Below are 144,179 nucleotides of genomic sequence, written 5' to 3' on the forward strand. Positions count from 1 at the left end.
AGGAAGGGGTGAGGGGTGCAGGCTCTGGGAGGGAGTTTGGGGGTGGGAAGGGCTGTGTGGGAAGGAGGAGGGAGTGCACCCTCTGGGAGGGAGTTGGGATAGGAGGGAGTGCAGAGGTGAGGGCTGTGGGGCTGAGGATGAGGGATTCATGATGCAGGAGGGGGCTCAGGGCTGGGGCTGAGGATTAGGGTGCAGGGGGATGAGGGATCTGGCTGGTGCTGAGGGGTTCATGATGCAGGAGGGGGCTCAGGGCTAGGGTAGAGGGTTGGGGTCTAGGGTGAGGGCTGTGGGGCTGAGGATGAGGGGTTCATGCTGCGGGAGGGGGGCTCAGGGATGGGGCAGAGGATCAGAGTGCAAAGGGATGAGGGTTGGGGCTGAGGATGAGGGGTTCATGCTGCAGGGGGGCTCAGGACTGGGGCAGAGGATTAGGGTGAAGGGGTGAGGGTTGTGGGGCTGAGGATGAGGGGTTCATGCTGTGGGGGTGGCTCAGGGCTGGGGCTGAGGATTAGGGTGCAGGGAATGAGGGGTCCATGATGCGAGGGCGCTCAGGGCTGGGGCTGAGGATTAGGGTGGGAGGGGATGAGGGCTCTGGCTTGGGCTGAAGATTAGGGTGCAGAGGGATGAGGGCTCTGGCTGAGGATGAGGATCAGGGTGCAGGGGGATGAGGGCTCTGGCTGGGGATGAGGGTTTGGGGTGTTGGTAAGGCAGGGTAAGGGCAGCCTGCCTTACCATTAGTGGAGGGCAGGCACTAGGACCCTGGGGCAGCAGACAGCAGTTCTGCCGGGAATCGCTCTGCTCTGACTGCAGGAGCAGGCAGGGGAGAGGCCCATGCTGCTTTTTGTCAGGCAGGGACACAGCACGGGGAGGGGGGGCACACGCAGGGGGAGAGGTGGCAGGTGGGGGCTGGGACCTGCTCCAGGCAGGGATGCGGCGGGGGAGGCCCACAGGGGCTGGGGCCCAATCTAGGCAGGGCAGGGGGAGAGACCCAGCTCCAAATATTGCTGGAGCAGGGCACCCGACCCTGAATATTCCTGGAGCCTGAACACCGCAAATGTATATAACCTGCGGCCTATGTGTGTGGTTACTTGAGTCCCTCATTTCTCAGTACTGCTGCTAAAGCACATTTTAAAATGGTGGCCAGGATAGGGTAGCATACCATCATTTTTTTCCCACTAGTTCAAGCATACACTGCCATGCAATATACACCCCTGAAATATGGTTACAATACAACAATGAATATTTGCAATTATAAATTAATGTATTGGGTATGGAAGTGTGCTGGGATTGAAAGCAATAGGATGTTCTTTACTGCTTTTATTATCCTTAAATCTGGGCAATTCGTCTGAAGATGCAGAAGGAAATCCTATCACATTTCGTGACCTCTTAGGTCAGGTACGGGATGGAATGGTTCTTTATAGGTATGACATTCTGGGCAGCAATCCAGATCAATGAAGGGCTGTGTCATTCTTTCCCTGCAACCTGGAGTGCTTCACAATACTTTGTTGCTGTTACTCCCCAGCCTGGGCCTCACAAACAGCCAAACAGCATGCAGGTCACGCCCTGAGTGTCTGTGTATAGCTTCAGGGTGCCAGTACACTCCAGTCACACTCTGGTTTCTACCAGGCTTGGTTACCACTTGCAGGCTGACCCCAACACCCTGAAGAGTCCTGAATTTTCCCTTAAAATGTGTGTTCTGCTGTCCAGCCCTCTCCTGGGAACTTCAAATATTTTAGGTCAGTTGCCCCTCTAAGGGGATCAATATCCAAGAGTTTGCTACTTTAAATGGAGTTACCCCCACATTTCAGTTTAAACACAGTTCTGGATTAATTTTGATTAAAGGATAAAACACATTGATTTAACTACAAAGAGATTTTCGAGTACAAATAAAAGGCATTAAAGTCAGAAATGGTAATGAGAAATAAGGATAAAATGCTTCCTAGTACTAAAACTTAACAAACTAGATTTGGTTCAAGGTGAAATTCCTTACCACATGTCCCCAGTAACATTGCTGACCGAATTCTCAGGCCAGGATCTGCTTCCAAAGTCCAAAGGCTTTCATTGTCATTGTCCTGGTATAATTCCCCACTCTGAACCTTAGCGTTCAAAAGATGGGGTACCAGCATGAATTCCTGTAAGCTCAGTTACCAGCTTAGTACTTGTAGCGCTGCCACCAACCAGGAATTCCAGTGCCTGGAACACTCTGGTCCCCCCAAAACCTTGCTCGGGGACCCCCAAGACCCAGTCCATCTGGATCTTAACACAAGGAAAGTAAATTCTTTCCCTCACTGTTGCCTCTCCCAGGCTTCCCCTCCCTGGGTTACCCTGGAAGATCACTGTGATTCAAACTCCTTGAATCTTAAACAGAGAGGAATATTCACCTTCCCCCCTCCTTCTCTCTTCCCTCCCAGACTCTCCCTGAGAGAGAAAGTAATCCTAACACAGAGAGAAATTAACCTCTCTCTCCCCCTTCCCTCCTTTCTCCCCACCAATTCCCTGGTGAATCCAGACTCAGTCCCTTGGGGTCTCACCAGAATAAAAAAACAATCAGGTTCTTAAACAAGAAAAGCTTTTAATTAAGAAGGAAAAACAGTAAAAATTTTCTTTGTAAATTTAAGATGGAATATGTTACAGGGTCTTTCAGCTGTAGACACTGGGAATACCCTCCCAGCCTAAGTATACAAGTACAAATTAAAATCCCTTCAGCAAAATGCAAATTTGAACTCCTTCCAGCCAAATACCCATTTGCAAATAAAGAAAACAAACATAAGCCTAACTCGCTTTATCTACCTAGTACTTACTATTCTGGACAGATAAGAGACTGTATCAGAGAGATTGGAGAGAAACCTGGTTGCATGTCTGGGCACTCTCAGAACGCAGAGAGAACAACCACCAAACACTAACAGCGCACACAAAGACTTCCTTTCCTCAAGATATGAAAGTATCCTGTCCCCTGATTGGTCCTCTGGTCAGGTGACAGCCAGGCTCACTGAACTTGTTAACCCTTTACAGGCAAAAGAGACATGAAGTACTCCTTATTCTATTAACTCCTACTATCTGTTTATGACAGTCATCTTAGGTGAAAGAAAGAGAGACAGATAGCTAGTCATACCCTGATATTTTTGCTCCCCACTTTATAGGCCAGTTCTCCTTTGAAATGCATTTCCTGAGGGTTACCCCTAGGTAAAATTAATTCCAGCAGTGAGGACCGAGACAAGAAGTCTTGGGGTGAAAGCTGTGTCCTGTTGTTGTTTACTAAGGGCTTGGCTACACTTGCAAGTTAGAGCACATTAAAGCAGCCTCGGGTACCCTAACTCCCGACCCATCCACACTGGCAAGGCACGTAGAGGGCCTGGATTCTGCAGCTGGAGTGCTCCTGGTAATCCAGCTCCACGAGAAGCATAAAGCTTGCTGCACCCTGGCTGAAATGCCTGGGTGTCAGTGTGAACGAGGTGTTGCATTATTGCACTGTGGTTGGCCTCCGGAAATGTCCCATAATCCCCTGAAGTCAAGTGGCCACTCTTCTCACTGTTTTGAAATCGGCTACAGGAATGCAGATATGCCTTTTGAAAGCTCTATTTCTGACAGCCAACATACTTATCTGCTCTGGGACAAAGCAACCATTAGTGTGGAATGCTGCTGTTGTGAGCGTGTGGTGGGGGGGAAGGGGAGGAGAGGGTCTGCTGCTGTCTGAACTTACAAGACAGCATGCTGACATGCTCTCAGCCCCCACCCCCCACTCGCTCGCCCAACATACAGGGAAACACACTCCCTGTCACACTCCAACCCTACCACCCATTTGAAAAGCATGTTGCAGCCACTTGCACACTGGGATAGCTACCACAATGCAGTGCTCTTTGTGGCGTTGCAAGAGCTGCTAATGTGGCCACGCCAGTGTGCTTGCAGCTAACAGTGTAAACACACACAGTAGTGTTTTCCCTGCTGCGGTCTCCGAGGGCTGGTTTAACTCCCAGCGCTCCACATCTGCAAGTGTAGCCATGCCCTCAGATGCAGATCAGTTTCTTCCTGCCCCTTGTCCTTGCCAAAGTTTGCCCATCAACTTTGATGACTCCTGGCTAGAGACTTTAGCTTGTCCTTTTGTCTTTGAGAAATTGTTTTACCAAGATTTGTCTGGTAAACGCATTTCAGACTTAACTTCAGCTAATGTTTACAACTTTACATATAAGGTTGCTACACATATTTCATTATGACGTTATTGAGCAATGAGTTATTAGTTTTCAAATGATAGCTCACAAGGAATATTTGGAACAAAGATTATTATGATGGCATGTAGGGTATGAATACTGGGGTGCATTTGGTCACAATGTGTCTCATAAATAAGGTTACGTTTTAGTCAAGGGTATTTTTAGTAAAAGTCATGGACAGGACACGGGCAGTAAACAAAAGTTCACGGCCTGTGACCTATTCATGACTTGTACTATATAGCTCTGGGCCAGCCATACTGGCCACTGCAGAAGTCATGGAGGTCACAGAATCCATGACTTCTGAGACCTCCATGACAGACTCGCAGTCTTACTCATAAAGAGTGAGTTTTTTGGTAGCATTAAACAATATAAAGAGGATCCAAGTAGGTGAAGGAGAAATTCAGCAAGTTTTCCTCCTCATTTTTGCTTGTTGCAATTTGCTATTCTGCTTATCTTTCTGCTGCTCTGCTCAGTGCTCCATTAATCTCTCATCTGCTCTGCTTCTCCAGTGCCTGAAATATCAAATACAACAAAAGGAAGAAACCGAGAAATCAGCAGATGCGCTTTCTGGCAACAGAATGGAGGAGCAGACTGTGGAGATCCTGAGTGAAAGACAGCATGGAAACCATTAGCAAATCCATGAAACCTGGCAGGTCTATCCACAAATGGAAATGCTTAAAAACACCTCAGACATAATCCTGTGGCTTGAGAAATATCAGAATGTCACTATGGCACAGATTCTGCCAATCGCCTTATTCCACAGGTAATCTCACTGAAGAAAATGGCTGTAGTTGCACAGTAAAGTACTACACAGCATGTGTAAAGATAGTAGAATCTGGCCCTGTGTAATTTTGGGGCACCCACATGTGTTCCTAGATTGAAATGTTATGAGGAGACCAATGTTTGACTTCATATCCCCATTCAAAGACTCTCTAAATGTAAAATTTGCCCTTATGAAGACAATCTGCTGTATTCTTTAGATTCTTTGGCAGCTATTTTTATTTCTCTTTCTAAAGTAGGAAGCATGACAGACCCACTGTCTGAAATCTTTGTTGAGAAAGGTTATCACCTTGACTGAGACTCCTGCAGTGTGTCCAACACATGCCAGCACGATTAATTTCAAGGAGTTTTCTCACTTATTCAACTGTGACCATCTTGCCAAAAGAACGTGAGCAGAGACTGCTGCTATCTTGCTTCTGTTGGCTTTTTCACTGCATGCCAAATGAAGACTAAAAAAGCAAAGAGGTAACAATAGGTGCTGTTTTTAATCTGGCACAAGAAAACTGGTACATGTGACCGTATTAGAAAGACTGTCTGAAGCAAACATTGCATGTTGTCCCTTAGGCAAACTTTGTTTGACCCTGCTCCTCTTTCAACACACAGCACTGACTGATACTCTGAGGAACAATAGCCTTTATATTACAATGTTGCACCTAGTTTGAAGGAATGATGATAAGCTGATTATTAGCTGCAGGCAGGCAAAGAAACATTTGGCAAAAAATTTCAAATCAGGATAGTTTTTTAAATGACCTGTAGTTCAAAGGCACTTTGTTTCTTGAAAGTCTATAAAATTAGTCATTCTCTTTTGCCACTTCTTTGAGTAAATCTGTCAATTTTTTAAAGCCAAACCAATTTCAAAGCCAAAGTTGAAAGGGAGTACCAAAATCGGACTTTGTAATAGAAAGTAGTTGCAGCCTGTGCTCTGGGGATACACTGCCTTTCCACTGCAACCGCACCAGGAATATTACATGACATTCTAGTCAACTCACTATTAATAAAGTTCTGGCAAAGTGGATGGGAGTTCAGAGGAGGAAGAAAAATTCAAATAGTTAAATATGTATAACTACATGGTATGCAGTTGTAGATGTGGCCAGAAGATTCCTGGTGAGGGGGAAGGAGACAAGAGAAGCATTAGTTTTTTCCTGTCACAGAAAATGGAAGCATGCTCTAAGAATAAAAAAAAAGTTTACTGTTTTATTTTTAAGTATGTCAGTTATAAAACTGCTTTAAGTACAGGCATAAATGATTCAGACTTTTTTTTTAAAAAGTTTCTTCCTTTAAACATATCTAGCCTAAAAAAATGTTAAGGTTCATCATGGCTTATTAGTCCTCAAGTTTATATACAAGTTCACATTATTTAACAACTGTTTATTTGACTATTCATTGATGCATCAGTATCCTAGCGATAGGTGCCTTAGAAAAACCGAAGAAAGTTAAACTAGATATTCTTCCTTATTAGGGAAACTTTACTTTGGTCTTCGGAGCACCTATTAAAATGCACAGGACAGAGCTCTTAATTTTCTCATTTGCAGACTTTGCTTGACAGGTGCAGGGGAAATCTGTTATTTCTGAAGTGAGAGAAAATGTACAGCCTGTAATTTCCACATATTTATTAATTGCTGAGAGCACATGAAATGAGTTTGACTGCTGCACCCACACATACATTTTTACTGTTTCCTCTACAACTTGTTTAAGAATACTCCCTCCCATTCTCGTGTGTGTGTGTGCACGCATGCATATTTGGCAACAGCAGAGGGAGCATGTGGAAGGAAGGTGAAGGAAGGAGAACTTGTGTCTGAAAAGTGCCATCCTATCTTAATGGTTGGGGAGAATGTTGTTGGTCAGGCCAAACAGAGATTGCATTGCTCCCAGTGTGGAAGGGGAGGAAGAGGACCCTCACCCAGAAAGGTCTGAACTAGGCCCCTCCCCTTTCTCAGGTTCGCTGCATCCCATTGGCTGGCCAGGAGGGGGAAAACTGAAAGCTGATTTGCACCCTCCCTCTCCCTTCCCACTAATTTAAACTTTTTCCATGCTTATGGTGACCATATTTCCCAAAGGAAAAACGGGACGTGTGGGGCTAGCACACCCCCACAGTGCCCCTGCATGGGGCTGGTCTGAGCCACGCACCCAAGCCCTGCCCCCTCCTGGCATAGGGCTTGCGTCTCTGCTTGCCTAAGCCCTGCCTGCCCCTTCCCCGTATGAGACTGGGGCTGGTGTCTCTGCTCTTCAGAGCGCTGCCTGCCCCCCACCTGAGCCCTGCCTCTACAACTGTGCAGGGCTGGCATGGCCACTCAACCCCCTGCTTGTTCCTACATACCCCACTTTAATTTTGACAAAAGCATGCATTTGTCCTGTTTGCTCTTGCCAACTGATCAAGTCAGAAAGAGCAAATGGGACAAATGCCAACTTTTGCTTTAAAAAAAAAAAAAGAGTCAGGACAGACAGGATAGGGCTTAAAAAAGGGCCTATCCTGGCCAAAACATGATGTATGGTCACCCTACCAATGCTTCTGGAGTGTCTCGCCTCTTCAGCTGTCTCTCCCTATTTTTCTCTCTCTCCCTGTAGTTTTAGACAGTGAGCTGTTTCCAAGATGCTCTGGGTTTGACCAATCACCTGTTTTTTGGGATCAGGGATGAATTTTTCCTGTTGGGAAACCATTTTTTTTGATAGGCAAATAAAATATAATTAATTTTAGAAATAATCTTAGCAAAGGCTAGGTGAACGGAGTTTGTGACTAGCTTGGTAAATCTTCATGAAAATATTGCAAGGCTGAGCAGGCCAGTTACTTTCCACATTATAGCCACTGTCAGAGGCAATAATGTACTTGACATGGAGCTAAACCATTCCCCTGAGGGAAAAAAGTGTTATGTTTTCGGTGGGTGGGAGAGTGAGAAACCTTAGGAATCTCCAGTGGAAAACCAGAAGAGCCTGGAAAGCTACATCAGATCATAGTGTGGAAGACCGTTGTAGATTCAGGTTTAGAAGTGAGATAAAGTTAATGATGGTAGAAATGACAACAATATTTTTTCAGAGGATCAAGCTGGTGCGAGCAGGAGTTTCTCAGTGCTTAAAAACATGAAGGCATTGCCTTTTGCATACTTTTGCTATGTAAAAGAAACACACAGTATAGAAAAGTGAGCAATGCAAGTAATAGGCAACTCATTTTGTAATTTTCTCTTTCTGACAATGACAATACCTTGAACTGGCTGTGCACCTTTAATGAGACAGCCAGCTCCATGTATGCTACACATGTCACGGAATACATTGGAAAGATTGTAACGTTTGAGCCATATACAAGAATATCTACAAATTGAACTTCTTTTGTAAGAGGTTTCCAGAACTTTTCTATTGCAATTTCTTGATGCTGGTGTGTCAAAAGTGGGCTTCTCTGTAGTAATTTGTTAATGCTCTATGTGACATGTTTGTTGTGATAGGTACTGTGTGACTATATGGGGTTTAAGGTTGGATGTTTATTGTATGACTACACTGGTTTAATCAACAGGGCTGCTGGGAAACAAACAGGAATGCAAAACAATGACTTGAGATAAGACACATCCCAGTAGATACTTCAGAGTGGTTAAGAGATGACACCTGAATTATTAATTGTGAAAATCCTACCTTCCAGGCTTCAGCCAGGTCACAGTTTGGTTTGCCAATGGTGGGAACTGACAGTCCAGATGGACTAAAAACAGTTAAAAAGACCCTCTTTGCAGAGGTCAGTGAGTTGCTGCTGAGAAGCTGTTCAGACCTCACATACACAAACATTCCCGCTGGGTAGATGTCTGAATAAGTTAAGCCTTCCTTGGCTCTCCATCAGGGAGGCAAGCTTTTAGATGGGATAGATATACATACATCATGTTTTGTTTTAAAACCAGATTTCTCTTATATTATGCTTTCGTTCCTACTACTAAGATTAAACAATAATTTGGTTTTTAAAAGGCTGTGTGATCACTCTATTGACCACTGGTCACAGACTCCTAATGGAAGAACTGCAGATGTTGAACCAGTTAGATCTCCTGGGTAAGCAGTTGATACACAGAGGACTGTAGCCCTCTCTAAGAGCCTGTAGCCTGGTCTAGGAGTGGGAGAATCATGGGATTCCACTGCAGGACAGATAAAGGCATGAGGCCTTAGACCTGCAGCAATGTACTCAGATACCACATAAAGGGATGAGATGCAATTAACTCTGTAACTGCGACAGCTGACTTCCAGCATATGGTTTGCAAGGGATACTAGCACTTCTGCAACACAAGTACCTGTGTCTATTAAAGATGTTTGATTACTTATTACATTCATATCTGAATCTACTTTAAACCTCTGATTTTTGTACTTGGTGAATAGTAGTTTGACTCCAATTCATGTCACATCAAATTTGTTTATTATGCTAAGTACTGGTGAATAAGCTTTTATATTTTAAACACTTTGTTAAACTTTTGTTAAAGTTTAAAAACTCTTTGTTGATGGGAAAATCACAGGGACTGACTGTGCTCCTGTGATCCACACAAAAAGTGGAGTCAGACACCTCTGTGGAAATATTCTCCTAATCCATTTCCACTGATCAGGGCCACCATATAGGTGGGGTGAGGCTGGGTGGGATATGGCTATGCCTAGTTTCTAGCAGACAAGTAAATGCAATCACAGGCAGAATGTACCTTCTCTCCCCTGAAATGGGACCATGTGCATTAAAGAGGGAGTCTCAAGGGCAGCTTCTAGGTAGGGAAGCCCTGAAGGCACAAATCCAGAAGAAATGAACTCCCCAGAAACACCACGGACACAAACCCAATGTGGAACCCTGGAATCACTGGTGTCCTATGGATCCCACAGGTTCAATGAGGTTTAGGGCTGGACCTGAAGCCTGTTTTGTGTGAGGAGCAAACTGTTTCCCCTAAGGGAGAACAATTTGTGTGGAACAAAGTGGAGAGGAATTCCACAAAAATGTCCTACCATTTAATCTCCATCTGGGAGTTTTCCACTCTGTGAGTGAGGAAAGGCCAAGATGAGTCTGTAGGTGACCTGCAATGAAAATAGGAGGAAGAGGAAGATGGTCTTGGGGCTACAGACAACTGGTGTGACAATCAGGAGACTTGAATTCAAATCCCAGTGCTCAGTCAGGGACCTTGGCTTGGTTACTCAATGTCTCTGATTCTCAGTTCATCTGTAAAATGGAGGTAGTACTACTCTACCTCAAAGAGGTGGTGTGAGGGCAACTCCAGCAATTGTGTGAGATGCTCAGTAAGAAGCACCACCGGTAAGCCTATGAATAAATATAAACTAGAGGACTGTGAGAAATAAAGCAGGCAATGACAAAATAGATAACTAGGAAAGAGCCCGGAAGGAAGAAGGAAAAATCCAAACTGCTTTGCAAATGACCCATGAGTACATTGCACTCAAGATCCATGCACATTTTTGTTTTCCACATAAAAGAAACAGCAGGTGTTTTCAAAGCTTTCATATTTGTACTAGAAATACATTTATTAAGCCAAACCTTAGGTAGTTTTAAATAAGGAGGCTTTTTACTGAACACTAAAAGTGCTAGACTCTATTTCATTTTGAAGCAAATGACAGTGTGTATATATATGACTTCCTTTTATCTTGAGCCGTGTGGATTACTTAACACACACCTGAAAGTCCAATTATGCAGCACACAAACATGCTTTTATTCATTTATTCTACTCACTCATTGTGTCACTCAGGTCAAAGTAGTCATGCTGATCCACCAAAACAAAGTAATTCATCTAACTCCTCTTCTCCCAATTCGTCCAGCTCTGTACAACTATTTGTTTCTACTGTAGCAGTAGAAAATAAAGTGCCTTTCACCAGCAAGGTTTTCCTCCCACTCACAGTGAATACTTACTCTTTATCTTAAAATTCCTTCAGTTTGTATGTGACCATAGGAAACTACTACTTTACTGCTTCTCTCACCAGTGTCATTTCTCAGCCTCACCTTTGTGGGTGATTTTTATTTTATCTTCTGAACACAGCACTTTTCACTTCATCCATTGGTGCACTTTGCATAATGTGGTGACCAGCTTTATATTCATGTGGGGCTTTTCCCCTTCTGGTTATTTTAGGGATTATCATAGTCTACAAAAGGTTAGCTTCTAACAACAAACGGCCTGGAGTCAGGGGCAACACATAGCTGGACCACTCCAAGAGAAGACTGAGTTGCAGTTTCCCTCCCTCCCTGGCTTAAGGTAGTAGCAAATCCTTTCCCCTCCTTTGCTGCCCGGTGAAGGTTCTACCTGTTCCCAACTGTCCACTCCTGACATACCTGTGTAGGATGGAAAGTCAGAGCTGCCTTTGGAGACACTTCTCCCATGCTACTATCCTGTGATGCAGGTAAACCTACGAGGTGCCCAGTGCCTCTTTGTTCCCTCTTTGGTTTTTTTAGGGGCAGGTTTCAAGCTTGTGCAGTAGCAGTAGATAGATTAGACCATACGTGGCATTTTTTAGTGATCACTCTTAGCAGGAGGGAGAAAAGAGAGCCCATAGGGACTGGAAATATTTCTGACACAGAACTTGGTGAACATCAAGCTTTTTCAGTGCACAGTGTCAATGCTTGAAGGTTTAATATTGCAGCTATTTTAATAGATTTGACTATTAGTGCACAGTGTCAATACTTGAAGGTTTAGTACTGCAATTATTTTAACAACAGCAAAAAAGTTTAGATGATACATACTAATAACTGTCAAATTTCATCCTCAGATCAAAGCTACCTTCATATTATACAAGCAAAAAAGTGCTTTGGGCACCCTCAAACAGGTTAGGGAGTCTGTATTATAGTCATTTAAAGAGTTTCCAATATTAGCGAGGTTTTTTTTTTGTTTAAAATAATTTTGAAAAATAATTGCATCTGAATTGGAAAGTCAATTTTGACTAAGAACAAATTTCTGCAGCAGTTATAAACTTGCAATAGAATTTATAATGGAAACTGTAACTCACCCTTAATTATGGTTGCACAAATAAGCAACTATAATAGTGAAATATGCATAATAACAATAAGAGTGTATAAAATGAGATTTAATGCAACTAAGACACTATCTTTAACCTTGCGTTACCCACAGTTTTAAAATGATCTAGGTTAATGATGCTTATAAAAGTGTCTGGACAATAGCTACGGGAAAGCAATGTAATGCCATTCTTAGCATAGCTGCAGTATTTGCTAATGTGTAGTTTTTGCCAAAGGCTTTAAATCCAGATAACTGAAATCAGCTAGACTGGATTCTAGGGAATCCCTTGACACCTCATGAAAAGGATATTTAAAGATTGTGGGAAGCAGACAGCAAGGTTAAAAAAGCAGGGATTGAAATAGCAGACAGTTTCAGACTAGACATGAAGTAACTGTGAAATTGCATATGTTTCTGGGTTTTTTTCTTGAACAACCAACTCCAAATAGCTCACTACTGTGTTTTCTGAGGATTCCTTTCCTTGGCCATGGTCTTTACAACATAATACAGTTGATGGCTCCTAAGTAAGAAAAATAACAACATCCAAATAAACAATACGTGCTCCTGCCTGTTCAGGAGTAGTGGTAATGTTTGGAAACGTTGAACCCTGGTGCCAGCTTAGAGCCATAATGAGGATAATACCAAATAAACCAAAAGCTGCTTCAACATGTCTCATCCATTACCTAAAGTAGTGTTATAAAACTAGTAACATATTGACCTTGTTGTGACATGTTAATAATTGCTGCCATCAATGCAGCATAACATTTTCAAATGATTGCTCTTCTGTGTAAACAAAAGTATTTCGTCTTGTCTGCTACTGTTTTTTTTTTAAATCCAGTGTTGATCCCAGTGCTGATTTAAATGGGACTCTGGCACAGTAAAGCAGTAGCCATCTTGAGAAAGGGTGTTAGGATTATAGTGTTATCCACTCTGATGATTTTATTATGAGTCTTGTAGTTTTGGGTCTTTTTCTTAAAGTTCTGGAGACATATGAATACACCAGAATCTTAGTTCTCATTTTTTTAAAGTAAGTTTCTAGCCCTTTTCGTTGCAGAAAAAAGCTTGAAAATGTTAACCCTAATGGCTTAAAACAATGAAAGCAACTTACTCTTAAAAAATAAAAATAAAAAATATGGTCATGAGGTTTAATCCATTCTCATGATTTTTACCAGCCTGACCACATGGCTCTATTGAAATGGGGTCCATTATATTGTTAGCTATGTTAGGTTTTGAGTATGGGGAAGGACACATCCCGAGCTTATTTTGAATTTGGAGAAGTATAGTGTGTTTGGAAACTACTTCTGAGACAGCTTCTGCCACAAATTGAGCAATATTACTGTTTTCTGTTTATATGGATGATCCAAAGCTCACTGACATCTGTGCAAGTGTTTCCTTTGACTTCAGTGAGTTCTGGATCAAGTCCTCTACCCCCAAATCCCTCTCATTTCACTTCTTACTTTAGGGCATTCTTATCAAGTTAGGGGAATGCTCTCTCTGGCTTTCCTGACTGATTAGTGTAAAATTGCCTCACTTGGAATCCACCCCCTTGGACCTGGGGCAGAGTGAATGCTATCATTTGGGACTGGCTTTTAAAACAATGTCCTGTGCTCATCTTTAAGGCACAATGTGTCCTGAACATCTCATTCTGAAGCGGGATGAGGCCATTGCTGCACCCCTTAATACAGGGTTTCTCAAACAGGGGTTGGTGCTTATGTAGGGAAAGCCCCTCGTGGGCTGGGCCTGTGTGTTTACCTGCCCCGTCCACTGCTCCGGGCGAGTGAGAGCTGCTGGAACTGGCATCCAGTAAGTCCCTCGGCCAGCGCAGAGGTGAGCTGCAGCAGTGGGGAGCGCGGGGAGGGCAGCAGGAAGTAACCCTGGGGTGGGAGGGCGAGGAACCACTGCCCCCCAGCTCACCTCCGCTACACTGCCGCCTGCTCCCCCGAATGCGCTGCCACTCCGCTTCTCCCCACTCCCTCCCAGGCTTGCCGTGCTAATCAGCTGTTTTGCGGCAAGCCTGGGAGGGAGGGAGGAGAAGTGGAGCAATAGTGGCACGCTTAGGGGAGCAGGGGGAGCGGAGATGAGTTGCGGTGATGGAGGTTGCGGTGAGGGCCACAGACAGTAACTCTGGGGGTGGGGGCAGAGGAACCGCTCCCTCAGCTCACCTCTGCCTCCTCTCCCAAGCACATCACCACTCCGCTTCTCCCCCCTCCCTCTCAGGCTTGCCTAGGAAGGAGGGTAGGAGTGGAAATGCAGCGTGCCCGAGGGAGAAGAGTGGGGCCGGGGATTTGGGGAAGGGGTTGGAATGGGGTGGGGAAGGGGCAGAGTTGGGGTGGGGCCAGGGGGTGCGGGAAAATTTTTTTGCTTGGAGCGGCAAAAAACTTGGAGCTGGCCCTGCTCCTGGAGCATTGGGTGGCAGTGCTACCCTTGCACAGTCCTTGGGTGGGACCTGGTCCCATTGATATCAGTGGAGACAGGCTTTTGCTCCTTGTGTTCAGTTGAGTGTGAGGCTTGTGAGCACAACCACTCTTACTCAGGTGGGATAATGAGGCTCAAAACACCCCTATATAGAGGGTTTTTTTACGTCAAAGGAACATTATTTAGGGTTGCAAAACTAAGCACTCAAAATTAGGGTATGCCAGAATTAAGGTTGCCTGTGAATTATGCTACAGTCTTTAATTATGTGTTCACTGACTATTTTTTCTACTGGACTCATTCAGTACACATAGTTGATAGTGCCCTCTTAACGAGCACCTTTTAAACATTTGTTTTATCCTCATTGTTCAGTTTGTGGCCTGATGGTGTAATTACAGTGCACTATTCAGTCCCTGCCCTGAAGACAGAATTATTAATTTCCTCATGTGTTTTTCTGTGTTGCTCATTACTATAACATCTGAGTGCTTCACAAACACAGATAATCTTGACAAAACCTCTGTTAGAGGAGAGGGTGATATTATCCTCATTTTACAGATGTGGAATTGAGGCACAGATAAATTAAGGTAAAAAATATTCACTAATTTTGGGTGCCCAATTTAAGATGCCTGGGATCTGTTTAAAAAAAAAGAAAGAAAGAAAAAAAAAAGAATACTCGCATTATATGGCACTACTTATGTTCAAAGCACAGGCCAAAGTTACTTCAGTTGCAGCTGTGAGGGTTTAGGTGACTTGCTTAGCATCATATAGGAACTCTGTGGCAGAGGTAAGGATAAAAATCTAATTTTCCAATCCCTTCTTTTCCTGAAATCTCCTGTCTGATTTACTACACACTTTCCAATTTATGCAACGAAGGAGGGAGGGGTCCTATAGACAATAACATTCCTTTCTACAAAAACCTGATTTATCCCCAGAGCATGGTGAATTCTATGAACTGCATGAGGGAGGAGTCCTGTGGAAAATACAGTATGTGCTTGTATAATTAAAAATTGGATCATAATGCATATATGCAAGGAGGGGTGAGTTAAGTGTGCACAAACAGCCTTAATTCTAGCATTCTTTAACTTTTGAGTCTTTGTCTTTGCAACTGTAATGTTGTTAAAAGAATATTTTTGTTTGTGTGAAATTTTCCAAAACAATTCAGCATAAGGAGACATCCAGAATGGAAATTTTCAGCCCAAATAGTTTTTCACAAAAAGCAACAGAAAACAGAGACTTACAATGGAAAGTGTTGGGCAACTTTAATAATAAGTGATGCTACCAGCCCCTCCTATAATATGCAAATATCAACAGCAAGAGAGAGGGATTTAATGCCTGATTCTGTTTTCACTTGGAGTCAATGGCGTTACAGTATTTTAATATTGTTGTAAGTAATATCAGAATCTGTCCCTCTGAAGAATTTCCATAAAGAATCTAAAAGCAAGACTTGATAATATGATAACTTAAAATTGATTCCTAGCTATTTAGGTGATGTGCAGGAAACACTAGCAACCCTTTACAAGCAGTGGCCTGTAGCCTAATTCAATGTTTTAATGGAATAACCAGTAAAAAAGTATGTTGATAGAAGAGGTCAGAACTTACTTTCCACATGAAGAAAGAGAAATTCTGGTGGAAGCTATAATGAAGAAAAATACAGCGGCCAGAGCTGAAAAGTGCAGTGTTCTTTAGCCTTTACTGAATGTCCCTCAGTGATCACTCCTAGATTGTCTGGTTTCTCTGCAGTTTCTCAGGATTACTGATTTTGCCACTGAAGAGTAATCTAATTTTCAACCAACTCCATTTTACTTGTGGAGAGTTTGTGCTATTCTAATCATGGGTGAATAACAAACTTGAGACCATAATGAACAGTGACTGTTCAGCCATAAAACCAAAAAAAGATTAAGAGGCACTTCCTGAAACAGCCACATTCAAAAATTAAAACACATCATCAACTGAATGGCTGCTGTGCCAGAAGTGCATCTAGTAAGACTGATAAAATGTAGTCTGATATCATAAAGCAGCTGCAAGAAACTAAAGAGATTTGATTAGCTGGTGACATTTATATAGGAAACGATTCTCAGATCAGCGCTTGGAGTGTGAGAATTAACATTCATCGCAATTATGCATTAGTATAGAGTAAGAATAGGGGGTCTTGACATAGAGCAGTTTTTACATGACTTCTGAGAGCTTGCTACAAGGCTATTCTCAAGTGGGAGTGGACACAGATGTATTTGACTTTTCATTCCAAAGCACCTCACAAATTATATATACAGACAGCACCACGAATATGCATCCCCCTCTGGAGTTTTCAGAAAGGTTAAGCATGGCGGGGGGAGAAAGATGAAGAGTGGGTTGGGCCTTGTATGAGTTTATAAGAGTATACCTAATAACAGAGTTTTAAACTTTTTTTAATTGTAATGACTAGGTGTAATATCATTTTTTTGCTGATATCCATCATCCTGTTGCTAAATGTTCCACCAGTGTGCAGTATTTGTCATTAAAGATACTTGGATTTTACATTTCTATACAAAAGTTTGACACAGCCAATGTGGTCTTTGGGGAAAAGTCTGTTCTTGCATCTTCTTGTTATGTTTTGATTCTTCAGGTTCATTCTCAGCAGCTAACAAACAGCTGGGCCTGATCACTAGCCATGGTTTCTACTGCAGTTTTTGAAAAAATCCTCTTTGTTTTTTATTTTGTTTATTTGAGAATCCCCCCCCCAATCTTGTTCCTTACTGTCAAAAACTTGAGCTTCAGTAGTTATGATACCAGGAGTGAAATGTCAGGAATAATTAGACTAAAGATACCTCTGGAGCAAAAGTACAGTGGTTTGGGCAGTTCTGAACATGAAATGATTCAAACTTATCTGAATGGAAGTGCTATTGTCCCCATTTTACAGATGGGGAACTGAGGCACAGTGAGAATAAGGCCCAGACCCTTAAAATATGTAAGTACCTGCATACCTTTGAAGATCTGATCCTAGATGCCTTGCTCATGGTCATACAGAAAGCCTATGGCAGGACAAGGAATTGAATCTAGACTTCATAAGTCTGAAGCAAATGCCTTGACCATCATTCTTTTCATTTTTTACTTGAGTTTGACATCCAGGGGTCTGATTCCCAGCTACTGTTAGAAGATCACATAGCAGCAATGACTTTCTACCATCTGAGTCTGACTAAGAATTACAACAATTTTTTTGAGATGTGAGAGGTCACTATTGTTATCCAAACCTTTGTCATTTTAAAATTAGACTGTGTCTCTGAGCTCTAGATGAGGCTACCCCTTAAATCAATCAAGAAACAGAAGTAGATGCAGATTTATTGGCCCACGTATTAAATGATGTATTTTGCCAGGAGCACCTCATGCTAGTGATTAACTCTCTGCACTGCTTGCTTATTGGTTTCCAAGCAGAGCCTGTAGAATTTGCTTTGACCTAAAAAGCCCTAAATGTCTTAGTAACCACTTACCTGAGAAACTTTCTCTATTCTTGTGAGAATCCAGATCCAGCTCCAGTTGTGATGAGTAGAGATGTTCAAGGTGGAGCTCCTATGACTCGATAAGGGGTGAACGAATAGAACAGGGGTCGGCAACCTTCGAGAATTGGTGTGCCAAGTCTTCTTAAATTACAGTAAATAAATGATTTCGCGTGCCAGTAATGCGTTTTACATTTACAGGGGCCGGCAGATGGAACCCCAGACCAACAGCCAGGGTGGCAGACAGAACCTCAGACCGGAAGCAGGCGGGGTCCTGGCCGCTGGCCCGACTCAACCCGCTGCCGGCCTGGGGTTCCTTCCATTGAGTCCGGTAGCAGGCTGAGCAGGATCGGCGGCCAGGACCCCGGCCGGCAGCAGAGTGCTACTAAAAATCAGCTAGTGTGCTGCCTTTGGCATGCGTGCTGCAGGTTGCTGACCCTGGAATAGAACAATGTTGCCTGACAGGGTGCCTCAGTTCTGCTCCAAAATAAGCCTCACCCTGTAGAAAAGTTCATCAAGAGGGTTTTGGGACAGCATAATTGTGAGGCTGATTTGTAGTGTGGTGGGTGATTTGCGGTGCTTGTTTTTTCTATGTTGTTACTTTTGAACATTGAGCTTAGGATCTGTAATTCATAATACCTGTATTTTTAAGCTCATGTGAAGGGCAACTCAGACCTGAGATGGGTGCAGCTCTTATGCTTCTTTTTGTACAAATCAAAAGAAATAATAATTAATATCTATTAACACAGAGGGAGAATGGTCCAGAACCAGTCCGTGGTTTGAGAGAGTGGAGTTCAGTTCTTGGCTTGCCCTTTTGTCAACTTGGGTGAGTCGCTGTGTTCAGTTCCCACTCTGTAGAAAGGGGATAATAGTGATGCCCTATCTCATGGGGATCTTCTGAGGATAAATACAGTCAAGGCTGAGATGGTGAGATGTTACAGTAATGTCAGCCATATAACTACTAACAAGAACCCAGTTTTTTCATAGGATCCCTGAAGTGCATTGTTTGGTGTCAGTCAGTCAGAGTTCTCCACCCTTCCATGTGGTGGTTTGCTTTATTATACTTTTATTTTTGCAACCCATTAGACTGGTCTTCCCTTTTGAATCCTTCAGCCCTGAGGAAATGGAGGAATGACAAACAACAAGAAGAAAATGAGGCTGGAAGGAGGGAAGAAACAAGGAAATGTAAGCTGGTAGAATCTGGAGTTTTCTACTCATCTCAATAGAGACTGCAATGCTGCAGTTGAGCCACCATGGGATGCCATGTGGGGCTATAAATTAGCTTAACCTCCAGACTTGATCACTTGATTCAAAACAGGATTATTACATAGGCATTGCTGGTTTCTCCTATCCCGATGAGATTCAGAAAAGTGATGATGATTCTGTCTTTAGGGCATTCATCTCTATGGTAAGAAAATAATGAGAATATCTACAGTGAGAAACTGAAAAACCTGAGAGTTCCCTCTCAGCTGCCTTGAAACATGACATCAAATATATTTAATTTATTTTTTTTTAAATCAGGAAAATAACATTGCTCCACTTTAGGTGATTTGCAACAACATGGGGATCTACATAGATTCTCTGTTCCACTTCTGTTCTATTAAATGTCACTTCCTTGGTTGTGGCATCTGCATCTGTGGCACCCAAGACATGGCAGAAAATTTGAAACTTTGGTGGTAGGTCTGAGAAATGTCCCCTAATCCTGAATTTTAGGCCCCAAACCTACGCTGAAATCCTGGCCTCACTGAACTCAATGGGAATTTCAATTTGACAGATATGGCACCAAGACTTCTATTATCACCTTATAGAGCATAGGTGACGGAGAAGGTTCTTTCCCTGCATCTTTCCCTTGGTTTTCTTTCCACATAAGACTTGACTAGAGTCAGGGGATTTGAGAGCAACAAGAATCCCTTCTAGTTTGACCCTTTCAGTGACTGACATCCAGGTGAATTGCTGCATGTATGTTGTGCTTTTTGGAAGCTACCAGCTTGGTTGTAGCAGGTACATGTTCTGCTTTGCTCACTGATAAAAATGTAGTGCACGATCCTGCAAGGTGTTCTCAGCAGACAAACCTTGTCACCTAACTGGGGCCTACATTATTATTTTAAAAGCGTTGTTGGCTTACTGCAGAGTTCAGTCCCCTGTGAGGCCGGTTCCCTAATTATATCCTTATTAGGTACTAGCCTGTCATGGATCCCACTCAGTATATCCTCATCTCTGTAAAAAGCAGCCTTAGTCTACTGTCCAGTAATGATTATATGCCAGACCCAGCAGACAGGGTATTGACATTGACAAGCTAGAACCAGGGAGGTAGAAGACATAAATCAAAAAGGTAAGGCTGTGATTATGAAGCTGTTTATGAGGTCGATAGTCTGTTTATATTAGTTTGGATCAGGACTCCATCTACAAAAGGCAGAGCAAGTTGTCAGTCTGCTTTTGGAAGTGTCTGGCCTTTCCCATAAACTCTGTCTTCAGAGTTGGCCAAAATCACAAGCCATTACTAAAATTAAAGTTCAGAAAATTGCCTCTCAAGTTGCATAACTATGAACAATTTTTTTCTTGTCAATACCATTAATGAAATGATACAGAGCCAAGTGGTTACTCAGTTGAACCTTTAGAACTGAAACAATCGGTTTGCAGAGGACATACGTAATTGTCTCTTTGCACTTGACTTGGCTGAGATATTTCTGCTCCAGCATCTACCAAATGTAACATGTTAAAATCATTCCAGCTAACTGACTGTTTAAGGACAATCTCAGCCCTATCGGTTTCTTACATATTTCTCCAGTGAGGAGATGTCAAGCTGGATGCATGTGCATGTGGCTGAACTAGTGTAGCTGGTTTTAGTTCAGTGCAGTGTATATTTTCATGTGGCCGTTGGGTCTCCAGTAAAACTGAAACAGTGATGCAGATTTCCTTAAATTCATAAAAAAGTTGTTTGAATCCAGGATGCAATCCTGACCCCTCAGAAATTACCACAGACTTCAATCTTTCACTGCAGTGGGGCCAGTTTTGTGAGGCTTCTTGTTGGATTTTATCTTTGGATAAAAAGAATCATGGGAAAGTCCATTGTGTTCCTTTGCAAAGAAACACCCTACATTTTAGTTTTACATCTTTTCCATACTGGGTCCTCTCTGAAATCCCTTGCTATCTAGCTAGGACCTCTATCCTGTGTGTGTGTGTTTTTAAAAAGGATGGGGGAGAGGCAGGGTGATTACTACTCCTGGTGCCTGGTCTCAAAACTAAAGCAGTTATTTATTTTCAGCAAAAATGGGGAGAGTTAGTGATTCATTAATAACTGTCTCTTCCCTTATTTTTAAAAAATATACCAAACTATGAAAATTATAAAATTCTACCAATATATGCAACTTTGTCCATAATACTGTAACCTTGTCTTCCCCTTCCCCTTCCTTCCCTTGTGTTCTACAACTGTTTGTTGCACTACAAAGTTAGGTTGATGTAAGGCAGCTTACATCAACCTAGTTGTGCGTGTGTCTGCATTTAAATTTGCATTCCACTGGTGTAAGCGCCCCATTACACTGACATAGTAACACCACTTCTCTGAGTAGCATAGAGCCACAGCCGATGTACTTAGGTCAACGCTGTGCAAGTGGGGACACTGTGTTAGTTATATCAACCCTAGCTGTCCAGCAATGCCACCCACTGACCATTCCGGTTACCATTGTGAGCTCAACTGCCCTGGGACCCTGGCCACTAGGAACTACCCTTCTCCTCTAAAGCCCCACAATTTTTTTTGAAATCTTTCCTGATTGCCCGATATGGTGGGCACACCTAGCAGCTCTTCCTCATTGAGTGCAACTTCCCAGCTGACAGCGCAGGCTATGCACTCCCCCCTGGAGCTGTCAGAAGATATTAGATCTCCTGTGCCTCTGTGGCAAGGAGGCTGTGCAGGCACAGCTCTGAACCAGCCATAGAAATGTCGACATCTATGAGCAGTTTGTTCAAGGGATGCAGGAGAAGGGGTACTGCAGGGATCAACAGCAGTGCCGCGTGAAAGTCAAGCAGCTGCAGCAGGAACACAAAAAGGCCAGGGAGGCCAACAATCAATTCCGTGCTGAGCCAAAGACCTGATGGTTTTTCAAAGAGCTGCATGCCATACTTGGCGGAGACTCCCCACTGCACCATATATACCTCCAAGTCATAGGTCCCTGCTGTGCACAGTGAGGAGGAAGAGGCAGTGGATGAGGAAAAGGAGGAATATAGGGGAGAGGTGACTAGAGGATCTAGCTGCATGGCGAGCCAGGAACTGTTTTTGACTCCACTGCAGTCCACCCAGACCCACTGGTCAAGCCCAGGTGAGCCCAATGTAGGGGAAGTGACCTTGTGTAAGTGTGTAGATAAATTTTCCATTGTAGGGATGGCATGCCTAAAGTAGCAGGACATACCTTTTGACTTTTCATTAACTCACTGGTGCTAGAAGAGGTAGTAGCATAATGGAGAGAGAATGAGTTACTCTCTGCTTGCCATTCCTCTCTAGAATTAGGCAGTGTGTTTATGTGCAGAGGCATGTCCCTTGAATCCTCCTGAGAGATCTCGATGAACCTTTCGTGGAGGTACTCTGCAATCCTCTGCTGAAGGTTTCTAGGGAGGTCGGCCTTAGTTCTTGGTGGTATTTCTTCCCATGTCACACGGTGATAACTTCATTAAGCACCATTGCAGTACACAGGCTAGGTGGCTTTGGGATGCCAGCAGCAGCTGTGCTCTCTTGCTCTCTGTTACCCTCTGGAGTGAGACAGGTAAAATCAGCAACGCCTGTGGGAAATAATGTCAGTATTCAGTGCCACTTCCCTAATCCAATAGAATCATGCACCTGAGCAATTCCCTTCTCATTTCACCAACTGCAGAAGGCCATACTCGCTATTGCTGGTGTTGTGACTAGCGCCATGCACAAACAATAGTGAGAAGGGAAAACTTTAAGGGAGTAAAGGATGTCAGTTCAGCATCCTAATTATCGCTTTATGTAGCTGACAATGCTACCTCTGTGTGTTTTACCTGCAGCTGCTGTCATTGAGGCCTTCAGAGTCTCCACCACCACTCTGACAGAATGCTTGAGTCAGATAAGGAGGAGAAAGAAGAGGACTCAGGGTGACATATTCAATGAGGTCCTGCAAGCCAGTGCTGCAGTGGACCATGAGCACAGGGCCGGGAAGATGAATATTGTGGACAACCCGGAAAAGGAAAAAATGGAGAGGAGAGAGGCCCAGGAATCCCAGCAGGAAAAGTAGATGAAGATGCACCAGGACATAATGGGGCTTCTCAGGCAACAAAAGCAGATGCTGCAGACTCTGATGGACCTCCGGGTTCAACAGTACTGGGCTCATTTCCCTCTGCAGCCTATTGAAAACTCAATATCGGGACCTCCCTATGCTCTTCCCCTCAGCACTCTACATGGTATCATGGGGTCAACTACCCCTACCACTCCACCCCAGGGGACATTAAAGACAATCACAGCTTCACATAAAATGACCCGTGAAAGCCACAGTTGTTGTATGTGTAGCTGAAATAGACATGAATATTCTTTCCCTTTCATAAGTTCTGTTCTCTGAATGTATTAAGTTTTTAATGTATTTGTTTTAAAATAGCACTTTTTAAAAATTTTGCACTGATTTTATTACAGAATAAAATTCTATTATTTGGAACATAATTCATCTTTATTAGTTAACAATACATACTGCTGAAGGCTTAGCTGTTCTGAAAGCAACTACTTATCTGTTACTGCACAGTGCCACATAGCTCATAGGATCATTCACAAACAAAATTAATAGGTGTACCGACAATGTTTTGTACCCACATGTACAGCAATCATCACACCATTTCTACCAGTCCACAAAAGAGCACATTACAACACCACCACTCTACTTTGGTTCACTCTGCATCAGTACAAGCACTCCTGATGAGTACGCATACCAGTGATACAAGGAGCCAAGTACACATGAACACAAGTTATATACTAACAGCGGTAGCTGTATGCCAATGTCACTTCAAACACCATAACTTTGTAGTGTAAACATGGCCTAAGATTCAAAGGGATAGGTGAGTATACCTTTCTTAGGCCTGGTCTACACTGAAAAGTTTATATTAGCATAACTACAGCAGTCAGGGTTGCCAAAAATCTACACCCCGACAATTGGTATGGGAACTAGGGGTGGTGTGGGTGCTGCTGCATGGTTTCCAAATACATGGTTTCCACCCGCACTATAAAAATTGTTCCTGCACCATTGACCCTGACCAGCGTTGCTATGCCAATAAAGCCCCAAGTGTAGACATAGCTATGATAATAGCAGAGGACTTCTATGGACTTAGTTAGCTTTGTTTGGAGAAGGGGTATTCCTACACCTGCAGAAAACAGGTAGGCTATGTCTACACTACAGATCTACGTTGGCATAGCTATGCTAACATAGTTATACCAGTATAGTCCCCATAACGTGTACACACTCTTAGGCTTCTTTGAAAATCCCAGCCTAAGGGGATTAGGTACCAAAATTCTCTAAATATAAACAGCCTGACTTTCAGACTTTTAATGTCCTGATTTCAGTTTTCGATCACATTTCAGTGTGATTTGGGTACTTGGAATTTCTCAGTTCTACATAAGGACACTCGCTTTGGGAACTCAGGTCTGAAAACTTTGCCTCTATGTTTAGGCTTGAAGGACTAGATATTAAGAAGCGCAGAGGAATGCTTTGTTTTACTTTCCATGAAGAGCTTAACACTTATGGTTATTAAAGAGCCCACTGGAAACCTGGCAAGAAACTCTTGCTATTCTGGTTGAAGCTTCTGTGAAATGTTGCATTGTTTGTTTTACCCTAAAGACAGTTGTTACAGCGATAGATGAAATGATGCTGCTGTAAAATCTCAAATCAGATGGAGGTATCAATCTCAAATCAGCAACTGGCATCTTTCAGGGTTAAAGGTGTTATATCAATGCAGAAAAGCTGATACATGTGGTTCTTCAATCAGACCTTCAAAAATTGAGTTTCTCATGTTGTTCATTATAAGGCTTTCTGAAGACATTCAATTACACAAAACTGTGTCTCTCTTTGGGAACATAATTATGAGCAACATATGCTTTTGTTGACATTTAGTAAGTCATATATTTCGGTATGTAACTACAATAAAGTGGGTACACTGCTTTTTTGGCATGGTTTTATTACAGACAGCATTCTTTCAATCTAAAATGAAGCAGATGGGGGGGAAAGTCTTGGAAAGTGTTCACAGGACTCACAAAGCCTTCAAAATCTTACAGTAAGAATAGAGCTGGGGAAAATATTCCTGTACTCACTCGAGCTCAATTTATCTTGTGCATGAGGGAGATGAATTTGTATGAGGGGGTGGGATTTGGTAACATTACTGGAATATCCCTATGCCTTTAACCTGCTCCCCTCATGCAAAAAAAGGTGCCTGGCCTCACTCTTTTCTCCCATCAGCAGTTACTATCACCAAAAGAAAGCCAACAGACCCCTCCTGTGACAATTTCCAGTTGGGTTTTATATGTTCTTCCATGCATCCTTGCTGGGGGTTCAGTGGGTAACTACTGACCTGTTTTGTACCTGTGATTTAGTAGTGATGAGGTATACCTGGCAGGGTCCCATCTTGTGCCCTCCAAAGTAAAGGGGATTGTAGAGTCCTTTCCTGTGGAGTCAGTGAATATTAGAGTTTGTCAAAATAGTTTGGAACAAAAAGTTTTATTTTATACTAAAATGGCCTTTCTAGTGCAATTTTTTATAAGAAACTGGGAACTTAGTGTTTGATTATCTTTTTTAATTGGTAACAGAAAACATTTCAAGACAAAATGAAAAATGTTTCCTTTTCAAACCCCATGAAATGGAAAGATCTTCACCATTTCAAACTTGGATTTTTCACTTTTTGACCATCTCTCATAATGAAGATCTGTGTTCTTGTCAGGTTGGGCAGGGGCAGTGGCCCCTCTTGACAGTGCCCTGAAGACTGAAGATAGGAAGTAGGAAGAGTGAAGGTAGCCCATCACTTCCTGCTTCTTAGAGGAGACTCAGAATGTTTGAGAGAGCTGGGACTGCAGGGTTAGGTGGGAGGAATGGTGTGGGGCACAGCATATCAAGTATGATGGGGGCTGAGAGGGAAAGGGGGCAGCACATCAGGCTGGGGCACATATGGGGGATGGAAGAATACATAGGAGACTGGGGGGCATAGGATGTCTCAGGGTGATCAGGAATACAACTCTCAATCTGGGTCTCTCTGGCCAGCTTGGAGTTGTCCAGTGGAGAGGGAACAGTGGGCAATGCAACATCTTCACTCCCTCATGGCCTAATAGAGGAGCAAGTTAAAGAATAGGTAGAGAGAGGTGGGTTGCTGTAGAGCTAACAGGGAGCAGCTTCTCCTCAGCTGGCTCTGAATTCCAAGGGAAGTGGGATGTTTAAGTGCTCAAACATCTGGGAGCTGTGCCTACTCACGTGTTGAGGGGCCAGACTGTTCTTCAGTTTTGAGTGGCTGCCTTTAGGCAGAATAGGAATAGGCAGGCAGAATAGGAAAAGGCAGTCAATTGGAACAAAATTTCCCACAGACTAGGGGTTTATCTCACAGACCAATAGAAGAGTCACAAAATCTATAGGCTATATGGGGAAGCTGGCAGGGCTGAACACACAATGTAAAACAATATGCTAAAAATATTCTTAAGGATTGCCATTGTTTATACCCTTATATAATTTCCTTACAGTAGAGTAACACTGCATTAAATCTCTTCTCATTTTAAGGTTTTAAGATTCAGTATGTACTTAGCAATATTTATTTCATTTTACTGTATATACGGCATGTGTTTCAATATTATATGAAAGTGTAGTGTGCACTCTCTCTCTCTGTATATATGTATATATATTTTGCAAATGTAGAATTAAAATTTTATTCTAGTGCTATTTCTTGAAATGACTTCCTGGTAATTTAGAACCAAAACTAAGCATGGCATGGTGAACAGCGTGGGAAGAAAAAAATATTTTACAGTAAATTACTAGATGGTGAAATACTTTGGCTGTATAGTTGTCAATTGAGAAAGTATTGTCTCAATACTGGGTGTGCCACGAGTTATATGAGTCCTGGTATATGAGTTCCCAGTGGCATGCATTCTGCTTCAGGAGCCAGTTCATTGCTGCCTCCACCTACTGAAGATCCTGATCCTTCTATACCCTAAGGAACAGGTTCCTCTTGTGCATGCCAACAAGCAAGGCCTCCAGGGTTCTTCTCCATCTGCCTCTGTTGTCTCGGAGGTCCTCCCAGTAGAACCTCTCACCAAAGGTTCTACCAATTCAAAAAAAAAAAGAGTAACATTTATTTTTTCTTCCTTTGAAAGAAGCTAAGAAGTCTTCCACTACATAGCATAATTTTGCTGCAGAAGGCCACAATATTGATTTTGTTGTTGTTTTGTTTTGTTTAGCATTTCAGGAATGTGACTGTTATACAAACCTGGCAGCCCCCGAGGAAGGAACAGAGGCAATGGTAAGATAAAAGTATTTTTTGTAAGTATAACTTTTATGGTATATCAAGAGAGCTTTAGGGGGTACAGGCAGGGATAGGGGAGGTGGGAGGTGCCGTTCCATCCAGGGGCTGTGTTATTCACTGTCAATGCCTTCTTTAAAGGCTGTCATTTGGAGAACATAGTTTTCCAGGTACTATAATGGAAAAGAGAGATGACTTTTCAGTCCTGTGGAGGAGATCTGGAAATCCATGACAAAGATATTTCAGTTAACGGTCACTCCTCTGCATATTGCTGAATGGAAGGGTTTGTTGGTCAGCTATGAGGGTAGATCAAGCACATTTGTTCTGCTGTTGAACCTGGAATTTCTGCTACACCAGAAATTTGCTGAAATATGCTTACAGGACTGGGAGGCAATTTGAATGGAAATGTACTATATTCTAAGCTAGCAGAAGGCGTTCCCATGGATGGGAAGAAACAAATCACTAAGAAAGCCCACCCGCCTTAAATTGAGAAAATTATGAAAACAATGATTTTGTTGTGAAATATATTTTTTCCCACCAGCTCTACTGTTCATCATTGTGACTCAGAAGACCTAACACATTTGGGAAGAGTGCTTTTATCCTCTGGCAGTGATTGGTTTATGTAAGATACTTAGGAGTTGATTGTGAGGAATGAACTGGACCTCTGTAATCTAAAAGTGCAAGCCCCTACCTCTTGAGCTGCAAGGCAGTAGCAGACTGATAACCTTTTTTCATAAGTCTGCTGTGAGTTGGTGACAAACACACTATTGTTGCTTTACACACAGACAAAGGGCAGTGGTTCTATTGAGTTCAGGGCTTCATTGTTATGTGTATGAAACTCTAATAGTATTCTAAAGATTAACACTATAATAAAGCAAAAAAAATCTTTTTGATGATTTTAGTAGGAGGTTATCTTTATTGTTGGTGATTCCACCCCCCCCCAAAAAAAAAAACAAACCAAAAGGAGAACCTATTCTAGCTATTTTGAATCCCAGGATCTGACTCCATTGCATCATTCTTCTGTGCAATTCAGAGTCCAGTCAAAGAAAATGTTCATAACAATGTTTTTTTTATATCTTCTGTCAATTCTGCTTCAAGAGAATTTGCAGCTGCAGCAGGAAAAGGTATATTTAAGGGCTAATGATTGTGGTAAGATGTACACAAGACTAAATTGCTTTTAGGTGATTAAATACTAAAATGAATATAAGGTTTGATTGTAGAAGCCATTTGAGCATAGAAGCCATTTGTTACCATATTCCACTATGAAAGTTATTCTAAAACAGGATTAAGTCTAAACATTCAACCAAGTACAACCTTTAATGAAATATGTAAGTGCCTATTTCTCTATGGGGGCTTACAATTTGTGCTGTTTCACCATATTCTCCATTGGTGTCCATTTCAGAAGCAGACTTGGGTGAAAAATGAGTAGAGAATAATACCACAAATTGAACAACTATTTGGAAACTACGTGGTGTGAAACTAGAACAATTTGAGTGGTTTGGAATAATGTAAGATATTTTGGGCATTGCAAGAGAACAGCATTTGACTTTTCTGTGTAGATTGGTTGAAAGTCTCTTATTGAGTAATGTTCTATACATAGAATTAATTCTTCATAACCTATTGAGAAGAATGCCTGTAGTCATGTGTTTGATCTCTTAATAGTTATATCCAACAATTATGCATGTAGATTGCTTGGGAGGAATAAGAGTAGTGGCCCATTTCTATAACATAGGACATACTGTATCCAGTCATTGTTTTCATAAATATCAAAGAAAAGAGAGCTGTAGAAGTTTGATAGTAAATTGATAATTAACAGAGCTGTAATAGATGCACTTGTGAACAACAGCTTGATCAAAGTGGCAAATGGAGATCTATCAGAATAATTCAGAGGGCTCAAAGTTATTTGACTTTGAAATACGAGAAGACATAGGCTTACATTCTGGAAACTATCCATGAGGGGCCTTTTGAAAGAGACTAGGTTCAATCATGGACAGTGTGGGGAAAATAGAGTAAAAGGGCAGAGAGAGATGACTAACACACAGAGACAAAGCAACATAAAAGTGCACAGGTGTGAGATTATGCTAGACAGCTCTTGTCTAGGAAGAGCTGGAGACTTGTCATCCATATTTTATATTACATGTCTTATGGAATTCTACATACACACACAACAAAAGGAACTGATGTCACTGAGGGACATGTGTAACCAGAGCAGTTATCTGTTAGATACAGGGGCTGAAGCAAAGACAGCTAGTTCCTCTATATCAGAAGCAAGAAAAATAGCAGGAATTGGGCCTTCTATAGTGTGGGTTCTAGGCTAGATAATTCGCTTGGTGGTAGGAAGAATGTGCCACAGCCTCTCAGTTGGCTGTTGTTCATTGAGTCTTTCAATATTGATTTATGTAAATCTGGATCAAAAAGTAATATATTAGCTTACAGATAAAACTGATGCTAAGGAATGGGACAATGCTGTCACTGAGTAAGCAAATGCAGTGGAAATGTCATGGGTGCTATTCCAAATATTTGGGCACCTCTGAGCATAAGAATATAAGAACATAAGAATGGCCATACTGGGTCAGACCAAAGGTCCATCCAGCCCAGTGTCATGTCTATCGACAGTGGCCAATGCCAGGTGCACCAGAGAGAGTGAACCTAACAGGTAATGATCAAGTGATCTCTCTCCTGCTGTCCATCATCACCCTCTGACAAACAGAGGCTAGGGACACCATTCCTTACCCATCCTGGCTAATAGCCATTAACATACTTTACCTGTATGAATTTATCCAGTTCTCTTTTAAACCCTCTTATAGTCCTAGCCTTCACAACCTCCTCAGGCAAGGAGTTCTACAGGTTGACTGTGCGCTGTGTGAAGAAGTACTTCCTTTTATTTGTTTTAAACCTGCTGCCCATTAATTTCATTTGGTGGCTCCTAGTTCTTATATTATGGGAACAAGTAAATAACTTTTCCTTATTCACTTTCTCCATATCACTCATGATTTTATATATCTCTATCATATGCCCCCTTAGTCTCCTTTTTTTCAAGCTGAAAAGTCCTAGCCTCTTTAATCTCTCCTCGTATGGGACCCATTCAAACCTCTAATCTTTTTAGTTGCCCTCTCTGAAACTTTTCTAATGCCAGTATATCTTTTTTGAGATGAGGACACCACATTTGTACGCAGTATTCATATCATGGGCGTACCATGGATTTATATAAGGGTTATAAGATATTCTCCATCTTATTCTCTATCCCTTTTTTAATGATTCCTAACATCCTGTTTGCTTTTTTGACTGCCGCTGCACACTGCGTGGACGTATTCAGAAAACTATCCATGATGACTCCAAGATCTCTTTCCTGATTAGTTGTAGCTAAATTAGCCCCCATCATATTGTATATATAGTTGGGGTTATTTTTTCCAATGCATTACTTTACATTTTCCAGTGCATTACTTTACATTTATCCACATTAAATTTCATTTGCCATTTTGTTGCCCAATCACTTAGTTTTGTGAGATCTTTTTCAGGTTCTTCACAGTCTGCTTTGTTCTTAACTATCTTGAGCAGTTTAATATCATCTGCAAACTTTGCCACCTCACTGTTGACCCATTGCTCCAGATCATTTATGAATAAGTTGAATAGGATTGGTCCTACGACTGATCCTTGGGGAACACCACTAGTAACCCCTCTCCATTCTGAAAATCTACCATTTATTCCAACCCTTTGTTCCCTGTCTTTTAACCAGTTCTCAATTCATGAAAGGATCTCCCCTCTCATCCCATGACAACTTAATTTGCATAAGAGCCTTTGGTGAGGGACCTTGTCAAAGGCTTTCTGGAAATCTAAGTACATATGTCCACTGGATCCCCCTTGTCCACATATTTGTTGACCCCTTCCAAGAACTCTAATAGATTATTAAGACATGATTTTCCTTTACAGAAACCATGTTGACTTTTGACCAACAAGTTACGTTCTTCTGTGTGTCTGACAATTTTATTCCTTACTATTGTTTCAACTAATTTGCCTGGTACTGATATTAGACTGTAATTGCCAGGATCACTTTTAGAGCCCTTTTTAAATATTGGCGTTACATTAGCTATCTTCCAGTCATTGGGTACAGAAGCTGATTTAAAGGACAGGTTACAGACCATAGTTAATAGTTCTGCAATTTCACATTTGAGTTCTTTAAGAACTCGTGGATGAATGCCATCTGGTCCCGGTGACTTGTAACTGTTAAGTTTATCAATTAACTCCAAAACCTACTCTAGTGACACTTCAATCTATGACAATTCCTCAGATTAGTCACCTACAAAGGACGGCTCAGGTTTGGGAATCTCCCTAACATCCTCAGCTGTGAAGACTGAAGCAAAGAATTAATTTAATTTCTCCTCAATGACTTTGTCTTTAAACGCTCCTTTTGTATCTTGATCAGCCAGGGGCCCCACTGGTTGTTTAGCAGGCTTTCTGCTTCTAATGTACTTAAAAAAAACATTTTATTACCTTTTGAGTTTTTGGCTAGCTGTTCATCAAACTCCTTTTGGTTTTTCTTATTACATTTTTACACTTAATTTGCCAGTTTTTATGCTCCTTTCTATTTACCTCACTAGGATTTGACTTCCACTTTTTAAAAGATGCCTTTTTATCTCTCACTGCTTCTTTTAAGCCATGGTGGCTCTTTTTTAGTTCTTTAACTGTGTTTTTTAATTTGGGATATACATTTAATTTGGGGCTCTATTATGGTGTCTTTGAAGTGTCCATGCAGCTTGCAGGGATTTCACTCTAGCTACTGTACCCTGTAATTTCTGTTTAACTAGCATCCTCATTTTTGCATAGTTGCCCTTTCTGAAATTAAATGCAACAATATTGGGCTGTTGAGATGTTCTTCCCACCACAGGAATGTTAAATGTTATTATATTATGGTCACTATTTCCAAGTGGCCCTGTTATAGTTACCCCTTGGATCAGATCCTGTACTTCACTCAGGACTAAATTGAGAATTGCCTCTCGTCTTGTGGGTTCCTGTACCACCTGCTCCAAGAAGCAGTCATTTAAAGTATCAAGAAATTTTGTGTTTGCATTTTGTCCTGAGGTGACAGGTACTCAGTCAATATGGGGATAATTGAAATCCCCCACTATTATTGAGTTCTTAATTTTGATAACCTCTCTAATTTCCCTTGGCATTTCATTGTCACTATCACTGTCCTGGTCAGGTGGTCGATAATAGATCCCTAATGTTATATTCTTGTTAGAGCATGAAATTAATATCCGTAGAGATTTTATCAAACATGTGGATTCATCTAAGATTTTTACTTCATTTGATTCTACATTTTCTTTCAGATATAGTGCCACTTCCGCACTCCCTCCATGACCTGTTCTATCCTTCTGATATATTTTGTACCCTGGAATGACTGTGTCCCATTGATTGTCCTCACTCCACCAGGTTTCTGTGATGCCTGTTATATCAATATCCTCCTTTAACATGAGGCACTCTAGTTCACCCATCTTATTAGCATTTGTGTACAAGCACTTTAAAAACTTGTCACTGTTTATTTGTCTGCCCTTTTCTGATGTGTCAGATTCTTTTTTATGTGAAGGTTTCTCATCTGGTCTGGCCCATACTTTATCCTCTTCCATCCTCTCCTCCTGACTAAAACCTAGAGAACTCTGTCAATAAACTCTCCTCTAAGAGAAGTCTGTCCGATCCACATGTTCCTCTGCTGCAATCGGCTTTCCCCCATCTCTTAGTTTAAAAACTGCTCTGCAACCTTTTTAATGTAAAGGCCAGCAGTCTGGATCCACTTTGGTTTAGGTGGAGCCCATCCTCCCTGAATAGACTCCCCTTTCCCAAAAGTTTACCAAGTTCCTAATAAATCTAAACCCCTCCTCTCTACGCCATCATCTCATCCACACACTGAGACTCTGAAGCTCTGCCTGCCTACCTGACCCTACCTGTGGAGCTCAAAGCATGTCTGAGAAAGCCACCATAGAGGTCCTGGATTTCAGTCTCTTTCCTAGCAGCCTAAATTTGGCCTTCAGGATGTCTCTCCTACCTTTCCCTATGTCACTGATATCTACATGTACCACAACCATCGGCTTCTCCCCAGCACTACACATAAGTCTATCTAGATGCCTCGAGAGATCCGCAACCTTTGCATCAGGCAGGCAAGTCACCATACGGTTCTCCCGGTCATCACAAACCCAGCTATCTATGTTTCTAATGATTGAATCTCCCATTACTAACACCTGCCTTTTCCTAATGACTGGAGTTCCCTCCCCCAGAGAGGTAACCTCAGTGTGAGAGGATACCCCAACATCATCTGGAGGGAGGGTCCCAACTATGGGAAGGTTTCCCTCTGCTCCCATTGACTGCTCTCCTTCCCTGAGCCTTTCATCCCCCTTAACAGCACAGGGCCTGTCTGACCGGAGGTGGGACAAATCTACAGTGTCCTGGAAAGCCTCATCAACATACCTCTCTGCCTCCCTTAGCTCCTCCAGTTCCGCCACCTTGGCCTCCAAAGCCCATACTCGGTCTCTGAGGGCCACGGGCTCCTTGCATTGAATGCACGCATGCTACACTGAGCGCAATCAACTGGATAGTCCCCACTCTGCTGCTGGGCTTCTGCCTGCATTGTCTCCCACAGCTGCCTAGGTTAATGAAAGGGTTTTTGTTTAAAACAAGAAATTTTGATCATAGTTTAGTTTAAAGGGTTTGAAGAATAGCAAGTGTACCTCGCCCCTTTCCTGCTCCCCTTCCAAATTCCCTCTCAAAACTCCCTGTTAGTGGCCCCTGGTCGCTTGCTCACAGCTTTATAAAGTCCTGGCCTTCCTGATAGCCCCCTGACTAAGGCTCAGCCAATGAACAGAGGCTTCTAGATTTCAAACCTTGTTTAGAAGCTCAGAGCTTCCAGCTGTCGGCCATAGCACATGGTCCTTCAAACAAACAAACAAACACAAGCTCAGCACACAGCAAGTAACCCCCAAACACAAACACACACTACAGACAGCCACTTACCCCAAGGGTCCCATATTTGTTCCTCCTTCACCTGGAGAACTCCCAGTCTCTGGACCCTCTTCATTCTGTTATATCTGTTTTGAGATGAGGAACCAGAACCAAATTCATTACTCTAAATGAGGGCATTTCAACAATTCATATAATGCCATAAAATGTTGGTATTACTTTTGATTGATTTTTGTGTTCCTGTGATATTTCCTGCCTGTCTTCCTTCAGGAAGTAATTTCATATGAGAACCTGGTCTTGTGAGATCTTCAGCCTCGTTTTGCAGAAACAAAGGGTCAGATTCAGACTTGCTTCGTAGTCCAATTGTGTTGACATAAGCAAAAGTTGCTCCCATTTACACTAGGTATGAATTTGAACTAACAGGTTCACATAGTTTGGATAAATGTTCAGACTTTTAAGTGTATATTTAGACCTAATTTCTTAACATTTTGGTTGAATAGCAGTTACAACTATACAGTCAAACTGTTTTTGATTTTTTTTTTTTACCTGGTCCTGTACTCCTCCTAACTGCATACCAATATGCTAGAAATGAAATCTTGAGTAATATAATTAAGGAACAGGGTTCCCTGAAGTTACAATTAACTGCGACCTTTCTTTGTTGAAAGTCATATAGTGTAGATGTTGCAAAATGAAAGGAGAAGTGACTATAGATGAATTCAACAGCCCAACATGTTTAATATTTCAACACAGGCTTTTTCAACTCATTAGATTCTTGGGAGATGTTTTAATTACTTTGTTTACCATCCATAATGTCTTTTTTATTAAATAATTTTTTAAAAGCATCATTTTGGAATAGAGTCAGCCTGAACTTGATCCATATGGACAGCATAAAGCATTCTTTACTGATACATTAATGCTTAGCCTGGTTTGCCGTACTTTAATGGAGCTGTGTTGATAGCTTGGATGAAATCCAAATCAGAGCAAATTTGAAAAAGAACTGTTGAATTATGTTGGTAAAGTGGGAAAATGGTGCTTGGTCACAGATCATGTTTATACTGGGCAATTAGCAGAATTAACAAATGGAGAAAATCAACTTGGCTGGATGTAATGGTACAAAACTGGGAGTTGTGTGGATCTGCTAAAAGAGCAGGTTTCCTGAGTTAGGCGTGCCATACCTCTTTCACCTCTGCAAGCCAATTACAAGACCTTTAATTTGCTAATTAATCTCCCATTCCAGCAAAGCACTTAAACACTTGAATAGTCCTGACATATAGGCATCTTTTAACTCAAAGCCAGTGGAACTATTTGCATGTTTAAAGTTGCTTGCCTGTTCAAGTGCTTTCTGTTTAACGGCCTATTTATACCTTTTTAATCTCTCCATGTGGAAAATTGTTAGCATCATACCACCTTACCACTATAGTAGATTCCTTGTTTTTTTCCCTCTGTATTTACTTGTTTTCTCAATGCAGAATTATTTTAAAATAATTTTAGAAACTGTGGGCCATTGCCTCATATTAGAAAAACAGGATACAAAACCATTGCATCTGTTTTTTTAGGATGTTGTATGAACCACTGCATTATATGGAGTCTGTTCTTACTTGGATGTCCAGGATAATGTGTAATGATCAAATGAAAATATTCTGCTGTGAAATATTGTTGAAACACTTACATTTTCCATAATATTAAGAATCATGAATCTATCTCTCTTATATCTTGTTTAGTTTTATATTGTGTTATTAACATAGTTTCTGCTCCTATTCTTATTTCTAACAGGGAGCTGTCGGGTTACCAAAAGTTGCTTATAATTCTTCTAATTCAGCCTCAATCACTGCTAACTCCAAAAGCTTGATAATTTTTGCAATTTGTTTTTCTCTTCTGTGGCTGATTGCTAGATAAAAGTGCTTTTTCTAGCTAGTACCAGCACGATTCCATAAAACAGGTAATTATATTGACGCTTTTAAAGCACAATGACTTAAAAGTACATAGCTGGGTGCATTCTATTTTTACTTTTGATTTAAAGTAAGCAATTTTCCACATTTCTCTTTTAATGGATTTTTTTCCTCTCCTTGCAAACATTTATCCCTGTAAATCTCATTCATACAGCTTTTAAGATATTTTTTCCTTTCAAACAAAAAACCAAACTAAAATGGATTCTTTGTAATTTCTTTGAGTGCATATTGTCTGTGAAAAAGTGAAGTTAGAATTATTTAGGAAAAAATGGAAAGTAGATAAATCACAGGACAGCACTGAAAAATATCAGAAAGTAGGTACTCAGTTTTGTTTGCACCGAACTAATGAGGAGTTGGTTTTGATTTTTCTCCCTCAATCCCTCCCTCTCCTGTGTCCAAGTGCCTCTTAATGCAAGGGCATGGGGACCATGGGAATCTGCTTCGTGTTCCCTGTGCTGACCCAGCTCTGATCAGAGCTACAGCAAACTAGAGGTTGCTTTAACTTAAACTACTGACATATGGTCCTTTATGCCATTGGAGAATCAACATAGCTGAGTGGAGATCTGCCATGCCTGATCTATCTTCTCCCCAAGTATTCCTTCAATGCTGGGGTATGTGGAGGCAGCTAATAATGGGAGTTGTCCTTCCAGCTTTATGTCAGCTGGGAGTTCCCCTTCTTCAGATGAATTTTCCACTGCTGAGGTCTGGTCAGAATCTGACCCCTTGGCACTGTCTGAATGGGGGCCAGAATGTAATACAGGCTCTAATCCAGTGTCTTCCCTGGTAACAGTCCCTTAATGGGATAAGCAAAGGGAAACAGAGCCATTTTTTTTCAAGTCATTGGTTTGAATGTGACCCAGATTTGTTGGCAGTGACCTGTGTGGAATTACATGATGATCTCAGCCATGTGGTGAGTGAATAGGTGCCCACACCTTTAATAAAGATCTCAGTACCAGTGGCCAAAGATGGAATGGGTGCAGAGAACTGAACTACCTTTTCATTCTGAGAGGAAGGCTCTTCTAGGGTAGAGTTGTAGCACACTGATGGAGCACACTGATCTGCGCTGGTTAGGCCTCAACTGGAGTATTGTGTCCAGTTCTGGGCACCGCATTTCAAGAAAGATGTGGAGAAATTGGAGAGGGTCCAGAGAAGAGCAACAAGAATGATTAAAGGTCTTGAGAACATGACCTATGAAGGAAGGCTGAAGGAATTGGGTTTGTTTAGTTTGGAAAAGAGAAGACTGAGAGGGGACCTGATAGCAGTTTTCAGGTATCTAAAAGGGTGTCATCAGGAGGAGGGAGAAAACTTGTTCACCTTAGCCTCCAATGATAGAACAAGAAGCAATGGGCTTAAACTGCAGCAAGGGAGATTTAGGTTGGACATTAGGAAAAAGTTCCTAACTGTCAGGGTAGTTAAACACTGGAATAGATTGCCTAGGGAAGTTGTGGAATCTCCATCGCTGGAGATATTTAAGAGTAGGTTAGATAAATGTCTATCAGGGATGGTCTAGACAGTATTTGGTCCTGCCATGAGGGCAGGGGACTGGACTCGATGACCTCTCGAGGTCCCTTCCAGTCCTAGAGTCTATGAGTCTATGAGTCAATGTAGTGAAGCTTTTGCTGGCAGTTATTATTTTTACTCTATTAAAGTTGAACCTGGAGGCCAGGGCTCCTTTCTGTTAGGCACTGTACAGACATATAACAGAGACAACTCCTGCCCTGGAGACCTTATATTGTCCAATTTACTGCTTTTAATTTTTCTGTACTTCTTTTTTTTTTAAAAAAAAGCCTGTCTTTATTAGCCAGGATGTTTTGACATGAGGCTCCCTTGCAGAATCTGAGAGGCAGTGTTGACAGTTTTTGCAGCTGTGTCAAGCTGTTTGCAGATACGCCAAAATTGCCTATTTATCTGTGGATACCAGAGCCACTAAACTGGTAACTAATCATTTGTTTAATGATCTGAAAATCTGGTGCTCGTCACAATTGGATAGCCAGCCAGGCATTGAATGATAAAGTATTCTTTTTAGTCTATTGTCACTGTATTTTCCTGTGTTCCACTCGCCACTGTAATATCTAATTTTGTTTTGTTTGCAGGCAGCCTAGACAACGTGTCTGTCTTATCGCTGGCATTTATAAATACTTTTTTTATTAAGTTCTAATCTTCCCTACTGAAAAGAATTAGTTGGCAGTTTACATAATGTCACATGCATAAATACACTCTGTGTGAATAGCTTTTTCACAGCAAGAAAGCTAAGTGAATCTGAGAAGAAACAAAAAAACACAGTTTAACCATTAAAAAACTTGTAAAGTAAATGCCTAAAAGAGGATTTTTTTTAATTGTAGAATTTCTACCTTCGTGTTTATTTAGGTATTTCTTTTCGATCAGTCTCATAATAGTGTAAATTTCTTCATCCATTTCAAGAAGTAAATTTTTCCCTGATAAATTATCTACTGCGATAGAAAATCAGTAGTATGTTTGGAGTCTAAAGGCTTATCAGGAGCAAATCTGATTTTTTTTTTACATAACCAAAGATGGAATAAAATCACCTCAGAAATTCTGAGTCTTGCCAAGCATATGGAAGTGGATTTAGGATAATAGAGGATGCTAACCTGATGTGGGGGGGTAGAGGTCCCACCCCTAAATAAAAAGTAAACATTACAAAGACCCTCGTCCAAGGAAATTAGTGCTTGATTTTTCTCAGTGTACCAGTACATAACAAGAGAAGATGCGCTCCCTGAAGATTTTACATTCTCATTAAGACAATACATAGCTAGAGGGTGTAACAGTTTGCAAAAATCAGAGAGAGATTACTAATCCCTGGAATCTATAGGAAATTAACCCTGTGAGGTTTGGGGGAAAATCCTTTTTTAACCCCAGATTTGGTTGTTATTTTAACCCTGATAATGGATTCTACCTTGTGAAGTGTAAAGTATTCTGGCCTCAATCCAGCAATGCATTTATACATATGATTAACTTCAAGCATGTGCCTAGTCCCTTGAATGGAACTACTCACAATTTTAAAACTATGTATGTGCTTAAGTGCTTTGCTGGATCAAGGCCTATATTTTAAATCTGGGATTATTATTTGTATTGATGCTGTACAAAACATTGGGCAAAAATGCTCAGTACAGACAGTCTATGCCCTAAAGAACTTAAATGCAAGACAGGCACAATAGATAGGACACACTGAAAATCCCAGAAGAGGGAATTGCTAGGATTTTTTTTCTGCTAAAATTATAGAATCATAAAACTGGAAGGCACCTCAAGAGGTCATCTAATCCAGTCATCATGTTAATGACTCACTTCCTGTATACCACACAATTAAACTAAGACTGAATTATTTACACTGTTTTATGCTGCATTCCATATCCAACTACCTTACGCTCTCTGTTTCTCGGTATCCATCCACCCATTCGCCAACTATAGAACTAGGGTGGTATGAGAGAGGGTTAATAGTTTCAGTCCCATTTCCTGATGTTCAAGTCACTGCAGGTGTGTGGGCTAAATGAAATGTTAACTGAGGTATTGGTAAATGGGAATAGAGAATGAGTATTGGAAATATATTCCAGTACACATTTTCTTGAGTAGGAGGGCACTGGCTGTCTTCCTTTATAAATCTAGGGACAATTTATTTTAAACACTTACAAAAAACATATTTCAATACCTTTTCAACTCATTGGACTACAGAGAACAAACATCTGCCAAAATGGGAGTAAAATCAGTTATTTCCTGCTATAGAAATATTGAAATTGAAACTGGAACAGTGTGCCTCAAATTATTTGTTCCTTTGGGATTTAATTTAGACATCAAAAATGTTTGCCTTCTCAGGGTTTACTTAACAATGATGGGATTTCCCTTTTAAAAAGGTGCCACAGAATGGAGTTTTAGAGATGCTGAGGGGGAGTAGAGGTCACCCTGCTCTGGCCCTGAAAGGGTTAAAAGACAGCCCTCGGAGAGGGCTGAGGGTGAGAGCCAATAAGAAGAAGCTGAGAGGTAGCCAATCAGGGCCAGGCTGGGCCCTATAAAAGAGCTGCTGGGCCAGAAGGCAAACAGTCTCTCTCTAGCCTTGGGGAGAGTCTCACCCCGGCCTTGGTGTGGGAAGGACTTAGCTGCCTGGAAGTATAAGGGTACCTGAAACAGAGCAGTGCTAGGGAAGGGCAAGAGGAGCTGGTGAGCTCCAGCCTGGCAACTTCCCAGGCTGAGGCCTTGTTAAAGGCCTAAGAAAGGAGGTACTGGGGCTGCAGAGGGGCAGCCTTGGGATAGGCAGAGGCAGCTGGTCCAACCCCCTTGCCAGTAATGAGTGGCCATTACAGACTGCAGTCTGCCCCAGTGAGCAGGGGCTAGATGATGACTGGCAGTAGCCACTGAGGCAAGGTGAGTATAGAGGGTTGAGGGTTCCTCTGGGAGGGAAGACCCAGAGTGTGGGGGTATTGCTGTGAGCAGAACCCCAAGGAAAAGGGCACTGGGGTCTGGGAGGGACATGGGGAACAGAGGTAGGAGAGAAGCTGGCCAGCACGGGGTGCTCCGAGACTGGAAAGAGCTAATTCCTAGATGACCAGCAGGAGGTGCCGAGGCAGTGAGTGCTCAATTTGCTACAATGGGTTCATGCAAACACCACTTTTCAAAGGACAGAATTGATTTGGCACAATTTGATGGGTGAGATGAATTACTTGAATCATTAAAATAGGCAGAAGTAAAGATGAGTGAGTTGTGAGAGGAGATAGAAATAAAGATCTAAATTATTGTAATTCTTAGTAAATTATTTTGACATCAGATTCACTTCCACTCAAATTTAATTATTTATTTTAAAAAAATACTAAATCAAGCCTTCTTGAAAACAATTTTTAGTGTAAACAGAGTAAAGGCATGTCAAGGTGTCCATTTGTCTGATTAGGATAAAACTAAGCAAGGCACACTTTTAAAAAATATTTTTAATAAAATAGGAAAAGTTGAAACAGGCATTTGGGCAAAAAATCTTTACCCTTCTAGTGCATTTAAATTTCATTAAATTGTGTAAAACCATTTAAAAAGCTAGCAACAAAAGTGCTGAATCATTTTTTGGACCGATTTTGAATATGTGCAATTTTTTATACCAACCAAAAACAAAATGATAAGACTGTTTATGATGCAATAATTTGACTTAATCAAACTGGTATGAAACCTACTGGAGGGCAGATATTTAACTTTTGCTTAAGTATTTGATTCTTTGAAAACTTAAAAGTCTTGATTTCACCTGCAGATACACACCACTAATCTCTGAAACTGAGAATAATCAATAAACGTACAGGTTCACAGGCTCTTCTCTATATTTATCATCATCCTTCCAAAAGCATATCTTGATTTCTTCTTCTCTGCTACCCTTCAAGCCTAGAACTCACCATATTTCCTGGCCACACTCCCAACATTCAAATCCTTATTTTAATCACATTTATTCAATGTTAAAAATCCACCAGGACAAGATTTAGTGGTACAGAAGGGGCATTGTTATACTAAAAAACAAAACAAAACAAATCTCCATTGACTAAACCCATCTTCTGGTTAGCCATTACTTTGTGGGTTTGTTTGGAGATGGGTGGTGGCATCCTGCATCTTTACAAGCTGAACATTTGAGTGTTTCATATAGAATCGTAGGGCTTGGAGAAGTCAGCTAGTTTAGCCCCCTGCACTGAGACAGGACTAAGTAAAACTAGACCATATCTGACAGGTGTTTGTCTAACCTGTTCTTAAAAATCTCCAGTGATGGGGATTCCACAATCTATCTTGGAAGACTGTTCCAGAGCTTAACTATCTTTTCGTTAGAAACTTTTTTCCTAACATGTAACATAAATCTCCTTTACTGCAGATTAAGCCCATTACTTCTTGTTCTACCTCCAGTTGCTTTAAAGAACAATTGATCACAGTCCTCATTAAAACAGCCCCAACATATATGAAGTGTTATCTCTGCCCCTCCCCCATTTTTTTTCTCAAGACTAAACATGCCCATTTTTTTAACCTTTCCCCATAGGTCAGGTTTTCTATATATTCTCTCAGTTTTGTTGCTCTCCTCTGGACCTTCTCCAATTTGTCCACATCTTTCTGAAAGTGTGACACCCAGAACTAGACAGTACTCCATCGGAGGCCTCAACTGTGTTGAGTACAGTAAGACAATTACTTCTCATGTTTTACATACAACACTGCTTCTAATACATCCCACAGTGATATTGGCCTTTCTTGCAACTGCGTCACACTGTTGACTCATATTCAATTTGTGATTCATTATAACCCCCTGATCCTTGTCAGCAGTACCACTGCATAAACCATTATTCCCCATTTTGTGTTTGTTCATTTGGTTTTTCCTAATTAACGTTCTCCTAGATTACTTTCAGCCTTCAGATTCACAACCAATTCCTGTTAGTCAGTATCAAATCTAAAATGGCTGGCTTCATGGTTACTTTCTCCACCTTCTGAAACAATAATTTTACTTATTACTTGCCAAGAATTTACTGGATAGTGTGTGTTTTGCTGTTTTTCCTTTTCGAGCAGATGTCTGATCCCCCTACTACCAGGTCTTGTGTTTTGGATAGTTCTGCTATTTGTTCTAAAAATGCCTCGTTCACCACCTCCTCCTGATTTGGTGGTCTATAGTAGACCCACTGCCAAGACTGCCAGAAAGATGCCTTTGTCCTCCTCAGAAGGGTGTCCTCAGTCATGATCACCACCCTTCATTATCTTCCTCTTGGATTTAGTGGCCAGGAGTCTTCTCAGCCATTGGGGTCTGCCCCTCTCCTTCTGTTGCCTGTATAGTATTCATATTCTTTACCTGATGGATGAGGACTGGGGGTTGGGGGGGGAAGGGTGCTTCCTACAGCCCAAGGTGGCCAGCAGTCAGTCTCTTCCTTGCTGAACAGCTGGTTCGCCTTCCTCCTCTGGTATCCAACTGAGACCAATTGCCAGGTTTCAAACATGCCCAAGTGAAAATCCACTTGGAACAAATTTTGAATTTCCAAGTTTGAAAGCTTTCTGGTCACATTCCACTTCTGCCTGTGCCATCCTTCCCTGAAGCATCTATAGGCCATTCTTCCCCGTTTCTGTCCCTGGCCTATTACTCTGGATTTGGGAAGCTGGTCTGTGAGATCAGAAAGTCCCTCTCTCCTTATACTTCTTCGGGGTGGGAGGGTTCATGGTCTTATGGGAAGAAGTTGGGGGTGCGTTTGGCTGGGCAGCAAACAGACCCACCTGCTCTTGCAGCTGTGAAGTGTCAGAGAGTAGATTTCCTGCATCCTCCACAAGCCCTCTAATCATGGTCCTGAAGTTTTGTGACATTTCTGCATCTCTAAACCTATCTTCTGCACCCTTATGTACCAGTCAGGTAACCAATCCTTCACTGTATAGAAATTTGATCATCTTTTATAAAGGTTAGCATACAGTGGCAGTTGTGCCTACAACTTCTTAAAGAAATCCACATTTTCTGTGTTGCCAACTCTTATGATTTTTATCATAAGTCTTGTGATATTTGGTATTTTTATTAAAATCTCAGGTTCTGGAGTTAGGTAATTACATGAGATTCACAGCTTTAATCTTAAAAAACAAACAAAGATGATAGCCCTTCTTGTTGCATAGAGGAGCCTGAAAATGTGAGGCAAATTCACTTTCAGTGTGCAAAATCTAGAAGGCAAATAAACCCCTATTTAAAAAAAAAATCTCAGATTTTTTTGGCATGTGTGTGGCGGGGGGTGGGGTGACTTGTGGTTGGCAATATTGGGCATGGGATAGAGGATGGTTAACACTAATAATAGGTGGTTTGGGCAAAAACAAGCTGTCTGCACAATTTTTAGAACAAGCTATAGCAGTAGTCATGATTAGTCTCTTGATTTCCATTGTTCATTACATTAGCAATGCATCTACTTGACACTCCGATCTTCCTCTCTGGTCATTATAATATTCCCCTCTGTTATGAGGGGTGCCTACGGGATATGGAATATCACTGCATCACACAATTTACCTCAAGAATTGACACTAATTATAGTGGAAGTTCTCAACAGCGGGGTAACATGCTCACAGAGACACTGAAGCCAAGGGCTAACAGATGTTGGGTTTAACTTTAAAAAAGAAAATTATCATCCCAGGCTGTTGCCTCCTTGCTGACCACCAGTGGGCAATCTCCATCTTTGGGAGTAGGGTATTGTGTACATTTCAGGTTGCTTAATGCTTTAAAAAACAAACTTTTCACCAAATAAAAGAACCAAGTCTCTTTCTCTGTGTTAGAGAGAAACTCAGGATTGTTTACAAATGATTTGCTAACCAAAAAGAGCGGTTAAATTGTTAACGAATATTACTATAGTTTGACCACTTCCAGGGTGTATCCCATTAGGAGTCCAAGTGCCATGGAGCATCAAGGTGGATTTACTAATCTTTTTATTTAGTGCCTTGCTTCCAAGGATCTAAACAAATTTTTGCAAGTGTTTAACTAACTATACTTCACAAAAACCCACTGAGGTGGTAGCAAACCTATATTTTGTTTATAGAGATACACCTCTACCTCGATATAATGCAACCCGATATCACACAAATTTGGATATAATGCTGTAAAGCAGTGCTCCGGGTGGGCTGGGCTGCGCACTCCAGTGGATCAAAGCAAGTTCTATATAATGTGGTGTTACCTATAACACAGTAAGATTTTTTGGCTCCTGAGGACATGGTAAGATTTTTTGGCTCTTTCGAGGTAGAGGTGTAGTAAACTACAGAATATCGGATTGAGTGACTTGTCCAAAGTCACACAATGGGTCAGTGTTAGGGCTGTGAACCATAAACCTAGGAATTTGGACCCAGTATCCACTCTATTGTAACTACTACTCTCCTCTTAAAACAAACAAGCATGTTCTTCCTATGTTACTGTCCAAAATGGGCACATCTAGAACAAATTTATTATTGACTTTAATGTGGACAGATTTCAAAGGAGCTCAGCTTCCTTTTAGGCATCTCAAAGAAATAACCAGAATTTCAGTACTCCCATGAGAGCTGGTGCAAGCTGAGCAATTTTGAAAATCCGTCCCTTATATACCAGGTATGAAGACAATTGAGAGCTGTGTAGCTAAATGATGTTTTACAAATCTTTCAGCTAAATCAGAGATTGAAACGCAAAACTGTTTCTCAAGCACATTGATTTGTCACACACCCTGAAGGACTTTCAGGTGTTTGTATCAGTGGAATGGCTTATTCTGATCTAAATATCTAGCTATTTCAACTGCAAATATTTTTGATTTTCAAGTTCTCAGTTTAATTCCAGAATAATATAATGCAAATTACTGTATTAACCATAGATTTAAAATATCCTCCTTTTTATTATAGGTTTCAGAATGCTATTGATAAGTACACATGGATGAAAGTTGATGATGCCAGTAAGAGTTAGGGTAAACAAGTGCATGTGTTGAATTTTGGTCATAAAGTTTTGCTAGAAGGGTTTCTGTAGTGTTTGTTACTATGATATCTAAGTATACACATAGAATGAACTCTCTGGACTATGGACTTTCAAATGGGCTTCATTCCTCAAATATTAATTACAGCTACTGTACCATAATCAAGAAATTGATTGGACCATTAGCAAGATGCACATGATAAATATGAAAACACTTGACACTTGACCCACAAATAGGGGAATGATGTGAGCGTCTGAGTGGTGTTATAGTATGTAGTTGGACACAGGTGCCAGGTTTGCTCCCAGAGGTCTGGGGAAGCCAGAGAGATTATTGTTCTGTTCTTTTATTTCTGCTCCTATAGAACAAATCGTAGACTCTGCCTAACATCTGATCACTCTACTGGAGGATTTTGCTGAGTAAAATGAAATTTTTAACTTGAAAAGTCCACTACTTTGCACTGACATTATTTTAAACCCCAAAATATTTCTAATAGACTATGGTTACAATTTTCAAAACTGCTTGAATCAATGGGACTTAAGATTCTAGGTGCCCAAGTGACTTTTGAAAATGGGGCCAGGCTCCAGAATCATTGTGGTGTGTTTGAAAAAATTTCCCTGCACCAAAGTGCGTGAAAGAACTAAATCTACATCTTGAATACTTCTGTGTACAGCTTAAATTAAAAATATATGGGAGGTGATAGCAATCCTCATTATATAGCTAGTGACAATCAAAACTCAGCAAGTCTCCTGGTAACTGACCACTGAGAAATCTAATAAGGCTAGAAATAAACCAACAGATATTCCTGGTGTCCAAAATGAAAGCCAGTTTTATTGCTTTAGACAAAAGTTGCAGTAAACTGGGAATGGTGCTTTTCCACTTTTATAAAACATTTTTATATCTAGAGATGAGAAACACTATGCAAGTGGTACTCGTGATGGCATTCTGCACCAAAAAAATTAAAAATTCAGTGCCAACCCCTCCAAATTCTGCACACAATATTGTAAAATTCTGTAAATTTTATTTGTCAAATAAATGTGAAGGTTCTAGTATGGCACTGAGAGCACAGGCCACTGGCTGCACAGAGGTGGGAGATCACTCTGCAGCTCCTCACAGGACACAGACTCAGCAGTGAGGCTGCACTCAACCCTGACATACCGCAAGGACCGGGCCTGCCTCAGAAACACCCCAGGGCCCTGCCCCTGTGCCTGGTGCACTAGGTATGGACAGACAGGCTCAACAAGGCAGGATCCAAGTGTGGAGGGGCTTAGTTTGCGGGGATCCAGGTACAGGTTGAGAGGGTTCTGTGTGGGGCAACCTGGGTGTGGGTGGCTCTGTGAGGGATCCGTGTGTGTGTGGGGATCTGGATGCACAGGGGCTTGTTGGATGGTCTCTGGGCGCAATGGTAATGTGAATCTGCAGGGGATCCAGGTTAAGAGGTAGGGACTAAGTGAGGGGTGGAGAGTGAGGCTCTGCAGGAGGGCCTGAGTATGAGTGGGTCTGGATGAATTGGGGTTGAGTGGATGGGGAGCAGCTCCCTGTACAGGGATCCTTCCCCCTGCAGCTGAGGAGCAATGGGTGCAGGAAGTAGGGGTGCAGGGGAATTTGCAGAGCTTCCTTCAGCTGGGGGAGAAATCTTGGGGTGAGTCTTACCCAGTCCCGGATGCTGTGCAAAGGAAGAGGAAGTCCCATCCTCCCCAGCCCTGCCGAGACTAGCAGCTGAGCCTGACACAGGGTAGGAGCCATTAGTCAGGTCTTTCCCAGTCCCTCTTCCTAGCCCACAATGATTTACCTCTCTGCTGGCTGCTATGGGTCCCTGAAACATACTGCTGGGGAGGGTCGTATGACCGCTCTTGTGGCTTCCCTTTGCTTTCCCGTCAGAAAGTCATTTTTCTGCAGAGAAGCAAAGAAATCTGCGAGGGACGGAAATTATGTACATGAGCAGTGGTGCAGAATTCCCCCAGGAATAAAGTGGTATATGCTAGTGTTGTAATAATAATTACTAGAACTTTTAATAGTAAGATTTAACAAATATACATCTACTTTCACCCACAAAAATGGCTTCTGTTGCTTTTTTGTGTCATGGAAATTGTTAAATTTTTGTTTAGCAATCTGTTGAAGTACATCTGTTGAAATACTTCCAACCATCCTGATCTGGCCCACTGTCCACACAGTCAACCCAATGTGCAAAAGGTAGCACTGATACAATATGGCACTTCTGTCAGTTGTAAAATAGTTTTAGGTTTGGGAGTTGTACAGTCAACAGTGAGTGTGTTTATGAATGATAAAGAATATGACACTGTGGCAGGAAATTGGAGAATGAAAGTAGAAACTAGGGTAATGGTTGGAAAAATCCCAGAATATGTGCTTGTTGGTTAATTCCTATGCGTGTATGTCACAAATATATACATTATTATTTCTGTGTGCATGCAGACAATATATAAAGTAGGAAAGCCCGTCTCTATGGAAAGAAATCCTACAACTGACTTTTGAGTATCATGAGTACAATTGTAAAACCAATTTTATTCCAATCTTGAAATCCCAATGTATTTTATCACATAAGGTGAATGATTGCTAATCTGTTTTTCTTACGAGTAAATTGCCTTTGCCCCTGTTATTTAGAAACACATTCTTTCTTACTGGCATTTATGCCAAGCTAATAAATTCACAGCCTGTATATAATAAATAAAATAAGCTTTCATAGAGGAATTATTGGAAATTACTGATGATGACAGGTGATGTCACTTAACATACTGAAGAACCTGCATGGTTATGATGAAGCAAGCAAAAGTTAAATACTCACTTCTGTGTGAAGGAAAATGATTCCTTTGGAAAATGGCTAACAAAAGAGAACTGCTTAAATGATAGTAAGTAACAAATGATCAATGTGATTATTGTTGTGCCCTAACATCACTATTAAGTCACCTGAGCTTTGGTTGTTGACCTTGTATTCTGTCTGCATGTTTGTTCAAATGAGCCTGCATGTGGTTTATGTTCCCTGAATGTGAATTGCTGTGGACAAGAGCGAATGAATCAGGTTATAGATGGTATTGTGAATAAAACAAGAAATGAAAAAGCAAAGAAAACAGAAGCTCTATTGCAACCAAAGATCAATATGCAGCGGCAGTCAAAGAAGTGAACAGAATGTTGGGAATCATTAAGAAAGGGATAGATAATAAGACAGAAAAGATCATAATGCCTCTGTATAAATCCATGGTACACCCACATCTTGAATACTGCATACAGATGTGGTCACTCCTTTTTTTTTTTTTTTTTTTTTTTTTTTTTAAAGATGAAGATATATTGGAATTAGAAAAGGTTCATAAAAGGGCAACAAAAATTATTAGGGGTATGGAAGAGTTTCTGTACGAGGAGAGATTAAAAAGACTATGACTTTTCAGCTTGTAAAAGAGATGACTAAGTGAGGATATCATAGAGATATATAAAATCACGACTGGTGCTCAGAAAATAAATAAGGAAGTGTTATTTACTCCTCCTCATAACACAAGAACTAGGAGTCACCAAATGAAATTAACAGGTTTAAAACAAACAAAAGGAAGTATTTTTTTCACACAACGCAGTCAGCCTGTGGAACTCTTTGCCAAAGGATGTTGTGAAGGCTAAGATTATAACAAGTTGAAAAAAGAACTAGATAACTTCATGGAGGGTAGGTCCATTAATGGCTATTAGCCAGGATGGACAGGGATGGTGTCCATAGCCTCTGTTTGCCAGAAACTGGGTATGGATTACTTGTTTCTGTTCATTCCCTCTGAAGCACCTGGCTTTGGCCACTGTTGGAAGACAGGATACTGGGCTAGATGGACCTTTGGTCTGACCTAGTATGGCCATTCTTATGTTATGACCATATGCAACTAGAGTTGATGGTGTTTGTACCGTGGTTGCCATTAAAAAGTTATCATTAATCTATAGTTACCAGACTGTTTTATCCAAGGTGCCAGGGTATTGATTTCTGTGAGGATAAGATCCACAGCTGGTATGAACAGACATAGTTCTATTGATTGGGTGGACCTGTACTGATTTACACCAGCTGAGGCTCTGGTATAACAGAGTAAATAGACTTGGAGGATAATGACAATATCTAATTTGGGTTAAAAATGGAAGTGAATAGGGGAAAAGTAAATTTTTCATCCCCAAAATCTTATAATCTGTGGGTCTGATCCTGAAAACCTGTATGCATGTGAGTTTTTTTTCCTTTGAAGTCAGTGGGATTATTAATATGAGTAAAGTTAGTTATGTGATGATATTTATTTGTATTATCATAGCACCTAGGAGCCTTATTCATGGACCAGAATCCCATTGTGCTAGGCACCATAAAACAAAAAGATGGTGCCTACTCCAAAGAATTTACAAAGTACTAGAGACAAAAGATGGAGATAGACAGACCGACAGGAAAATATAAGGAAACAGTGTGATAGTGTTGGTCAGCATGATAGGCATTGTTCTCCGCATACAAGCAGGCTATCTGTCACCAAAATTTTTGTAGGCAACATTGTAAATTAGGAGGGTTTTGAAGGACGATAATTAATAAGTTTTGCAGATGTTTGCAGGGAACTTCTCCAGGAGCAGCATGGGATTGGAGAAAACATGAAGGGACTTATCAGAAAATGTAACAAGTGGGCAACTGAGGCTGGCATCCTGGCCTGATCAGAGGTGAATTGTAACAGCATACTGTACAGCCATCAGATAGTGAGACATGTAGTAGGTGCACACCAAATGTTGTGTTCTAATCTGATTAAAATCAGCATCAAACTTTGGACTCTGTTTTACAGAGAGGGGGAAAGGCTGAAATTTAGAGCAGAGATACAGATGAGTTACTAATTTTTGTGCGTTGAAAAGTTAAGGGGTATGATATTAGCTGCCTTAAAGCTCTCTTACATTTCCTGGTCTCTAAGGTAAACACTTGCTAGAGCACAAAAAAGAATAACACAGAGAAATTTGAAATCTGCCTAGTTTTACCTCAGACTTTGTTTGACATATTCAAAATGTGTAGTTGCTAAAACCTCTTTTATAATGCTTGTCCCAAGAGCGACCGATGACATAAGTTACCTGTGCCTTAGGCTGTTGAAAGTTATAAAAGGATTCTTTTTAGCTGGTTCATTACCAATTCTGTTTTTACTTCAGAGTGAACACTTTGCATATCCAGACAATCAATAGGTTTAAAAAATCCAGGTCCGGTAACCGCATTCTTACCTTAAATTACTATACTGTACTTCAATATTATCTGGGATAAGGACTCTGAGGCCAGTGAAATGGAGAAAAGGGTAAATAAGTAAGATTAGTAAATCTTACAGCGGCACAGCTGCATTGGTACTGCTGTGCCACTGTAAGGTCTCTGGTATAGACGTGGCCTGAAGCTAGTTTGTTAGATATCAGGCTTTTATTAACATACATCTTTGATGATTTGCAGCAAAAATAGAGGATTTCTGATAACACGGTTTGCATCTATGCAGGGATACTTATCTTTTTCTGGGTTTTGGACCATCATTTCTGTCAGTATTGCCTCCATTGAGGATACCTGCTGAGCTGCTGCAGAAATAATATTAATGATGGTGAAGGAGGTGGTGGTGGACAGGTAGAGAGGACTACAGGTGAGGTTTAGACGAGTATTACATTCCAAAGAAAGAAAATGTTCCTGGCCATACTAGGAATGGGTAAACTATTTCAGATAAAACAAAACCAGCCACGGTCCTGAATCCTTCCCAAACATTGAACATAAGCCAAATCTTTTTCAATAGTAATTTTTTTTTTGGAGAACTTATTTTTTAAATGTCCCTTTACATCTGTACTTCCTGATTTTAATTGGAATTGGAATATAAAATGAAGGGAGAAGCTGTATTTGCAAGTTTTATAGCCCAAATGAAAACAAAAAAGATCATATCAAATCTCGGGGAAGATTCTATTTTTGGAGACTTCCAGTTCAATTTTGTAGATTCCATAGGTTTGGATAATTACTAGGTTACCGTTTGAGTACATTTGAGATTTGCCCATAACATCTAATCTTCATTCTGTATTAGTACTTTGGAATGTATATATAAATGCTTTGTATGTCCATAGTACCCTTTATCCAAGGTTATCTGTTTTTCCCAAGCATTAATGAATTAAATCTCCCAGCCTCTGAGAGCTTGTCAGAGCATATGTTGGCAAAAGGAGCTATGCCACCTCTCTGGACAATATTAGCTATGCTGACGAAAACACTTGTCTGTTGGCATACTTGCATCTACACAGGGGTTTTTGCCAGCATAGCTATGTCAGCTGGGGAGAGGAGGTGATTTTTTTCACAAAACTTCGTCATATAGACCAAGGCTCAGTATTATCCCCATCTAGCATATAGGGAATTTCAGGCACAGGAAGGTTAACTGACCTGTCCAAGGCTAGCAGGCTGTGGGCTGCAGAGTTGAAGCAGAATTTTAGATTTCCTGGTTTGTGATCATGTAGTTTTAAAATGATTTTTTTGTGGCATGACTTAAGAATTCCTATTACTATCATTCACAGTATGTGTTTGTATTTTGTAGTTGCATGTGCTGGAAATGGAGACTTTTTTTTTTCAGTTAATATGTGTAAAAGCATATGACTCTTTGCTTGACAAATTCAGAAATAAAAGTTCATAACACTGATCTAGATTGCATTTTTCCAGAGTGTGGATAATGTCCTAAACATATCTGTATATCAATGGGGCTGGATCCCTTCACAAAATGTTGCCATAATACAGAAAGTTTGGTGTAGCCTTCACTTCCCAGATCATAGTGTCAGCCCACTTCCCATGGTTACCATGGCGATTACATTCCTAATACATGACTCACAATAGGTTGAGCTCTCAGAAGAGAAAATAGTGAATCATGGTGTCAGACTGGTTTAGGTTGTAAAAAACTAGGATTAATTTAAAATGCTTAATGTGCTTGGAAATACTTACATTTTGCTTTTTAATTAAACCGTTGTTGCTTGATGAACAATAGGGCAGTGACAACAAAAACTTATTTGCTTCTGAACTTAGATAAGAGTGGGTTTAGGAAACATGTCAGTTCAAAAACACTTTGGTGGTTGTTGACTAATAAGAGTTTTGTGGGAGGACTAGGATTCAGGAAAACTCAATTCTGCATTTGGCTTTGCCCGTTACTATGTGCCACTAGTGTGAAACTGGAGCTAAATGACTAATGTCAGTAAAATTACACCAGATTTACACCACTATAAGTGAGATAAAAATCTTTCCCCTTTCCCCACCCCCAAAGACATAAATGGGGCTTTCCTAACCTGCCATTTTTTCCAAAGAAATAATCAAATACTTGGCTCAATTGCTTCATGGCAACAAAGCTTATAAAGATGGACAGTAAGAGTGTAGTCAGCATGCTCAGTGAATTACCGGGCATTCCATCATGGGGGTGAGTTCTTCTCTTGCTGATGAGGGTCTTCAACTTCTACCTGTACAATTACCAGAGAACAACATTTTTTATTTTAGGCAGTTGGGTTTCTGCAATGAATACCATGGTTTAGATGGCTAGCAATGTGGGCACTGATTCTGGCCTCCATTCTGTCTAAAATATGTTGCTCCTTGAAGTGGAGATGTTCTCACTGCTGGACGGACATGTGGGGAACAAAAGGTTTTCTTTGACACAGAGTGAATGCAGCACTTATTTCAGACTGTTTGCGTTGTTGTTGAGCACCATGTTGATCAGCCTGCTCTTTCAGTCACATTGGAGATTGAGCTTGCTGGTGGACCATTTGTCAAAACCTGGCAAATTGTTCTCTCTGCTGATATTGTGGAGAAGACTCAGTCCATGTTGCTAGAGCTGTATGGTCAGAAATAGATAGTTTCTGTTTTAACTTCTCATCCAGAGTATGATATCTCTATTACAGGAATATCCCCTATAACTGCACTAGAATCAGCCTGTCTGGTGTAGGACATGCTTTACTCTTGCTTGTGGCCCAGGTGGGTCTTTGACACACAAGTTAGGAGTCTACACAGGGAAACACTTCCCACTGAAGTCAGTGGTGCTTCATGTTGGAGTAAGGGCATGTGTATGTAGATCTGACTGTAGAATTGAGGCCTCAGAGTACTATCTCCAGCACCAATTTGTCTTTCATTAAATGAATGTATGATAAATAAACACTGAGGAAACTAGAACAATTGGTACTCCTGCTGAAATATCTCCAGTGACATACACATTTCAGTATGTAGATGAGGTAGTGTCCTTTATATGGATATTGGTATTATTTTGCATATATAAAAATGTTTCCTAAACACAAACACACTCAGATCAATCAGTATAGACTTAATTAAGTGCATATTGATTGATATTTGTGGGGGTGGGTGCTTAGGAAATAAATTAACAGTGAACATCATTAATGTTTTTATAATTAAATACAATAAAAACAGGGATTAGCTTGCATAACTTTCATCACACCTATTTATATTTTAAAAGAAACATTTGTATTCTAGGTTAAATGCCAATTTATGCATTTGGGCTAGAACTTTCAAAGTCCCATTTTTGAAAATGACTTAAAACTCTTAAGCCCAGATTTCCAAAGGTATTTAGGAACCTAAAGATGCAGACAGGTGCCAGGTGGGATTTTCAGAAGTGGTTAAACAGAATAGATGTCTAATTCCTGGGGAATAAATGGGAGCTAGGCATCTATATGTTAGGGAAACATTATTTGGTCAGAATTTGCCAACTCAGCAAATTGGAATGTTTCATGGAACCAGTCCAAAGTGCTGATAATTTTCCATGCTCTGCGGTTTTGGAGCAGCCAGATGTGTCAAGTGCCTTTCAGCCATTACTATGATGCAGACAGCCATGTGGCCTGCCCAAGAACCAGGACTCCATTCCCTTTTGTTGAGAATTCCTAAATTTTTGGTTTTCGTTCCTAATTGGAATGAAACCAAATTTTGAAAAATCAAAATCCACTGTGAAGCGAATTATCTTTCTCTGCACAGCTCTACTAAATACTTTTGCAAATCGGGCCCAGAAGAGCCTAAACACCATTGACTTTCAATGAGATTTAGGCAGTTAAGTGCCCAAATCTCATTTAAAAATGGAACTTAGGCTCTGAAGTCACTTATCCACTTTTGAAAATTTTACTCTTGGGTCCTTCATTCAGAAAGACTTCAAAGAAAGAGAGAAGAGTAATAGATTTCCATTGTGGTGGAAAATTAGGGTAGGCCTGATGATCTAGGCTTTTGCTTACTTGGTCTGGGCCTGCCTTGCAGCTAGCAGGCCCAAAACCTGAGCTAAGCTATGTATTGGGCTCCCTGACAAAGGCAGTCAGGGGTTGGGAAGGGGGGGGCAGAGGGTGGGAGATGAAAAGCCCCCAAAACAGGAACAATTTGCAATATGTGCCTACTGCTGTTAAATTATAATAGCCACTTGTGTGAAGCAATAAGGTAACCTATAAGTGTGAATCAATCATAGACCATACTTCCCCCTACTCCATTTGTGTAACCATGTTACCCTGTACCCCATTTGTGTAACTACCCTATTGTGTAACTAGACCCCATAAAAGAACAATTGTGTAATAAGCACCCCATAAAAGGCAAGGTTGTAACAGTGTTGAAAACCACCAGCCCTCTACTCACATTGCACCTATCCTAGGCAAGGTTGCAGCGGATGGCTGGAAAGTACCAAAAGACCCTAACTCTATTTTTCCTAATAAGGTTGTTACTACTCAAGTGTGTGTAATTTGATTCCTAATATTGTCACTTATTACTTAACTGTGTGTAATTTGTTTGCAGTTTGAAGCTTTAAAAGCTGCTGTGTGCTTAATATGGGAAGGAGCTGTTCCAACAACTGCTACCCCCAACGTGTTGGTGTGTTCTTCAATAAATGAGCCTCAGGCTGAGTCTTTGATCAAAATGATGGGTGGGTGAATTTTTCCACAACACTGCTTAACTTTTTTACTAACTGGCTAGAGAGAGAAAAGCAGATTCCATCCTAATAAATTTACTGTACATACACTGATAATGCAAGGAGAAGATTCAATATATTCAGTCATAAATGATGAATCAACACCTAAAATAATTATTTTCAATAAAGATTAATTGTTTAGGATATGGAAATTATGCAATCTATATGAATATGTTTTAGTTCAAGACTGTGAATATGAAAATAGGCGTTAAAGAAAAATATATCAAATTATGCAATGTGTTAACCTACTCTAAAATATATTAAAAATTCAGATTTATGTTGCATTTTGTGGTGACTAGTGTTTATTGCTGTAGAATTAAAGTGCATACATATATTAGCACAAAAATGTGAAGCCTTGAATATTTTGCTGGAAAAGCATACAAATTTATAAAGGGTGCAATATAAAAAAGAAAAGGAAGCAAAAGATTTTTCATACTTGCACATACTTTGCTATAATCAAGAGTTGCTAATGCTATTTTGCATAATTTTGTAGATATTGGTTCTAATTATGTAGAGATTATCTTTAAACCTAGTTTATACTCCACCGGGGATGGGCAAACTTTTTGGCCTGACAGCCAGATCGGGGTATGGAAATTGTATGGCAGGCTATGAATGCTCGCGAAATTGGGGGTAAGGTGTTGGAGGGGGGTGTAGGCTCTGGGATGGGGCCAGAAATGAGGCATTTTGGGGTGTGGGAGGGGGGCTCTGGTTTGGGAGGTGAGGGGATGAGGGCTCTGGGTTGGGCTCCAGGCTGGGACCGAGGGGTTCAGAGAGTGGGAGGGGGATCAGGGATGGGGCAGGGGATTGGGGCACGGGGGAGGTATCAGGGTGCAGGATCTGGGTGGCGCTTACCACAAGCAGCTCCTGGAAGCATGTCCCCCATCTGGCTCTGAGGTATGGCCAGGTGGCTCTGCGTGCTGTCCTGTCCACAGGTGCCATCCCTGCAGCTTCCAAAGGCTGGGATCCATGGCCAATTGGGAGCTGCAGGGGTGGCGCCTGCAGATGGGGCCATCTGGCCATGCTGCTGTGTACTACATAGGATTGGGAGAGGGGGTCATGCAGGTTGCTTCCTGGGAGCGGCGTGGAGCACGGCAAACCCCCAACCTCACTCCCCGGCAGGAGTTGAGGGCTGGACTAAATGGTCTGATGGGCCGGATGTGGCCTGTGGGCCGTAGTTTGTCCACCTCTGCTCTATACAATAAGAGAAGCAATAAAAAAGTATGGTGTGAATGACTGAATTGCCATGATGAATGAGTAGGCCAGGGAAAGAGAGTTAGGCTGGTCTACACTAGCAACTTATGTCTGTGGGGATACAGTTAAACTGACCTAACTCCCATTGTAGACAGTTCAATGTCCACAGGAGGGTTCTGTTGACATAGATGCTGCCTCTCGGGGAGGTGGGGTACCTATGTCAATGGGAGAGGCCCTACTGTTGGCATAGGCAGCTTCTTCACTGAAGCACTACAGCGGTGCAGGTGCATTGGTGCAGCTGTACTGCTACAGCCTTTTACGTATAGACAAGCCCTGAGACTCTTTCTCTGGCATAGTAGTTAGAACAGTCTCTTCGGATGCAGGAAAGCCATGTTGAAATCCCTGCTCCAAGAGCTACTTAATTATTTATATAAAATGGAACAGTATCAGTGGGAGAGACTAAGACCTGCTACAGAATATTCCATAGCCCAGTGATTAGGCCACTCTCCTGCAATGTGGGGAACCCAAGTTCAAATTCTTGCTGCTCATAAGGCAGAAGAGGGAATTGAACCCAGCAATGCCACACTCTAGCCACCACCTGGAGAAATCCATTTTGGCTTTTATTCAACCTGAAATAGTCTTTTTACATTTCCTGAATTTTTTGCTATTTTTTGATTGATTGACCTGAACAAAATCCCTCCTCTGAACAGTCAGTGAGCTGAAAAATCAATTATTTGCTCAGCTCTGCTTTTGAATCCAGGCAACATTAACTTTGCCTCTTTAAAGATGTCACAGTAAATGTAGAATATCAAAGTACCTTATCTATCCATATAACAATTACCATTGTATCTATGTCCAATTTAACGGGACTCCAATATGTACAATTCAGTGGTTCCCTCATAATCTCCTCTTCTTCATTAGCCCATTATTTTGGCTGCATTTCCTGGTTTCTCAATTTGCTGCTTGTTTGTAGGTGTAGTGATGATGATCTGTTAAAAGATATACTGGGCTCTTAACTGAACATTTCTGGTCTTGTTTTGTTTTTTTTATGTTTGGGAATGTGAAGGGAATGTTGAGCAGAAGGTCCAGTTGTATGGCACCAACTATTACCCCACTTTAATAAAAAATTAACTTTTATGTGGGAATTTGGTGTAGAATTAACTGCATTAATGAACTCCTGGAAGGGATATTTTTCACTATCAACAAAGTACATATGTGATGCATTGCATATCAAAGCATGGGTTTTTTTTTTTGATGCATAGTGCTGAGTATATCAGAGGAGGAGGGAGTAATTTGTTCTTAAAAACCAACAAAAAAAGAAAGGTGCTGACAGTGAAGCTCTTCGAATGATACACACATGTACTTAGTTGAAGGTTCACTGCTCAATGTTTTGAGCATTGGCCTGCTAAACCCAGGGTTGTGAGTTCAATCCTTGAGGGGGCCATTTAGGGGTCTGGGGCAAAAAATGTGTCTGGGGATTGGTCCTACTTTGAGCAGGGGGTTGGACTAGATGACCTCCTGAGGTCCCTTGCAACCCTGATATTCTATGATTCTACAGGCTGGATCCTGCTCTGATTGTCTTCATTGATCCAGGATTAAGCCCTGTATACCTCTCAACTGTACCTAATAAGGAATGTCACTCATTTAAACCTAACCTTAGATTCATTCCATAAAACCCATTATCTTACTGTTTTATTTTGTGCTATTGACTTCATGAAGGATAAATCCTGTAAAATAGGATATGGTACTTTATCACAATTAATTCCAAATCCTTTTCAGGTTTCATTTTCTGCTGTTTTGGTTTGCTTCTTATTCTTGTTTTTTCATATGCTTGGGCCTGCAAGATTGAGACTAGAGCTTAGACTAGAAGAACAGGTGAAAATGTAATTTTTAAGAAGTGTAATGACGGCTTTTTTATCCCTTGTAAATTCCTGTGCTCACTTTTATCTTTATTGTCTTCAGAAGGTGGTGCCCTTCTGCTTTTGAGCAGATGAGCATTCACATTTGAAAACATGATATCAGAGCAAAAGTTATCAAAGGCTTGAGATATATAGTGAAATGGTGATGGCGCTGAGCTGCTTTCATCCTAGAAAAAATGGTTATATGGTAGATTGCTAGTTTATTTTTAACTGATATATTGTTTTCTTTATTTGCCTGTTGTATGCAATGCTTTTGTCTTATGTTCACTTGCAAAGAACCATGTGTTTAAAAACAACATCTGAAGCATAGTTTTAAGCACTTTTTTTTGTTCAGCAAAAGATTTTGGAGGTGGCCTTCCTTTTAGCCTATAGAATGTTTAATAAAAGGATTTATGAAATTATAAAAAGAGAGCATAGTTGGGGCTACATTAAGGAAATCCAGGGACCAAGGCACACCATGACATGGAGATTTCTTGGCTTCACCACTCCATCATGGCCTCACTATCAGCTCTTGGTTATGGGTGGCTGTCCTAGTCGCTAGAACCTGGGCCGGATGTCAGGAATCAGAGACATTTGTTGATTCAGGGTCTGGAATCAGAAGTCAGAAGCAGAGTACAAGGCTGAGTCAGAAGCTGGGTATCAGAAGTAAAGCAAAAATCCTGAACCAGGCATCAGGAGCAGCAAAAAGAAACAGGTTGTGTAGCAGCAGCTATAGGGAGTTCTGTCTAGTGTGACAAAGCTCCTCCTCTATCTTGGTGGATTTGCTCACCTCAGAGATTCACCATGTGGGTCAGGAAACAGCCCAGAGACCTTCCCCTCTGGTAGAAGCCACAGTCAAGGTCAATTCCTCCTGTGTTTGATCAGGAGTTGGGAGGTTTGGGGGGAACCCGGGACTGCCCTCTACTCCGGGATCCAGCCCAGGGCCCCCTGGACTGCAGCTGTCTAGAGTGCCTCCTGGTATGGTTGCGCGACAGCTACAACTCCCTGGGCTACTTCCCCATGGCCTCCTCCCAACACCTTCTTTCTCCTCACCACCGGACCTTCCTCCTGATGTCTGATAATGCTTGTACTTCTCAGTCCTCCAGCAGTATGCCTACTCACTCTCAGCTTCTTACACACCTCTTGCTCCCAGTTCGTTCGTTCGTTCGTTCGTTCGTTCCTTCCTTCCTTCCTTCCTTCCTTCCTTCCTTCCTTCCTTCCTCACTCACTCACACGCACTTCCTCTCCTTTGGCTCCGCCTTGGCCTGACTGGAGTGAGCCCTTTTATAGTATCAGAGGGGCCTTAATTAGAGTGAGGTGCTTAACTGACTCACCTGACTCTTAGAAGATTAATTGGAATCAGGTGTTCTCATTAGTCTGGAGCAGTCCCTGCTCTGGTCATCAGAGAACAGAAAACTGCTTATCCAGTGGCCAGTATATCTGCCTTCTAGTCTCTGCTGTTCCCAGATGACCTGGGTCTACCACACTAGTTACACAGACAAATTTCCTCTATCCTCCCCAGGTTTAAGTAAAATGTCTGGATCAATCAGGAGTGTCCTATCAATAAGGCCTTCCATGGGTGGTACATCCTGTGGTGTGTGAGAGTCCCTGAGGCTCATGACTTGTTGAGTATTTCTGCTGCCAGAGTTGTTAGCTGACGGCACGGAGGCAGTTGCCACCCCAGGACTCTGCAAATCCAGGTTCTAGATCCATTGTACCTTACACTCACTCCTTATCCTCCACCTGGAATGGCAGCAGGGGTCCTCTCCAATCCAAATAAATAAAGTACAGCAGCAGGAGTTCCCCCTGCATCACTTAGTCCAGTAGCAGTAGCATATCTGCTCGGATAGGTGGGATGAGTGACTGTGCTTTCCTCCTCCTGTAACCCAGAGTTCTTTGCTAGGTGGTGTTGCAGGGGCCCCAAACAACTTGATAAGTGCAGGTAACCAATCACTGAGAAGAATGGGGCAAGGCAGGTCACACTAGGCAGAGCTATTGTTTCAAGCTGCAGACTCAGGTGTTACTCTGTCATTTTTGCTCAGTTTATATTTTCAGGTTTTAATTCACAGTCTAGAGGGCTAGAGTCTTACTTTTTTTTTTAAATGAAAGCTGAGAGTCTGATGTAAACATGTGACTCCAGGGGGTGGGCATTTGATGTGAGTATATAATGCTTTTGCCGCCATCCAGGCATGGGCATAGTTCTCCATGTATCCCTCCATGTATTTCCTAGGTGGAGTGGGGTGGGGTAGGCATGTGGCATCAATGATTTCTCCTCCTGTCACACAGAGTTCTCTCTCTACTGCAAATTATTCCATTAAACTCCAGAGAAGCTACAAGATCCTACCTAATCTGTCCCAAAAATCAGTGGGTTAAAATCACACAACAAAAAGGATGTTGACATACAAAATTGCACTTTATTCAGCTAATCGTTTGTTACACTATCAATAATGCCCTTTGGCAGAGACTAAGCCAACCAGTAGCCAGCATTTGATACCATTTCTCAACTTGTCTTTTAGTGCACTCAATCATTTCTATGCTGTTCTTCCATCTAGATTTCACATGCCAGCTCCAGGAAGTTATTTTGCTTAACAGGTGGCAGCCAAACTGAAATCTAGGAAGTGAACTGGATTGGAGTTAAAGAAGTTTTAAAGAGCATGAAGACAGACTTACAACTTTCAAGCAGCTGCTTATTTGTGTGGCAAAGATCTAACATCTAACAGCATTGTTTGGAACCCTGCACTTTATTTTTTTCCTATCTATACATGAGTTGATAGATATTTAATACTGCTGTGGCATTAATTTAATAAAGTTACATGTGCTACAAAGACCGTTCTTTTAGGTCTGGTTGCCAATATGTTATTGCAAAGATCTGTTCTTACTGGATGTTTATTTTTCTGTCCAAATATACTATGGCACAGATGTGAGATTCTCCAGAGAGAAGATTTCTATTGAAACTATGTAAAGGAATTGCTAATTCTCTTTACTACACCACTCTGACAGAAGTTCAGCTGCTGTCAAGGTGGTTATTACTTGTGCAGTCAGCAGCTAGTGCAATTGCTGATGTCTGTTGCTGAGAGACTAGAAAGAAGCAACAACATATGGTGAAATCAATATGCCTTTGCAGCACAGCCAGTTGAAAGTGCAATATTGTCTAAAAGCCTATGTTTTTTTCAAATATGCTTTAATTATGCACTTTTGATTAAAACAAAACAAAAAATAAAAGGAGATTTGAAAAGAATGTCCCTGACTTCCTGTAAATAAACTAAGATTGTTTGAATTACCTCTCAGGAAGGTATTTGTGGTTAGACGCGAGTCTAGCAGTTAATTCTGCCTTCTTTGTTTTACAGATCTATAAATGTAGCAATTTAATATCATAGAAACAGGTGATAATGACTGATATTGTTGCAAAGAGAACCTTAGATGATTTTGATCCAAAGCCCAAAGAAGTTGCTGGAAGGACTCTTATTGACTATAATGGGCTCTGGTTTGAACCCCACATTGTAACATATAATGAACACTCAAGAATAAAGCTGGCTGAAAAAGGAACAATTCGTTTCAAAAATTGTCCCTTCTTCCAACTGAAAAAAAAATCTTTTAATTTCTTTCTATCTTTCTTTTTTCCCCTTTGACAAGATCTATTCAAAAGACAAGTGGGATGTGAGAAGGCACAGCACTTAGTCTGAATCTGCTTAGGGTTCTTGAAACATCTAATTCATAGGAGTCAATGGACACTGCCATGGTAAGTTACCCATAGTAACTTTGGTGAAATCCTCTGCTCATTGAAATCAACTGGAATTTTGTCATCAACTTCAGTGGGGGACAAGATTTCACCTTTGGTGCATATCCTTGAAACACTCATATGGCATAGGGTCTGATCCATTTACAAAAGCTAAGAAAAGGAAATATTTTCAATACATTTAAAAAAAAATTAAACAGATTTTTAAATTTCAAATTTCCCCTGCAGTGTTGGAAACTCAAATGTTCCAACATCATGGTAGGTGAGCAAAATGCAAAAGTAAAGGTGATCTACAGTAAATTAGGATTTTGTAACCTTTCAATATGAAGGATTTAGGGCCCCAGTCCTTCAAGTTGACTTCAGTAGGGCTTCACACAGATGCAGTAATCACCCTGCATGGCACAACTTGCAGGATTGTGCCTAAGACATTGTTGAAACAAAGATTTTTAAGTATTTGATTTTTCCTCTTAGTGTCATTTATCCTGACAGAGGGAGACAGGAAGCTTTTTGAATCACTTGATAACTTTGTCATTGTGATGTTGTGGCAGGCATCAGCAGCTGGCACTGGTCTTCCAATTTTTTTCTTTCTCATGTGAGAGCAAGTGTTCAGTCTTGGAGAGACATGCTTTGTTAGTTTTTGCAAGGTTGTACATACAGACAGGGGTCCTCGGAGAAGGAGCTGTGTGAATGGTAGGAAAGAGTTGGCTCTCTGCCTTTTGTCTCTGGTTAGAATCAAATCTTAAAGTAGAGTTACTCCCTGAGAATTGGATATTGGTGTTGGGCAAAGATTCCTGAAAGAAGAGGTTGCCTGCGTGCTGCTTGGCTACCTCTGTTCCAGGATGGATGTGTATATATAAGTAAAACAAGTTACACTTAGAATATGCCCAGACACCATGTCACTGATTTTTTTTGTTTATTTTTTCCTCCAAAGAGACTCCAATTTGCAAGGCTCAGGACATCTGCACTGCCGGGGAAAGGAATAACATTGGTATTGGCCTGAGTCTAAGAAGAAGGGGCAATAGATCTAATAATGAATTCTAAACTTGGAGAAATGGAGAAGTTAAAGTGCATGTTAAAGTAATCCACACAATAACAGGCATCCACTATGCTTTATTCTTCTATTGATTTTTTTATACTGCAATCCTATGTGGAAGAGAGGGATTTCTTGTATATTTAGCATACCTTTGGTCATACAGCAAGACTGGATAACAAAAGGAAAAATGAAGAAGCAGTATAATGAACTGTTTGTTTCTTTTATTCCCTATTAGTCTGCATCCTGTTATACATCTTGCTTAACATCAATGAGTTGCATCATCAGGGAGAATGCAACAGGTTTCAACGAGATAGGAAAGAGCTGCAATATTCAGATCTGAGCAAGATTTCTATACAGGTCAAGGGAGTTAAAACTCCTATTATAAATATATTCAAAAGTAATACAGTTTGGATCCAGATCCAGCTTCAGGTTCTGTGCACTCCAGAGACCCAGGGGAATTTCTAGTTTTGGTCAAGTCCATCTCTAGCCAGGAGAATTACTGAATTGTCAGTGTTTATTTTGCAGTGTCCAGAAACTCTTTTTCTGCGTTTGGCTCAATCCACTGAGTGCCAAGGTTTGCTATCATTTAAAAAACAATACTGGCAGTATTCAACTAGCTGAACACTGAAAAATTATGAACAAGCTACAACAGATTCAAGAGGTGAACATTTGCTAGGCATCAAAATTCAGACGCTCCATTGATGTGGAATCACATTGGAAATCTCATGAGATTTCAGAATATCCTTGGTTTCAGATAGGCTGTTCTTGTGGCACTTTGCCTTCCTCTGATTTAGATTCCAAGATGAGCTCTGTGACACCAGGTGGCTATGTTTTGCTACCTCTCCACTCAGGGGAAATTTGTATTGCTCCTTTGACCTGTTGTTGGCATATCAAGTCTGTTTGGTTTTGTATATTTTTTATTTGATCCAAAACAGTCTCAAAAACCTAAGATGAGAGAGAGAGAGAGAGAGAGAGAGAGAGAGGTTCAGCACTTAGATATGTTTGTTTAAAGGATTAAATAAATATTTGCTCTTTAAATATTCAAGTTAAACACGCAGGGCTAACTGGGTTCCACTTCTCCATTTCATAACCCCCATGTCAGGGTTTGTGAGCCCAGCAAGGAGCAGGACCAACAAATTGTATCATTACATGTTCCATGTGTGTACAAAGCAAGGAGAAAACTCAATTCACTGATGATAAGGTTGGGCGTGGTTGTCATGGTATATTTCCCCAATCTGAACCTTAGAGTCCAAAAAAATGAGGTACCAGCATGAATTCCCTAAGCTTAATTACCAGCTTAGATCTGATAGCTGCCACCAATCAGGACTTGGAGTGCCTGATACACTCTGGTCCCCCCAAAACCTTCCCTGGGGACCCCCAACACCCAGGCCCCCTGGATCTTAACACAAGGAAAGTAAACTCTTTCCCTCACCAGTGCCTCTCCTAGGCTTTCCCTCCCTGGGTTAACCTGGAAGATCACTGTGATTCAAACCCCTTCTCTCTCCTTCTCAGGCTTTCCCTCCCTGGGCTATCCTGGAGAGATAGTCAGATTCAAGCTCCGTGAATCTAAAACAAAGGGATTCCACCCTTCTCCCCTCCCTTCTCCTTCCCTGTTAAGTACAAACTTAATTCCCTTGAGACTCAACAAGAGGAAAAAAATCAAACAGGTCTTAAAAAGCAAAACTTTTAATAAAAAGAAAGGGAAAAAAAAGTAAAAGTTGTCTCTGTAATTTAGATGGTTAAAGTTACAGGGTCTTTCAGCTTATAGACACTAGAGAGAAGCCCCCACCAGCAAAATACAATTTAAAATACTTCCAGCAAACTACACATTTGCAAATACAGAAAACAATCAAAAGACAATAACCGCCTTTCTATTCAATACTCACTATTCTGAATATATAAGAGACTGTAGCAGGGAGATTGGCAAGAAACCTGGTTGCATGTCTAGTTCCTTTCAGGACTCAGAGAGAACAAAGCAAAACCCAAAAACCACAAACGAAGGCTTCCCTCCACCGAGATTTGAAAGTATCTTGTTTCCTGATTGGTCCTCTGGTCAGGTGTCTTTGGTTCGCTGTTTGTTAACCCTTTACAGGTAAAAGAGACATTAACCCTTAACTATCTGTTTATGACAGTGGGGGAGAGCAGAATGGTATTGGTTGATTAGAGTGGCCCCCACTACCCCAGCACCTACTGCCAACTATGACACACACAGGAAGGTTAGGTCTTGATAATACCACCAAACCAACTCATTATGATCCCATGGGACACTGGAGCATCAACACAAGTATGGTAACTGGAGTGCTGAAGAATACTAGGATCATATAAAATCTTATCTTGCATAGGTGCACTAAGGTCAGATCATTCTTGCACTAGCATTCTTGAATGGGCCTGCAAGTACTGGAAGGCCCAATTTTCAAGCTAAAATGGAGATCTGTGGGTTACAAGGCCCTCTGCTACTAGAGGGTTTTGTGTGCATTCTGATGAATTTTTAGCACTATGTAGCATTTCAGAAACATCAGCTTAAACTAACACTAACCTATTTATTTGCCATATACATAGCTTATAAGATCTGTGAGTATTATTCTTATTCTACATATATATATACTTTCTCAAGATACAGAGCTGGGCATGCCCTTTAGCCTAGACCTTGGAGGCCTGGGTGCTTGGGAAAGTATATTACTAAACATATTTCTTAATGTGTTCTTGAGACCAGGAGGGATACTACCCTGCTGCCTGGGGTAAGAATCTGCTTGCACACTATGCATCAGAGGGCAGGAAGTAGCCCTGAATTATTAAGAAATACCTTATTTCAGCAAAACGCTTGCTTCTTCTGAGCTGTTACTAATCAGCAAATTCATCTAGGCTTCCCACAGCCACTCCGCATTCCCTTCAGTAATTCCACTGCTGTCCTGACACCAGAATTCACATTTTGACCTTCTTTACGTTCTCTTACTCTTTCATTACTGATTCGATTAGATTTACCAAACTAATCTGAAGAAATTTCCATCATGTCAAAACAGGCTAAATAAGATAGTGGAATATTGTCTCTTTCACTAAATTATTAATAATGATTCCTGTATTAATTAATTCAGGACATAAGAAAGGCAAAGGGGAGAGGGGAAAGAACTATTTCTTACATTTTTAGGCTATCAATAGCTTTTAGTGGAAGAAAGCACCTTTCAATATCCCGATGCTCACTCCAAAAGGAGCCACAAGTAACTTTCCCTCTCACTGTGATTTACTGTTTCATTATTTTGGCCCTGAGAAATATGCTTTAAAAAAAAAAGATTGAAAAAGAACGTATTCATTTTAAAGTTGACATTTTAAAGTTGGCAAGTGCAACCAAATAACACACAAGTATGGCAAGGGAGGAGAGGACCCCCTACATAAAATTTTTGAGGTCTTGTTTTAAGAGGAGGGAGTAAGGGGAGCTGACTTTATACAACATGAGAATATCTTGGATTCTGCTCAGAAGGTATATACAGAACTGTTAATATCCCTTTTCAAAATAGATTGCATCCTGTATGCAGTGCCTGAAAATTCAAATGCATTAGTAGTTTACTTATATTTGAAATAGGTCAACAATTGTCAATGGGTAACAATTTTTAGAAGTGTCAGAGTGACTTAGGAGCTAAGTCCCAATTTCAGTTTTATCATGCACTTTTATACTGGTAAACTTCATTCACACTAGGGAGCTTTTGCTGCTTTTGCTGTGCCAGCGTAGTTACTTTGAAAATTTGACTTAGGCTCTGAAATAATTTAGTGACTTTAAAATTTTACCCCAAATCTTTTAACTAAGACAATTGCACAGCATTGAGAGAGATTGACGAAGATGTTTTCAAATCCACAAATTATACAATTTTTCCATGAACTTCCAGTACAAGACTTATCTCTGCGGCTGCCCTCAGATGCGAATTCTTTCAGGGATGTGACATCCTACTAATGTACCACAGCTAAAATACACAAACGTGCCTTTTACTTCTAAGTGAATTCCACAGAATGCTGGCATGCTATTTGCATAGTTTTGTAACCTAAACTTCTAAACCACTCTAATGTTAAGCTGTGTATAAGTATATTTTGTCTCAAGAAAATAGAACATCCTCTGTTTTATGTTGTGTTTGAGAAGCAGACATACACACGAGTTCTTCAGGGCTAGAGGGGAGATTGTAGGGAGACAAAGGGGAAAACAGACCAAGTTTCATGTTTTGCTGCTTTAGGCAACAGCCTGTATGATAGAGCTCACCTTGGTCTCTTATAAACAAGTGGATTTCTGCATTCCACATCAAAATCCCCAAAGCTCTTGTTTTTGTACAGAATGCATTCAAGAGTTTTTTTTTCTCTTTGTATATTGGATACGTTATTGTCCAAGCTCACATGAGATATTTATTTCATTGGCCAAAGAACATCATGGCAGTAATCTTGCATGGTTTTAGTTATTACTTTATTATTTTTATCTGTACAGGACTCTTCTATTGCAATGCAATTTGCTGAATAAGGACCAAGTCTTGTAGTTGTGAACTATAACCTATCTGAATCCTCTGTGGACTGGGCACCGAGGGGGATGTGTAACACACACCGAACAGAGGGTAAGATGTGTCTGATTGGTGGCATCCATAATGCTCAATGTAGAAGGGTATGACTTCAAAACAAAAGGCCACAAATGGAAGGGGCAATGTATTTCATAGGTCACACACTGAGATAACCAGGCCTATGAGATAATCAAACATGAATCAGCAAGAGTGTCTCTTCTAACCCTTGTACGTGGAGAGAGAAGAAACCAACCACATTATTCTGGGAGATTTAGGTGTTAGCTGGGTAGAGGATAAACACAATGTGAACAACCACTGCCCAAAACACTCTTGGAGACTCATGTAACACTTTCCAGTAAGCTTTTGCTTTTCTATTCTAGTGCTGGACAAGAATCATCTTGGGGGGGATGATAGACGTGAAGGGGCAGGAGAGATGAATCAGACAGTGCATTTTAATGTGTGTGGAGAAGGTGTGTGTTGTGGGGGATTGAGGTTGTGAGTGAACAGACATTTGAACCAGGGATAACACCTGTGGCTACCGAACATCAAAATGAGAAAGTGCACCTTTGAGGGATTGGGTGAGTAGCTTGCACCAACTGTAGCACCAAACCACTTGATTTTGGAAACCCATCCTAGTGCACAAGCAGGTGGCTATTGTGCTTTGGAAGCTGGCATACCTGACAGCTATTGGTCAGTTGCCAACAAATTGGCGGTTGGGAAATCAGTGGTTGGGGCAGTAGTTGTGCAGGTTTGCAAGGCTACCAATACTGTCATCTACCCACAGATGGTTGCCATAACCCAAGTCCCTGAAATTATAGTGGATTTCAGAGGATGGGTTTCAGAACTGTGTGTTGGTGAACCATTGATGGAACATGCATCTCTATATGTTGCCCACCAAAAGGGTTCACTGAATATGTGAACCACAAAGGTTCTGCAAGGCTTCGTGGACCACATGGGTCAGTTCATGAGCACAAATATTGGACACGTGGGAAAAGTTCATGATGCTCAGGAAGCTGAATTATATCACATAGGGAGCCAAAAGGTGGCTTGGGACTAGGATGACCAGATGTTCTGTTTTTTTTTTTTTAGGGACAGTCCTGATATTTGGGGCTTTTTCTTATATAGGCACCTATTACCTCCCACCCCCATCCCAATTTTTCACACTTGCTATCTGGTTACCCTACTTGGGACTGTGCTGAGGGATGTGATACTATGGAGCTTCTGGAAAAGCTCAGTTGAGCATTGCCACATAGTAGTATTGAAAAACACCTTGATGGGCTTTGATTCCCTCTGTAGTTAATGTACTAATTGAAAGCAGACAACTGCAGGAGGACCCTCAAGGTTAATATCTCTGGCCATGGTTTTGTGCTGTGGAGACTGTTAACACATTTTAATGCCTTCCCTGAGCCATGTTGTTGCATATTAACTGCTCTGTTTCACATTGGTTTATGGGGATCACTTAAGCATTGTTAAAGTAATTAAAAAACTAGTCCCTAAGGTTTTAGAAGGCAATTAATACATTCCTTCCTCACAATTCTTTCTGACATAGCTCACAGCTGTTTTCAGGTGTTGTGCACAGTTGCTCCAATGGCATGTCAGTGGTAACTGGTAGGCGGCAGTGTGGGAGTTGTTAAAGTATCACTCAGTGTCAGATGTTTAGTTTTGTGTGGTTTGTCTGTAGTCTCACTTAATTATTAAAAAAGAGATAGACTTTTTCAGTAAAGTTCTCCTCTGTTTTTTCATTGTGGTGTTTTGGACAGCAACAGTTATTTCACAGCATACTTCATTGCCATGAACCCAGGGAGCCTTTTTTGTTTGTTTTGTTTGGTTGGTTTTGTTTGGTTGTTTTTTAAATAACAATTTCATGGCTGGAAGCGGGGCTAGGGGTTTTGGGAGGGGTGAAATTGTCAGCATTTCTATGGCACCAGATGTCTACAGAAATCACACAGTCCTGCACTGTGAATCCTGCAACCCCATCCAAGCCTCTGGGAAGTATCATGTTGATCATACTCCAAAAACAGGGTATACACACAAGTGACATGAATAGTAACTTTTATTTACATATAAATTGTTCCAGCTTTATATTCAATGTAAGTAACAAAAACAAATGAACAAGAACAACAAGCCAAATTCCTTCAGAAACGGGCAAAACATTACTTTCTGTGGTGGTGCCTGGCCCTTTCACTCCCCTCACCCTGATGAGGGGGAACGGCACAGACTATTGTGAGGTGGGACAAACAAGAACATGTCCTGCATGAGGTTTGGGGACCAAACACAGGCTGGAATACAGGGACTGGATCCCACTCACTGTTCCCACCTCTGAATGCTCTGGGGGGTTCTCCTGAGAGGGGTTGCAGGTGACTGAAGAGGAAGTGGTGCTGGGCATCCAGCATGGGGAGCAGGGATTCACTACTGCATCAGCAGCCTGGGCAGCTGCTGGAGGAGGAAGTGGGAGGTGGTAGTGCCTGGTCCCATAGAGGAGAAGCAGCCATGGTTGCAGGAGGACCCCAAAAGTGTTCTACCACAAGTTGGACTAAGGGCTACAAGAACATATGATCCTGTTCCTTGGTGAGTGCTCTCATTTCCTGTGTTGTCTCTCCATTTGCAGGAATACCTCATCCTGTCTAAGACCCTGATCTTCCATTGCCCTAAGAAAGTCCAACTGCTTCTGACTCTTGTCTATGCCAACAAGCAGTCCTTTGGCCTCTTCCTTTACCTCTCAAGTGCCACTCCTGCCCTTCCACCAGAAGGCTTTCCCTGTTGGCATCAGAGTGTCCTGCCAAGTCAAAAACAAGGGTAGTATTATAGTTCATTTTCCCTTGGAAGGTAAATTCCTCCATGTAATGCAACTATGCTGCCAAAGGCCATAGCATGGATAATCCAAGTAACACAGCTGTTACAACCTCTTTCCTTCATATTACTACTGCAGCGTGCGAGGAAGGAGCTGAGGTTAAAAAATGGTAATGGTTATATTAAACTGTGATGTTTACAATGCATAGATAGACTGCTTGGGGTGGGATTCAGTTCTTCAAGGGTAATGTTACCAGGTCACCTTTGTGTTCTTTAAAGGCTGGTCATCACTTGGAGAACATAGCAGTTTTGAAGTGGCTTTCCAGTCATGGAAAAGAGAAGTGGCTTTCCAGTCATGTGGAGGACACCTGGCCACTTATGCCAGAGAGAGGTTTCTGATAATGGTGACTCATCTACATATTGCTGAGTGGAAGGGTTTGATGAGCTAAGAAGGTTGTACCAAGCACATTTGCCCTGTCTTAAATCTGAAGAACCAGCTTGAATTTCTACTACATCAAACATTTGCTGAATTGTGCTTAGAGGATTGGGTGACAATTCAAGAGGAAATTGACTTTATTCTAAGATAGCAGATGTAGTACCCATGGAAGAGGAACAGAAAACTATAAAAAATGCCCACACACTCTCTTATCGTCCCTGCATTGCCAGAAAGTCTCACCCATGTGTCGAGGGAAACACAGCATCATCCCAAGTATATTTTCTTCCCTGAACGTTTGGACTAACACCACAAGCCAGTCGCCTCTCTACTGATAAGGGATGTGCTGTTGTGTTTCTGCCACAGATGGAGTGGATGTTTCACCCATCCCCGCTGCTCTCAGCTTCTGTAGAATTGCTTGGTGCGGGGATGGGCCAGACACTAGGGACTGAGAACACTACAAAATGTATGAATTAGTCACACGGAGAATGGGTTGCTATGATTTTTCCTCTGAGAACCAAATGATTCCCTTTCCCTTCCCAGACATCCAGCCAAGCCACAAAACACTCCCTGCTTCCACTTGGCTCCCATTCACATGCTTGTTGGGCAGAAGGGTGGCTTTGGGTCTTTAAGCAAGCATATATGTCATAAAATTGTTCTTCCCTCACCTGGTTACTTTCAGAACCTTCACCCCCTCCCCCATCCCCAATCATTTTCCTCATAGTTGTCATGGTTCAAGGATTATTTCTGGCCAATACGTGCACAGACACAGATGGATACAGGGTCTACACATTAATACTCTGTTATAGCTTCTGCTGTATGCTTTACTCTTACAGTGGCTCCTGGGATTTTGGTAAAAGCATTGATTTCCAGCCATGTCTTGGTTAGGGACCATGTCAAGATGGCACATGTGTGGGGTGTGTTGAGGGACCAACTTCAGTCAGTACTACGAGAGCAAGAAGGGACATTTCTTCTTCGAGTGATTGCTCATATCCATTCCAGTTAGGTGTGCGCGCCGCGCGTGCACATTCGTCGGAAAACTTTTACCCTAGCAACTCAGTGGGCCGGCAGGTCGCCCCCTAGAGTGGCGCCATCATGGCGCTTGATATATACCCCTGCCGGCCCACCCGCTCCTCAGTTCCTTCTTACCGCCCGTGTCGGTCGTTGGAACAGTGGAGCGCGGCTTAGCTGACCTCCACTTCCCTAGCTACTCGTAGTTCTCGTATATAGTTATGCAGTTATAATTCCTTTATATATATATTTGTATACTTATACGTTTTCTTTGCTAACATAGTTAGTTTAGTAATTGTTAGCGGGGTTCAGGAAGTAGCCCCTTCCATGAACCTGGTGCCAGAGCCCATGCACGGCTCACCGAGTTTTAAAATGGGCTCGGCCTGCCAGAAGCCGATGCCGAAGGGAGATCCACATGGCTCCTGTTTGAAGTGCCTCAGGGAATCACACTTGACAGCTAAGTGCCCCATTTGCAAGGCTTTTAAGCCGAGAACAAAAAGGAGCGGGACTTTCACTTACCCCTCCACCTTGGGCGCCGAGCGATGATCAAGCGGCTGGCAGAAGCGCCTCCTCGGCACCGGACCTCGCCGGTACTGCCACGGCCTTTCGGCACCGGACCTCGCCGGCACCGAAGTCGACTCGGCACCGCTCCCTTCCTCCGAGGTCGAGAAAGCCTACGATTCCTGCTGGTGCCTGACGGCTCCCCGGCACGCGCCGTGGTTGAGCCCCCTGCTCCTGCTGCTTCCGTGCCACCTGCATCGCAGCCAGAGAGCTCGTCTAAGTCGCAAACTCCGCAGGGGCAGAGCGCGCATCATCATGATCACTCCAGAGTGGTCCAGGCAGCACTGGTATACCACGTTGCTCGGCCTGTCAATAAGAGACCCAGTTACCCTGCCGCCCCACCCAGACCTCATCACTCAGGGCAACGACAGGCTTCGTCACTTGGACCTGCAGCCTCTTCGCCTCACGGTGTGGCTGCTGCGTAACTGAGCCGGGGTGACAGGAAGCCTTCCACCTGGTCAACGTACCGGGCCAGGTGGAAGCGTTCTTCTACAGCTGCAATACGCTCGATCTTGCTCCTGCTGAGGTCTCGATCCCCTCTATTTGGCCTGCTTCTGGCCTTCAGTGGCAGGACCTGGCGGTATCATCGCTGAGGATACACTCAGCAGCCATCTCTACCTTTCAGCCAGGCTAAGGTGGACGTTCCGTGTTCTCACGCTCTATGGGTTCGAGGTCCCTCAAGGGCTTGGAGCGCTTGCACCCTCGGGTGTGCCGCCCAGCCCCAACCTGGGACCTCAACCTAGTTTTAACCAGACTTATGTCTCCCCCAGTCGAGCCGTCCACGACTGGCCCTCTGCTATACTTGTCTTGGATGACATCTTTCCTCGTAGCTGTTACATCGGCCAGACGGGTCTCCGAGCTCAGAGCTCTTACGGTGGTTCCGCCGTACACTAGGTTTCACAGAGACAAGGTGCAGTTATGACCGCACCCGGCTTTCCTCCCTAAGGTGGTTTCGGCCTTTCATGTTACCCACAGCTCAATGCAATGGGCACAACCATTGCACTCCTTGAACATCTGTGGAGTGCTCGCATTTATATTGCGCTGACAGAACCATTTCGTAAGGTGCCCCAGCTCTGTCACGGTAGCGAGCCAAAGGGAGGGCTTGCTTGTTTTCCTCTCAGAGGATCTCATCTTGGGTGATGGCGTACATCCGCACTTGTTATGATTTGGCTCAGATTTCCCCAAGCCACATCATCGTACACTCTACCAGGGCTCAGGCTTCATCTGCCGCCTTGCTGGCTTGTGTTCCTACCCACGAGATCTGTCGCGCAGCTCCATTGGTCCTCGGTCCATACCTTTGCTTCGCAGTATGCCCTGGTTCAACAGTCAAGAGAGGCTGTAGCCTCTGACTCAGCAGTTTTCATTCTGCCACATTTCACTCCGACGCACCGCCTACGTAAGGCTTGGGATTCACCTAACTGGAATGGATATGAGCAATCACTCGAAGAAGAAAAGACGGTTACTCACCTTTGTAACTGTTGTTCTTCGAGATGTGTTGCTCATATCCATTCCACACCCGCCCTCCTTCCCCACTGTCGGAGTAGCCGGCAAGAAGGAACTGAGGAGCGGGTGGGCCGGCAGGGGTATATATCAAGCGCCATGATGGCGCCACTCTAGGGGGCGACCTGCCGGCCCACTGAGTTGCTAGGGTAAAAGTTTTCCGACGAATGTGCACGCGCGGCGCGCACACCTAACTGGAATGGATATGAGCAACAGATCTCGAAGAACAACAGTTACAAAGGTGAGTAACCGTCTTTTCTGAGGACTGTGGGGGTGCGTTGTAACTTTCCAGCCTTGGATTCCAGTTCCTGCCATGGGTCAGGGTCCTCAGAGGGGGCTTTCTCAATGGGGTCTGCTGGGTAGAGGTGCAGAATCACATGCGTCTCTTCGTTTTGGTCTCTTGGGACTACCTCTGGGATTTCCTTTGCCTACCCTTTGCTAGCCTCCTGCCATACAATAAGGCCAGTTGGGTTGAGGAGGGGTTCATAACTGAATTCATACTTGCAGCCCTGGAAAGCTTCTAGGCCAGCTTATAGAAGCAAGAGCAGGTGCTAGGTCTCCTCCCAGAGTGACTGTTAGAGTCCTTCACTCTCTGGTACAGAAGCCTGAGGTGCTTCATGTGCTTCTGGCACTGGACTAAAGTCCAGTGAATGCCAGCCTCCTCCAGCCTCTGGGAAATCTCCCCCACAGGTGGATGTTCCTGTCAGTACAGGCAAAGTCCTGGAAGATGGTGTACTCTGCCGACACATTGATCATCATCTGAGTGTGCTCCATAGACCAGCAGCTCTTGGAACATGTTCCATGATTGTCGATGTTGATCAATATTGTTCATGAGAGAACTGAAAGAACTCAGTGCAGTGTGTGTGTGGGTGTGTGTGTGGGTGAGGTAAGGGTGGGGCAGGAAAAGGATCTGTGCATTGAAGGAATGGCCCTGCAGGACAATTGATAACCGTGACCTCATATACACCCTTTGTCTCATCCACATTCTACTATAGAACGGTTATGGGGTCATGCACGTATGTACCCAGTGACGATGTGTATGTACACAAACCCATCACATGTGCTAGCTTTCATACACTAGATTGTGCTTCAGGAATGTGCTCCATAGCTTCAGATGTGGACAATAGGGGGTAAGTAATTTATCATTTAGTCTCAAAGCCTCTCAACACGAGCTCTATCTTTCAGATGTTTTCTTATTCTGGTTGCAATCCATGTTCTTTGGTCAAATAATGGCCTAGCATTGTCTAGAGTCTCTTCAGTGAGGACTTTCCCTCATACTAAAGGAATTTATATTTCTTTAAAATGAACAGCAGCCACCACACATGGCAGAGGGATAGATTTCTGTCAAAAATGTTTTTGTTGGCAGCATTCTGTAGTGAAACAACTCTTGGGCTGACAATGGATTTTCTGGATTCTTGGATCAAGATGAGAATTTATGCATTCTCTCACAATGTCCTTCACAAGATACAAGATAAAATCCTAAATAAAGCAGAATGTTGCACTTAAATGTTCCAGCAAGGCAAAAATCTGGCCATCAATAACTTTACAAGATACCGCACCATTTCAGTTTTTGCTCAGAAAGTGCTGCAATGCAAAAGGATAGTATTTTGAAAGGAAAATATTGACACACACACTTGCTACATATTGTATGAATATGTATTACAGGTTCTTCTTTGGATTCACTTTTCATTGTTCTTCTTGAAATTGAACAAATAATGTTTTGTTTTTATTTTATTTTGTGCTTTGACCACCAAGGGTTTTGAAGTAAGTGGCTTTGAAGGTAATGCAATTAAAGTGAAACCTGTCTCAGGAAACCAACAGAAACTGCTAGGTTAAAATAGGTGATTTTTTTAATGTGTGAAACAGATTTGCAGTTGGAATTTTAAGAGAGATTTGGGGCTGGTTTCTAACTAAAGGGGTTTCTTAACAAGATTCTCTTGTATAGATTTCACTGTATATGTGGCCTTGGAATTCTAGTCTCTATTGTTTCTCTTCTTTTTCCTTTAACTTTTCATTATATAAGTTTTGAAGGAATAATTCTTCATTAAATGAAATGTGTATGGATTTAATACTTTGCTATATAACTTGGTGTCAGTCTGTACTTTTCCAGTCTTTTTGTTTCCTTGCCTTTGCTCATCCTTTAAATGAAGGATTTCAGCTTCAGAACATTCTTAGTTTCTCAAGCCCTATTTTTAGGCTTTTCTAAAATGTCTCTCCACTTTCATTGCCTCAATTTCTTTCCATTGTATCTCTCTGATTTTTGTTGTCTTGCTTTATACAGAAGAGTGGGGCTCATTTAGAACTATTTTTAACCACCTTTTCACCAGCTCTGTCGTCATGCCTGGAAATAAGGTAACGTTTATATAATCAAGTCATGCTGTAGCCATGACTTTTCTATTCTTGAATGGTAAGATGAAAATTCTATTTGTGATTCATAGGTAAAAATACCACATTTATGCTAGTACATGCAATCAGGTGGTCACACAGAAAGGTTAAGTAATAAGATCAATAATGACTAGCTTCTCCCAAAGACTCCTGACTTTATTAAAAGTTGATTTAAAGCAGAGATGATGCTAAAATTAGGTGTATGCAAAAGTGGTTTTCATAAAGTTAAGCTCAAAAGCATCCTGCCAATCTATTTCCCGAACTGCACACCCAAGTTTGTGTGCCAGTAATCTTAGCTGTGTGACTACTCTTTGTATGGGCAAATCAGATATCTCCCTATCTGATTCACAAGTGCTGATCTTAGTTTTAGGGTGTGCAAAACCTTGGATACTTAAAATTGTGCATGCCAGCTCAGAAGCAGGTTTGAGGCCACTGTGGATATTTGACGTAAGTGTTAGATTTTGTGATTTGTCACTTCTGGCCTGTGCTGACAACCAGGAAAATCCACTGTGCATTCACAACAGTCTTGCTGCTAATACAATTAGAAGTATATGAACTCAGAAACTAAGTCTTAATATATGCTGCAATCCCTGTACTTGCAATCTCCCTGTTTTAAGAGATGGTCAAATGTTCATCTTTAGTCAGATGCAGTATTGCAAGAATGGCAAGAGTTCACAGAAGCCAGAAAGCAGCCAAAATGAATACAGACCCGTCAGTCTTCTTTGTAATTATTGGAATTATTGGAAACCACAGAAATAATGGAATTCTAATTGATATTTTCTAGATATATTTTATAGTTAACATTATAATAACAAAGAAAGTGCAGACTGACAGTCTAATTTTCAAAGGGTTTATCTAAATACAATTAATTGTGGTGGGGTAGGGGTTAGCATGTTCTACTCTAGTGCACTGAGCATCGGACTAGAATCCAGGATTCCTGGCTCTGCTACTGACTTACTTGGTGCAAATCACATCCTCTGTGTTTTTTCCCTATCTATAAAATGGCAAATAGTTGCAGAGAGAGGCGTCTGGCTTAGAAGGCCAGATCTGAACACTTATTTTTTATGCAAAAATGTTGGTCTAAATTTGGATCTGAAGTTTGCAGTTTGGTCCCAGCACTATTTACTTACCTCCTGTACTTCACAGGAATGCTATGAAGGAATAATTAATGTTTATGCAGTGCTCTGATTCTGTTAAGCACAGAATAATAACTAATTCTTAATAAATTGTGCATTTGGATGGTCCAATTGGGCATGAAAGTGCCTATTTTATGCACCCTGGGATTAATGTGGGATTACTTTTTGTGCATGTGTTTGAAAATTGGGCCCTCAGTAATCAGTTCATTTCAACTAGTCTTCTCCCAGCCTCTTAAACAATAGGTCCAATCTTGCTCCCAGAGAAGTCAGTGACAATTTTGTCATTACCATCAGTGGGAACTGGATTGAACCCTAGGACACTTCAACTTTATTCTTTGTCTTTCACAGATTTCTACAAACACATGGGCCGTGGGTCTGATGGATTTATGTGCAATTTTACTCCTGATTCAATGACTCATGGGCTTTGAAAAATTACTGATTAACATTTATGACAAGCTCCTTCTCTGACTAAAGGATTTTACATTAAGAAGTCATTAACACTAATTTCCTTTTTCCATAATTAAAAGTTTATAATACTGGATTGCCTAACAAGTAAAAAAGCCATGTGTTATATTAATATTGCATGATAATGATTCATTGCATGATAATGAGTCAAAATGTGAACATGGGAAGTAAGCCTGCTTTGAAAAATGATTGAATTTAATTCCAGACTTTGGTTGTACCTTTATCTTCTTCCATGTTCCACTTTTTCCTCATGCCCTTTGCCATAATTTTAACTTTTTTGCCAATTCCATTAAAAAGCACTAAAATTTTATTTAAATGGTCTATTTAAAAAAAAATGTATAGGATCTGAAGCAGTCAGTCAATTCTGATTAGGTTTAGTGGGGGAAAAGGAGAGATGTTGTTGTACTTTAATCATTGCATAGGTCTTTGAAAGACGACACTTGCAGACCTGGTTCCATGTAAGGAAGGAATGGATAGACATAATATTAATAGATCGTCTCTATCTCTGTGAACTGCTTTCTTTGTCTTTTGGCTCCTCTTTAAAACTCAGAACTAATACTAAAACAAATAAGCAGACTATTTCCATTCCTTGGTATTTGCATTCAAGGCTTTGAATGATTTTTTTTTTTATGTTACGGTAGCACCTAGAGGTCCCAATGTGCTTTCTGTTGTACCAGTACTTTAGAAATGAGTAAAAAAAGCCTGGCCATTGCCCCAGAAAAGTCAGCATCTAGGATTATGACAGTATGTAACAGTAAAGAAAGACAGGTATCTTTACATCGGTAAGTAATCTATGATCAAAGGAGTCACAGATGAAAATGAGCTATGAAGTTCAATTCAGCATTGACTCCAGTAACCAAATGTTCTGAACAGAAAATGAAATGTTATCCTCAGTGAGCAGGAAATCAGAACTTTGCTATTGGCTTTTACAAATGGATCATATATCTATTGAGTGGTAACATAAATCAAAGAAATGCTTCATGCAGATCTAAAATCTGTCCAGTCAGTGCCAAATCCTACTCACTTTGGTCATGAAAGTAGTTTCATTGAAATGAATGGAATTTTTTTGATGTAAGTAAAGTGAGCAGGAGTTGGTCCTTGGATTGGATTTTCTCTGTGCATCATAACTTGTATATAATTATTCACATAATGCTAGTTTACAAATATATTAATTCCAGAGCATTGATATGACAGCCCATTAATTAAACCTATATTTAGCAGCCTTCAGAAAAATTACTAATTTCATTAGGTAATATTGTATTGCTTACAAGTCAGAGGGCACGATGGAAGCCAAATTTGAAAATGGGTGCCAAAGTAAAGAGGGACTAAGACCACATTTGGCTGCTTCTATTGGTAGTTAAGGGCAAGATTCATTTACACTAATTGAGGATCCATCCCCTGGTCCATAAACTTTTGGTTAGTATCATACAGTAAGTGCTGATCTGAGAGCCGAAATGCAGAAGTGGCCAATCAAGATGGAGAGGCTGTGCCCACCATGTGCCTGGATAAGAAATATGAAAATATTAATATAATTTAGCATGAAAAGGAAATTGAAACATGAGTGTTCTTTCAAGTTGTTTCTGATATCTCTCATTGTATTCCAGTGATGACTGTTTTTTTTACACATGTTCCAGTTAGGTATCTTGTAAGTGGGCAGCATCTCTCTCTCTCTCTCTCCTCCCTTACTTAAACAAACAAACAAACAAACCAACCAATCAACCAAAACACCTGAAAGAAATTAAATCTAGTTTTGAACTCTTGATCATTTCATTCTTTTTTTTACTTGCATTGTGTTGTATTTTGCTTTGTTTCCCATGCACACACTAAATCCCCTTTATAGCACTCTGGAGTGTAAATTACATTTGCACACACTTTAAGGGGACCCTTTTACATTGCCATCATAGTGTAAAGTGGTCTTAGTGCAAATGAGAACCAGGCTCATATTTAAAAATCAGCTGAGTCCAGAGAGTGGGAGAAAAACTTAGAGTAGCTGCTGATGAAAATTTAGGTACAATCTCCATGATAATTATAGGTTGTTGGAGGGTTTTATTTTTAAACGATTAAAATGTCTGTAAAACCTCTATTCCTGGTAATTCACAGTTATACCTGAATTAGAACTGGTCTCTCAAATCAGGCAAAAATAATGATAATTACAGGTGCTCTATGGCATAGACCTTCCAGTTATCCTGGGGTAGTTTATTCCTGCTATTTGTTGGAAAGGAAATAAAGAAATCTAAATAGACTAGAGCAGTGTTTGCAAATTTCTTACATACTCACAGCTTCGCTATTCTGTGTATTTGCATTGAAACTGTATGATAACTTTTAACACCTTGGAATTGCTATTACCTGCCTAATCAGCAGCCCACTTTTTCTGCAGTTTAATAAAGTTCTTAATAGGCAGATAGTGTAGGTTAGTGATTTGGAGTGATACTTTGAAATGTTATAGATTAATTATTAGTGTTCTATGGGTTAGGATAAAATGTAGTTGATTGCTAATCTTTGTGTAAGAAGGCAAGTGAAGAATTTAATGAAAATATGGTAAATATTGGAACAGATGTAATATTGTCTATTTACTTTGGATATTATTTCAAAATCTGACATAAAAAGAAACCAGTTCAATTATGTGCATTTTGTTCTTCAGTAAGGATAGAATTTATTGTCATCAGTAAGCAATGTTCAGGACTGCACAAGCATAACTAACTCAAAATTAGGAGGATAATAATACTTTATTATGTCTCCTGCTGTGGCAGAATTTATGACTGATAATAATGGGAGGAAAGTAACAATTACTGCTCTGTAATATAGGGAGATGATTTTTCATTCACCAAATGAAGGAAAACTTGTAGCAATCAGCCCAATAATTGTCTATATCGGTGTTTTAAATTGTATTTTTTCCACTTAAACATAGAAGAATATTTCAAACTGAAAAACCTGCTTCACATGTTTGTATCATAAGCTTATGAATCTCTTAAAACTCTGTCTGTGTATTAAGAAAACTTAATTGGTACAGAATGAAAAAGTTAATCACTAACCGTGTAATTTAATCTTGGAGTATTCTCAATATCATAAACAAGATCACTGTCTACTGATTAGAAAGTTGTAATTCAAGCCATCTTTCCCCTCATCCATCATTGCATATATAACAAAATGATACTACGAGCATCCAAATCAAAGTAGACGTTGGTCTATCTGCCTCCTGACTAAATGAAGAACAATACTGAGATATACCAAAATTTGTCAGAAAAATGTTTTCTTGAGGTTATTTGTGTCACCAGTTAGTATCCATTGGTTGCCCAGACCTATGATCAGCAGCCCCTTAGTGATTGGATGAATTCTTCCTTATGATCTGTAGAATGCAATATTTTGACAGCCAAGCAGTGAAGTGTTGAGAGAAAGTGGCCTCTGTGCAGAATGAAAAATATACAGCGCCATTGAACTTATAAAGGGTGCTCATCTTATTTTTTTATACTTGTCTCTTGAGGAGGAACCTGAGATAGGAAAATGTACTATAGTGTCATATTTCTTATTTTTTATATTACCATCGTGCCTAGGAGCCTAGTCATGGACCTGGACCCCATGGTGGTGTTGCTGTACAAACACAGAGCAAAAGGACAGCCCCTTCTCCATGGAGTTTACAATCTAACTACAAAGCAAGAGACAACAGATGTCTGCAGACTAGGGAGTATTAGCATGACAGGCAATAGCCTCAGCACACCGGCAGCTTAGCCTTTGTCAAGATTTTTGTAGGCCTCAAAGAAAAGGAGAGTTTTAAGGAGACAGTTTTGCTGATATTAATGGTCGCTCCTCACAAGCATGAGGGGCAGCATTGGAGAAAGTATGACGATGTTGTATAATAATTATTTGTGTTTCAGGAGCACATAGATGTCCCACTGGCCCCCTCTGGTGCTAGGTGTGTACATACGCATAATAAGAAAAAGTAATTTCCTCAAAATGCTTGCAATCTAAATACCTTACAGACAAAGGCTAGGAGAAAGGAAGTATTTTTATTTCAAACAAGGGACCAAGTCACTGATAGATTAAATAACTTGACCAAAATTACATAGAAAGTCTGTAGTGGATCCAGAATTGAACCAATATATACTGAATCTGCAAAGTTGTTCTTCCTCCCACATTATATCTTTTTAAAAATATTCTCTATCTTTAAAGCACCAGCTAACATTGTTTAATTGTAAAAGTTAGCTGCACAGCTGTTCAGCTAATAAGAACATATGGAATAGTTTATACTCAAATGTACACCACAATGTTGTAATTCAGTTATGGGTTTCGCACTGTAACACCATTAGAGAATATAAACACAAAGAGACTTGCTTTAAGCAGCAACTAGAAAACTCCCTAATTAGGAAGTTCCTACATTTAAGCTTCCTGCTGCAACACATCCTGGTCCTCTCTGGTAAAAATGGAGGAACAGGAACTCTGACCACTCCACATCTCTTTCTCTGTATAATAAAAGATTAGACCACTTTTTAAATCAATGTACATACACACTGCAATTCAAAATAACCTTCAAACTATCTACAGTCCTGTATCTCCTTATTAATTACATTGAAATAATCCTAAGCAGTATTCTAAATATCAAGTCTTTGATGGGGTATGACCAGTCTTCCTGACTGTGTTCTCGCTTCTGTTAAGATTTTGTGTGCAGTTTCCTGTGGAGGTGGCCTCACTTTCTCTGAGTTCCCGCAGGTTCCAGATCTTCATGATTATGTTGGGAAATATTGAAGAAGAACCTGATTCCTCCAGAGAAGTCCTCTTGGAACCTGCACTCCAAGTATGTAGGATCTGGGAGTTTGACACATTCTGAACAATTGTACATGTCTGGGGACTTTTAAGCCAAAGTTTGTTCCCTGGCCTCAGTTCAGGAAGTGCTTTTGTTATGTGCTGAACATTGAAGTTTTGTTGCTGCCTAATTTTTATTTCAGCATCCCATTTTCAAAATTTCTTCAGGTCAGGCCACTTAGGTTTAACCTATATTCACCTTCACATCAGAGTTAGTCCACGTGCAATCAGGGTTAACTGATATGCCAGGAGTGCTTTATATGGGGCCACTGATTTTTGCAAAAGTCTTTTTAGATTCTGCACTGTTCTCGCCACCTCCCCATTGCTCTGGGGGTAATATGGACTACTAGTATGATCAAAGTCCTGTGGATGTAAATTGAGAGCCATTATCAGCTATGAGGACTTCAGGAACTCCTTGTCTTGCAAATGTTGACGTTGATTTCTGGATGACTTGTGCCGATTAAGTCTATTTAAGTATAGCCATAAAAAAGAATCCTTGACTACCCATCACCAAGGTCTGTCAGTTAGTGTTGTAGAGAGTAATGGTTCTAGTGACTGTTTGTGGGATTATTCACCCTCTCCTCATACCTTCTTGTTACTTATCTCACAGCCTTCTACCAAGGTCTGAATTTGCCTATTCAAACTGGGCCACCATGCGGATTGCTGTACTCATGCCCTCCTCTTGTTTATGCTTGGTGTCCCTTATGGGTTTGGAAGAGCATCTCTTTCTGAAGTACCATAGAAATAAGAACATGCCATTCTTTCAGAAGCAAGTCATCCGCCAAGTGAAGGTCTTTTTGGTCCTGCCAATATGGTATTAGGTCTGTTGAAAGTTGACTCCTTCAAACCCACCTTTTTTGGCAGAGTTGACACAGTTTCTGCCAAGTCTCATCTTTTAAGAGTTCATCTCTAATTTATTGAATTTGGTTGGCAGATATTGGAATTTCTGCTAGAATTGCTGTCAACATAGACTTTTCTTTTTCTATTGGTGACTGCTTAGTTAGGGCATTACATAGAATATCTGGTGCTATGAGTGCTTTGTGTGTGGTCCATCTAGCCCAGTATCCTGTCGTCTAACAGTGGCCAATTCCAGGTGACCCAGAGGGAATGAACAGAACTGGCAATCATCAGGTGATCCAACCCCTGTTGCCAATTCCTAGCTTCTGAGAAACAGAGGCTATCCTCCATGAATTTATCTAGTTCTTTTTTTCTTTACACAATTACAGAGGTTTAAAATGCAAACATTTGTTATTGCTTTATAACATGGGGTACAGATAAGTTATACTAATACATGCAAGCTGATCATAAGGCCTAAACACCTCACACTTATAACTCTATTTAACAATACTAACACATAAGTGAACAAGACAGATTTTCAGCAATGCATTTGTCAATGTTCAGTAAGGCCTGGGGCCTTGGCATGAGTTGCCACCTGGTCAGGAGTGGTGCCAGGGTTTCTGGCGCCCTAGGCAGAATTCAGGGTCGGCATTTTGTGTGCTCCACACGGGGCGTGCGGGAGCTTCTGGTTCCACTCCCATCTCGCCGCCAAAGAAGGACCCTCCGCCGAAACGCCGCAGGCAACAGCGTCAGTCATTGAGCTGCTCAATTGCCTGTTGTGTTTTCCACGGCATGTCGGCAGAAGGTTCTTCTTCAGCGGTGCGATGGGAGTGGAACCGGAAGCTCTTGTGCGCCCCGTGGGGAGTGCACAAAATGCCACCCCCCAAATCCTGGCACCCTAGGCGACTGCCTAGGGTCGCCTAATGGAAGCGCCGGCCCTACACCTGGTCTGCTAGTGTGATGTCTGTAGTTCTTTTATTAAACACATTCTGTTTTGTGCTCCCCCAGATGTACATACTGTGACCATAAGGAGATCTCTTCCAGGTTTTCTTAGAAGAACTCTGCAACAGATGGGACTTTGGGAGGGAAAACATACTTTATAATATAGGAAATCAGGTTTTTAGCTGCTTTATAATAAAAGACCCAGGTTTGCATTGTATGATTTTGTTGTGTTATAACCAGTTGCTTCCATCACTTCTTCTCACTTTCAGTTATATCTTTAGTCTTTCTTAAATACACATGCTTTTTGTTTTATTGTAAGTCATTGGAAGTGCTGTGTGGTTTAAGGTAAAACTAATAAATTGGGGTACACTGCATCTTTGGGTACAGAGAATCTGGAATTTCTGTGAGTAGCCAGTGTCAGGGGCTGCATATCACAGGGGAATAATTCAAAGGGTCTCAGGAATTAGGGTGCACCTATTATTAACTTGCAAGGTGAAGTTAGGTTTAGCCGAGAGCACAGTGGCTGAAAGGCTGGTGAGAACTGTCACACCTGCTCAAGCATCTTCTTACAGGAGAAACATATTTGGGTTTGGATGTGGCAAGTAATGCCTTCAGTTTGTCTAAATCTGGCTGAATTCCCTGTTTGATAATTGTGTGTCCAACAAATTTTATCTCCTCCTTCCCAAATTCACATTTCTAACTGAGTGAGGATTTCTTGTGGGAAGCATGTCAAAACTGTAAAAAATGTAAATGCTTATTGTGTTCATCTTTGTCTGTGACATAATCCAACACCACATCTGCATGGCAAATGATGCCTGGCAAACCTGACGATTTGAGGCCTGGCCAGTTAGATTGATACAAGGCAGCTTACGGCGACCTAAGTAAGTGTAACCATCCTGCTATGCTGACTTAATGACTCCATCTCCACAAGAGGTGTAGAGTCAACATCAATGTAGTTGCTTACAGCGACCATTATTGTCTTCCAGAAGCTGTCCCATAATGCCCCATGCAGACAGTACAATTGGTACAAGTGCTCCTGGTGAGTACGTGCATCACCAACACAAGGAGAAAAGTGTAGACATGCATAAGCAATGTAATCACTGCAGTGGCTGTATGCTGACCTATGTTAGTGTAGTGTATTTTGTAGTGTAGACATGCCCTGAGCGATTCTTTTGGAAATGTTCTAGTGCCAAAAATCTGGTGAAAGTGACACAGTTGAAACGATACCTTCCACATTGGGTGATGAATGTTGTTAATAGTTCAGATTCTTTATCAAGGGGGATTTACCAGAAGCCTCATCTAACTTTGAGAAGACTTTGACTTCTGGTAACTGAAGTAATGTTTTGTCAGCTGTGGGAAGCATGTGCCTTTCTCTGCAGTGCTTTTATTAAGTTGTGTACTGTTCAAAAAAATCCAGATATTTGCCATTGGACTTTGTTATTACCACCATCTCCCCATACCAGTCCATGGCTTCTTCCATCTGGGAAATAACCCCCATATCCTCTATTCTCTTTAATCTGTCTGTCTTTGACTTTCCCTAGAAAGGATATAGGGATATGGTGAAGGGCTGTGAGGGCAAAGGAAATTGCTATTGGCACCAGTTTTATTTAATATTCCCCTGAAAGATTTCCTAGCCCTGTGAACATGAGTGGACACATCTACTGTATAGTTTGCTTTTTGCCATTTATACATTCCAGTTTCTGTACTAGGTGTAGTCCTTGTTGTGACTCTGCACCCCATTTTCTTCACAGTGACATTATTATGCTATGATTATGGCATAATTATGGTGCATTTTATGTAAGACAGATCACGTAAGATGTCTTTGGAAAAGTTATGATTTGCTGAATATGATGATCATATTTGTATTCATGTATCATTTTGTATCCGAAGTTATGAATATTGACTCCATATCTGGGTAATGCCCACTAAAAAAGGTGCTTTCAGTCTAGATAGAGGGTGGGGAAGAGCCTATTCAGGGCAATGGGCCATTAGGAAAAAACAATAGGCCTTACGAGAAGACTATCTCCCACCTGGGGAGCCTTCCTGAGAATGCTACAGACAGCTTCTGAGTAATGGCTGCTATGACTCCACAAGGACATGTGCTGAGACCACATGTCTCTAGACTCCATCTTGGGATGTCAGTATTTTTTCACAGACCGTTCTGGGAACCAAGCTTTGGGAACAAAGGGTTCCCACCATATTCAAAAGCAATATAATGGAGGGAGAGACATCATCTGATGTTTTTCACTCCCCACACAAGAAGACTCCTGGAAACACACGAGGAGCAAAAACTAAAGTGCGGGAAGTGCTGGACCCAGGCTAAAGGGATTTTTAGCCTGTGAATGAAACCCTGGGGATTCCAAGCTGTAAAGCAAGTGCAGCTTGCCTCTTAAGAATCTGTAGCCTGCTTGTATCATCTCTTAGGGTGAGAATCTGCTATTCATATCTATCTATTTAGTATATTAAGTTTAGTTTGCGTTTTTTGTTTATTTACTAGTAATCTTCTTTGATTTTTTTGCTATCACTTATAATCACTTAACATCTATCTCTTGTAGTTAATACACTTGTTTTTGCTTTATCTAAACCAGTGAGTTGGAGTGAAGTGCATGGGAATCATAACTCAGGGGCAAAAGGTTGTTTCATATTCATCTCCACATTGAGGGAGGGGACAAATTTTATGAGCTTATGCTGGATACATCTTGCATTCCCTGTGCAGTGCAAGACGATATAATTTTGGATTTATACTCCAGGGAAATGCATGCCTGAGGAGCTGGGAGTAGCCTTCCCATGCAGGGGCTGGTCAGACAGCCTGCTTGTAACTGTAGCTGGGTGTGCCCCTACCTGTATGCTGGTGAAAGTGCAGGCTGGAGGGCTTTGTAGCTTGTCACAGCAGTACAGTGTGAAAGGGAACTCAGATTGGTGGGTCAGGGGCTCAGTGGTACCCCAGATCCAGGCAGTACCCCAGTGGGAGAACCCATCACACTTGTATTGCAAGCAACCCTAGAAGAAGTGTTGTCAATCCTTGTATTACATATACTGTTTGTTGAAGAAGTTTCCATCCTTTTTCTGGTTTCCCAAGGAACTGGCCACAAACCTTTAATGTATTGTTACTAGCGCCATGTAAAATTGTATTTGTCTTTACAGATCTCCATCCTGAGATTTATTTATTTATTTTTGGAATTACAGTGACTGCTGACACTAATATAAATTTCAAATGTAAAGGTTTCGACTGCTTAGATTCATGTCTGTGTACTCAGGTGTTGTCTGTTCTATTGAGGGCATAGTCCCTAGGAATATAAACGCATTTTCATCTGATCATAACATTCCCTCTTAGATTGTTTCCATTACTCCTGATGAACTGCATGCTATTGCAAATTTTCCCCTTTTGTAGCATCTCCTACATTCTGTTTCTTTTGCTGGACACTATTGCCAGCTGTGACTTGGTGTCTTGCCACAGCTTATCCAAGCTTCCCTCCTATTAAAGGTTTTTTTGGTCTCCCATTCTCTAGCTGCACGCTGTTCTTATGTTGTAAATTAAGTCTGGCTGTTCCTTAAACATCTGTGTCTTATGTCTTTCGTGTGTCAATATAGTCTGTTGCAGTCTCCCCCATGCTGCAAGCATGTAAATCGCATTGCTGTTTCTTTATGGTTTCTTGCATTCCCACTTTTGCTACAGCTTTCGCTAGTGTCAGATCTGGATCTAACTGAAGTTGTTCTGATAAATTTGTGTCTCTTTTGCCAACAGCTATTCTGTTTCTTATCAGTTCTTCTTTTAACATTTTATGTTTGTAATTGTCAGACTACGAACTGCAGTAGTAAGTTTCAGCTGTTTCCCCTTGCTCCTTGTACACCCTGTTACATTTGGTCCTTTCATATATCATATTCTGTCTGCCTATGAAATATACACCAAAAGCTTGTTTCACTTTGGAGTAGTCTCTCTTTTCCTCCTCAGTGAGGAGCAGGGTATTGTAAAGGGATCCATTTACTGCAGATGTTCCTCCTCATGGCCTAGCATTGGGTAACAACTCTCTCCCCATATGGTGCCCCCTTCCAACAGTTGTTCTGCAGCTGGGGTGGTCTCTCTTCCCACAGCTTGGCCCTCCCTTCTAGGGTAACAGAGGCCAGCCAAAGTACAGTTCAATGACCTTTTGGCTCCATTGTCCTCACATCCCATTCCTCAAGGAGTTTCACAACATCTTCCTTGTCAGCACCAACTATTTATGCTAAACAATCTGTTCCACCTTGCATTTTTCTATGATGCTGGGAGTACCTTTCCCAGACATGAAATGTTCTATGTGACTCAAACACTTGTCTCTCTCACCAACAGAAGTTGGTCCAGTAAAAGATGTTACCTCACCCTGCTCTTCTCTCTAATATCCTGGGACCAACATGGCTACAACTACTTGGCATAGGGCACCATGGTGATGGAAAACCAATATGCTGCCCTGGAAAAGAGCGATGAGGAATTAAAGGTGGAGGTGGAGAAGCCATATACCCCCAACGCTGGGAGGATCACAGCCACCACTCCTCAGAGGAAACAAAGGATAGTGGTAGTTGGAGACTCTCTTCTGAGGGGGATGGAGGCACTCATCTGTCACTCTAACATGGCATCCTGGGAGGTACGCTGCCTGCCAGGAGCCCATATCTGAGATGTTACGGAGGGATTGTTGAGGATCATCCAGCCCTCTGAATGGGGATGCTACTCATCCATATGGGCACTAATGATACTGCAAAGTGTGACCCTCAGCAGATCAGAAGTGACTACAGAGCTCTGGGAGTAAGCATGAGGGAGCTGGGATTGCAGGTGGTCATCTCTTTGATCCTTCCAGTCAAGGAAAGGTACCAGGCAGAGATACATGCATTCTGGAGGTGAATGCCTGGCTGCGAAAATGGTGTCACCAGGAGGGCTGCAGCTTGTTTGACTATGGTATGCTGTTCCAGGAAGAAGGACTGCTAAGCAGAGATGGGGTCCACCTATCAAGGAAGAGGAAGAGCATATTTGGATACAGACCCGCTAACATAGTGAAGAAGGCTTTAAACTGGATTCAAAGAAGGCAGGTGACCAAAGCCCAAAGGTAAGTCAAAAACATGGAGACCTGGGAGAAGGATTGGAATCTGAGGGGTTATAGCAGGGATAAAGAAGAGACGACAGAACTGGAGCGGGGGAATCAAATCAGTATCTTAGATGTCTGTCTGCTAATAAAAGAAGTTTGGGTAATAAGCAGGAAGAACTCAAAATGCTAGTAAATAAACTCAACTATGACATAACAGGCATCACAGAGACTTGGTGGGATAATACACATGACTGGAATATTGGTATAGAAGAGTACAGCTTGCTCAGGAAGGACAGGCAGGAGGAAAAAGGGAGGAGATGTTGCCTTATGTATTAAAAATGTATACACTTGGACTGAGATTGAGATGGAAATAGGAGACAGACTTGTTGAAAGTCTCTGGGTAATTATAAAAGGAGCAAAAAACAAGGGTGATGTCATGGTAGGGGTCTACTGCAGACCACCTAACTAGGAAGAAGAGGTGGGTAAGGATTCTTTTAAATAACTAACAAAATCATCCAAATCTCAGGACTTGGTGGTGATGAGGGACTTCAACTACTCAGACATCTGTTGGGAAAATAACACAGCAGGGCACAGATTATCCAACAAGTTCTTGGAATGTATTGAAGACTTTATTTTATTTCAGAAGGTGGAGAAAGCTATTAGGGAGAGGCTGTTCTAGGTTTGATTTTGACAAATAGGGAGGAACTAGTTGAGAATTTGAAAATGGAAGGCAGCTTGGGTGAAAGTGATCATGAAATGATATAGTTCATGATTCTAAGGAATGGTCGGAGAGAGAACAGCAAAATAAAGACAGTGGATTTCAAGAAGGCAGACTCAGGGAGTTGGTAGGTAAGATCCCATTGGAAGTAAGTCAAAGTGGGAAAACAATCGAGGAGAGTTGGCAGTTTTTCAAAGAGACATTATTAAGGGCACAAGAGCAAACTATACCACTGCATAGAAAAGATAGGAAGTATGGCACAAAACCACCCTGGATCTACCCAGGCAGAGATACATGCATTCTGGAGGTGAATGCCTGGCTGCGAAGATGGTGTCACCAGGAGGGCTGCAGCTTGTTTGACTATGGTATGCTGTTCCAGGAAGAAGGACTGCTAAGCAGAGATGGGGTCCACCTGTCAAGGAAGAGGAAGAGCATATTTGGATACAGACCCGCTACCCTAGTGAAGTAACAGTAGATCATCAATGATCTAAAAATAAAAAAAAAAAAAGAGTCCTACAAAAAGTGGGAACTAGGTCAAATCACAAAGGATGAATGTAAACAAATAGTACAAGTATGTAGGGACAAAATTAGAAAGGCCAAGACACAAAATGAGATCAAACTAGCTAGAGACATAAAGGGTAACAAGAAAACCTTCTACAAATACATTAGAAGCAAGAGGAAGACCAAGGACAGGGTAGGACTGTTACTCAATGAGAGGGATAAAATAACCGAAAATGTGGAAATGGCAGAGGTGCTTAATGACTTCTTTGTTTTGGTTTTCACCAAGAAGGTTGGTGGTAACTTGACATGTAACATAGTGAATGCCAGTGAAAATGAAGTAGGATCAGAGGCTAAAGTCAGAAAACAACAAGTTAAAAATTACTTAGACAAATTAGATGTCTTCAAGTCACCAGAGCCTGATGAAATACAACCTAGAATACTCAAGGAGCTGACTGAGAAGATATCTGAGCCATTAGTGATTATTTTGAAAAGTCATGGAAGATGGGTGAGATTCCAGAAGACTGGAAAAGGAAAAAAATATAGTGCCCATCTACAAAAAGGGAAATAAGGACAACTTGGGGAATTACAGACCAGTCAGTTTAACTTCTGTACCCGGAAAGATAATGGAGAAAAAAAATTAAGCAATCAATTTGCAAATGTCTAGAAAATAATAAGGTGATAAGTAACAGTCAGCATGGATTTGTCAAGAACAAATCAAGTCAAACAAACCTGAGCTCTCTTTGACAGGGTAACATGCTTTGTGGATATGGGGGAGGTGGTAGACATGGTATATCTTGACTTTAGTAAGGCTTTTAATACTGTCTCGCATGACCATCTCATAAACAAACTAGGGAAATGCAACCTAGAAGGAGCTACTATAAGGTGTGTGCAAAATTGATTGATAACTGTTCTCTTGGAATGGTTTTCTAGTGCTTCACAATCATGCTGGAAGGGCACAACAAGTAGGTTCCTACAGGGATTGGTTCTGGGTCCGGTTCTGGTCAATATCTTCATCAATTATATAGATAATGGTATAGAGAGTATACTTATAAAGTTTGTGGAAGATACCAAGATGGGAGGCAGTTGCAAATGCTTCAGAGGATAGAATTAAAATTCAAAATGATCTGGACCAACTGGAGAAATGGTCTGAAGTAAATAGGATGAAATTCAATAAGGACAAATGCAAAGTACTACATTTAGGAAAGCTCAAGTAGTTGCACACATACAAAATGGGAAATAACTGGCTAGGAAGGAGTACTCTGGAAAGGGATCTGGGGGTCATAGTAGACCACAAGCTAATTATGAGTCAACAGTGTAACACTCTGCAAAAAAAGTGAATAGTGTTCTGGGATGTATTAGCAGGAATGTTATAAGCAAGACATGAGATGTAATTCTTCCACTCTACTTCACGCTGATTAGGCCTCAACTGGAATATTATACCCAGTTCTGGGCACCACATTTCAGTAAAGATGTGGACAAATTGGAGAAAGTCCAGAGACGAGCAACAAAAATGATTAAAGGTCTAGAAAACATGACCTATGAGGGAAGACTGAAAAAACTGGGTTTGTTTAGCCTGGAAAAGAGAAGACTGAGAGGGCACATAACTGTTTTCAAGTACATAAAAGGTTGTTACAGGGAGGGAGAAGAATTGTTCTGCTTAACCTCGGAGATTAAGAAACAAAGGTCTTAAACTGCAGCAAGGGAGGTTAGGTTGGACATTTGGAAAAAAACTTCCTGTCAGGATGGTTAAGCATTGGAATAAATTGCCTAGGGAGATTGTGGAATCTCCATCCTTTTTAAGAGCAGGTTAGACAAACAGCTGTCAGGAATGGTTTAGATAATACTTAATCCTGCCATGAGTGCGGGGGACTGGATTAGATGACCTCTCAACATCCCTTCCAGTCTTATGATTCATCTAGTACAGTATTTTTGTGTTTTCTCTGTTAAACTGGAAGTCATCCAGAAACATTCAAATCTATGGATCCAGCATGATCTATGGATCCAGTAACTGCCTGAGTTGCAAAAATTAAACTTCTCTAACAGAGTCATTTGTGCTGTGGGCTCCATTGCTCTGCTGAGACAGTGCTGTGTCTCCTTCTTGCAGCAGCTTTCACAGGTCTCCTTCCTGATTTCCCATTTTCCCCACTCGCTCACCAATGGGGGGTGAGTGGGGTCTCTTTCCTTTCCTTCTTATGAGAGATGGATTCACTCACTTCTGGCACCATGTAGTGTGAGGACAAACACAAAGAACCATGTTTTAAGCAACAGCTAGACAACTCCTAACCAGGAAGTTCCTAGGTTTATTAAGCTCCCTCCTGCAACACATCCTGATCCTTTCTTATAATTGAGGAGGACCAGGACCTCTATAACCACTCCACTCTTTTATAAGCCACAAGAGCAAAAACAAAGTAGCTTGTTCATGACACGAGAAACTCATGGTGAAACATTGGTCTCTATTTATATAAATAATTGGGTACATCTGTGTACCCATCATCCTTCCCTTACTGCTATGTCTTAGGCATCCATCCCCAATGTACATCCCTGTGGCTTTTGTCTTCCAGGCAATGTGTTTCTAGTTCTTTTCTAGTCCTCCTTTCATCTCCACCTTGACAGTCTGAAATTTCAAATGGCGTTTGAATGCCTACATTATAAGATTTTTATTGTGTGCTGTATATTCATTAGCATGACATGAAACTGAAAAGTAATAAGGATGTAAATACCCATTTTATGAGTCTATTTAAACCTAATACAGGTTTTTACACATACTCACAATACTAAATTTAAACATTTTGCAATGAGTCAAATTTATTTTCAAAATAAGCAAATTATAATAGGTTTTTTATATTTAAAATATTTTTGTCTAATAAAATATGAGTTACTATCACTTACCAAATTCAGACATAACTTTACGCTCAACTTTTCTACTTCAGTAATGTCAGAAAAGGAACAATATTTCTTTTATACCCTGTTAGTGCTGAATTACTTTAAGTGTAGCGTGAATGGGCTGTGTCCCCACATTTCTGCAGTGCAACATTCAGACCATCAGTTCCTGTGCTAAACTCACCCTATTTCTGGGATTTGACTTTATTGGTAATGCAAAAACAATATCACAACCACAGACTGTGATATCCTGTTACTGTTGTATGTCTATAGGGCTTCTGTTCCTTCTGCCCACAGAGAGGGTTCATCCCCCTTATAACCTACATACTGCTGATTGGACTGGCTTGCTAGCATGATAATTACCTCCATGTTAATGTAGGTTTTAGCACCTGAGCTTAGGGAGATTCCAGAAAAATGACTTGCATACCTTTATATCGGGGTAGCCATGTTAATCTGTATCCACAAAAACAACAAAGTGTCTGGTGGCACCTTAAAGACTAACAGATTTATTTGGGCATAAGCTTTTGTGGGTAAAAACCCACTTCAGATGCATGGAGTGAAAATTACAGATGCAGGCATTATATAATGACACACAAACAGAAGGGAGTTACCTCAAGTGGAGAACCAGTGTTGACAGGGCCAATTCGATCAGGGCGGATGTAGTCCATTCCTAATAATAGATAAGGAGGTGTCAGTTCCAGGAGAGGCAAAGCTGCTTTTGTAATGAGCCAGCCACTCCTAGTCCCTATTCAAGCCCAAGTTAACGGTGATAAATTTGCAAATGAATTTTAGTTCTGCTGTTTCTCTTTGACATCTGTTTCTGAAGTTTTTCTGTTCAAGTATAGCTACTTTTAAATCTGTTATAAAGAATGTCCAGGAAGATTGAAGTGTTCTGCTACTGGCTTTTGTATGTTACCATTGCTGATGTCCAATTTGTGTCCATTTATTCTTTTACGTAGAGACTGGCCGGTTTGGCCAATGTACATGGCAGAGGGGTATTGCTAGCACATGATGGAATATATAACATTAGTAGACTTGCAGGTGAATGAGCCCCTGATGGTGTGGCTGATGTGGCTGAGTCCCCTTATGGTGTCCCTAGAGTAGATATGGGGACAGAGTAGGCAACAACATTTGCTACAGGGATTGGTTCCTGGGTTGGTGTTTCTGTGGTGTGGTGTGTAGTTGCTGGTGAGTATTTACTTCAGGTTGGGGGGCTGTCTGTAAGCAAGGACTGGCCTGCCTCCCAAGGTGTGTCAGAGTGAAGGATCATTTTTCAGGATAGGTTGTAGATCGCTGATAATGTGCTGGAGAGGTTTTAGCTGGGGGCTGTATGTGATGGCCAGTGATATTCTGTTATTTTCCTTGTTGGGCCTGTCCTGTAGTAGGTGATTTCTGGGTACCTGTCTCTCTGTCAATCTGTTTCTTCACTTCCCCAGGTGGGTACTGTAGTTTTAAGAATGCTTGATAAAGATCTTGTAGATGTTTGTCTCTGTCTGAGGGATTGGAGCAAATTTGTTGTATCTTAGGGCTTGGCTTTAGACAATGGATCATGTGATCTGTCCTTGATGGAAGCTGGAGGCATGTAGATAAGTATAGGAGTCAGTAGGTTTCCAGTATAGGGTGGTGTTTATGTGACCATCACTTATTTGCACTGTAGTGTCCAGGAAGTGAATCTCTTGTATGGACAGGTCCAGGCTGAGGTTGATGGTGTGGTGGAAATTGTTGAAATCCAGGTGGAATTCTTCAAGAACCTCCTTCCTGGGGTCCATATGATGAAGATGTCATCAATGTAGTGCAAGTAGAGGAGGGGCGTTAGGGGATGAGAGCTGAGGAAGCGTTGTTCTAAGTCAGCCATTAAAATGTTGGCATACTGTGGGGCCATACGGGTACCCACAGCAGTGCCACTGACTTGAAGGTATAAGTTGTCCCCAAATCTGAAATGGTTGTGGGTGAGGACAAAGTCACAAAGCTCAGCCACCAGGTGTGCCGTGGCCTCATAAGGGATACTATTCTTGACAGCTTGTAGTCCATCCTCATGTGGAATATTGGTATAAAGAGCTTCTACATCCATGGTGGCCAGGATAGTGTTTTCAGGAAGATCACCAATGCATTGTCATTTCCTCAGGAAGTCGGTGGTGTCTCGAAGATAGCTAAGAGTGCTGTAGTGTAGGGTCTGAGGAGAGAGTCCAAATAGCCAGATAATCCTGTTGTAAAAGTGCCGATGCCCAAGATGATGGGGTGTCCAGGGTTTCTGGGTTTATGGATCCTGGGTAGCAGATAGAATACCCCTGGTTGGGGCTCTGGGGATGTGTCCATGTATATTTGTTCCCGTGCTGTTGCAGGGAGTTTCTTGAGCAGATGAAGTAATTCTTCTTCGAGTGATTGCTCATATCCATTCCAGTTAGGTGTGCGCGCCGTGCGTGCACGTTCATTGGAAACTTTTTACCCTAGCAACTCCAGTGGGCCGGCAGGTCGCCCCCTAGAGTGGCGCCGCCATGGCACTCGATATATACCCCTGCCGGCCCACCCGCTCCTCAGTTTCTTCTTACCACTGTGTCGGTCGTTGGAACTGTGGAACACAGCTTGGCTGCCTTCCATGTCCCTAGCTCTCCTTCGTTGTACAGTTACAGACGTTTCCTTCGGTTCGTGGTCGACTGCCATCATTACCAATTTCCGGTCCTCCTGTTTGGCCTCTCTACAGCCCCGAGGGTATTCACCAAATGCATGGCTGTCGTTGTTGCACATCTTCGACGCAGTCGCATTCATGTGTTCCCTTACCTCGATGATTGGCTGATTCGGGGCACGTCAGAGCTGCAGGTCCACAGCCACGTCCGCAGGATCACCGGCCTTTTTTCTACCTTGGGCCTCATTATCAACGTGGACAAGTCCACTCTGCTCCCCACGCAGAGGATAGAGTTCATTGGGGCCGTTCTGGACTCCACCTTGGCCAGGGCCCTTCTGCCATTGCCAAGGTTCCAGTCACTGTCGGCCATCATTCAGCGCTTGCTGGCGGCCCCCCTGACCTCTACAAGGACATGCCTAACGCTTTTAGGCCACATGGCGGCCTGAACGTTTGTGACAGGTTATGCACGGCTTTGCATGAGGCCCCTCCAATCTTGGCTCATCGCGCAATACCGGCCGGCCAGACAGTCGCTAGACACGCTTGTCACTATCCCCCAGGGGGTATTGGACTCCCTCCGCTGGTGGCTAGACCAGTCCGTCGTGTGTGCGAGGCTCCCGTTTCATCCACCCCAACCCTCGGTGTCCCTAACAACAGATGCCTCAGATCTCGGCTGGGGGCCCACCTGGGAACCCTGAGGACACAGGGCCTGTGGTCCCTGCAGGAGGTGGATTTACACATCAACATACGGGAGTTGAGAGCGGTCCGCCTTGCTTGTCAGACGTTCTGTCATCAGCTTCGAGGTCGTTGTGTCGCGGTATTCACCGATAACACGACGACCATGTACTATATCAACAAGCAGGGAGGCACCAGATCCTCTCCCCTATGTCACGAGGCGATGCGACTCTGGGACTTTTGTATAGCCCACTCCATTCACCTCACGGCTTCCTTCCTCCCCGGAGTGCGGAACACGCTGGCGGACCGCCTGAGCAGATCCTTCCTCTTGCACGAGTGGTCCCTTCGCCCGCACGTCGCCCTCTCGATCTTCCAGAGGTGGGGTTGTCCCCGCGTGGACCTTTTCGCGTCCAGGGGAAACAGGAAATGCCAGGCGTTCTGCTCCTTTCAGGGCCGGGAACCCGGGTCTATAGCGGACGCCTTCCTTATCCCGTGGACGACCCACTTGTTCTACGCATTCCCTCCGTTCCCACTGGTCCACAAGGTCCTTCTGAAGGTGCGCAGGGACAAGGCCCGCATGATTATGGTAGCTCCAGCGTGGCCCAGGCAACACTGGTACCCCATGTTGCTGGATCTGGCCATAGTCAACCCAGTCCCCCTGCCCCTTCACCCGGACCTGATCACCCAGGACCGTGGCAGTCTCTGTCACCCGGACCTCCAGTCGCTGCACCTGGCAGCGTGGCTCCTGCGTGGCTGACCAGATCCAAATTACGCTGCTCTACCCCGGTACGTGAGGTACTCCTGGGCAGCAGGAAGCCTTCCATCAGAGCGACGTACTCGGCCAAGTGGAAGTGTTTCTCCTGTTGTGCACGGAGAGGGGTTTCCTCCCTATGGAAGTTTCGGTCGCCAATATTTTGGACTACATTTGGTCCCTCAAGCAGCAGGGCCTGGCGATATCGTCCCTTCGGGTTCACCTGGCGGCTATCTCCACCTTTCATTCGGGTGGGGGTGGCCGCTCGGTTTTCTCTCACCCGACGGTGGCTAGATTCCTGAAGGGACTAGAACGTCTCTACCCCCAGGTTCAACCCCCTGCCCCTACCTGGGATCTCAACCTGGTCCTGGCTCGGCTCATGGGGCCCCCCTTTGAGCCGTTAGCAACTTGCTCCCTGCTCTATCTTTCTTGGAAGACTGCCTTTCTAGTAGCCATTACCTCAGCTAGACAGGTGTCGGAACTCCGGGCCCTCACGGTAGATCCCCCGTATACGGTCTTCCATAAAGATAAGGTACAGCTGAGGCCGCACCCTGCCTTTCTCCCCAAGGTGGTCTCAGCCTTTCATGTCAACCAGGAGATCTTCCTCCCCGTTTTTTTCCTGAAGCCTCATTCATCATGCAGGGAGCAACAACTCCACTCGCTTGATGTCCGTCGGGCTCTCGCGTTTTATGTGGACAGAACCAAACTGTTCCGCAAATCCCCCCAGCTTTTCGTGGCAGTAGTGGATCGCATGAAGGGGCTTCCCATATCCTCGCAGAGGTTATCCTCGTGGGTAACGTCCTGTATCAGGACCTGCTATGACTTGGCTCACGTTCCTACAGGCCGTGTCACTGCGCACTCTACCAGGGCGCAGGTGTCGTCGCTGGCTTTCCTCGCCCACGTGCCCATCCAGAAGATCTGTCGGACAGCGACCTGGTCATCGGTCCACACCTTCGCTTCCCAGTACGCCCTGGTCCAGCAGTCCAGAGAGGACACGGCCTTCGACTCGGCAGTGCTCCATGCCGCGACTTCTCACTCTGACCCCACCGCCTAGGTAAGGCTTGGGATTCACCTAACTGGAATGGATATGAGCAATCACTCGAAGAAGAAAAGACGGTTACTCACCTTTGTAACTGTTGTTCTTTGAGATGTGTTGCTCATATCCATTCCACACCCGCCCTCCTTCCCCACTGTCGGAGTAGCCGGCAAGAAGGAACTGAGGAGCAGGTGGGCCGGCAGGGGTATATATCGAGTGCCATGGCGGCACCACTCTTGGGGGCGACCTGCCGGCCCACTGGAGTTGCTAGAGTAAAAAGTTTCCGACGAACGTGCACGCACGGCGCGCACACCTAACTGGAATGGATATGAGCAACACATCTCGAAGAACAACAGTTACAAAGGTGAGTAACCGTCTTTTTCTTTTGGTACTCCTCAGTGTGATTAGAGGATAGTGGCCTGTAGAATGTGGTGTTGGAGAGTTGCCTGGCAGCCTTCTGTTCATAATCCGACTTGTTCATTATGACTACAGCACCTCCTTTGTCAGCCCCTTTGATCATAATGTCAGAATTGTTTCTGATGCTGTGGATGGCATTGCATTCTATACGGCTGAGGTTATGGGGCAAGTGATGCTGTTTGTTCACAATTTCAGCCTGTGCACATCTGCGGAAGCACTCTATGTAGCAGTCCAGTCTGTCATTTCGACCGTCAGGAGGAGTCCACACAGTGACACCATCAGAGGAACCAACCACATCAGTCACACCATCAGGGGCTCATTCACTTGCATGACTACTAGTGTTATATATGTCACCATGTGCCAACAATGCCCCTCTGCCATGTACATAGGCCAAACCAGATCATCTCTGCATAAGAGAATAAATGGACACAAATCGGACATTAGCAATGGTAACATACAAAAGCCAGTAGCAGAACACTTCAATCTTCCTGGACATTCTATAACAGATTTAAAAGTAGCTATACTTGAACAAAAAAACTTCAGAAACAGACTTCAAAGAGAAACAGCAGAACTATAATCCATTTGCAAATTTAACACCATTAACTGGGAGTGGCTGGCTCATTACAAAAGCAGCTTTGTCTCTCCTGGAACTGACACCTCTTCATCTATTATTGGGAGTGGACTACATCCGCCCTAATTGTATTGGCCCTGTCAACACTGGTTATCCACTTGTGAGGTAACTCTCTTCTCTTCATGTGTCATTAGATAAGGCCTGCATCTGTAATTTTCACTCCATGCATCTGAAGTGGGTTTTTTTACCCACAAAAGCTTATGCCCAAATAAATCTGTTAGTCTTTAAGGTGCCACCAGACTCCTTGATGCCTTTATAGGGTCTTAGATTCTGCTGTTGTGTCACATGTATATTATACCATAGTTCTATTATATGTGTATAAAAAGGTCAATGTTAAGATTAACAAGTTAAGTACTCAGAAATGAGAAAAAGCCAAAGTTAAAGATGAATATGACACGTTTCTGTTTTGGCATTACTATACAGTCTTTAGTTACATGATCATGTACTATTTATAAAAATACAATATCACATCATACCATTTTTCCCTATAACCTTTCCTACTGATGTAGCTCATTATACATTTCACTTGAAATAATTTAATCCTCACAATGTTCAAATATCTATTTATTGACTCGGAGCTTTTAAATAAAAAAGTGTTGTCCTTAAGGAAAGTATTTTAATTTCACATTCAGACAGGATATTACTCTTTTCATTGGGAACAAATTCAGGTTCAAGCAGTTGTTTATTATTTTATCTTCCAAGCTGCATTCTAGAAAAATACAATTATGTGATGTGATTTTGACAAGCACTCATCATTGGCCTGCAATTGATTTTGAGTATGAGTTGAATTAGGCCAATGCTGAGCTCTTTTGAAAATCTCTCCCTTATTGCTGTGCTTGCAAGATCTCTTTAATTTCTTGATTTACTATGTCTTATTTAGAGCTGTAGTTAGTTTGGGCTAGATTCACAAGGGGGACTTAGTTGCCTAACATGACAGGTAAGTGCCTTAGTCAAATATTTAGAAACCACTGGTGTTCACAAAACCACCACTCAGCTGCTGTGTAACTCTGCAGGCATCCAAAGTCTCTAGGCACCTAAGTTTCCATGGTAAAAAATTCCATCAGGTGCCTAAATGTTGAGCACATGCACACAGCTACCTAAGTGCTGATCTGCTGACCTATTCTGCACCCAACTTATATCTAAACTGCAGAGGTAACCTCAAACTGGGCATTCCTCACTTATTTCTCCTATAGAGCCTGATCTAGTAGGTGTGCTCAGATCATGCCTGACTCACACAAAGGATAGTTGAGAAGAAGAATATTGGGGTTGGAAGGGACCTCTGAAGATCATCTAGTCTAACCCCTTGCTCAAAGTAGGACCAATCCCTAGACAGATTTTTGCCCCAGATCTTTAACTAGCTCCTGAAGGACTGAACTCATAACCCTGGGTTTAGCAGGCCAATGCTCAAACCACTGGGCTATCCCTTACCCCTAAGAGCCTACTAAGGCCTCCCTTACACCCAATAGCCCAGTGGTTAAGGCACTCACCTGGGAAGTAGGACATTTGGGTTCAAGTCTATACTATGAATTGGACAGTCTCCCATATCCAAGGTGAGAGTTCTAACCACTGGGCTGTTGGGGCACAATGCTGGCACCACTACCACCATTTTCTCCTCCTGAGGATATGGGAGGCTTTATCTGATTTCTAGCCAGTATTTCTGTCAATTGTACAAACAATCCTAATTCCCAGTCCCGCACTGTAAATGCTTAACTTGCTATCCTGTCCCTCTGTAAGTAAAACACGCTTTCAAATATGAGGCGTACAGCTGCTGCCTCTTCATTTGCAATTGAATGTACATCCTCTAATTTACGCAGGATGCTCTTATACCATTGCAACTGAAATATTGGCAAAGGGTGTGGAGGGTTTTGGACCTTGAATACAAGATATAGGCCCCAGTCCAGCAACATATTGAGGCAAGTACTTAACTCTAATGACAGCAGTCCTATTGACTTCAATGGAACTACACACAAGCAAAAAGTTATGTACATGTGTAAATGTTTGTGGGGTTGGTGTCTAAGTGATACGCAGCATGGAATCTTGGGAAAAGGGGTGTGGATACCTGAGTCTTGATCCTGAGAGATGCTGAGCCCTCTAATCCTGATCTAGCTAAGGACTTAAGCATATGCTTTATTTTAAGTGCATGAATGGTCCCACTGAAGTTCCCAGTGAATCTATTCACATGATCAAGGTTAATATGTGTTTGTTTTAAGTGCTTTTCTAGGTCAGGGTCAGAGGGCTTAGAACCTGAGGATTAAGTCCCTTGCAAACATTAGTTGATCTATCACTGCAAACCAGCAAAAAATGATGTACTTAAATTTTTGTATCACCTTTCTTATTTCTCAATGACCTACTCTCAAACAGATCATGAGTGTTCTCAATCATCATTTCAGTTAAATGATGTCAAAATTGAACTTTCAACAGTAAGTCATTCTTAATTAAAGAAATGTGAAAAGATGTCTTACCAGTTTTTCAAAACAGAAAAACGTACACTTTTGTTATAGCTCCCCATGATACAGTATGCAGAATGCATAACACAGTGGCCAGTGTTTAAATAAAATAAAACAAAAGCAACCAATAACATAACAAAATTATTGTTAACACCATAGCATATAATGTAGCTTTGAAATGTACAGTATTTCATATACATATTAGAAAAATGCAAACTGGAAATACAGTAATAGACTAATTATGTTGGTCTATTTTTTTTTAATTTATTAGCAACTAATTTGGCTGAATATGAGCTCAGTAGATTTTGCTGAAACTTTCCAAAAGAATCATAGAATATCAGGGTTGGAAGGGAACTCAGGAGGTCATCTAGTCCAACCCCCTGCTCAGATCTAGGGCTGCCCAGAGGTTTCAAGGGCCTGGGACAAAGCAATTTCGGGGGTCCCTTCCATAAAAAAAAAATTGCAATACTTTAGAATACTGTATTCTCGTGGGGGCCTGTAGATGTGTGGACTCACTCCTGCGGCAGTGCCTCCTGCTGGTGACTTCTGGGAATTAGCTCTATTCAGCTCTGGAGCGCCCTCTGCAGGCTAGTGATCTGCCTGTCCTCTGGCCCCCATGTCCCCCCCTGGACCCAATGCCCTTTTACATGGGGTGCTGCCCCCTGGCAGTAACCCTTCAGTCTTAGGGGCTCCCCTCCCCAGGGAACCCCAACCAACTATTCCCACCTCACCTCAGTATATGGCTACTGCCAGTCATTGTCTAGCCCCCACGCCCTGGGGCAGACTGCAGTATCAGCCTACTCATCTCTGGCAAGGAGGGTTTGGACCTGCTGTCTTGGCCTACCCCTGGGCTGCCCTCTGCAACCCCCAGTACCTGTTGGCCTTCTGCTAGGCCACAGCCTGGGGCTTTCCAGGCTGGAGCTCCCCCAGCTCCTCTGCCGTTCCCCAGCCCTACTTCGCTCAGGTACCTTGTGTCCAGCTCCCTGCAGCAAGGCCCATCTCCCTCTATAGCTAGAGAGAGACTGGCTGGGCATCTGGCTCACAGCCTCTTATAGGGGCCAGCTGGGCCTGATTGGGGCATGGTCACAGCTGAGCCTACTTTCGCCAATCAGCTTAGGTTTCTTGCCCCAGCCACAGCCCTCTACTGCCCTGTTTTAAGCCCATCAGGGCAGGAGCAGGGAACCACCCTGCTATAGGGCCCCTGTGGGGCCCAGGGCCTGGTGCAAATTGCCCCACTTGCCCCCCACCCCCTTGGGCAGCCCTGCTCAGAGTAGGACCAATCCCCAGCTAAATCATCCCAGCCAGGGCTTTGTCAAGCCTGACCTTAAAAACCTCTATGGAAGAAGATTTCACCATCTCCCTAGGTAACCCATTCCAGTGCTTCACCACCCTCCTAGTGAAAAAGTTTTTCCTAATATCCAACCTAAACCTCCCCCACTGCAACTTGAGATGATTACGCCTTATTCTGTCATCTGGTACCACTGAGAACAGTCTAGATCCATCCTCTTTGGAACCCCCTTTCAGGCGGTTGAAAGCATCCCTCATTCTTCTCTTCTGCAGACTAAACAATCCCTCAGCCTCTCCTCATAAGTCATGTGCTCCAGCCCCCTAATCATTTTTCTTGCCTTCCACTGGACGCTCTCCAATTTTTCCACATCCTTCTTGTAGTGTGGAGTCCAAAACTGGACACAGTACTCCAGATGAGGCCTCACCAATGTTGAATGGAGGGGAATGATCACATCCCTAATTTGTCTAGGTCCATCTGTATCCTATCCCTACCTTCCAGCGTATCTACCACTCCCTCCAGTTTAGCGTCATCTGCAAAGTTGCTGAGAATGCAATCCACGCCATCCTCCAGATCATTAATGAAGATATTGAACAAAATCAGCCCCAGGACTGACCCTCGGGGCACTCCGCTTGATACTGGCTGCCAACTAGACATGAAGCCATTGATCACTACCATTGAGCTCGACGATATAGCCAGCTTTCTATCCACCTTATAGTCCATTCATCCAGCCCATACTTCTTTAACTTGCTGGAAAGAATACTGTGGGAGACCGTATCAAAAGCTTTGCTAAAATCAAGGAATAACATCTACTGCTTTCCCCTCATCCACAGAGCCAGTTATTTCATCATAGAAGGCAATTAGGTTAGTCAGGCATGATTTGCCCTTCCCTTTTTTAAAGATGGCACTACATTAGCCTTTTTCCAGTCATCTGAGACCTCCCCCGATGGCCATGAGTTTCTAAAGATAATGGCCAATGGCTCTACAATCACATCTGCCAACTCCTTTAGCACCCTCGGATGCAGTTCATCCAGCCCCATGGACTTGTGCTCGTCCAGCTTTTCTAGATAGTCCTGAACCACTTCTTTCTCCACTGAGGGCTGGTCACGTCCTCCCCATACTGTGCTGCCCAGTGCAGTAGTCTGGGAGCTGACCTTGTCTGTGAAGACAGAGGCAAAGAAATTATTGAGTACATTAGCTTTTTCCACATCCTCTGTTACTAGGTTGCCTCCCTCATTCAGTAAGGGCCCACACTTCCTTGACTTTCTTCTTGTTGCTAACATACCTGAAGAAACCCTTCTTGTTACTCTTAACATCTTTTGTTTGCTGCAACTCCAAGTGTGATTTGGCCTTCCCAATTTCACTCCTGCATGCCCGAGCAATATTTTTATACTCCTCCCTGGTCATTTGTCCAATCTTCCACATCTGTTTTCGGTCTGAGACAAAGCATAAGCAATTTCAACCTCAATATTTGTTGTGACAAAATTAGCAGTGGAAAAATGTTTTAATCTGAATGGCTTTGGCAACCTTTATTTTCAAGACCCTATAGTTAGAACAATTTATCATATATTCAGGATAAATCTGGCAAATTATTTTTGTCTGCAGTTGGTTTAACAGACTGTTCAGTTCTTCAGTGGGCAGAATTAAACTGTTTTGAATTATTTTTAGTGGGCATACTAAATGAAATAAATATGAATAAGTAAATAAATATGAAATTTTTAATGAAAAATCCCAATTTTCACTAGAATTATTTTGCTAAGGTTTTTGGGTAGCATGTGGTTAAAACCTTGCTGATGAGATGTGTAAATATTAGTTATTGGATAATGTGGGTTTAACTTTATACAAAATACTTAATCTCCCTAACCTGTTTGTGTTTCTGTCCAGTAGGAAAACATGAGCAAAATTAAATTTCTCAGAAGTAGTTCAACATCTAACAGAATTCAGACTAATAATTAATAATAAAGGATGCTGCTGATAAAGCAGAGAAAATGGAAGATGTTTATTTTGACTTTGAAAACATATTGCTCTTTAACTCTAGCATGTAACAGCAACAGCAAAATAACTTTTTATTTTATACACTGTTAAGACATTTTTGTGTGTGTTAAATGTATATGATGTACGTGGTGTTAGCTGGCTAATTCTCATCTCTAAAATAAGATGAGTTGGCATTAGAAATGTTTGTGAAAGAAAGCTATTATTTTCTGTTCTAAGTCTAGTGAAAAGTAATACCAGATACCACTATGCGTTAACATATACAATTTTTTTAATGTGACCACTTTTGCACTGATACTGCCATAAACTCCTTCTGAACAAGTGTGCAACTGATGAGTTGAGGGAAATTACTCATTGCCTTTCTGCTTATGCAAAGGGACTATGCTGATCACTCAAATAGGAAATGAACAACCTCTTCAAAAATAATATTTCTAGAACTAATTTTTAGTCACCAAAATACTGAGTCACTGGTGCTGAGCTTTCATTCCTACAAGTTCTCATTTCAGTAGTGCACACTACCAGATATCAGGGTAAAATACCTCATCCCAAGGGTGAAAGACTGCTAGTATGATTTTGAGATGCTTCCTGCTGTACCATGCTCCTAAAAAGGAAGGAAGTGTCGTAAATTCATTTTCTGACGTTTTTCTACACCAAGGTGTGAAAATGACAAATTGGAAAGTTCTACATTAATCTAGGAAAGGAAGTTGCTGACAATATATAGCCTCAGTTGTGAACCTTGAAAACTTGACCAATGTTACTAAATAAAGAAGGTGGCCTCAGTATTTGCAACATTACATTTAACTTCCTGCTTTTGTTTGGATTTTTTTTTTAAAAAGTTATTTCAAATGACCTATCTTTATGTTTAAACAGAAACCCAAAAAACTAATGGTTGAGTCACACTCAGGAGGTGAAAGTAAGCCTGTCTGGTCCAGCGTACTGGCAAAAGCCGGACCTGACTGGCTTCCCCAGGCCAGCGATTTAAAGGGCCAGGGGCTCCCGGCAGAGGCTGGAGCCCCAGGCTCTTTAAATTGCCACCAGAGCCCCACTGCAGGAGCCCTGGGGTAGCGGCAGCAGGGCTCTGGTGGTGATTTAAATGACCAGCGGCTCCCAGCCGCCGCTAGCGCAGTGGTGCCTTGAGTCCTTTAAATCTTTGCCAGAGCCCCAAGCCCCGGGGTAGTGGCAGCAGCTAGGAGCCCCGGGGCTCTGTCAGCAATTTAAAGGGACAGAGCTTTTTCATCCAGTCAGCCCATAGTTAAGGTTGAGCTCAGTTTTGATACCCTTTAAATTTCTATAGAGTGTAACGTTAATAGGACTTTAATCAAATAATTAAAATATGGATTTAAGAACAACTCAGTGTGCTTACCTTTCCCTCTACATAAGTTGTTTTCCTGCACTGATGGGTTGAGAGAGGAACCAGTCTAGAGTGCTTTTAGAATTTATTAAAAGAAAAACAAATATGAATCAAATATAAGTTTAAACAAAAATATATATTATTTCCAATTCTCCTAAATTAATCAAATAGAACACAATGCAAAGATCAATTCAAAATTACAGTTGAATTTCAATCAATAAATCAATGACTCAATTTAGCTGACTCACCAATTACTATAACAAGTAATTGAATTTATAAGGTTTATAATGTTTACACATATTACTTCAATACTTCACAGGAAAGTTAAGGAAGTATGCCCTTTTTTAATCTAATCAATTGGGCTAAGAGTCTGCTAAAGAGAGAAGATGGCTTTTTTGGTTTTAAGGAAGTATAACATTTTTGGAATGATTTTCTTAATAGTAGATATTCTTTATACAGATGTCCTGCTTTTGAAGTGGACGTGTGAGAGGCCTGTGTGAGGACTTAATAACAGATTTCCACTTAGGCCAGAGGTAAGTGTCTTAATTGTTTAAATATAATTCTTAACTAGTCAGTGAATGATTATACATTCACTCATTTTTCACACATCTTCATGACAGTTAGTAAGCAGCATGGAAAAAGGGACTCAGAGGTGGAGACAGAGTCTAATGTAAGTGAGTGACCTTACCCTAATAACCTTTTGCCTACAAGCCAGAAAACTACTTCAAGCATTTCTTAAAAATGCTAACAAACATTTAGCCTACCAAAATCATTCAGACCTTAATTCAAATATGACCCATCTTCCTTACAACAGTTATTTGTTTGGATTCTCTTCTTAAATGTTTAATAGGGAGTGTTTCTGAAATTAATCTCTAGGTGAAATTCTTTAGTCAAAAGACATTTGGTTGATTGATTATTTTAAAAAAAAACAAACATATTTGCATCTATGACCAAATTGGTGGAGAAGCGTATCTTCAGTAGATGTGGTACAACAGGTAGTTTAAAAATATTTAGGATGAAGGATAATTTTCCCCATCATCATTATGGATAGCTGACATCTTATCCTTCAGAAGAGGCTGGCACATTAAATTTTTGGCTTCAGAGTAACTTACAAGAATTGTCCCTTTTCAAAATGCCCACAATGGCCAGTTATTTCCAAAGGATCTGAAGCCATAGAATTTCCTCAATTAAGATCTCAAACAGTGCCTTCCAGCTTGTGCATGAGGAAGTTTGAGGTTGCTTTTAGCAAATATGAACCTCCCAGGATTTCTGCCTCCCTTCCCCCACCTTTACCAAACTGCCCTTGTTCACTGACAGCCGCCAATGTTGGAAAGGGGTGCTGTGATGAAGGTAATATGAAAAAAGTAATGTTGAGTGGTAATCTGGTGGTTTTTGGTAAAAAGTGTAATAAGCAATTGACATATCTAAGGGGTAAGAGTTAAGGTTGTGACATGTGGTGTCATGTCAAGGTGAGAGGGATAGGGTACATTCAGTAGGAAGCAGAATAGAGATACTACTGAGATATTGCCAACTCTGAGCATTCAAAAACTGTCAGGTCCCAAAAAAAAGCATGAGACTGACTTAAAATTATGAGATTTTATTTGTAAATAATACATTTTGAGTTATTTTAATTTGTCTTCTGGCTTTCAGCTTTTAGGTTACACTCAGGTCAAATTTTCTGAATCAATGAGGGATAGAAAATACTTTTTTAAAAAAAAGGAAAGCTGAGATTCTTATATAATCACTTGACTCCAGGATCTGGAACTTTGAGGGGGAAAAAAACACTCCACCCCTCCCCCACCCCAAATAAATTTCAAGATTTGGCAACATTGGTACTAGTCGATGTCTTTGGTTTTCATAGCAACTTCAGTTGTTTCACAACACATTGTGAATTAATTGATTCATGCAGTTTTCTGACAACTGGTTCTGAAGACAGCTGCACAAAAATGTTGTGACATGAAGAGGATGAACCCACATCACAGGTCAGTTGATAAGAATGTGACAAAACTAAAATACGGAATCTGCAGTATCTAAAATGATTGATACTGCAATTAGCCAGCTGCATGTAGGCAGTTTGGCAAGTCTCCAAATAACACTGAGCTCCACAATGTTAGATGTTTTAATTTTGTAACAGGAACTGAGTTGCCTAAGGAAGGAATCCGATATGTAATTGCTTTTGCAACCTTAGTGCAAACTCAAGTCGATTTTCCAAGGTAGACAGTTTTAGAAAAGTTTAGTCTTCAGAAAATTATAGAGATGCTACTTAAATAAAGTTTGCAACTAGTACTTATATACCCAATGTAGTGATAACAGTAGGGGGCCTTTGGATGATCATGGAGTCCTGCGGAGGAGCAAGGAGAGAATATCTTTTTTAAAGCAAATGTGTTGATTAAAATGTATTAGCAGTATTGGGTGGTTTTCAGTTTACACGTGGAATTAATGTTGATATTGGACATGGACACACAGGGGCTAGAAGACTACCTGTAATAGTGTGGTTAGAAATGGCATAATTTAAGCTATAGATTGTGTGTTATACTCCAAAAAGAGATTTGCTAGCCTCTGGAACTGACACACTTTCAATGGAATATAGGCTTTTTTGGCTGTTCCTAGAATGAGTTCAGATTACAATTACCCCCTAATCCTGCAGTGAGATCCAAATGGGCAGGCTTTGCATTCCCATGAAGCCCCAGCAGAGTGAATGATAGGCTGTGCCGATATAGGAGTCCATTTGCATAGAGCTCAATGCGGGATCAGAAGCCATAGATCTGAAAGTCATTTGGGGCACTGTGGTGGTACCCAGGGATGTGAGGCACCTGGCTACCATCTGCTCTCAGTGTGAGGAAGCCTTGTCTGTGCCTGCCTGTGGATCAGCTCCCACATTCCAGGGGCAACACAAGCACTCCTCTCTTAGCTGTCTCTCTCTGGGTTAGCAATAAACACACTCCAACCCCTGAGCTCTCCAAGTATCTCCCTTGAGTGTCCACTGGACACTTGCAGTATGCACAGATTCACTGCTTCCAAAGAAACAATACACCTGAGCTTACCACTTCCACCTCAGATCACTGCTCTGTTTCATTTACAGCATTTAGCTATATTTATAATGCAATCAAGTATAAGTTGTTTAAGAAGACATCGAGATTCAATTAACAGCAAGTAAAACTATTGGAAACAAATGGTTACATATAAAAAGTCATAACATTAACTGTAGAGCCTAGACGTAATTACCAAGATACTCTCATGTCCTGTAGAGTAACACTTATCCCAAATCCTTGCAGCTCTTTATAACCAGGCTTGACTGATCCTCTGTCTATGAGACAGACACACTGTCAGCTTGACTTCTAGGTGAAGTATTCTGTGTTTCTTTGTACCTCCAGCTATACCCTGATAATACATAGGGTATGGCTGCAGTTGAAACTTCAAAGTGCTGCTGCGGCAGCGCGTTGAAGTATGAGTGTGGCCGCAGCGCTAGCGCTGGGAAAGAGCTCTCCCAGCGCTGCATGTACTCCACATCCTGATGGGGTTTAGCTTGCAGCACTGGGAGCCGCGTTCCCAGCTCTGTGGCACTGTTTACTCTGGCGCTTTACAGCGCTGTATCTTGCAGCGCTCGGGGGGGTGTTTTTTTCACACCCCTGAGCGAGAAAGTTGCAGCGCTGTAAAGCGCCAGTGTAGCCAAGGCCTCAGTCTTTAGTCATAAACAGGACCCCCCCCCCCCGTTTTGTTTCTTTTTGTTGCTTTTCTGTCTTGTAGAATTCACAATCTTTTGACAGGCTTTTGGCTTAGTATGCAAATAAGTATGCATCTGAAAAAGTGTTTTTTTTACCCATGAAAGCTTATGCCCAAATAAAACTGTTAGTCTTTTGGGTGCTACTGGACTCTTTGTTGTTTTTGTGGATACAGACTAACCCAGCTACCCCTCTGATACTATGCAAATAAGTATCCATTGTGAGACATACAACACACACATGGCCAGATAGGGAGATAAGCAACTGGTACCTCCTCCCTGAAAGGAACATGTCTGTGGTGTGTCACCAGGAGACCTGCCTTAACTCTAAAACCTGAAGAACATAATTTGAACTATAGATACATAACTCCTTCAATATTATCTGTACATAGATTTTGCAATTAATATAAAGACCAGTGGGCTATTAGCTCTTGGTAGAGAACTCACATGCCACCCTTTGGTGAGCTATTATGCATATATCTGATCCAGGGGATTCTGGTTAAATCCTATGCACCTCCTGTGCCTTTTGCCAGTTGGCACCAAGAGGTCTCTGTGTCACAAGCTCCCCAAAGATATTCCATGTTGTTGCAATACCTATCACGCCCAGTATAGATCTGATTCAGACCTCTGAGAACAGTACTGTGTATTACTACTACTGAGTGAAATCCTGGGCCACTTAAGTCAATGGCAAAGCTCTTACTGACTAGAGGTGGCCAGGAAATAGTTTTCCCATCTTGCAAGAATATTTGAGATTTCAGAAAAATTTCCTATCCTGAAGAATAAAGTCAAAATCACCAAAATATAAAAATAAAAAAATTGTGAACTGAAAATAACCCATCCTCCCCAAAATAGATTGTTTCTATTCTGTTATAATCTTTTCTGTTATAATCTTTTTTTTTTTCTTTTTTTTTTCTGGTGAAGCTTGCAAAAGTTCAGCTAATGCTATCTCATGTTAATGCCTGTGGTATGGTATCCAGTACACGCTTGTCCTGAAGTGGATAATGGAGGCCAGATGGGCCAATGAACCTATTAGGCTGAAGGCTGAGAGGAAAGTCCTAATTAAGAGAAGTTCACTTGTGTGGAAACAGGCAGGGCTTCTATAAAGCCAGGGAGCTGATAGCAGGCTATAGTGTAGTAGTCAAAGAGTCTGCAATTCTTCTCTGTGAGAAGACAGATGTGTTTGGGGAGGGTGCCACCTAAAGTTACTCCCTGGGAGGAGGGAGTAAAGAGACTGGAAAACTCACAGGAGTGGGGAGGTATGGAAGCAGCTCAGGGAAAGGCAACAAGGTGCAGGGAATGGACTTTGGTTGCTGTGTAGAGGGTCCCTGAGACAGAACACGGAGCAGATGGTGGGTCCAGGTTCCTGTGCCAGCCACTGTACAAATAGCATCATGAGGCAATGAAGCAGAAGACTGCCTGAGACTAGAGAGCAGGAACTTTTATATACCTCCCATGGAAGGAGAAACCACGATAGTGACCTGGAGGGCTGAGTAATGAAGGGGACAGCTGTGGCTCCTGAGAGTGAGAGAGGGGCTGCAGAGGAGAAAGCGACAGGGTGAACATGCTGGAAGGGGGATTGGCCTGACTGAGTGAATCACCAGAACCACCAGCAGGCAGTGCCATTTGGCACTACCTGTCACAATGTCCCTGTGCATTTTTATGGTTTTGGTTGTGATTTGGAAGCACAAATACCAAAAGAGGCTTCCTTCCTCACTCTCCCACCCCCAATCTGGTTAGAAGTGCTAGAAATCTGGTAAGAGAATCTCGACAGCACAGTTTAATACCTTCTCATCTCTGCTCTCTGGGAAAATTCAGCAGCCCAAGGCAAGCTGAAAATGAAACAAAAAAGGTAATATTCTACAGAGAGACAGGGAAAGATGGGGTAAGAAATTAAGGAATTTATGTAATGCACTCTTCCTCTCTCCATCCCAGAAGCCAGGGCTGAGGAGAAGAGGAAGAAACCTTCTCCCGGGTGTCAATTTTTAGTTCCAGCAACTTCTACAAGCATTAAATCCACTCAGAAAAAAATGACCTGTTTGACATGTCCCACCTCACTGAAACAAATGAACCTTCTCACTTGGAGACTTCAAGAGCTATTGCACCTTTTAAATTAAAGGATTATTTCAGCTGAAATATTAATGTAATGGAATAATAAATGTGAATGGTTGATAAAGCTCAATCAGAAGTTGTTTTCGTGTAAGACGTGCTTTGCCTTTCTCCCAATAAATATCGATGTGGACTGATTTAAATCAGTAGTCCAAATTCATGCTTGATGTAGCTTGATTGGCTCCAAAGGAATTAAACCAGGGAGTCTCCACTATAGTTTTTCAACTGTTTATTTTTTGGGGGTTGACTGATTTAATGTCATAACGACTGAGGACTTTTCTGCTTGAGGAATTCTCTAATAACCAATTTAGTTGCTGTGGGAAGCTAAAGCTGATAGGGGTTGAATTCTCAGAGATGTCAGTATTTCAATAAGTAATCCCATCTCAAAACTTGGAAGTTGCCTATGCTGACACTTTGAAAATTATAGATCCTGACAATCGAGAAATGTACATTTAATTTAGAAGAGGTTGTTTTTCTACCAGAATAAATATGTATTTGGCTAATTTCCAGAGTTAGGTGCTGTGAACTTCATTTATCTTAAAATACCTCTTGAACACATTTTCAAAGCTGCATATATATTATCTCGTGATAACCCTGAATACTTTCTGAAATCAAGTTTGTACCAAAATAAAGCTTTAGGATCTTGTAATGGGGCATGAATAGTTCTGCCCTCAAGCAGCCCTCCCTGTCGCATCTGCAAGGTATGTCAGTCCTGGAGGGGGAATATAGAAGGTAGAAGCCCAACTCAGAGGTTGGCAGAGCTTGGAAGGCAGACCTGAAGTTCTTAGCTCCTGGAGTGGGCCTGGCTGAAGGCAGGAGCTGGACAGGTATCCTCTGCCTGTCAAGACCCCCGTTGAGGGAAGAGGAGGGCCAGATGCTAAACCTTAACTTTGGGACTAATACTAGTGACTCGTCTGCAGGTGCTGAACTGGGGTATGTCCTGCCATGCCCTTGGGTTCAGTTTCTGTTTTCTTTCTGATAGCTCCAGAAGGGTTGGATTTCCAGTGATACAGCTGAAGGGCTCAGTCTCCCATAAGAAAACCTGCTGTTGACATTTCTACTAATGTAATGGCCTATGGAAAATAAACTAATTTTGGAAACAGAATCCAGTACACTCAATATGCAGACAATTAATCTCTGATTAAACAAATATCAAACTAGTTCATGTGAAAAAGGAGATGCACTATTTTCTTCTGTATGGGTCTATCATGTCTCAGGTGATGTGGGAATTTGCATTGACATGCTTATAATTTTTCCTTCATACCACACTGATCAATACAGTATGCCTTGTGTTAGCCATTACTTCTAAAGCTTCTGTATTAGATGGAGAGGAGATTGAAGCAGAATGACCATCCATCTCAAACCTACTAGACAAGTACAGAAGATGCAGTTTGGTCTTTTGCTTCATGGCAGCAAGAAGGCCTCACTCACCTGAATTTAAACAGTGTAGGTTACTCACCATCAGACTGAGTTAATTTTATCTCTAGAGAGACAAGAGAGGTAAGGTAATATCTTTTATTGGAACAAACTCTGGTGGTGAAATGTACAAGCTTTCAAATTACAGAGTTGTGCTTCAGGTCTGGGGAAAGAAATTCCAGTGTCTGAGTGAAATACAAGTTGGAATAGATAAGCATAAACGGTAGATCTTTAAGATGGAGTGGGCAATAAAGGTTACATTGTTATGTAAAAGGGATTTGAAGTAGGACATTAACCATTAGCAGGCAGGTTTGTGTTACAGATAATTATAAAGAGTCATGAAACTAGTGTCCCTGTTAAATCCATGCTTTTTAGTGTCTAGTATTGTTATGATTATAAGTTCCCAGTCTTGCCTTTTGAAAGTGTTGTGCTTGTACTTTTGAAGACAGGTATTGAAAGATCAGATATGGAGTGATCATTTTGTGAAAAGTGTTCACCCATGGATGATGTGGTGTTTTTGTCTTTCATCATCTTTCAGTGTGAGTTCATTTGAAAATGTAGTGAGTTCATTTGAAAATGTGTTTTCACCCACATATAAGTTATTGGGGCATTTGATACACTGGATAAGGTATACCACATGTTGACAGAGGCACGTATAGGACTGATGAACCTTGAAGGGTGTATTGTAAAGGGTATCACTGAGCAGTTCTTTCCCCTGCTACCCAGAATGCACAGGTTCACAGGCACTCTTGTGCTGAAGAAGTTTGTTTGCTCAGTGCTCCAGTGAGTGATCAGTCCAGTGACACAGAGCATAACAGAGGGTTAAATGCAAGTCTGCCCCCTCACCCAGGTGCTTGAATAATTTTGTAACAATATATTTAAGGCATTATATAAATCTTTTTCTACTTAGCACTAAGATTAGTTTGCTAACTCGGTTATATACCTGATTAGGTTGCTGGCTCAGCTTTTCACCTGGCTGTTCTTTCCTTGTGACACACACAGCCATCTTTTCACATGTCCTAACACCTAAAATATACATTCTACATATTGCATCCTACATATTCCCTCCTTTTTTTGCTTTACAGGCATCTGCTATCCTATGACTTGTTTCAGTCCTCTATTTAATGTACTTGCCAATTTCTTCCAGTTCAGAGCGTCTCCAAAAAATACTCCTTGCTTGGTTCACATTAACATGCTTGCAAAATTTGTAGGCTTTTCAGTACAAGGTGCCAACTGTTTATTACCACTTTTATCCAATGCTTCCATATGGGATGTCCATTATCACAGTAGCACCACCGGCTGTCTTACTCCTCTGTCATGCCTGAATAATTCCATGAGGAGGTCCTTTGATCCAGGAGACTATCAGTTCGATGATTATTTTTCACTCTGTCCTTACATGGTTCAGTGCTAGTTGTTAGATACCTATGTAAGTAATATTACATATGGTTTCAGCATTTAATTCACTTTTATGCTGTGGGCCACCTACCAGCTATCCTCAGAAAACTGATTTGAGCTGTAAGATGTCAACCAGCAGGGGTAGGCTGCTTTGGTGGCATCTTTACAGACAACCCAAATCCATGTTCCACATCTTGAGAATGCCTGCACATCCCCCCCTGTACGGCATGAGATACTGTTGCCAATAAGTGTTTCATACATGGTCCTGGGGATCTTTGGCCTGGAATACACACTCAGTACTGTTACATAAGCAAGTCTTGCTGAGCATTTTGCAATATACACTCTTTGCATTTTTCATCAATTACACACACATACACACCATCTTACCAAGCAAAACACACATATAACTAACCCTTGTATAAGACACATGATTACTGCTGGGTGCAGGATCACTTAATGCATTCTAATATGAAGACTTGAATACAACAAGTCATCTCACTAGTTACTGGCTCCTGCTGTTCCAATGTTTCTTCCCAACCTTATGGTTGTTTTCCCATCCTCATCCACACTTACCCTGACGATATGACGTCTTGCTTGTTTCCTGAGCTGTGTTTCATACAGCCTCTGCTGACGTCAGCAAGGCTTTCCAATGCATTGATTGTGGAAATCTCTAATTTTATGTTATGAAACAAATCTCTCCCTAATCAGCTTACATTTTCAGCGATAACATGGGGCACAATTTGCCAATATTCATTTCCCAATTTTTATACTGTTTCATGACACTGCTGCACCAGGTGCCTTCTGAGCCCACTATACAATTTATGTAACATTCCACAATGACACTTGAAACATTATTAGTGTTGTTTAAATGATAGCAGACCTTTCCTTTCCCTAAGTGTATAACATGGTTTTGTGGCAGGTGCACTTCCTGTAGATGGCAGTACTCACTTGTGTTCCAATGCCCACCTTTCACCAACTGCAATTCCCCTGGCTGAAAAATCGAACCCTCATGAATTTCCACTACACATCCAGAGAAATCCACATTATCCAGCCTTCCCTCCTCATCCTTTATTGCCAATTTAGTCCTTTCATAGGGCACATAAGTGAATCATTATATAAAATGTCAATAACAAAAATTGGATAGGTATTTTTGAGTTCCATTCAAGGGACTGCAAGCCAGAACAGTAAATTACGTCCATTCACGATTTAAAGTTGTAACTTTCCAGCACCTGGGATCTATTTGGGAACTAACATTTAATTTTACACAATAGAAAAGATTCCATTCTACTGGCAGGTGTCCATGTAATAAGCTCCTAATTATACACTGGGCATCATTCAACAAATATAATTCAACCATACTACATTGTCTGGGCAATGTCTCATTTAGCACAGCCTTTTCCCCAGTTAGGATCACAGTCTGAGTTAGTTTAAGGAGAGAAATTTTTAAATGTTCCTCAAGGATGGTGGTGGTTTTAGGGATTGCACCTGCCTTTGACCCATCTTCCATAGATTAGGTTATGCCATGAACAGAGGAGCCAATTTCCTTTGCAGATTTTCTGTGTCACCTGTATTTAATATTCCAACTCCAATACCTATTCTGCCAATCGTCCCCCTCCGACCTTTTCTTTCTCTGAAATGCCTTCCTCATCCATAATTCCCCCATTCTTTGAATTGTTTGTACTGCATTTGAGCAGTTTGGATAGGTCTGAGTAATACTTATAATTATAGGGCTCCAGGTAATCCATATAACAGTCATGGATGCATTTACAATTATTTTTTTGTGCCTTTCCCAATTCATCTCCCAAGGACCACCCTTGTTATATACGGATCTGGCTTCCGTGCCCACCACCCATGTGGTATTACAGTTGTCTGTACAGATATTATGTCCTTTTCCATACAATGTTGCAGTACAATGTCACCTTACTTTGTGGAGGCCTATAGTCAAACTCTTTATTGGGAAAGTTCAATTAAACCAATGTTTTAAATTCTTTACAGTCCATTGTACTTTTCCTTTCCATGGGTCATTAGTCATTTTGCGATATTCACCTGCTCAAAGCCCCCAGCCTGTCATCCCATATGAGGGATGGTATTCCAGTACTTTTCCCTGTTAATGGTTACCTCCAGGTGTGTTAAATTCCTGAACTCACAAACAACTGAAATACTCTCCCCTACATTTCCTTCCACCCAGCCAGGCATTTGTGGGCATTGACAGGTTCCCTTGTTAAGCCTGATAGATCAAGTTACTTGCATTAAAATCACATTACAGCCCTTCTTTTTTTATAAATTTTGATACACTCCAGAACAAATGTCCACATATTAAGACAAAAAATGTGGTAAACATCAGCTATAAAAATTTGTAAGCAGTTCTTGGCATAGTTAAGCACTCCCACCATCTATGTTGAACGTCCTCCATAATGTTAATTCATGTTGCGCTTTGGTTTTGAAATGACAAGAAGGGATGGAGAGAGAATAAGGATGCCTTTTCCATAAGCTTTCTGTTGACTGGCAATGTACCCACCCTTGTTCCTTTTATCCACCAAATATACAGCGGGTCCTATCCTGTCTACTACCCGGAATGGACCTTCCCATTTTTGGCTTTGGGAACAGAAAATAAGAATCAGGGAATGTGCTGCTACTACATTCACTCCTCCTATTGCACATTCATTCAGGGCTCTATAATTTATAGTTAGCCTCCACTTGCCACAAGGCTTCTTCTGCACTAGCCATGCAGGTGGATTACAGGTAGCTCAAATTTCCCTTAGACACTCAGCTGCTGCACTGTCTCTATTATGTCTGCAACAGTCCCCTGGGGCACAGCATATTGCTTTTGTGCAGGTGGATCAAGACCCTCTATCTTAGCTGTAAAATGTGTTCTGCCACCGTCGCCTCTTGTGCTCCGCCCGCACAGCATCAAAAGCTTTTAACTCTGTTACTTCCATTTGGGTTTACAGGCTGGTAGTGTTTAACCACATCCAGACCAGTGGGGCTACTAGTTATCATTGTGTTTTCTGCCCTCCTGCTGTGGGTGCTGCCAGACACAGAGGTTAGACAGATCTGTTAAAAGCCTGTAGGCTCAAAGTACTGCTTCTGACAATCTCATCCTTAGCATTTACTACCACGGAAGCTTGTACTTGTAAGTTTCCCATTTATATTAAAACCCCAGTGTTAACAGTGACTTTTTCTACACCCATAATCCCCTGAGCATTTCCTTCCCTAAATCTGTATGTCATGCAAATTGCTTCTCCAATATCTACTAATATTAATCCCCCCTGCCCTTCAATATATGTTTGAACATGAGGTCACCACATTTATTTGGTTTAACAGGGCAAACCTGTTGATGGTTAGCCTCAGGAAAGGGGTCTCCTGTTGTAGGGCTTGGTTTCCAGCCTTCTTCTCTAATTCTTTCACCCAAAGTTCCAGAACTGCCTTTTGTTCCTGCAACTGCCTGAAAGAAATCCATGGTCTAGTCCTCTTTTTACCCATGCTTCTTCCTCTCTTTCCTTTCCTTTTGTCCATGCACCAATGTCTCTCACGGCCTCAACTTGAAATACCCTAGCCTCATTTACAGATAGGACTGCTTTCCATCTCTCCTGGTACTCTCCCCAGAAGACTTGAACATGGCTAATAGCTTCCTCATAATCAGAGGCATGGTGGGAAAACTGTAGGATGTGCAATTGACCCTCATCTAGTAGTACTATTAACAGCAATTCAGTATGTTCTTGGGAGTTTCTTCCCACTCGATCATTTGGTCCATGACCCAAATTCTAATAATTTAGAGCTCTTTTGCTTAGCTCCGTGGGGCTTTTCCTAGGCAAAAGATGTAACCTACTCATGTTGCTTATATGTGATAGACTAAAAAAAAAAAAAAATTAGTTAATCTGCTATGCAGCTGGGGAGAGTTTACACATCAAGCAATTCATGGGTATAATCTTCCCAATTCACCTTTCAACACCTGGTTTCAATCTTTGTCATTTAAATTGCCGTCCTCCTTAAGGTCCTCAGCCATACAAAACCACTGACAAAAAATTTATTCCAGTCATCCCTCCGGATGGTTTTTCCATAGCAACTGCAATTCCCCTGCTGCCAAAGGTCAGGCATATGTGTATTCCACACACTCTATTCAGAGTGCCTGGCCGTAGGTAATAGATTTTTGATCTGTCTGGGGTGGTTGGTGGATCTGTGGAGGTAAGTGATGTAATTGGTGGGTTTCTTTTATATAGTCGTGTTTAGGGTTCCATTGTTTAAGTTAAGTTAATCATAGTGTTCAGAAAGTTGATGCTGGTGTGAGAGAGTTCTAGAGAGAGTTTGATGGATGGGTGTTGGTTGTTGAAGTTGTGGTGGAAACCTTTGATGGAGTTTGTCTTCTGTCCAGAGGATGAAAATATCATCGATGTATCTCAGCTATATTGTTGGTTTCATGGTGCATTTTCCCAGAAATTCTTCCTTGAGGTGTCTCATGAAGATGTTGGCTTATTGGGAGTCATCCTAGTCTCCATGGCTGTTCCCATGGTTTGGGTCAACTGATGTTAAATCTTGTTGGTGGTGCTGGTGAGGATGAAATGGATGAGTTTTCCAATATTTTGAGTGCATTTCTGAGCACTGTAAATTATTTTGTAGGTGTTTGAAGCAGGCAATGATGCCATCATAGTCATGGATGTTAGTGTAAAGCAGGGGTAGGCAACCTGCAGCATGCAAGCTGATTTTCAGTGGCACTCACACTGCCCAGGTCCTGGCGGCTCTGCATTTTAATTTAATTTTAAACGAAGCTTCTTAAACATTTCAAAAACGGTATTTGCTTTACATACTACAATAGTTTAGTTATATATTATAGACTTTTAGAAAGAGAGCTTCTAAAAATGTTAAAATGTATTATCAGCACGCGAAACCTTGAATTAGAATGAATAAATGAAGACTCGGCACACCACTTCTGAAAGGTTGCTGACCCCTGGTGTAAAGGGAGAGGACTTCCCTGATGCAAGGATAGTGTTCTGTGGGAGGTTGTTAATGTTGTGGATTTTCTTGAAGAAGTTGGTAGGAGCTTGGAGAAAGTTGTCCCTTTGTGTGGTGAGTGGTTTGAGGATGGTTTCTTAATCCTGTTATTCCTTCAATAAGGGTGCCATGGTGAGATATGATGGGTCTGCCAGGGTTCCCTTATTTGTGTATCACAGGAAGCATGTAGAAGGTCCTTGGGGGTGGGTTCATAGGAGATGAAGTTGTAGTTTTCCTTTCTTGGTGTTGGTTGGGGAAGGATTTGATGGCATCTTTGAATTCTTGTGTGAATTGTGGTGTGGGCTCTTTTGGTTCTTTATAGTAGGTGTTGTCAGAGTTGGCTGTTCACCTGGTTGATATAGTCATAGTGATTGAAGACTATGATAACGCCTCCTTTGTCTGCTGGTTTCACCACTATCTGGTGGTTGGATTTCAGGGACTGTGTAGCTATCCTTTCAGTGGTAGAGATATTATGGTGGACATACTGTTTGTAGAGGATTTTCCAGCTTTATTTTTTTTCACCTGAAGCAATAGATGTACTAATCCATTGTGGTGGTTTTATCTGTTGAAGGATTACCAATTAGATGACAGTTTGTTTTTTCTTTTGACTGTTGGTGGACTGTTGTGGTTGTGTGTGGTGCTATTTTTGTTGTGAAAGAATTCCTTAAGGTGAAGTCAGCAGAAGAATTCTCTCAGTTCTCCACATGTTAGTAAGGTGTCCAGTTCCGTGGTGGATCAGAAGTTCAGTCCCTTGGAAAATACAGATGCTTCAGTTCTGGTTAGGAGTAGTCGTGATGTTGAGGTGCTGTATAGTGTCCATGTTGTGAGTATCTTGATTTCTCCTGTAGGTGGTGTTCTGTCATAGTTGGTTCCATCCTTTTCTTTTTTGTTTTTTGTTTGCATTGGATGGCTTGCATCACATCATATGTTTAATGATAATGTGTTGCCACATTAGCAATTAATTGTATAGTATTATGTAACTGCTTCAACATTAGTCAGGGTCATCAAGAGAGGTAGAGGTTTATCCCTTTAACAATGTCACAAAATATTATAGACTGAAGAAACTTCAAGGAGGCAGAAACCCTAGGGATGGATGGTTAGTCAACGGTCTTGCTCTACTACTGTCATGGTTTAGGAGATGTTAAAACATAGATACCCCAATGCAGTGACAAAAGGACACAGAGTGAGAGGGAAAAGTACCATAAGGAAAGACTGAATAATACAACTAAAATAATTTCACAGAAGTGTGCTACAAAGGATTCATGTGATTAAACAACAGATAGCAACATTTTCCCATTTTGAGAGAGATTCTCACATGGAAAGTCAAGATAACCAGGTTTCAGTCCCATTAATGGCATGAAAAAAATGAGAGGAAAAATTACTAGAGCAGGGTGAACACTTTTCACCAAAAAATTCAGATTGACAGAAGCATTTTGTGAATTCATGTCAGCTTTGACATTTTGGTTGAGGACAGAGGGAACCCTAAAAAAACACCTCAAATTGTTTCATTTTGACATTTTTTAAACAAATTATTTTGATTGGAAGTGACATTGTTTCAAAATTTACTTTTATTAAACCAAATTTTTAAAAAGCTGAAATGAAATATTTAATTTTGGGTCAAACTAAATGTTTTGTTTGACCTAAAACATTTAATTCACTAAAAATATTTAACACATTTGTTTGCGCAACCCAAAAATATTAAAAAAAAAATTGGAATGGTGAGTGAATCAAAATATCAGTTATTTGCAGAACTCTAAAAATTAGAGAAGTAAACATTTCATTGATGGCTTTTTTTTTAAACAATTATATAAAGGCTAGTTATGTATGTAGATAAGCAATTACAATCTGGAGAAATCATCCTTGTTGGTACAAGCTATCTAAATGGTCCTTTACTTCAAGTCACGAGCATACACTTGGAAAACTTTTGAAGACCATATCCAATTAATTTTATGATTAACACTAATTTATTATTTTGCATATTTTAGCATCAGTTAATAATCAAAGTCTGGTGCCACAGGTAAAAGGGAAATAGTTCTCATATGTTATGACTGAATATTTGACCTAAACCTTTTTAGGGTGATGGTCAAGTAATCTGTGGGAAGTGAGCAATTTGCTATCTGCATTCTAATAATTCATTTTGCAAATACAACAGTACACAGTGTCTGAGTTTATACATTAAATGAGCTTGGAAGTATGGAGTTGAAGATAAAATGTCTTTATCAGGAAAAGCTAATGTGAAGGAGGGAAATTCTGCAATATCATGTGCAGAGCAATGAGATTCACTAATTGGAACAAAAGTTATCTCAAGTACATGCTGAAAATAAATTCCTTGCTAACTTTATTTTCTATTTCCAGCATGTATTTGTGATAACCCATTTGAACTTGTTGAAGCCCACACATTGCCACAATATTCCCCCGCCCCACCTTTGGTTTAATGATTCAGTGAAACTGTCAAATCATCTTGTATAGACTTTCACTGACTCGTATGCCTTTACCAGAACAGTATAACTGTAGTCTGTCATTAAAAGTAAATATCTATCTTTTATATTTTCTTTCTTGCAGATAGTTCTGTGGAAGCTGAAAGTTCATTTTATTGTAGTTACTCATGTGGGGGTGGTAAATTCTGCCCTTAAGCAAGTTAGCTGGAAATTTTCCACTGGAGGTGGGCAATTCAAGCCTGTGGGCCTCTTACAATATCCCACACTTAGGCATAAAGCACATGATTAAATGGGGAATAACTTTTAATGGGCAAGTTTTCATGGACTTCATCTGAGATGCATAAAAGGATATTTTATTTTGTTAGGCCAATGAAATGGTCAATTTCATTATGAAGTGGAGGGGAAATGATAGACCTTCGCGCTTCCTATCATCTTTTATATTTTGTGGAGGATTGAGAAGGAAAGAGGCTGCAGTTTGGTGTTAACATGAAATAGCTTTGTTTGAAATATGAGAATTCATGGACATACTCTAAGGAAAAGTGCAGTTATAGCATAAATTATGGCATTGCCTATTCTTGTGACTATATCACAAGACTTGTGATCTGTTTTCCCTTAAGGCCTCAGCTCCTTAAGTCCTAAAAATCTCAGTGTTCATTAAATAAAGAAGTCTTGTATACATGGCCAGTTAGTGCACTTCAAGCCAGGGTATGAATCTACAGTGCACCAGCTTACAGCACGGTAACTTGCTGTGCGGACAAGCCTTAAGCTTTTAGTCCTTGCGGTTGCAGAGGAAAGTTTGAAAATATGACCCAAGTGTATTCTAAAAGTCCATGGCAAAGAAAAAGAAGCCTAAACCTATTTTCACAAATCTGACGACTTCTGAGGGGTTTCGCCTCATGATTTTGAATGCTCGTAGTTAGTAATATAATTTGTTTTACTGCTGTGCTATGTGTGTGAATCACCAATGGAGGATCTGTACTTTCACAAAATGTGGATAGGATCTTTGATTCAAAGCCATCTCTAGTCTTTACCCCATCCAGTATCCTTGCTGCCATAAGAGTTGAGCTTACAAAATTCAGGATTGAAATGTAAAACCACTTCTTCTCAATATAGATATGCCACAAGGAAAAGGGGAAAAAAAGAGAACGGTGGGGGGAGAGGAAGAAAAATATCTTAACATGTACTTGTAGAAAAGTGGGAATGAACCAAAGAAGGATCTATTTTATTAGACCTGGTCATAAACGAAAAAAATTATGGAACAAAAAATTCAAAATTTTGAAGTTGTTTTTACTCCACAGGGTTTGAAACACTCTCACTTTTAAATTTCTTACAAATTGTCCAAAAACACCGCCACAAAAATTAGAATTTAATACGTTACTGAAACTTTTCATTAGCCAAAAAGCGGGTTTTGTATAAACCAAAAAATTCCATAACTCTTGATATATTTTTCAATTAAAGAATGGGGTGGGAAAGAATATTTACAATTTTTTAACCAAAAAAAAGTTAGAACAAAGGCAATTTTCTACAAAAAGCTTTTGTTGATAAATTTCAACCTGCTCCATTACTTAACTCGATACAGTTATTGTGAGGTGCTCGTATACCAAAGTGATGACAAATATAAACATTTAAATAGAAAGATTATGGTACAGGCTGCCTAGATTAGTGGTGAAAGCCTCATCTTTTGGGGTTGTGAATATTTAAAATTAGACTGGACAAAACATTAGCAGATATAGTGTTTAGAACAATTCTGAACTGACGAGGTTTGGACTAGTGTAGGGGCTAGTCTTGATGTCCTTACTTGGTCAAAAATCCCATTGGTTTAGGGCTAGTTTTGTTTGCAGGCCTCAAGTATTTTTTTTTTAAAGGTGAATAGGACCATATTTTTAATGTCCATAAATCTGTAATTGTGTATCAATACAGAAAACCACACTCTAAAATAGTCACATTTTTTGGTTATGTGATCTAATACTACTATAATTTATCTTCAATTCTGAGGGTAGAGAATGGCTGTCTGTTCAAGAGTTATTATAATGTTTACAAAACAAATAAGAACATGACACATGTAGTGCAATAACTGAGTTGGAAGAAATATTACCAGCAGGCATATTTTTATTTTAGATATCTTTTCCTCTATATTTTTCGTTCTTATAAAAATTATAATGACAAACTGTTTGTTTCGTTCATACCCAGCAATGTACTGTGAATTTAGGAATATGTGAGGTTCTAATCCTATCAGTCAGAAATACTTCTAGGCCTCAAATTAGCAAAATATGTCTAAGTGCTTTGCTGGATCAGGGTCTGAAAGTGTTCTTGTCCAATCAGGAAGCAGAAACAATAGTACCTTATGACGTGGGTGACTAATCCTAGTCAAAGTCAACATTTCATGCAAAACAGTCTGAAAATTGTTCAGCAAATAGTTAAAATAATGACTATAGCAGGAATTAGGATTAATTAACAAAAAAACTCCAACAAAACTATAAAAGAGCGACATTTGAAAAAAAATATTTGTAATCAATAATTTGACCAACTCTAAGTACCAATGTATCCTTTAAAAAAATGTGTATATATATTTAAAAAAAACCCACAACCACTGACACTTTTTATATTGTACTTCTGGGTAAGGAGGGACAGTAATTCCAGGTCTAAAATCCTACTAGCACCCTAGAGAATTTGGTAATAAATATAGACAGTATCTAGTTCATGTACTGTATGGTAGGTAATAACATGAGATGACTCCATATTTCTCATACTAAACTGTTTTTTATTAAGAAAACTATTTACAGAGATGCTGCACTTCCAGCTAACATTCCAGCCATGTGCAAACAGACTACTGTGCTGGGGTTTCCTCCAAACATTTCCCTCCTGCAACCTGTGCTCCTCCCTCCAAGCTCAGTGTATTACCTACAATCTCTGCCATACTTGCAGATGTGACTCTGCATTAGTCCCTCTATTACTTTTTACAGACATTATCTTAACATCATTCTGAGTTTAAAGAAGGAAGTGTAAATGTGTAGTGGGACAAATGAATACAAACTCCTGAAATGGCAGCCCACATATTGCTATCACTGTCATACTGTTTTGTTGAATATTGTTGGCATTTTTATGTATTTGCAACAGTATTTTTGAATCTGATAAGCCCATTTATAGATGATATAGAGTCTTTGGTTTATTTTTACTTGATTTATAGGAACCTCTGCACATGTTCTAAGTTTTCTGAGTATTTGATTGGCATCAATACCATTATCTGAATAGAATTTATATTAAGCCTCAGCCAGAAGATATGCATTGAGGCCTGTCCTAGACTGTCACTATTTAGATATCACAAAAGATGAGAGAACATCTTTTAGAGCTGTCAGCTATTAAAGGGAGCTCAGTCAGATACTTTCCATTAAAATCAAACACAATATCTTAAGTGGGTATATTATGTAGGATTAATCTTTTGACAAGACTATAAATATGCAAAAAATAAATAAATCCCAGAATAGCCGTCAATGCATACAGCTACTAATATACACAAACACACATACATGCAGTTCATTGGTCCATTGACCAAAATTTGCTTTTTCAATATAATGTGATATAAAGAAAAAGAACAAAGAATCCTCCATAATAAACTGTCACAGCCACAATAAATGTATTACTTTATATGCCATACAGTTTCCCCAGTTCTGTTGAGAACTATCCCTTTGGATTTAGATCACTTTTTAAAAGGGCCAAATCCCTTCTTCATTCCATAACCACAGTTCCAATAAACATCAATAAGAGTTCTGCGTGTATAGGATCTAGTCTGTAAGAAATCCAATTTCAATGACATTTTTCTTCATCTAGTACCATTAACACTGTAGGATTTTGCATTTGCTTGATATTCAACCAATGGTATTATCTTATTCATGACAACTTTGCTGACCTCAGATGTCCTTGAAGGGAGAATGTTCCTTTCGCAGTTAAATTTTAGTGAATCGCATTGCGACCTACCCAAGGTACAGTCTAGACCAATGAGTAGCTGTGTCATCTCAGCTCTCCTACCTGAGGTGCCCTTTACTGCTTTGCTTCTGTAGCCTCCAGTCTGGATGGCTCACAAGCAGCCTCCAGCATGTAAGGCTATGTCTACACTATGGGATTATTCCAATTTTACAGAAACTGATTTTTGGAAACAGATTGTATAAAGTCGAGTGCACGTGGCCACACTAAGCACATTAATTCGGCAGTGTGCATGCATGTACCGAGGCTAGCGTCGATTTCCAGAGCATTGCACTGTGAGTAGCTATCCCATAGCTATCCCATAGTTCCTGCAGTCTCCCCCGCCCATTGGAATTTTGGGTTGAGATCCCAATGCACGATGGGGCAAAAACAGTGTCGTGGGTGATTCTGGGTAAATGTTGTCAGTCAATCATCCCTCCATGAAAGCAACGGCAGGCAATCATTTTGCGCCCTTTTCCCTGGATTGCCAGGCAGACACCATAGCATGGCAACCATGGATCCTGTTCCGCCTTTTTTCACTGTCACCGTATATCTACTGAATGCTGCTGACAGATGCGGTACTGCAGCACTACACAGCAACATCCCCTTGTCTTTTGCAAGTTATCAAAGATGGTTACCAGTCCTACCGTACCCTCTGCTGCTTTGCAATTTGACAATGACGGTTACCAGTCATACTGTACCATCTGCTGCTGTCATGGGTGCTCCTGGCTGGCCTTGGGGGCGCATAGACAAAAATGGGAATAACTTCTCAGGTCATTCTCTTCTTTAAGTTTTGACTAATGGAGAATCATTCCTGCCTAGAATATCAGGCAAGCCTGCTAAAGAACCAGAGAGGCAAACAGCCATTCCAGGTCAGAGCCCCAGACATCCCACAGAAATGATGAGCTGCATGCCACTCTAGGGGTGCCCCTGCAACAACCCCACCTGTTGCTTCCCTCCTCCCCCACTCCTCCTGGGCTAGCATGGCAGTTATCCTCCCATTTGTGTGATGAAGTAATAAAGAATGCATGAATAAGAAACAACACTGACTTTATTGCCTCTGCAAGGACAGATCAAAGAGGGGAGGGGAGGGCAGCCTTCAGCAGCTGCGATATTCCAGGCAGGAGTGAATCTCCATTAGACAAAGTTTAAAGAATAGAATGACCTGGAGTCATTCCTATTTTTGCCCAGGCGCCCCCTGCCGATCTCACCGAGGCCAGCCAGGAGCACTCACGTGACGATGATGACAGATACCAGTCCTACTGTACTGTCTGCCATCCACAAGGCAAGGAAAGGCAGTGGGATGCTGTTGTGTAACGCTGCATCACCACGTCTGCCAGTAGCATCCAGTTGACATGAAAAAAGGAAAGAAATGATTTTTTTCCCCACTTTGTTTTCATGGGCGGGGGTGGATGGCTGACAACATATACCCTGAACGACCCGTGACAATCTTTTTGACCCTTCAGGCTTTGGGAGCTCAGCCAAGAATTCAAGTGGTTTTTGGAGAGTGCGGGAACTGTGGAATAGCTACAGTCGTCAGTCGCCGCTCCCTCCATGAGCATCCATTTCCTTCTTTGGCTTTCTGGTACACTTGTCTCAGCTCCTTTAGTTTCAGCACTGTGTTGTGTCCCTGTTGTGGCTGCTGTCCATCATAGCCTTGGAGATTTTTTCAAATGTTTTGGCATTTCGTCTCTTGGAACGGAGTTCTGATAGAACAGATTCATCTCCCCATACACAGAGATCAGATTCAGTATCTCCCGTACAGTCCATGCTGGAGCTCTTTTTTGATTCTGGGACTGCATGGTCACCTGTGCCGATCAGTGCTCCACGTTGGGAAAACAGGAAATGAAATTCAAAAGTTTGTGGGGCTTTTCCTATCTACCTGGCCAGTGCATCCAAGTTCAGATTGGTATCCAGAGCTGTCACAATGGTGCACTGTGGGATAGCTCCCGGAGGCCAATACTGTCGAATTGCGGCCACACTAGCCCTAATTCGAAATGGCAATATCGATTTGAGTGCTACTCCCCTCGATGGCGGTGGAGTACAGATATCGATATTAAGAGCCCTTTATATCAAAATAAAGGGCTTCCTTGTGTGGACTGGTGCAGGGTTAGTTCGGTTTAATGCTGCTAAATTCGAGATAAACCCATAGTGTAGACCAGGCCTAAGTCACTCCCATCTATGTCTGTATGTGAGCTGCAGCCAGCCAGCTTCACATTGGCTCTCACTAGCCTGAATTACACTGAAGGCTTATTCCAATGTCCTCTCAGTCTCAGATTTTCCCCAGAAATATATATCCTATACTACCTGGACAATACTAATGTATATAGGTTGTTTATTTCATCAATGGAAATAATATGCACAGATCTTGTTATCTCAAATGGTTTTTCTCCAAACACTTCCATCTAGACACACTGGATTAGATAAAACAATAAAACAAGTTTATTAACTACAAAGAGATTAAGTCATGAGACTTATGGTAAATCAGAATGGCTACCAGAAAAATAAGAGGAAAAAACCCCAAAAAACAGCAGTTGCCTAAGTTAACAAACTAGAATGAAATCAAAGCAAAAGTCTCTCTCACCACATTTTCAACAAAAAACAAAACAATTTATTATTGTCTGAAATTCTTTCAGACAGGATCCCTCTCCCAGTTCAGTGTTGCCTCCTTTGTTCTTCAGGTCTCATGGGTGCTGTGGGCAGAGAGAAAAGGAGAAATAATTTGGGGCGTCTGCTGTCCCTTGTTATAATTCTCTCTTCTTCGAGAAGTGTATCCATCTGAGGTTCAGGGGACAGAAAGTCTATGTGGACGGGAAACCCAAGCTGTTTCTTTGTCAAGATGTAGTTGTTGTGGGTTTTTTTGGCATCCATGCATTCATTCCTGCCAAAGAGTGGCCACTTAACCAGGTGATGGTCCATTTGATTTTGTTGACACAACAACCAAGGAGTCAGCTTGCCTTTTCTCTCTGGGGAACTCGTTTGTGGTCATTCCCCAGACTTGGAACATGTTTCAGTAATACCATACAGTAGAATCTTACAACTTTACATTCAATGTTGCCACACATTTCACCAGGACAATACTAGTCAAATTCTGAAGTTTCAAATGATACCTCACAAGGCATACTTTGTACAAAATTTATCATAATCTTGTAAACACAGGTACTGATTGTCACATATGTATTTAGTGATTTCAGTGCATTCTGTCACTTTAACAGCCTGGCCACAAAACAGTATTACATATTAGCAGAAAAGTGTCATAATTTGGGTCTCCTTTTGTTTGTGTTCTTTGATTTAAACAAGTAATGGGGTTGCAGCACATAGTATTCCCTTGATATTTAGGCTTTGCAATGACAGATAAATCCTGTTTTGATTGTCCAAAAGCGGATGGGAGTCTGAAAGCATTCCTTACATATGCCATTTTATTTCCTTGTGTTCCTAATGCTACCTTCCTAGAATAGTTAGTGCTCATTAATTTTTTGGGGAGTGGGAGGGAGATTGATACTATAAACATTATATGTAGATATTATAGATGTAAGCTCCCTGTTTACCTCAGTCATATGAGTTTAGTTTACTAACAAAACAACAATCACCCTACTTCTTATTAGGGGAATGAAAAAAAGACCTAATTTTCAGAGACTTAATTGTTACGTTACATCTTTTTAAAAAACTTTTTGTATGGCTGAGCAGATCTATGGTTGAAGATAGATAAAGAACATAAAGGTATAATTTCCTGTAGTCCTATTTTTATCACAATTTTACATAAGGTCTAAGTGCTCAGCTTTGCAAATCAAGGCCCCAGTGTTATTTTGATATATAGAAGGGTACATAAACAATTTTAAAACAGTTTGAGTTATTCTTGCATCTTGTTGACAGTCTCTGGATGAATCTAATGATTTAAGAGGAAATATAGTGGGAAAGAGTGTGATGAGTAACAAATGGTGTTCTGTGTCAGCATACTGAGTGAAACAACCACTTTATCTGTAATCCTTGATGTACTTCATGAAGCAAATAATTAAGTCATCTTTTATTTTCCCTGTAGCATTCTTGTTTCTATGTTAGTATGTCAATGATTTCTTATGGCTGAATACACTGATATATTTTTCAGGGAATAGTGAATTTCAAGCCCAAGTATGGTCTACTATTTAGTAGTTTCACATCAACAAAAAGATCAGAAATTCAAGTGATTCTCTGCTGAGAGCAAAGTGATAGCTATAAATAAGTCTTCAACTGGAGTTGAGACAGACATACTGATCAGACAAATAAAAGAGAGAACCCCTGTTAACAATGTTTGATGTTATTTCGTACTGATAGCTCTTAATTATTTCTCTTCCTGTGGCCACAGTACCAAATGGATTGCAAGATAATTCTCCCAGGAACTCTCATACTGTTTTAACAACTCTAAGAGACAATCAAATGGTGTTCAGCTCCTGACAAACATTTTGACACACATCAGATATATATAATAATCTTTCCTAGCTGCTCATTAAACAAACATGAAATCTACTAACATAGCATCTGCACTATTAACTTGACAGAAACTCAAGGGTACTTCCAGACACATGCTTGCAAAATTGGAATGACATTTTATTCCTAAAAATTTGAGGCTATGCTGCTCAGTTTTTTGGAGAGTTGCATCTCCTCTTTATTAGAGAGTCATAGAACATAGCTCATATCCATTTCTTGGCCAGTGCAGGATTGTTCCCAACAATGTATTTTCTAGTTTTGTCTGTCTGCTCTAGTGGGTTTTTTTTGGTTTTTAATTTTTTTTTAAGTCTTGAGATGGGACTTCCCCCAAGAGATTTGTACAGTCTAATGCATTTCCCTATCAGGGAGTTCTTACCGGGTAGCCCTAGAGAATTTTTCTCATAATTTTATCCCATTACTTCTATGTCTACCTTCTGATGCTCCAAGGTTCACATATTGGGATGTACATCTGCACTATTGACTGGTAGATAGGCAAGGTTAAGAAGTCTTTGGGGAAGCAAGGACAAATTGCCAACGCTACCCTTATGGAGGGAAAGTTCTCCATCTGATACCCATTAAGGCTAGAATAAACAAAAAGAAGGCATTCTTCAGTTAGATGGCTCTATGGGAGGAGCAGTCTTCTTCTTAACTAAGCAACTTGGCAGGCTGCTGAAGCTACACTCTAGTTTAAGAAGAACTTCCTTGAATTAATTTCTATAGTTTGTGTTATGCAGGAGGTCAGAACAGATGATTCCTTTCACCTTCTAATGTATGGGCTTGTCTACACAGAACAATACCCATGATGCAGTGCAATTTCTAAAGTGCACAAATGTGTTCACACCAGCTAGGTCTACCCAGACAAGCTAGTGCTCGAGTAAAAGTTCCCTCCTTTGCTTTAATGTAGTACAGTAACAGGAGGCACCCATTCTTCCAAGAATTTTTTTAAATCTTGGCCTTTCCAGGGATGAGAAATGGAAACTATCCACCTACACTTAAAGGAAAGGCAGGTTATTTTCTAATCACTGAAATTGTAGAGCTAAAACAAGAGATTTTAAACTCAGCAGCTATTTAGTTCTCTAGTAGGAAGAAAAAAACCCTTATTTTTGCATTACTTTTTACATGGACCAATGATTACAGATATTGACTCAAGCCACTTTACACTAATTAGTAAATGCAGATTTACTTTAAACATTGTAATATCTACCTAATGGTTTCTTTCTGCATGCAGTAATTAGCTGCAGATCTACTGTGTGTCAAAACAACATCTTGTGAGTGGGCATGGCTGCTGTGCTCCCAAGTCCCACCTCATTTGTGAACACAGACCTTACTTGTAAACATTGGCATGTGCCTTACTTACAGTATCTCAATCCCTTCATCAATACATATCAGTTCATCCACATCCTTTCAGCTTTCTGGGTCCTTTCTGGTGGGAGAGGTGATGTCTCTACTCCAAGCACCCCTTGTCAGGCTTTCCTAGCCTTTTCTCTCTTTCTTTCCCCTTCCTCTCCAAGAACTTGTTTCCTGTGCTCCATTTAAACTAGGAGCCTGTTAGTGGGCTAATTGGTTCATTAACTTCCTAACCCCAGTTTGACCTTGTAATGAGGTACACCCCTGACCAATTAGGCCTTCTCTGAGGGAACCTAATTGGTGCGAATAGTGACCAGAATGCTGGCTCAAGCTCCATCTCTCAGCACTCTGTCAGCACCCTCTTTTTTGTGTTTCTTCAGGAAGTCATAAAGATGTGAGCAAGCTAGAGTTTCTTTCAAACTGGAACATACAGCAAAGTTCCCATTTTACAATCTATTAAAGGAAAATTAAATAGCAGGATCAATTATCTGTTAACTTGAGCTAAATAGGAATAGGAGGGACTAACTTATCAGAAGGGTTGAAAAGATGTAAGTATGTGTGAGTTGGCTTAACTAGAATGATTTAAGGCTCCCCTTGTGATCTTGAGAGAGTCACTTAACCTCTCTGCTTTCAAGCTAACCAGCAGGCAATAACAGTTTCTACCTTGAATGAGCTGCTTTTCTTTTAATTTTACATCTTTTTCTTCTGTGTTTTCTCAGCAGTGATTATCCTTACATCTGACAAAGTGGGTATTCACCCAGGAAAGCTTATGCTCCAATACATCTAATGTGCCACAGGACTCTTTGTCGCTTTTGACAGATCCGGACTAATACAGCTACCTCTCTGATACTATCCTTACAATATTCTTAGCTTAGGTTTGCCCTTGCTCTCTAAACCGTGGGGGATCTTTCGGCCACTCTTATGGCCTGATTGTCCATTGCCTGGAATGTTACGTAGACATGTATGCTCACTTTACATGTGTGAAACACTAGCCAGTTACATGTGTGAAACACTTTACATGTGTGAAACACTCCATTCCCTCACACCCAGGTTAGCATTGTACAACCAACTGGCACAGGAGTAAATGACCATATGTGTAAGGGAGGGCCTTGTCTGTGAGTGTCTCCACCTTACAGCCAGGACTTACGGCAGAGCAACAGAAATGCAAACCCCCAAAGAAATGCAGCAAATCCAATGACCTGGTGGGGAGCCAAAGCCAAGTCTGTGCTGCCATTAAATTCCTACAGAGAACTCTAGAACCTTGCCCATTTTCACTGTGGCTTAGGGTTGCAAGGTGTCCCGGTCGAAAAGGGACCATGAGCTGTTAAAAGTCCGATCAGTGGTGCAGTGGGGTCTCAGGGCTAAGACAGGCTTCCTGCCTGCCCTAGCTCCACACAGCTCCTGGGAGCAGCTGCAAGGTCCCTGAAGCCCCTAGATGCATGAGCGGCCAGGGAGGCTCTGCGCATTGCCCCCATCCTGAAGGCCAGCTCTGCCTCTCCCATTGGCCGGGAACTGTGACCAAGGGGAGCTGTGGGGGCAGTGCCTGCAGGCACAAGAGCAGTGCATGGAGCCTCCCTGGCCACCCAGGCATCTAGGGACTGCACTGCAGGGACCTAGTGGCCACTTCCCTGGAGCCACGGTAAGTGCTGCTGAGACTCTGAACCCTCTCCCATATCCCAACAGCCTGCCTCAGCCTGGAGTCCCCTCCCATACCCAAACTCTCTCCCCGAACTCCCTCCTGCATCCCAAACCCCTTATCCCCGGCCTCACCCCAGAGCCCGCACCCTCAGCTGGAGCCCTCACTCCCCTCCCACACCCCTGCTCTGGCCCAGTGAAAGTGAGTGAGGGTTGAGGGGAGCAAGTGATGGGGGGGTGGAGTGAGTAGGGGTGGGGTCTTGGGGAAGGGGCGGGAAAGGGGTGTTTGGTTTTGCACAATTAGAAAGTTGGCAACCCTAATGTGGCTAGGTCCCTTGTCTGCAAGATACCAAAGCAAGTCTTCCTGCTTAGGAATGCACAAGAAGAACCCTCACTTGCAACCTTAGTCTCCAGCAATAAAGCTAGGAGAAATACATTGGAAGAGGTAACCATTAATCTTCCTTTTGCTTTTGTTAGAAGACACAGGCTTGTGACTAATGACCACCCACCACAGTTCCCCAGTGGTAATGGGATAACTTTTTTCTAGCAATAAGATGTGGATAATCAGGGATCTTGCATGGGGGTGGCATAGGTCCCTGTTGCTTCTGTAGACCGTGGAACACTAGGCTGGTTTCCAAGATATCGTCCACTCATCTATTGCAGATACAGCAAACCAGCCTCTTCTTTCTATGGGCATGGACCTGTCAGCTCATGCAGGGAAGGGAACACTTCTCAAAATCCGCTAATAGAGATATTGATCACTTGTTCTGCTATAGCCACAAAGAAGGCAGCCGGCAAACCAGTGGATAGAAGTCCAGATGAACTCATTATTCATTTAAGTTTACAAAAACTCCCCATAAACCCCCACCTTTGTCCACTCCTCCCCTCCTCCCAAAAAAGAAAACTTTGAGAAAGTATCCTTGTCCCCCCATGTCATGTGGAGCGTGGCCAGGAGGTAGGGCTAAAACAGTTCACTCAAAAACACAGGAGAAGTTTGGGGTTTTTTTTGCTTGAGTGATCTTTGTATCAATGTTAGCCAAGGTGATTTTCACATGAGAGCTTCAGGAGTCACAGAAGGAGACAGCAAATCCTAGGCAGCGCATTTTTTTTTGGAGGACTTCACTAAAAACTAGCTGTTGCTTGGGTGAGGATGTAGAGGCTGTAATTCAGACAAAGTGAGATTTCCCCATCAGGGGCTGGAGATTAAACAGGCAGACATTAACATGATACAGAATGCCAAAGAGAAGCACTATGTTTGATCTCCTAACCTGCAGTATTATCCTTAGCAGACAATATAATTGTCTTCTCAGAGGGACACTCTTTCTTTCCCTCCAAGGAGCCAGGGGATTGGAAAAAATGAAAAATACCTGAGAAGGTATTTTGAGATGTAAGCTATGCTAACCTCTGTATCCTCAATAGTAACAAGCTGTTGGGACAAGATTAGTTCCTAATCTGTTAAATACATTAATAGGAAGATTTCCTTAGCAGCCTCCATTGTTTCTGAAGCATCAGTGTATTCTGTAATATTTTGTGTGAGATCCCTCGACACCAAAGCTTTATCCAGATGCCAGCTGGGGCGAAGACCCTGGAAATAGGACTTTTATGCTAAGATGATTTTTGGCATTGGCTAAATGTCCCTCTGGAAAGTTATTTGGGGAAGCTCTAAAGAAAGACGGGTCAGAACATACCAACAAAAAAACCCAAACCAACCAACCAAACACAAATAGCCCCAAGCTTTACCTTGGAGCCTCTAGATTGATGTCATCAGGCCTCTTTCTTACCATGACAAATGCATGGAGGTGAGAACAGAATTTCCCTTCATTTGTAGGCAGTGGAGGCAGATAACATGCAACAATTGAGTGTGAGTTTACCATGGTTGCAGTGAGTATATCCTGGGCACACTTCATTCTGTTCTCAACCTTAGAAGCAAGTAGCCCTTTTAATACCAATAGGAAGAGTAGAACTTTTTTCATGCACAAAAATTTACTCTGGCTTCTGCTCCTGTTCTGTTCTGTAATGCACAAATGGAATGTGGGACTTGTGGCACAGCTGGAATGCAAAACACTCAGCAAACTGGGATGAAAGTTAAAATAACACTAGCAGTGACCTCCTAATAGTAAAACTTTCATGTTGACGACAATGAGAGCAGGAACAGACCCTTTATCATATAGTTATTAAATTTACTAACATAGAATCAATGTTTAGGTCAGATGTTTTTAGTGGAATTGTTACTCTAGCCCGGCTTGTTTTGCTTTATTGAATTGACTTTGATGCCAGAATTCCTTTTGCTAATATACCTAATAATCTTTACTTCAGTACTTGATCCCACTAACAGTCAATACTGCACTAGATAGCATTATAGTCTATCATTGTACTGGCCATATGCCTGTTCTTTTAAGTAATGAGCCAAATCCATTGAAATTAATGGACCTGATTTGTTTTTTATTACTTAAAAACAAACAATGTTTACAAGGAATTTTAGTCACCATGTTCAGACTTTTTAACACCTAGACCAATCTTAATGCTGTTGTCAATTATTCCTTCTGGCATCAATCATATCACTCTATATAATGCCACATGACTGCTGTACCAACTGACATTACCATAACTTGCTATGATTGATACATGTGTCCTGTCTTCTTTTTGCAGTAGGCTGAGTGGATGACATTAAGCATTGTTTTTGAGCTATGTATAGAGTGACTGACTCAGGAGTCCATGCTAATCATTTTTTGAGAAGGGATTACAAATCATTTTGTTAAAAGCCTCAAATGATATCAATAAAACAGACTTTGACAAAATGTCTATTCAGAACTAATATTGTAGTTCTGCTCAGATCAAAGAGCTCAGATTTAAGCAATAGATTAATGTTATGTGATTGGGGATGGGGAGAGGACTAGAAATAGTCTATAATCAGAGTCATATGACCTGGAAGAATTACATTTCTTTTGGGTTTAAAAATGTCACTGTTTGATTATTTCTGCCAACTCATCAATGATATGGTGAGCCCCTTCAGAAGAAACAAGAAAACTGATCCTGAGTGAGTGGGTAAGGTTCTGTGGCCTGCAATATGCAAGAGGTTAGACTAGATGACCCTGATGGTCCCTTCTAGCCTTGAGTTTGAGTTTATGAGAACAACAAACATCCATTATTCCTTATAAGAAACATGACATTATCCCAAATGTCAGTTAATTTACACAAAAGATGTGAACACCCCTATAAGAAGAACATAATTTTGCTGAAAAACTGTAATCAGAAATCTTGCAAATTAGTGTGAACTACTTCCCAAGTCAAGAGAGTCACAAATGTATATTAAGAGAATGGTGTACTTGGTGTTGCTAATGAAACCCCATTTAAAATGAATGGTTCGTTTGAGATTTTAGGATGAAATCTTGACTTCAGTGGGCCTATGGGTATTTCTACACTTACAGTTTTGCAGCGCTGGTAGTTACAGCTGTGTTGTACAGCTGTATAGGGCCAGCGCTGCAGAGTGGCCACACTTACAGCAACCAGCGCTGCAGTGTGGCCACATTTACAGCACTTGCAGCGCTGTTGGGAGTGGTGCATTGTGGGCAGCTATCCCACAGAGCACCTCGTCCCATTTCGGCGCTGTGGCTTGTGGGAAGGGGAAGGAAGTGTGAGTGTCTTTCCGCTTCCTGTTCCAACGCCCCGTGGTGCTTTGCTACACATTCCGAGCAGTTTGGCGGCATTGTGATTCTACAGCGCTTTTTCTGCGATTTTTGTTATAAATGGATCCTGAGCAGCTGACGACCTTATTGATGAATGTTGCCAGCACATCACGCATGGCAGTGGAGCTATTCCTTCAGCTGCAAAGTGAGAGTGACAGTGAGAGCGACAGTGACAGTGAGGAGTCAGACGATGATATTGAATCGCCTCACTGCGAAGACAGTAAATTGCTTGTGGCTGTAACAGACGTGCTCAGCTCCATGGACTGGCGCGTTTGGGCTTGGGAAACCAGCACTCAGTGGTGGGATCAAATTGTCCTGCAATCCTGGGATGACGAGCAGTGGCTGCAGAACTTTTGTATGAGTGGGAAAGTCTACCGTTGGAATGGTGCTGATGCAAGTTTGCACAGCCATTAATCGCACCCTGCTAAGAAGAACCGTGACTCTAGGGAACGTGCAGGACATTGTGGATGGCTTTGCAGAAATGGGGTTCCCTAACTGTGGAGGGGCAATAGATGGGACGCATGTTCCTATTCTGTCACCACCCCACCTGGCATCAGAGTACGTTAATCGCAAGGGGTATTTATCCGTGGTTCTGCAAGCGCTTGTGGATCACCGTGGGCGTTTCACTGACATTTACTCAGGATGGCCTGGAAAGGTGCACGATGCACGCATCTTTAGGAACAGTTCCCTGTTCAGGAGGCTGAGGGCCGGGACTTTTTTCCCAGACCGCAAGATCACAGTAGGGGACGTCGAAATGCCCACTGTGATCCTTGGAGACCCCGCTTACCCCTTAATGCCCTGGCTCATGAAACCATATACAGGGAAGCTTGACAGGAGCAAAGACCGGTTCAACTACAGGCTGAGCCGGTGCAGAATGACTGTGGAGTGTGCTTTTGGCCGTTTGAAAGCACGCTGGCGCTGTCTTTATGGGAAGCTAGATTTGGTGGAAAGCAGCATCACCACTGTTATATCCGCGTGCTGTACCCTCCATAATATTTGTGAAGGGAAGGGTGAAAGATTCAGTGAGGAATGGACCTCCGAGGTTCGACGCCTAGAGGATGAGTTTGCTCAGCCAGAGAGCAGGGCTAATAGGGAGGCCCAGGAAAGGGCTTCAAGGATTAGGGATGCTTTAAGGGAGCAATTTGATGCTGAGAGCCAACAGTAATGTTTGATGCATTTGATGTGCTTTGCTTTACCTTGGTGTATAATATTTACCACTTCCAGCAATAATATAACGTAGTGAAAAAGAAAAAAAACCTTTATTCAACATACAGTACATAACAGGCAAGGGGGTTGGGGTGGTGGACTGTACATTCACAGGTTTGAATATGCCCTATTTTGATCACTATTCAATGTCTGCTGCACTTCAGGATTACTATGCTGCAGAATAATGGGGGTGGAGTGAACAGGGTAAGAATTATAGTTATCAGGGCTGGTAGGTGATCGTACAGGTGCTGGGGGCAGCTGGGGATAATAAGGAACTGGCTGCTGGAGAAAGTTATTTTGTGGAAATACTGGGGAACAAGGAAGAGGGCTTTGGGAGGGCTGTGGGTTACCATGGTACATATTTGTCTGCATGGCTACAAGAGACTCGAAAGACTCAGTTTGGCGAGCCAGGAGGCTTATCATCTGCTTTGTGGTTTTTTTGGCAGATAATTCCTTTCTCCTGCTTTCTGTTTGCCTCCATTCATGTACACTCTCTCTCCATTCATACGTCTTCTCTGTCCATTCCTGTGTCTTCCTACTTTCTCTGTTGTAGTGGCTCATAACAGATTTGATCAATTCCTCTTTTGATTTTCTAGGATTCTGTCTCAAGTTCTGCAACCTACATGAGGCTGGTGATCTGGCTGCAGTAGTCAAGGTCACTAGAAAAAAGAGAGATAGAACCATGTAATACACAGAGGCTACATTGTTTATTATCACACTTTGAAGGACTTTTTAGACTTTTGGTAGCATCCTTCTCACATACCTCACATAACACAGAGAGGGCAGGCAAGCTAAGTCATGGCGAGCAATGGGGTGAGTGGTTTTGCCCCTATTTCCCCTTGGGAGTGGGAATTGACCAGTGGGTCACTAGGGTTCATCAGCAATGGGTACAGGAGGTAGCTGGTGTCCTGAAGAGGGGACAGTAGTGAACAGGAAGGTGTTGAGCTGCTTGAGGGCGGGGTGTTTTTTGGTCCGCGTTCACGCCGTCCTGCTGGTGAGGGGGGGGGAAGCACCGCGGTGCTGGATGCCTGCTTGGAGGGGGGTGCATAACACTGGAGCACACCGCGGTGCTGGATGCCTGCTTGGAGTGGGGGTGGGGAACACAGGAGCACACCGCGGAGCTGGATGCCTGCTTGGAGGGGGGGTGGGGAACACCGGAGCACACCGAGGAGCTGGATGCCTGCTTGGAGGGGGGGTGGAGAACACCGGAGCACACCGAGGAGCTGGATGCCTGCTTGGAGGGGGGATGGGGAACACCGGAGCACACCGCGGTGCTGGATGCCTGCTTGGAGTGGGGGTGGGGAACACCAGAGCACACCTCGGTGCTGGATGCCTGCTTGGATGGGGGGTGGGGAACACAGGAGCACACCGCGGTGCTGGATGCCTGCTTGGAGTGGGGGTGGGGAACACAGGAGCACACCGCGGAGCTGGATACCTGCTTGGAGGGGGGGTGGGGAACACCGGAGCACACCGCAGTGCTGGATGCCTGCTTGGAGCGGGGGTGGGGAACACCGGAGCGCACCGCGTGGCTGGCTACGTGCTGGGAGGGGGGGTTAACAACAGAGTGCCATGGGCTGGGGAAACGCGAACCTGGCGCCCTGCACTCAAGTATCCCTAAACTCTCAACAGGGTTTCCTACTGCCAGACATATCACTGCTGCGTGTTACCTGGGAAGAGAGGGAGGGTCTTCTACAGGAATGTGGATACCGCCCTGGCCCCTATGCAGCTTGCCTGTGTACAGCCATGGTCCCCCCACCCCTCGCTGCACAGTGGATCGGACGAGTTAGCCTGACCGGGACAGGGACCACAGTGGCTCTCCCGATCAACTTGAGAAATCAAATTGCAAACGCTCTTGCTGAAACTTTTCAAGAGATTACCAAGGCAGATTACAGAGACGTGATAGAGCAAATCAATGGGCTATTCCACGTTTAGGCATGCATGCAGGCAGCCATAACCCAAACCCTCCTCTCCCAAAACATAAAAATCTTCTTACCCCAAACACGATCCTCAGCTTCTTCCTCACCATCAACTTCCAGCTGCTGCGATTGGCTAGCCTCCTCCGGGCTTGAGAAGAGCTCCTGGCTGCATGTGTACTGGGACTCCGGGGTGTCTCCCTCCACACCAGTAGCCTCACTGTCGCTGTCCTCTACAACCTCCCCCACTTCTCCCTGCTCTGAACTCTCCATCGTGCTCCTAGGATTGGCAGTGGGATCACACCCAAGTATGGCATCCAGCTCCTGATAAAAATGGCAGGTCGTGGGGGCAGCTCCTGAGCGACGATTTCCCTCATGAGCTTTGCAGTAAGCACTCCTCAGCTCTTTAATTTTGACCCTGCACTGCAACGCGTCCCGTTCATGGCCCCTTCTCATCAAGGACTGCGATATCTGCCCATAGGTATCATAATTTCTCCTTCTGGAGCGCAGCTGTGCTTGCACAGCCTCCTCTCCCCAAACACTTATGAGGTCCTGCAGCTCTGCATTGGTCCATGCTGGGGCTCGTTTGGTGCGTGGAGGCATGGTCGCTGAGTGATTGATTGATTAATTGCACTCCACACCTGGCTGAGCAAACAGGAAGGGGATTTTTAAAATTCCCGGGGCATTTAAAGGTGGGGTCAGGTGAGCCCAGGGCAGTGGAGTTTGCATAATTACCAGAGAGGCTTCTAAGGTATGCTGGGATACCTGCTTATGCCACGGAGGTCAACAAAAACGCTGGTGGGTGTCTACACTTGCTGACCAGCGCTGGATCACCAGCGCTGGATCCTCTACACCCGAGGCTCAACTGGGTGTACAGCCAGGGCTGCAAACAGGGAGTTGCAGCGCTGGCCGTGCTGTGCAAGTGTGTACACATCCTAAGTTGCAGCGCTGTAACCCCCTCACCAGCGCTGCAACTCTGTAGTGTAGACAAGGCCTAGGATTTCACCCATACTGTTTTAAAACAAGATTAATCCTGGATTAATTGGCTTTCTAAAGTATATAAGCCATGAAAAATTTATTTCGTACAAAGAAGTAATAATTCTTTGTATATTGTATTTGGGAAAAAAGGCACAATTAATTTTAAAATAATAATGAACATAATTTAATTATTAAGGGAAGTTCTTCAAATGTCTGGATTTATATTGTTACATTTTCTCATCAAGAACAATTTAATTAGGCAATATGTCATCATTTGTATGATAGTGTTAAAGATCTAGTAGTTCTATTACAAGTACATTTTGCTTCTGGCAAAGTGTAGCAAACAAAAGCAGTACTTTTTCCTTATATTTTAAAGGCTTACAAAATGTTCACAGATGTAATTCTTTGGGGGAAATAAAGCAGAAATATGAAACTTATGTGGTTTCTGGATATTATACATTTTTGCACCAAACTATAATTTTGACCTTGTTTCTGCAGCCATTCATGGTTATCTTGAAACATGTTCAAAGCATTTTCAGGATCAGAATGTTCTTTTAAACAAATATTTTTGTGGGGAGAAGATGCCGGGGGATGACTAATTCATAATTAGGACTTATTGGCCAAGATTTTCAAAAGTGAATAGTGATTTTTCGGTCCTGAGGTTTTTTGAAGCATTTTTAAAAGGGTCTGATTTTCAGGTCCCTCAAGGAATCTCAAGTCGGGCATTCAAGTGGGATTCCTAAAATCAACAGTCAATTTTAAAAATCTTGGCTAATGACTGTTTCTCTTCTCCCGCTGGGGGTGAGTTTTTTATGCAGATGGGAGAGCTCTCTCCTGTTGGCATAGAGGGGCTTCACCACATGTGTTGCAGCATTGTAAGTGCAGACTTTTCTCCAACAAAAATATCTCCATGTAATTCTGTTTCACAAAGGTTTTACTGCATGCTGCAAAATAATTTCCATATGGAGCTTCTTAGCCCTTAGGCAGAATCTCATTGCTTGGTAGCCACACTAACACAATGAAACCATTCTAGTCCATCAAATTAATGCTCTATTTAAAAAATGAATTTATAAGACCTGTCACAATAGCATATTCTTTCTTTATCTTTTATGCTTACTATTTTTCAATTTTAAATATATTGGTAAGAACCTTCCCACTTCCAGCTTCCTCCACCCAAGCAACCTGCCTTTATCTCTCTGCTTCTTTGACTCTGTGTAGTTTCAAATCAGTTTCCATCTCTTCTCTCAATTTTTCTCTCCATCTGCTGCTTATTATTTAGTATTTGACACTTGTATTGCTGTAGCACCTCGAGCCATGATGCTTTTCTATAAGATAAGTTAGGTGGGCTTTCCTCTTAAGTTACTGGAGCAGAGCAGAACCAATTGGTACTGTTCTAGCAAGCGCAGATCCTCTGTGAGTTTTTCAGTTTCTGTCTGGTTCGCTGCTGTTGGACTGGTTTGCATGCCTCTGAAGGAGACTGGGCCAGAGTCATTAAATCTACTCACTCTGGCATCATCTCTTAAAGACCCTGAAGTACGAGCTGCTAGGCAGTTACTAAAATGGGCCTCCTTTCTCCAGGGCTGGCCAGAGGATTCAGGGGGCCTGGGGCAGGGCCGCTTCTTCGGCGGCAGTTCAGCGGTGGGTCTCTCTCGGAGGGAAGGACCCGCCACCAAATTGCTACCAAAGAATGAAGCGGCAGCGGTAGAGCAGCCCAAGCGCCGCCAGTCGTGGCTTTTTTTTTTCTGCCGCTTGCGGCACTTGTACTCATCAGACGGCGCTCCGAGGTTTCAGCAGCACTTCAGCGGCAGGTCCTTCACTCACTC

This window comes from Gopherus evgoodei, chromosome 2 (assembly GCF_007399415.2).
Source record: "Gopherus evgoodei ecotype Sinaloan lineage chromosome 2, rGopEvg1_v1.p, whole genome shotgun sequence".
NCBI classification, from domain to species: Eukaryota; Metazoa; Chordata; order Testudines; family Testudinidae; genus Gopherus; species Gopherus evgoodei.